General features: G+C 38.2%; 1 protein-coding gene and 2 pseudogenes across 1 annotated transcript; 1 reads left to right on the forward strand and 2 right to left on the reverse strand.

Annotated features, from left to right (window-relative positions):
• Positions 1–1054: 1054 nt before the first annotated feature.
• LOC138163056 (surfeit locus protein 6 pseudogene) lies at positions 1055–5219 on the reverse strand (annotated as a pseudogene).
• Positions 5220–12359: 7140 nt separating this feature from the next.
• Positions 12360–13183, forward strand: LOC138163117 (anaphase-promoting complex subunit 10 pseudogene; annotated as a pseudogene).
• Positions 13184–20672: 7489 nt separating this feature from the next.
• On the reverse strand, positions 20673–77320 carry LURAP1L (leucine rich adaptor protein 1 like). Its single transcript, XM_069090733.1, has 3 exons — positions 77007–77320; positions 76321–76615; positions 20673–21409 (listed from the first exon to the last, which is right to left on the reverse strand). The coding sequence occupies exons 2-3, from the start codon at positions 76597–76599 to the stop codon at positions 21035–21037; spliced, it is 654 nt and encodes a 217-aa protein (XP_068946834.1). The 5' UTR covers positions 76600–76615; positions 77007–77320; the 3' UTR covers positions 20673–21034.
• Positions 77321–107761: the final 30441 nt, after the last annotated feature.

The raw sequence follows: 107761 nt of genomic DNA on the forward strand, positions 1-107761 counted from the left end.
AGAGAGAGAGAGAGAGAGAGAGAGAGAGAGAGAGAGAGAGAGAGAGACTCAAGAGGATTTCATGGTTTATTCTAAAATCCCCCAATACAATTATTTCCATCCTACATAAGATCCAAGCAGATTGGTCCTGAAGCTCCTGTGATAATTAGAAGAGGGAAAGGTAGGTAAAAGACCTAATCAAATTCTCCATTTGGCTTTCCAATGGGACTGTTTAATTCAACTGATGGCCAATATATCTCCTGAAAGGAAATAATGGAGAAGTTTCCCTCATTCTTAAATCAGTCCTGGATCATGTAACCACCATTTGTCTTAAGATTTAACCACTACAACCCTAAGTGCAACAGAGATTCATTATAGTTACATATATGATCCTCTTTTCCTGTTCTTTTTTCTAATATGGAAAATGTTTGCATTTTCTGATGCTTGTCCAGTTCATAATTCAAAAAAGATTAAAATTTTTTTTTAAATCTGGGCAAAGAGACTATTCTATTAACTTCTCTGTAGTCTAAGAAGTTTAAGAAATCCAGGAGCTATCCTATACTTCTGGACCAGCTATGTGAACTTCCTACAGGACTGGAAAACCTATAAACCTATACACACACCACTCAAGATACTCAACCCTGCTGGGATAGATGTCAGGCTGTGTCACCCAGCTCAGAGGCCCTAGAGATGGGCTGAGGGTTATTAGGGATCGAGGAATGGGGAGTGGATGGAGAGGAGGGAAAGTAAGGTACCAAAAGCAACCCCCACAAATAGAAAGCTGGGAGGATAGCATTAAGGCAAAGGTTTTATGGAAGACTTGAACCGTGTCTTAAGAGGAGCCTTGAGGATGGACTATTTTTTTAGTTTTTTGTCACTAAATCTCCAGTTCCTGGCATGGTACCTCACACATAGCAGGCACTTAACAGATGTGACTCTCTCTCTGCTGCATGGGGCAGCTATACTGGGGAATTCCCAGCCGAGAGAAGATACATGGCTGGATATAGGATAGATAGCCCTGGAGTGGTGGGAAAGTCTCCCCCTCCCTCAGCTGGGCCCAGCCTTCTCTAGGTGCTCAGGCAGGATGCAGCTCTCCTTGGGAGGCACTATCTTGGCCACTTTGCTGCAGCTGCTGCATCTTCTCCACCACGTGGACCGTGTGCTTCTCCCACTGCCTTCCTCTGGGCCCGCTGCTTCTCCTCCTCGTTTCAAGGCTGCCTTCAGAAGCACTTCCTTGTTCCAGATTTTCACACCTTGTAATGAAGGTCTGTCCACTTCGTTTTGGTCTCCATCTCCCTTGCCTTCTTCTCATCCTGTTGTTTCAGCTTCTCGATTTGTTCTTGCGGGCCTGCTCCAACAACTGTTTATAGTTCTTTCCCGTCAGGGGGGCCTGGCTCCCTTTCACACGCCCCCTGTTTTCCTGCTTCTTATGGGCCTTACTGACTGGCCCCTCACTCACCTCCAACTTGTTGAATACCAGTTCGGTCAGGCCCTGTGAATCGCCGTCCTGGGGCTCTAGGTTAGCCTCCTTGCCTTTTGGCTTCAGCCTTGGCTGCCTTCTCCTTGGTCCTGAGCTCCTTGCGTTTCTGTTTCCTGGGCTCCCTCTTCTCCAGTGCTGCAGGAGACAGGCTCTTGGTGTGGCCCTGACCACTGGCCTCCTGCAGCCGCTGGCGCAGAATGTCCATGGCTAGGAAGGAGCCCAGCTTGCTTGCAGTATCCTCTGGGGCTGGAACCTGCCTTCCGCGCTGTGATTGCTGGTTTCTTGGAGCTAGGAGCTTCAGATTGTTGCTGTCAGAGGACTGATTCCGGACCCCCTTGGCCTTTTCATCCTGCCTCTGGGATTTCTTTTGGTGCTGCTTCTTTTTCTTCTTTGGGGATCCACTGGTTTCTAGATCCCCAGGTTTGGAGCCCACTTTCGTTTCTGTGGCTCCGCAGTCTGTTAGGAACAGATTTTCTTGGCTAGATTCTGCAGGTAGGAGTCTTTGGCCACCAGTGACGCCACTGGGAAAGGGGAGGAATCACTGAATCCTGTTGGAAAACCTCAAATGTCCCTTAGGAGGCACAGGGGGTCCCTGGAAGTTTTCCCACTGTTCCTGTACCGGCCTCTGGCAGGCGCGCGGTCACTTCTCTCCGGAGAAACTCACATGGGCAGGCAGAACTAGAAGACTGCCGAGTTATGGGAGAGTTGTGCTCGATTGCCAGTGTTCTAGGAGGCGAGGGGGAAATTTCTTAAGCATAAAAGTACGGGACGATATAAAACTTTGAGTAAGAGAGTCCCTTTCCTTAGGGAGTTTATATTCTAATAGGAAAATAAAACACAAACACAGATAATGATGTATACCTATAACATTAGAAGCATATTAGTGAGTTGCAAAATAAAGACGTGGTTACAATTGGTTACTTATTTCTTTGAATTAAATTCGTATAGGGGCGGCTAGGTGGCTCAGTGAATGGCATACCAGCCCTGGAGTCAGGAGGACCTGAGTTCAAATGCGACATCAGACACTAAATACACACACAAAAAACTAGCTGTGTGACCTTGGGCAGGTCACTTAACCCCAATTGCCCTACAAAAAAAGAAAGAGTTAAATCTGTATACTTTTATTTTGTATCTCTACTTCTTCCATCCTTATTTATTGCCTAACACGTCTTTTTTACACAGAAACAATGCCTTTTTGATATCAAATTATCTAAAACTGCATAGAAGATGGTACAACAAATATAATTATTTTTGGTGATTTTATCAGTTATGGAAATTCCCTCTACCAATACAGGTTGACTACCTGCTTGCAACCAACAGTCTTAGATAATTAGCTGGGGTGCTGAGAAGTTAAGTTATTTGCCTATTGCCATATAGTTTGTGTCAGAAGCAAGATTAAATTTAGGTCTTCCTGACTCCAAGCCTGACTTTTTATCCCCTATGTTAGGCTGACTCTCCCATTGCAATTAGAGTTTAGATGAGGGCCTCTTAACCTGGAGTTTGTGAACTTAAAAAGAATATTTTTATAACTATAATTAAATAAAATTTGTTTCCTTTGTGATCCTGTGTGTTTCATCTTAAATATTGAAAAACAACAAAAATGGTTCAGAGGAGGGGGCCAAGGCTTCACCAGACTGTAAAAGGTTCCACACTAGGTTAGGAAACCCTGGATTAGGTAATTTCCACGGAAAAATTGTGAAAGCAATGGAACAAAATGTCCATTAGAGACATAAATCAGTCAATAACTAATCTCTGATGGTCAAGAGAATAGAATCACATCAGCTATTTTTGTAAAGTTAAAAATTTCCAAGGATTACTAAAGGGAGTCACTAACGAATTCCCAGTGAATCTGATTTAAAAACAAACAAACTCTGAGGGAAAGAGTAAAGTGACAAGAAACTGGAGTATGTCAACAACAAAGGAATAAATAATCAGCCTTTTTCATACATGTCCTTTTACACAAAGGGAAAAGAAAAGCATTAGATGATAGATAGAGCTATAACTGATTTATATGAGTCTGGCTGATGTAAAAATAATTGTGTGAGATTGCTTTGAGAATAACCTGGAAGCATAAAAAATGATTTTGTTCCCTCATTGCAATGTGATTACTCATTAGCAAAACCTGAAATAATGCAGGCTTTGAAATGCCTCCTCCTTTCTCCAGTAACTAATGGTCCCAGCGCATGGGTACTGAATTACTACCAAATATATTTTTAGACAATATTTTTCACCAATGCCAGTGGATATTGGTAAGTGTAGTACTGTCTCAACTTCAAGCAGGTCTGGCCCAACAATTCATTTTGTTCAAGAACAGTGTATACAGATATTATTTGAAATAAAAATTGGGCTAATATTTAGTAGAAATGAGAACAATTAAACTAAAGTTTTTAGGAATTTTTTTTTTACTGAAAAAAACAAAGAATTGAAGCAACTATCCACATCATTGGAGGAAGAGAAAATAAAATATAATAAAATATTAACTGCATTCTGCTCTGAGAGAAATCAGTCTTTGAGCTAATTCAGTTCTAATGTTATCCTAAGGTCCCCTTTTCCTTACTTCCTCCTTCAGTCCTGAGAGAGCATTGGACTTAGAATCAGGACTGTCTGAGTTCCTACCTCATCTTAGACTAGCTGTGTGAGGCAATGCAGGCTGGCACCTTCTCTACAATATATAGTCTTACGTTCCTAGAGCTTTGGGCAAGTCATTAATCTGTTTCACTCCCAACTTCCTCACCTGGAAAGTGGGGATAATAATGCCTGTGGAACCTGACTCATAAAATTATTGTGAGAATTTAATGAAAATATATATGATATATATGACATATGTATATATATGTGCTATGAAAACTTTAAAACACTGTGTAAATGTCAAGTATTTTTCTGCCCTGTTATTCTTTCTCTTTTCCTTCTCTCCCTTCTTCTTTCTCTTCAATTTCCTCACCTCTGAAATGGAGTGATAATGCCTGCAGTGTCTTCTTCATTTGGTTGTTGTGGAAATCAAGAGGTAACATGTAAAAGTTTTGTAAGCCATAATGCTTATCAGTTTTTGGTTATCAACATCTTTTCTGTTAAATGTTTCACAAGTATCTTAATTCTTTTCTCTAGTTTCAGGAAAGGATATGTTTACAATAAAAGCAAGAACAAGAAAACCAAGTATTGGTAATATTTTTTTTTATTATCACTGATAAGTAAGTGGAGAATTTCTATTCACAACTAATAATAAGGCATTTTTTTCCCTCAGAAGAAACCAAACTAATAGAGCATTTAGGGTTCATTTTTGTGCCACCCATCACCCTCTTTCCAACCTATCATATGAATTATTGTTAATGCAATGGGAATTTGTAAAGAAAAAAAAACAAATCAAATATCTATACTCCTGATACTTAGCAATATCATTAAGAACATGAGCATATTTTTGGCTGAATGTCATTCGTATTTTAAAGCAACAATGCTTTCTACACAACATACAACTGAAGATGGAATTGCATTCATTCCAAAGAGAAAAACTGTTGATGGCAAAAGAGTTAAATTACCTAATAGAGCAACTGGGGATATTTAGTTATCAGGGCTCATGACCTTGACTCACTCTCAAAAGTCAATGCTTTATCTCACATGTTAAGAGATTAGCCTTGCCTGGGAACCAGAGCCTAGTTGTTGTCCTGCCAGAGGTACAAACCCAAACTACCTCCCTTCAGTGTTTACAAAGGTGCAGTCAGTCTGAGGATTACAGAAGCTGCTGCTCAGGAGACTCATAACCCATGGATCCCATGGATGAACAATTATGGAGATCAAAGTCCCAGGAAAATAATGTATATCCCTCATTCTTTTTTTCTGCTGAATAGTCATTTAAATCTCAATTCTGGAAAAGTTCTGAACATGCAACATAGAGAACTATAGACCAACGAAACTCCTGTGATTGTTCAATAGAAACATGTGTCCAGGCTCAAAGAAAAATATTCAACAGGATGGGATGCAGGACTAGGAAGCAAACTGAATAGGGGAGGAAAGACATACAACAGGGAGAGAAATGGAACTCAGAGATGAGTTCCATGACCATCACTGGAATATATACAAGAGTGGGTTATATACCAAATCTACCAATCTGAAACATTTATTGGACTCTGCTTCCTAGAAATGACCTTTCACATGTACTCAACATTTGGAGGGACCCTCTTGATCTGAAGATAACATTATTGATCATATCTCATGAATCTAGTGTGTCTAAAGTAGAGAAGTAATTATGAGGTTCAATGATCTAAGAAAGTTTTATATATAAAGATTACCCTTTTAAAAACATTAATTATACATATTATATTCAGGTTGAATATAAGAGATAGCATGGACTAGGGGACATATCCCTGGCCTAAAAGTCAGAAAGACATGGGTTCAGGTACTATATCTGAGATATATTGTGTGACTCTGGACAAGTCACATAACCTCTCAATATATTGTAGAAAAGGTGCCAACCTGCATTGATAGAAGGAGTTTCCTCACCTGAGTGTTCCCAATGAAATCACACGTCCAAATACTAGTAAACAGTTAATCAGAGATAAAAAAGGGGGGGGGGACATTTGTTTCCCTTGTCTAGAAATGCTGGAGGACTGCTTGCTTCCTTACACTCCACTGAATGGAAGAAGCTCCAGAGAAATTAAATAACCCTACCCATATGCTTTAAGGAGAATTGCAAGGAACTGGGACAACTTAAGAGAAAACTGAATATTTTTCCAAGTCTCTGTGGGAAGGATTGATACACTCATCAGAGAAACTTAATAGATTATGGGGGAAAGGAGAACATAAAACTTTAAAATTCATCCTGAATTAAAATATTGATGATGCAGACCTCCCAGAAGGTGTGAAGGGAAAGTTGGATGACACAGCAAGCTTCCAGGAAGCCCAAGGTCACCATAACACATATATTGCCAAAGAAGTGGCATAGAACGGTGCAAAGAGGGCTGACCATGAGTCCAGGTTTAAGACCCACTTTTGGTCTATATTGGCTGTGTGAGTCTAAGCAAATTACTCAATCTCTTGGCACTCTGGGCAACTCTCTAAGAGAGAAGGTGCCAATTGGCAGAGATAGTTTCCTCACCCATGATTTCCTCTTCCTGATGAAATCACAGACCAGTTCCTCTGTATATGCATGCATTTATTTTATGTGTAATATAAGATACATATATTTGCATTCAATGTGTATGCTTTTTGCCTTATTCTGCTTTGCTGTTGATCCTTGTATACTGTATTTGCTTAGATGCCATATGAGTGTCTATTTCCTTGTCATTCTGCCAACCAATTAAAAAAAATCTGCTTATATATTTTGACCATTTTCTAATGAAGGTTGTAGATTGTTCTTAGAAGCTTTTCATGCTAGACCTTTATCTAATGAATAAATTGCAAATATTTTCCTCACTTATTTTATTCTTGATAATGATTTTTTGTTCAACAAAATCCAATTCTACACATAATCAAACCCATTGATTGTGTTTCCACTAAGTTCTTCCATGTGTTTGGTTAATAGAAATTTTCCTCTTCTCCAAATTCAGTTGAATTATCAAGTGAGAGGGTTATAACAATCTGGACATAAGTTGTTTTTTTCCATTTTAATCCATTTATTATACTCTTTCTAATTATCTTTAAGTCTTTGGTTTTGCCACAGCTTAGTCAAGTCTCATGAAAAACTTTATTTTCCCCTTCCATTTATTCTCATAAGGCAACAATGCTTGCAGTCTGCCATCATCTTCCTCAGTAAGATTTTGCAAATTACTTTATAGAGAGAAGAATAGATAGAGCGTTGATTGAGTACTTACTATGTGCCAGGTACTGTGCTAAACACTGGGAGGGGAGAATCAAGATAATCAAACAAGACAGTCCTTGTCCTCAAGGCGTTTCCATTCCAATAAGAGGAGACTATACAGAAAGGGGAGCTAGAAAAGGGAGAGGATTCCCTCAGAGGGGTGGCATGGAAAGAACCAGCAAGTTCATCGGAGGCCTGAATCTGAGCAAGATAAGGCCAACATTGGCCTATCAAGTCCTCCAGTAGTTCCAGTCAAAGGCATTTACATTCTCAATCGTCATCTCTGGGTTGCAATAATGACAGCAGAATCACTCTATTTGAATTTCAATGTTATAATCCCTAATGTCTTGAGTAAGGAAGTAGAAATGGCATTAGGAAAAAAAAAGATGTAAAGAACAACTGAAATAGGCCTTGGTCCAAAGAAGTCCCTTTTCAGTGCCTCAAAATGGTATAGAGGTGATGGGGAGGAAAGAAAAAAAGGGAAAAAAAGAAATTTATATGATAACTTTATTATATATTAAAAGGAATAGTGAGTTGTACATAATTTATTTGAAGTTTCATGTGCAATCATCTTTTTTTCTAATACTACTGTTATGAAAATATTTGTTTTATTTTTTAAGTTTAGAATTAAAAAAAAATTTTAAAGACTAGGTCAGTGGGAAACAAATTCTGACAAGTTCTACTCTACTTAAAAATTCTCAATCTGGTCCTGTAATAGTCCATCTCCTTTCCAAGGACCAAGCTAGATCATTAGGAAAAAGCTCATTACCAGAAGGCTGAACAGAAAGTGATCAATTATATGGCTATGGCCATCTATTAAATAAAGAATAATACAAAATGACTTTCAGTGACCATCTATGAAATAAAGAAAAATACAAAATGATTTTCCTAATAGATAAGGGAGCAGAGGCTGTTGAGACTCACAGAGTTTTTAATGTTATTGGTAAAGTTTAATGTATATATTCTGGGTAGAAGATTGGATTACAATGACCAATAAGTTGTAATATAACTGGAAAAACTAAATAATATATCAGCACTGGCATTTTCTAGCTATAAAAGAAACCAAAAGATACCAGAATTCCAATTTTCTAAATGGCAGAATGACTTATAAGATCTCTTTGGAGAAGCAAATAAAGGATTAGTGGACTGACTTTTATCATTTATCCAAAGACAAGAAGAAATACCATGTCACAGGACACTTGCTCTCTTATGCTGAAATACTGACAACAAACATGAGTCAATAGAATATTATGCAGTTTATGTAGTGATACAAGTTGTAGAGAACAAAATGGTCAAAGAAATCTGAGGACATTGATAAGAACTTCCAAGTAAAATCAGTGTATATTCTAATAGTCAGTGACTTCAGTGTAAAAATGGATTATGAGGAGAATAGTGAGAAATATGGTTTGTATTCAGAAATGAAAGAGGCAAAAAAGCTTGTAGGTAGCAGAGATTCCTTATACTTTTATATATTTTGGATACTTTCTTCTAGAAGAGAGTTGGAAGGTACAGATCATGGAAAGAACAGAATGACGTACCAAGAAAATGAAAATGACTCTTAACAGATGGGAAATGACCATTGTGGGAACTAACTGTTTTCAAATCTGCAGTCTGTGTACACTCAAACCATGACTTGTTAGAGCAAAGCTCACAATCAACACCTAATTAGAAGAAATAAAAATAAGATGATATGTATAACATTGAGAAATACTTGGGGGAGAGGGACTTATAGAAAGCTTGGTGTTAGATCCAATTAAAATCACCGTGAGAGAATTTAAAGATGAAACTTAAAGAAATGCAGCAGATTCAAAAAGAACAGATCTGTCAAGATATCTACAACAAACTCTTTTCTCAACCAATGAGCCACATACCCTTATTGCGCCCAAAGTACAACGGAAGGAAAGAGAGGTAGTAAAGAAATCAAAGACCAGAAGAGCAGTTGGGCCAGTCTGAATACACAAACAGGAGACCTGTAAGGATAACAACATAATTTTGAGAATGTTGAGGAATTGATTCATAATATATCTGAAAAGAAGGGAAGATACTTAATGACTGGGGGAAAAAATCACAGATATTTTTTCTGCTGGTAAAAGGTGATCAAGATGACTTCAGTTAATAACTACTGAAGCTAATGACAATATGCTCATTTTCTCATCTTTATAAAATATTGATGAAAACATTTTATAGGTCTAATGAAGTCATTCCAAATGAAAGTGTGGGAAGGAAACAGAATGGCTTTCATGGCTTCATGGTCAAACAGCTGAATGAAAGGTGCAAAAAATAAACCTTTGATTATTTGTTGACCACAAAAAAAATAGATGTTTCAGGGAATAAAAAGGCAGCCTTAGAGAGTCTCTTCTAACATGGTGCTTGCTATGTGTATGTAAATGTCATAAAAAGTTCCTTGGAAAACACAATGACAAAAAGACCTTTTGTTCATTAATCTGATTATTAGTATTAAGGGAAGGAATATTTATGTATGCTCACCAAAAATGGGGATGTCTAGTTCAAAGTCTAAATTGAAGAGAGATTTCTGATAGGTGGTGATATACTCCACATGTTTCTTTTTGTAGATGACACTGTGTTACTTTCGTCATGCCCCAGAAAATAGGAGCATCTCTGAAGGGAGATTCATAATCGCTTAAAAGATTTAAGACCAACTAATCCCATAGGAAATGCCCAGAGAATGAAGAATGACTTCTGTCCAGACTGTGATTTGTAGTTTAACAAACATCAGAAACAGTTAACTCAACAGTGTGTATATTTTCAACAGACACTGCAGTTGGACAATGAAATTGTCCCAGAATTGAATAAGAGAAAGGGATTAGGCTAGATTGAATTTGGAAATTATAAAGTATATTCAATAAACCCAAGTTTTACCCTGATTAAAATCACGATTGATTTTCTTTTGGTCATGTGATATGATTATTCATTATCATCAATGAGCATTTATTAAATGTCCACTATGTACCAAGTTAGCTAAGCACTGAGGATAAAAGGAAGGCGAATCATAGTCCCTAGCCACTAGAAGTGCACATTTCAATGGGGGGTGGGGGATATGCAAATAATGATATATATTTAAGGTAAATAGATGAATAGAAGGTAATCTCAAAAAGAAGGTACTAGCACAGGGTTGGGGCAGGGGGGAGGACTGGGAAAGACCTTTTGTAGAAGGTGGGATTTGAGATGTGTTGAAGTATTATGGTGTATGAATGTGATGGAAGACTATTGTGCTATAAGAAATTATGAAGATGACAGTTTCAGAGAAACCTTGGAAGACTTGTACGAAGTGGGCAGAGTGAAGTGAACAGAACCAGAACAATTTATACAATTACAACAACATTCTAAAGACTAATAATTTGGAAAGGTTTAAGAATTCTGATAAATCCAATGATCGTAACATGATTTCAGAGGACTTATGATGAGACCTGATATTCTTTTCCTGACAGAGAATGATGGACTCAGGATGCAGCATGAGATATTTTTTGGACATATACAATGTAAGAATTTATTTTACATATATATTACCAGAGTTTTATTTTTGAGAATCAGATATTAATTGACTTGCCCATGGCTACATAGATACTGTCAGAGAAGTGATTTGCTCCCAAGTCTTCCTGACTACAAATTCAGCAATCATTCCCTATGAAATTCTACCTCCTTTTATAGACATACTTACAGTTGAACATGCATATATATAAGCTACAATTTTATTTGTTAATATTCCTGGAAGGAATGAGGCAGCCTTCTGTCTTTACCGTTAGACATAATTTACGTAGTATAGGAATTATTTGTTCTTTAAAAATTTGGTAGAATTCATTCATCTGACCCTAGTGCATTATTATTTTTAATCTAATGGATATCTATATGTATCTTTTTAATTCTTTCTGTTGACATATTGCTTTATTCTTTTTAAAAAGGTCTATATCTTTGTTTCTTATAGACATAATCATTCAGTGCTATAATTTATACCCAATGATTTTTTTGTAGCATTTGTAGACTTTGATGTGTTGGATTTTTATTGATATATAGTATCTGCATTCCTTTATGATCTACTTTTGTTCTTATATGCTACTTTTGTTTTAATCTTCCAGTCCAATTTTTAGGAAATAAAAAAAATTCATGTGGGCCTATAACTTTTACTCAGATTATCATGATTTATTTCTAACTTGATTTGCACTGTGATCCACATACACAGTGTGTACAATTTTCCCTTTTCTAAATTTATCTATATTTTCTATGATCTAGCATGTAATCAATTTTGTACACATTCCACAAATGGAATGTCCAGGCAAAAGTTTCTTCTTTTCTTTTTTTTCCATTGAATTCTTTCTTTCTTCCTTTTCCATCCTAAAATTTATAGGATGTCAATAATCCTGAGGTTTCTGCATCTTGACTTAGTTTTCTAAATGTCACTTTCCATCTGAACAATTTCCAATTCTTTCAATTGCTGCACAATTTTGTGGCCTTCCTCCTGTAACTTCCTCCTCTTTTTCATCCCTTTTTCATCTATTTTAGCAGTAATAAGTATAGTTGTATTTGTTTTCATTTTCTTTTTTAGTTTTTATACATATATTCTATATTTCATATTTTATACATATATTCAGTATTTGTCTTTTTCATTATTTTCTCTGAACTTTTTGCTTTTTTTTTTCAGTCCTGGGAATTATCAATGAATTGTGAATTGTGGTGACTGACAAAATCACAGATCCTTGAACTCTATGGAGTCATGACTTTTCCTTCTTTGATATTCATGATTTTTAAAAATTCATACATACATACACACGTGTATGTATGTGTGTGTATTTTCTGGCTTCCATATAAACTCTCATTCTGCTGTTTTGACTAGAAATACTACTTAAGAAAGAAAACAGTTAACTTATTTGACTTGTTTGCTTAGTTATTTAGATTAAGCTTAAAAGTCCATCATATCAATTCATGAGACTGGTCAAAGCAAGCCACCAATGGTAACCAGTAAGTTTTAATAATAACTCATTTTTAAATAGTTTTCTTGATATATTTTCTTCCACTTCAGTATACTACACTGTTCACAATTTGTAATATTTTGAAAATTACAGGTCATGGGGTGCTCCGTGAAGTGGCGTATGGAGGGTGGCTCCGGGGCTGTGTTGGGTGATCGCAAAGCTCTGAAAAGAGCAGACCAGTAACTGTGCAGGGCTGTCTGCTCGCCACACTCGGGCTTGGAGAACTATTAGTGAAAAATGACCACACCAAACAAGACACCACCTGGTGCTGACCCTAAACAGTTGGAAAGGACCGGGACGGTATGTGAAATAGGTTCACGGGCTGTTTGGTCACTCTCATCCTGTAAACCAGGATTTGGAGTGGATCAGTTACGAGATGATAATCTGGAAACTTATTGGCAGTCAGATGGTTCACAGCCTCATTTGGTGAATATCCAATTTAGAAAAACAACAGTGAAGACATTATGTATTTATGCAGACTACAAATCAGATGAAAGCTATACTCCAAGCAAGATATCCGTCAGAGTAGGAAATAATTTTCACAGCCTTGAAGAAATCAGACAATTTGAATTAGTGGAATCTAGTGGTTGGATTCATGTTCCTTTAACTGACTCCCATAAGAAGCCAATGCGCACATTCATGATACAGATTGCTGTTCTAGCCAATCACCAGAATGGAAGAGACACTCATATGCGACAAATTAAAGTATATACTCCTGTGGAAGAGAGCTCCATTGGTAAATTTCCTAGATGTACAACTATTGATTTCATGATGTACCATTCAATAAGGTGAATCTTTTAAAACTTAAATGGGAAGCTAATAATGTGAAGTCCTTATTTTTCCTTCTCATTGATACTGTTTAAGGTATCTTCCAGTGGGGGAAAGGGTAGAGAATAAAAATGGTTAATTATATTGTATAATCTTACATGTCTAAAAAATTTTTTTGGTTGTTGCTGATGTTTCACTTTAATAAAAAATTTAAATGCAAAAAAAAATTACACACACACACACAAAAACCCATAACCAAATATGTGTAGGCCACATATTGACTTAGTTTTAAAATGTAATGTTATCTCTGTTTTGTTATATTTTTATTTATTTTGTTAAATATTTCCCAATTGTATTTTAATATGGCTCAGCCAGCACTCAGGAATATTGTGGTCCATTTGTTTGACTCCTCTTATCTAGGCAATGTAACATATTTTAGTAAAATGCCTTGGAAAATTGGAAGATTACATAAGATTTCTTTCTTCATCCCTCATTTGCTAATTACATGCTTCTGATTTAGAAGTTTTTGAACATAGATAAAAAAATGGAAAAAGGATCACCACTTGTGAAAAGCTTCCTGTTTCAATGAATGATTGTTACCAATATCTACCTCATAATGATCATCTTGACTGTAGGGAGGATTTTATGACTTTCCAAGTCATAACAATCTAAAGACGATCACATTAAAATGAATCATCCATCTGACTGTGCCACCAGGGGCACAAAAGCAATAAAGGAAATGGTCAAAAGGGATTTTTTAGTAGAAATGAAAATAACCAAATTTTCTTTCAGGAGATTTTGAACACTATAATTTGCTCTCCTTCAAGCTCAAAATTCTAAGTGAGTGTTAAAAGAAAGCTGAGAAGTAGCCTTTCCCTATTTGTGTTTCTTAGGAGTGCCTCTGGACCAGTACAAGGTTTATAATACAATTATCAGATCAGTTCAGTTTCCAGACTTGAGAACTTCCAAGTTCATGACATGAAGGTATATAATCATAGGATCATAATGATCCCAGAAAGAGAGAGTCCCTACATTTAGTTGGAGTTAGAAGAGATCCTGGAAGTCGTGTGGTCCAACTCTCTCATTTTACAGATGAGAAAACTGAGTCCTCAAGAAGTTAGGTGATTTGACCAAGGACATAGAGGAAATAAGTAGCAGATCCAGGAATTGAATCTCCGCCATTTGACTCAAAATGGTTGCAGTGATTTCATTCCCAAGCTCCTTAGTTGATTGAATAAGGTTAAGGAAGACAAGATACACTATTTTTAAAAAAATCTTATTTATAATCTATAGGGCCCTTGGGGTATGGCTTATAAGGGATAGGAGGCAGAATGAAGAGTTTATCTTTATCTTCATCTATGCCAGGCATATAATAGATATAGACAATCATGCTGCAGTAGAAGAGACTCCTGGTTGCTTTGTGAGGCTCTGAGGACCTCTTTGGTCCTTTAAGGGTGCAAAGAATATTGAGTTCATACCTGATTCTATGGAAGTCTCTTGATCCTTACAGGTTAACAACGAGATTAAGCAATGCATAAAAAAAACAACAACAAAAAAAGGCCATCCCTTCAAAGAACTTAAATTCCCTGGAACATCACTGATAATCTAGAGGAGTTTTAGTTGAATGTTAACAGGGCATAGGAATTGTATGGCACTGAAAGATCCTTGGGAGAAGAGGAAATGGTGATGACAAGTGGCATGGCTTTTTCTAGGAATTTGGCTATGAAAAGGATGAAACTTGAGAATTATTCAGGGTGAAACCTGAGAAGAAACTAGAGTCAAGTGAAGATTCTTTTAAGACTAGGGGAACCGGGTATGTTTGGAAGCATCAGAGAAGAAGCCATTAGATATGGACAGATTAAAGATCGCAAAAACAGAAGAAATGATTGAAGGGGTCAGTTGCCAGAAGAGACAGAAGGAGATGAGATCAAGGGCACAAGTAAATGTGCTGATCTTGGTGAAAAGACAAGAGTAAAGGAGGAGAGAACAGAGAATGTTATCAAGGGGTTTTGAACAATAGAATTGGGGAGATCTTATGGATGGAAGGTCAACTTCTCTGCCTGGGTGAGGTTTGAAACTGCTTTTTGGAACAACATTCAATGTTCTTATGCCTTTGACAGTTGAAGAATGTGAGACCAGAGCCCAGATCCTCCCCCAACATTTTGCAGATGTCCTAAATGGTCACCTGGGCTCTCCTAAATAGCTAAAGACACCTCAGAGGGACCACATTTCACTTTTCCCCTTCATCCTCTCCTCCTGATTCCCTCTGTCTCTGTGGAAAACAGAACCACAAAAAAAAAACACACACACACACACATTCTTAGAACATAGCTAGGCTAAGAATAGTAAAGGAAAATTCCAGTTTCCCCAGGACAGCATAGTGCAGTTTGAGCAGATCAATTCGAAGGAAATTTTTCCTTTAACTTTCACCCATTTTCCTTGAAGTGATGACAGAGATCAAATATCAAGGGCCCCAAGTCAAGATTAGTTATGGGGATTCTTTAGGACTGAAAGCTAGGAGCTTATATACATTCATTCTCTTGTGTCCAATGAATAACACTGGATCAATTAATGTTGTTTAACTGCTTGTTCCTATCCCCTCAGTAAAATCAACCATTGAAACACTGGAAGTTTACATATGGGTTCATATATTTGACTCACATTGCTACTTACCAATGAGGAACTGGAAAGGGTTTGAAATTATAAAAAAGAGGAAACTGAGAAATATACAGCAAATAGAGACTCTCTTCAAGTTTTCTGTATCCTTAGTTGAATGTTTTAAGGAAAGATAGACATACACACGATGCTTGGAGTTAGGGGGAGTAATAGGGAACTCTTCTGAAGCACTCCACCAATCTCCTTCATCTTAGCTGCCCAGAGGTAGCTAGGTGGCACAATGAATAGAACATTAACCCTGGGGTCAAGAAGACTTGAGTTTTCAAGTCTAGCCTCAGACATGTAGTAGTTGTGTGACCCAGGACAAGTCTGCTTCAGTTTTTGCTACTGTTTAATAGAGATAATCATAGCACCTTTCTCAGAAGGTTCTATAGAGGATCAAATGAGATAATAAATTTTTATTTCCTTCTTACCTTCCTTCCTTAACGCCCTTCCACCCCAAAATGTGAACTGAAAATGGGTGGAAGTCAGCACCAGATTGGTGGAAGGGAAGGGAGAGAAAAGCTAAAAAGTAAAGAGGAGGGAGGAAAAATGTCAATTTATATCTCCCATACTCCAAACCCTTGTGAGCAGCTGCAAGGTAGGAAGCAAAGTAGAAACATCAAGAAATAACCAAGATAAAAATGAAAGAAAGGTACTGCATATATAACCCAGATCTCCACAGAATATGGGTAGTAAGCAAGGTGAACTAGAGAACCTACTTTGAGAGAATGCATTTTATCTAATAGGTGCCACTGAAATGCAACCAGAATGCAGAATATAGGATTCATAGAGTTCAAGCCAGAAGGGACCTCGGAGGACAACTTGTCAAATCCAGTCCTTTTACTGAGGCTTAGAGAGGTTAAGTGTCTTATCATGCACTTATTAGATACTGGATTCACTACTGGAATCTAGATCAGCTTGTTCTAAGGTTTCTGATGCTATTCTTATGTTCAACAGGGAGAGATGTTGGCTAAATAATGTATAAAAAGGTAGATGCAGAATTTAAGTGGTGTAGTTTAGTCTTTTGGTTCAATGTGAGCTTGGAAGATGGTCTCCTGGGAAGTGCTCCAGAAATCTGTGTATAGCCCTAAAACTATCTAACATTTTTATCGCTGACTTGGATAAAAGCATACATACCATGCCTTTCACATTTGCAGATGATACAAAGCTGCTAGATATATAGTTAACATGCTGGATGGCACAATGAGGGTACATAAAATTACTCTTAGGCTTGAACTTGTCATTACTGAATTAAATTGAAATGAGAAGACTTCGAAGTAGGGGTGTACTGATAAAGGTTTAACAACTGGTTCTCCAAAAAAAAAGAGCACATATTACACACTTTTCATTTTCATTATTAATACTTTTTTCAATCACCTCCTTAAGTCTAGAAATAAACACAATAAGCCCTCCCTAGTGGTACAAGCTGGCTCCAGTATTTTCTTGCACAGAGGGGCCATAGAGAAGTAGGGTTGCTTTGGTGGATAGAGAACTGACCTTAAAACCAGGAAAAAAATGGGTTCAGGTCTCACCTCTGACAAAAGTGGGGGTAGGATTCCAGGCAAGTCAAGAAACCTCTCAGCACTCTCTAAGACTGTATGCTGCAGAGAAGGTGGTGACCTGCATTGGGACTATGAATTTTCTCACCCAAGAATTCTCTATCCCTATGAAATCACAGAATCCTATCTAAAGGGGTCCTAACAGTAATCTTCAAGTATTTGAATTGCTCTTTCACAGACTAGGAGCTTGGCTCAAAGGAAAATGAGTGTAAACTGCAAAAATAAACTTAAGATTGATGTGAGGAAGAAGTAAACAACAAGAGCTTTCTAAAGCTATCTAAAAGTTTCATGGGTTGCCTTGGGTAGCGGTGGATCCTCTCCCATTGGACCTGTTCAAGTAATGGCTGAATGAGCATTTGGGTATATTACAGATGGCATTCTTGCTAAAGTCTTGGTTGGACTTGATGCTCTGTAAGACCTCTTCCCTCTCTGAGATTCTAGGTAATTCAGCAGATTGAGATCAAAATCTTAGGGAACTCAATTTAATTAAGTCTCAAGAGTTTCATAGTGGGAAGGGAGCTCAGAATCATCCAGTCTAATGCCTGCCTGAATAGGAGTTCCTTCTTCAAGATCTCTGACAATTGAGAATCAGCTTTAGTGTGAAGCCCTTCAGTAATAAGGAAGGCACTCCTGTTCAACTCTAGTTGTTGGATTTGTTTTTGAAATCTGAAACCTGCCCTCTCTCCAGTTTCTGCTCTTTGAATATTTGGAGATAGCTATCCTGTGTGGTTGTCGTTGTTTGGTTATTTTCAGTTGTGTCTGACTCTTGGTGACTCTATTTTGGGTTTTCTTGGCAAACATACTGAAGAGGTTACCCACTTAGAGGGTTAGGGTTGCTCTGGAGACCCCAAAATACCAACACACCGGGTCCTGACAAATGAATTTGACTTGTCTTCTCAGCCAAAGGAAAGTAAATTTATTAAAAGTTCACTTGCAATAGACAGAGTAAGTCTGTGCTAGGTCATTCTATGGTGCTCTCACTATTCTATGGCACTCTCACACACATGGCATGAGATGGAGTCTTATATACATAATGTTGTTGGAGGAATCTAGGGGTGGTCGAGAGGAGGAGTTTGGGGAGGGTCTTCAGGAGGAGTTAATGAAGTCAATAAGTGATTAAGGGTGGGAAGTCACCTGGAGACCACAAACACTAGTGGGCTAGGCCAGTTCAAGGGTGGGAAGTCTAGTAACAGACCTGCCTCATCAAATGGTATGATTCAATCTAGAGTCCAAGGGGGATCCCAGAGCCCATACCTCATCAATACTAGAGTGGTTTGCCATTTCTTTCTCCACCTCATTTTATAGATGAGGAATTGCCCAGTGTCACAGAGCTAGTCAGTGATTTGAACTCAGGAAGATAAGTGCTCCTGACTTCAGGCCTGGCGTTGTATCTGTTGCACCACCTAGGTGCCCAGCTATCATGGTCCTGCTAAGTATTTTTTTTTTCCCCAAGTGAAACATCTCCAATTCTTTCAACCTATCTTTCAATGTCATGATCTCTAGTTCTTTGATCATCCTAGTTACCCTCCTCTGGTGGTACTTCAGGTTGGCAAATTTAAATGTTAGTTATACTTTTTTTCTTCCATTTGAAATGCTTACAATGAAAGTATGTATCAAAATACTGATTGTGTGACACATTTTTTTAAATTCAGAGAAATTGTTATTAATAACCAATGATTTCAGGAGATCTAGAGTTCTCCCTTTTTTTTCTAAAGTCCTCATTTCAAGGCTCAGTCTCTGAAGGACACTTCTGATAAAGAGATTGTGAATTAACTTTCTCTTCAGTCTCATTGAGAGCCCACCCAGGTCAGGAAGCCCATTGTGCTTTAGACAGGTATGGGTGGGGATAAATTCTTTGATAAGATTGCCCAAGGCTGGGCAATTTAGAAGGAAATGACATAATCAAAGTTACATTGCCTTAGCCCCTCATTAGAATTGGTCACCTCTCTCAGTCATTTTCTCTCTCATTGTTAACCAATCAGAGTAGACTCCCATCCCCAGGAACATCCACTCTTTCAAGGGCATATAAACTGTGAGTCCACTGCCATGATTTGTCTTTAGCTTTCAAGAGTGTCTCTGACCAATTTTATTGGTAATATGTTGGCATTATTAATAAAATGATTAATTACCCTGAAATTATGTCTCTTGAACTTTTTAAAATATCACATTATAATGAATATAGGTTTAATTTCCTCTATTTTGTTCTAAAATTTACTTGGCTCCTTTTTTTCCCAAAGCAGCATTTCTGAGTCAATGTATTTGAAATCCTAAAACTTGTGCTTGGAATTGCTTCTCTAGACCTCTTTTCTACCTCTTTTCCCCACTGCAACTTAACTGTCTAACAATACTGGATCCTACACTCTCCCAGGTGATAATAGACACTAATAGGTTTAATCAGAAAAAATAATCTGTGGATATATTAGGATCTGAGCAACATGGTATCTTGACCCAGTTCCAGAAAGTACCCAAAGGGTCAATACACTAGCAATAATTTCCATTGGTATGGCAATTGATATGAGAGAAACTTCGAACACACAGTACCTCTCAGGTTTATAACTCCTTCTTCCCCACTCCCAACTCTCCTTTCATGAGCCCATTCTGGTCCCACAGTCATTCTAGTCAAGACCTTCTTACTATGCCTTTAATATGCCTCCCTCTGAGGCTTCATTCATGTTGATTTCCCCTCATGTAAAAGGTTCTCTTCTTGCCTCTATGCTGTGTTGTCATGTAGAAGAAGGTCTAGATATCAACTGATGCTGCCAATTGGTTCAACACTTGAAATCAATAGGATTTTATCCATAGAAATGACATGATAATTAACTTATCTATTGTTCTTTAAGGTTTGCAAAGCATTACAATACATGTTGTCTAACTCTAAAGTAGGTGCTATTATTGTCACTGTTTTTTTTTTTTTAAGATGAGGAACACATCCCAAAAGGTAAGTGATTTTCCTTGGTGGGGGGCTCCTTCTACTAAGTCTCTGAGGGAAGATTTGAACTCGGTTCTTTGTGATGCCCAGTCCAATGCTATGCTACTTAGCCTCACTTAAAGGTAAAATAGAAGATGGACTGCTACCTGCTTTACTCCATCATCCTAAGGACCTCAAAACCTTTCCATATTATTTACAACTGGAACTTTTTTTGTGTGCTGCTTTTAACTCAAAAAAAAAAGTGAATATACCACAAATCTGAGGCTGATTTCACATGATCTCATATGATGACAGAGAGAGAAGAGTTGCTGTATCCAAATGATGTCATCTATGCACACTCAAGATCAAAAAAGTCTTCAGTATATATAAGGGAAAAACAGTGAGAAAAGTGGGCTGAGAACAAATGATTCCCATAGGAAGTGTGTGGCCAATTTAGAACAAAGAAATAGAAATCATTCACACCAGACCTCACAGATACTTTGACAACAATACAATCATTTAAGAACGTGAGCTACAAAATTGCTGGTATCAGAACATGGTTTATTTTTAAATTTAGCAAAAAGTTTTACTGGTAATCCCTGAACATGTGTTTTAAAAACAGAAAAAAAAAGTTTATTGCTTGTTCTTTTTTCCCACTTTAATAGTGAGTGGCATTGTATTATGAGGGAAAAGTCTTTGCAATAAATTAAGAAGGAGATTAAGAAGGGCAGGAGGAAAATCAATCCCTATAAGAAATGTTAGGAGCAAGTGAAGAGTTGTAAAGCGGCTTCAAAATAAGCTTTCCTTGGAAAAGTTTGCATTTTTACCACAAAAATAAAATAGCAGCAGAGAAAGGAGATAAATATAAGTTAATTGCACACCAGTCCCATTAGAAAGCTCTCGTTATTAGCCAAAACGGTAGTACTCAGAATCGATTTTGGGACGCTTGTGAAAAGACTGTGAGTCTTCTATGAGGGAGGTGTCACTGAACTGGTCCAAATCGGAGGGGGTCTGGTGACCTGGGACATCATCTGCCAAAGTGTCCAGATAACTGCCCACTGAGATCCCATCCAACCCATCGCTGCCGTCCTGTAAGCTATTATAGCTTCCTTGTAAGGAGGTGTTTTGGCTTTCCAGTAAACTGCAAAGGCTCCCACTGAGGCTGCTGCCTCGGCTGGTGATTGTACCCTTCTCTTCCATCATCCATTTGATAGACTCAATGCTCTCATTGATGATAAGCAGCTGCCGCATGAGCCGGACATCAGTGGCTCTGAGGTTAACCTGGAGGGAGGAAGGAGGAAACAATTTACTTTTAGAATTTCTCAAATATACAGAACTTGAAACAAACTAGAATCATTTCATATAATATGGATCTCTACATACCATACTCTACCATATTTAGGTTACAAAAAATATAACAGTAATTTTTTTTTTTTGTCTTTTTGGATGGGGGAAAGGAAGTGCAATTGGGGTTAAGTGACTTGCCCAAAGTCACATAGATAGTGAGTGTTAAGTGTCTGAGGCCAGATTTGAATTCAGGTCCTCCTGACTCCAGGGCCGGTTCTCTATTCACTGTGCCACCTAAGTGCTCCCAGTAAATGTTCTTAAAAAAAAAAAAACACCAGTGTCTTAGAAGTGATACCAAAGAGGCAGAATGGAACAATGGGAAGGAACTGAATGAGAATGGGGTTCATCTTCTGACTCTATAGCTCAATCCTGTGACCTTGGGTAACACTCTTTTAAGTCTCAAATTTTCTTAACTGTAAAATGGTATTCATTATACTTTCACCATCTACTTCAAACTGTTGCTAGGGGAATTAAATGGAATAGTATATCCAAAGTGCTTTGAAGCCATAAAGTGCTGTACAAATCTAAATTATCACTAGTGTCTCTGATCACTCAATCACTATTCTGCTTTTTTTTGCTTGCATGGAGGGCTGTGTGAAGGTTGACTGCTGATTAAAGAATCTCATCCTTATGATTGACTAGATGCTTGGGTTGGTCCCACAAAACTTAAAACCTCTAAATATGAGCCAGTAATGAACTGGATGTTTCTATGCTGTCCAAAGACAAGCCATTTTGGTTTGTATGTATGTGTTAACATAAAATACATAATGTGGAACTTAGAAGGAAAGAGATAGAATGTTGTACAAACACATCAGAAACTTAAAAGGCATAACTCTAAAGGAATGAAAGTAATTTTTCTTTGCTGTCTTGCTAGGTTTTTTTGTGTGTAGGGTGGAGGGGTGAGCACAGGTGATCCATAGGGTGATAACATTTTTAGCTCTAGCAATCCTCTAAAAATTTCTATTAAACAGCATAGGGGCTACAATGTGTATGAGTGGAGAAAACTCACTGATAAAATTACAGATCTTTGAATTACTGAGTGCTATTATAATTCCTATACAAAAGTCTAAAATCTCCTAGTCTGAACGTCCTATGAGTCTAAAAGAGATATGATCAACAACCTTGTTATGCAATTTAAATACATTAGTCAAAGAAGGCTTGTACTGACCTATTGGACTGGAAGGAGCACACAGTGGTATCTTTTCAATTGCAAGTTATCATCAATTTATTAATATTATTTATTGTTTTTCAGTCACTTCATTTGTGTCCAACTCTTTGTGACTCCTTTTGGGGTTTTCTTGGCAACAACCCTGGAATAGTTTGCCATTTCTTTCTTCAGCTTATTTTACAGATGAGGAAACTGAGGGAAACAGGGTTAAGTGGCCTGCCCAGGGTCATACAACTAGCATCTGAGGCCAGATTTGAATTCAGGTAGATAAGTCTTTCTGACTCCAAGGCCCAATGCTCTATATACTGCATCATTCAGCTGCCCCTTATTTTTATTAAAGTTATTAATAACAGCATATTTAATATTGTTATTATTAAAGTAAATTATTGCAGAAAAACTTATGTCTATGTGTGCTATAATATCGCAGAGTAACTTATGTGACCATGTAAGCTGAAAGTTAGGGGAAGAATGGAAGAATACACAAGTGTTAAGGGAAGATGGAAATAAAGGAATATCAGAGGGTCATTGATTCAGAACTGAGAGGACCTTAGAATTATCATTTTACAGATGAGGAAACAGAGGCCTAGAAAGGTTAAGTGCCTCAACCAAAGTCATACAAGAGAGCCAAGACTTGAGCCAGGCCCTCTTACTACAAATCTAGTGTGCTTTCTATCACTTTCAGAAAAATAGTACTATTTATTTCTCTATATGGTTTTTGTTGTTGTTGGTTTTATTTTGTTTTGTTGCCAGGAGAGTGAAAATGCCTAAACTCTTACAAACTGCCTTTGGCTTTCTACTGCTCCGATTCCTACCTTGGTTTTGCAAATGTCTGAGGCTCCTAAAGGGCTAAGACTCCAGGTTGGCATAACTAATGTGCATGACTGGTATTTCCTAGTGATTTGGAGGAAGACAGAAGGAAGAGATGATGGAAGAATGAAAGGAAAGCTAACTTGAATCCCCACAGGTTGTGTGGTAAGTTTTGTTTGGGGCAGGTAGGTGGCACAATAGAGTGAGTGCCAGGCCTGGAATCAGGAAGGCTTGAATTAAAATCTGGCCTCAGACACTTACTGGCTGGATGGCTCTCTGTAAGGTACTTAACCGTCGTTTGCCTCAGTTTTCTCATTTGTAAAACAGGGATAATAGTAGGGCCTACTTCCCAGGGTTGTTGTGAAGATCAAGTGAGATAATAATTGTACAACGCTTAATGTAGTGCGTGGCACATTATAAGCACTATACAAAAATTAGCTGCTGTTGATCTTGCCTCCCCTGTGCTTAGGAGGGAGAGGGAGATTCATTGCAGAAGGGCTCTAAATCCCCATAGTTCTGGGCAAAGGATTCTTCAGCTGGTCCTACCCTCAGAATGATATAGACAACTGCCTTACCACTAGAGGGCCTACTCTCTCTCTTCTTCCTTCTCTCTATCTCTCTCTGCACCTCCCCCCCAAGTCTCTCTCTCCCTCTCTCTTTCTTCCAATCTCCCACCGCCCCCATGATGGTTTGAAAATGAAGAATTTATTCTCAATAGCAGTTAGAGATCAATGATTCTCCAGATTCAGGTATAATCCTAAGGTGTCAGAATTGTGAGGGTGAGGCACACCCTCATGCCTCATGGGGAGAATCAGGTCTCTTGGCCCCAGATGCATGCATGTACATCCTATAATTATAGTTCCTTTAAAAATGAGTTTCCTGGTTATAGGTTAATCCATAAATCTGACAGTACCTTGGAAACTGGGTAAAATTGGCAAACTAACATTCAGAGGGATGACATTTCCATAGATTACTTGAAGTACAATGCAGCTTAGGTTACAGGTTTCAAGTAAGTGTATAAATAACAAAAAGTTAAAAAAAACAAACAAACAATAAGTCTTTGGTTGGCTAGGAAATTAAAGTAACTTGGATGATGTCCTGATCTTCCAGAAAAACACACAAAATAAACATGACATAGTACATACTATAGGAAAACATTTATCTACATGAAATTGTACATATATAAAAGTACATTAACTTAAGTACAGGTGGCTTCATTTGTGAGGCTGTCCTGACCATGAACATAATTCACGAAGTTAAAAATTCAACATATACTAAGTGCCTATTATATTATGTGTATCAGCTACTGATAACACAAAAAGAAATGGGACACAGGTCCTGATCCAAAGGCACTTACATCCTAAAAGGGGACGGTTAAATACACAAATACCTGTGACTTGAGAAAATGAGAAAAGTGCAAAGGAAAAGTCTTGGCAAAGTTCTAGCAGAAGTGTGAGTGGGGAAGAAACCATTTTCACTTAAGGGAGTCAGGGAAGGCTTCTTCGAGATGGTGGTATCCGAGCTGAATCTCAAGGAAAGGGGTTAACAGCAAAAAAATGTTAATAGGGAAAAGTGTTATGAAAGGGGTGGGTAGAAGGCATGGAGGCTGGTGTGAGTCAAAATGTGGAAATGGTCTTGGTAGGGATGTGGGAGGGGCGAAAAGATGTGTAATGAGGCATCTACTGGCAGATATGTTCAATGTGTCTGTTTTGTTTTAATTGTATATCTTTGTTACAAGAGATGGTACTTGAGAGATGGTACTGGGAACAACATTGCTTTTAACAAAGAATTATGGCACAAAAATGGGAGATAATAAAATGAGAACCATGCATGAGGAGTAGTATAATCCAACCACAATATAGGATGTAAAGGTAGTCTAAAATTAACCTGGGTAGGTAGATTAAACTCAACTGTGGAAGGCCTTGATTGCTAAGATCAAGAGCTTAAACTACCCAGTAGATGACTGGGAGACACATAAAGGTTTGAGTGGAGGAATAACAGACCCATAACTATGTGTTGGAAAGAGCTTGAGGCAAGAGTGCATTTGTTAGAGTGGACATGGACTGGAGATAGGCAATGATTAATTTGCCAAGTATTTATTTCATACTCATTTAGTACCACGTTAGTGTTGAGAGGGTAATAAAAGAAGTGTAAGATTTGGTCTCTGAGCTCTTGTAGTTTACAATAAAGTTTGAGAGAAATGATTGACAGGACAAAACATTCTAAAGGTAATCATGATAATAGATGAAATTTGGAAGAGACCTCAGAGGTCATCTAGGCCAGGGTCCTGTCCTCACTTTACACATTGGAAGCTAAAACTCATTTCTGCCTACTCTGCCTTTATACAGTTGTTCTCTTCACTTAGAATGCCCTTCCCTCTCTCTGCAAACCTTATCAACCTTTTTCAAGTTTTGTTTCCTTCATGAAGTTTTTCTGACTATTTTATCCCCTGGATCTCCTCCTTCTCTGAATTCCTATAGGATTTAAAGTGCTGTGGTCTCCTCACTCTGTGTGTGTGGGGTCAACTAGGTGGTGTAGTAAATAGAGCACCAGCCCTAGAGTCAGGAGGACCTGAGTTCAAATCCAGCCTCAGATACTTGACACTTTACTAGTCATGTGACCTTGGGCAAGTCACTTAGCCCCAATTGCTCTGCCTTCCCCTCTCCAAAAAAACAAACAAACCCAAAACACCAAAAACCTATTTATGCCATATTATAGTGGAAATAATAAAGGAATTAAAGGGCAGGGACTATTTAATTTGTATATCTAGTACAAAGCATAATACTTTGAACATAGTCAACACTTAATATATATGAGCTGAACCAAACTGATTAAAAGCCTCGGACCCCTGGTTCCCCTGCAATCCTTTAACTTTATAGCATAGCCCTTTGTCCCTTTGTTCCTTGAGTCTCAAGCATTTCAGGGCCTTAAGGTGGAAAGGGAGTCGGGGTATGAGCATGGGCATCCTGGAGGCAGGGCTGCTTCCACAGCCATATAGGGGTGTCATTCACAATAAGAAGCATTTCACAGGCTGGATGGGAACAGCAGCATCAGAAGAAGAGGAAGGAACATCAATGGTGGACGAGGGCCTCAGTGGCAGGGGGCAGACATTAGCAGCCATGCATGTACAAGCATGAGTCACGTTTAAGTCAGGGACTAACTGCATTCAATATGTGATGTGGAAAGTAGTCTTTTCGATCTCCATGGATTTCTAAAGCAATTTTAATCACTCTAGCGATTAGTGGTTTCCATGAATAAAATTTAACCAAATATATTGGACAATAAAGGAGGGAGTTGAAGTAGGAAGCAAACAAAGCTTCCTTTGATCATGAAATAATTCACTTTAGAAAAATTACTCTCTGAAAGTAAAATATCTATAAGCCATTGAAACACAGTTGGGAAAAAATAAAAAGACAAATCAAGTGGAATTTGTTAATATGGCTGATCAATTACTGTGGCTTTAACATTGACTTTGTGTCCTCCCAATAACACAGTGAAGATGGGCACTCTCAAATAATGATGATGATGCTGATGATGATGATAACAGTGTGAGTAGTGATAATGATAATAGTATTTATATAGCACCTATTATGTGCTAAGTGCTTTACAAATATTAGCTTATTTGATCCTCACAACCACCCTGAGAGGTAAGTATTATTATTACCCCCATTTTACAGATGAGGAAATTGAGGCAATAAAGGGTAAGTGACTTGCCCAAGGTATCATAGCTAATAAGCGTTTGAGGCTACGTATGTGGAGAAGGACCCCATTTGTGCCTTGGTTCTAATCTTGTCTGCTCCCATTTCTGTCTTTGCATATACTTCTGACCATACAGGAATGAGAGGCCCTACTTGTCAGATTTATTATCCCCAGCACTAGCATGGGGGACTTGAACATAGTAGGTAAACTGAAGAAAAAACTAAGTTGGGCAGGGACATCTTAGTTTTCTGGGATACCATTACAGCAGTATCTCTTTAACTCTGGAGAGGTTGCAATTACTGTTCAACCTTGAACATGTGAGCAATCCACTAAATTACTAAATTACAATGTTGCCTCTGTCTTCAGCAACTGCTCCACCCTTTCTTGCCACATTCATGTATAAAGTCTGGCAATCACTTCTACAGAGTTCTGAAGCTTGTGGTTAGCTTGTGGAGGAGGGGGGGAGGCTGGTACCTCAATCCCTGAGAACATTATGCAGGTCAATTAAATTATCCCAGCTCTGATATTCACTAGCTATAATCTCTCAGAGTCAGTTTTCTCATCTATAAAATGGATGAAATGATACTCATTTAATTCCACAAACATTTATTAAGTGACTTCTACATGTAAAACACCGTCTTAGGAACAAGGTGTACAAAGACAAAAAAAAAAGCAAAAAATCCCTGATCTTAAGGAGTTTCTATTCTAGAATACTACCTATTACATATATGTACATCTAGATGGCATGGTGTATAAAGTGTTAGGAGCATGGGATCAGGAAGATTCATCATCCTGATTTCAAATCTGGTCTCTGAAACTTACAAGCTGTGTGACCCTGAACAAGTCACTTAACCCTGTTTGCCTCTGTTCATCATCTGTAAAATGAGCTGGAGAAAGAAATGGCAAGCCAGTCTAGTGTATCTTTGCCAAGAAAACCCCACAGACATGACTGAAAGCAACTGAACAACTATATGGTAAGTGTGAAGAAAGTATGCCATTAAATTTTTAATGTATGATAGAAATGTGAATTATAGATATTTGTATTCTCCTAATATCGAGGGATGAGAGGGGGAGCAGTGGAAGGCATTATTTCATATTATCAGTACCTTTCTCTCAGAATGGCAAACATAGGCAGGAAGGCCTTCCTAATTTCAACTCACATCGTATCAGTGCAGAGCAAAGTCTAACTGAGAAAAGGGTCGTAGCTTCTGGAAAGAGCATTTTAAGAATGAGGTATTATTATGGTAGCCAAAGTCATCTGGGCAGGTCTAGGAAATCAACTACTGAAGTCAATCAGACGATAACTGGCTCACGGCTATTTCTAGTTTTATCTCCCAGGTTATAAGACAATATCTTTAAAAGGAAGTGAACTCATGATATGAGTCACGACCTAAATATCCATCTCTGTTTGGACAGTGATAGCTCAGTGCCAGCATGTGACCAGTGTCATATAAGCACTTGTTTAATTGATTGTTTTCAGGGAAACAGATCGAAAGGACATTGAACAAAAGAAATGTGGTCTTTTCTGCAGGATTCGTTAGGGGGTTTAAAGGGTATAGTGATTCTGATTTTCTTTTCATTTTGCCATTTACTCAGTTTGGCATTTAGCAGCATTAAATGCCAGGTAGTTCCCAATTTCTGCAATGGTAGTATGATCAGTGTTACTAATTACATGGTAACTAAAAACAAACAAAACTGGGTCCTTTTTTCAAAGTCATGAAATTGTGTTAGTGACAGTAAAAGGCAGGGTATTTGTGTATGTATGGGGAGGGAGTCTCAGTTTTTGGTTCATTTTGATTATAACTAAGATTTCTAAATCCTAGGAACAAAGAATTCTTATGCCTGAGGAATGCCTGTACATCATGGATAAAAAATTAGTGTGGGGGGAAGCTAGGTTGGATAGAGCACTGACCCTGGAGTCAGGAGGACCTGAGTTCAAATCCCACCTCACTTACCAGCTGTGTGACCATGGGCAAGTCACTTAACCCTGATTGCCTAGCAACAACACAAAATTAACCTTGGTTTAGGTCCTGTCTGTGAAATTTATGTCTGTGTGAGACCCTGAGCAGCTAACTTAACTCCTCTGAGCTGCCTGCATTCCTCTAAGCCTATAAACTGGAAAGGAGGTATTTGTCAGAATTAGGACCAAGAAGTTTTTCCCTGCGAGTTCCTAAAAGATGAAATCACTCCCATTCTATCTCAAAGAAGGCTACAAGGGCAAAGAATACAATCAACTCTCAACTATTCAAGAGCTCATGTCTATTCTAGAATTTGTGGGTTTAATCCTGGGTGAGGAGGCGTATTATTGACAAAAGTACTGAAGGCTGAGAGGGAAAGAGCCCTGTCAATTTTAGATTAAGGGACCAGTGTAGGTGGGTTCCTTGTGGCACAGTGGTTAGAATACTCAATTGGGAATCCAGAGATACTGGGGCAAAGTCCAGCTCAGTTACTAGTATCCATGTATTTAAAGTTAAATCACTGACTTGCTCTGGGCCTCAGTTTCCCTATTTGTAGACTGAGAGGAAGGGATGAAATACTTTCTAAGGGCCTGTAACTTGCCCATGGTCACACATGGAGTAAGTGGTATTGGGCAAGATTTGAATCTTAGTTCTCCGACTCCAAATTCAATCTTCTTTATCCTTACTCTCTTCCCTTTCAGTCATTTTTCTGACTGATTGGAGCCACCTAGAGAAAGTAGGAAGGGACTGAGAGGGGGGTCAAATACTTCATCTAAGATTTAGTTAAAAACAACAACAACGCAGTTAAAGCAAGCACTGGGAATCCTATGTAGGTTTCAATTATCTTAGAAATAGTTAGGGACTTAAATTTTGGGTATAAGAATTCATTATTTGATAAAAATTGTTGGGAAAACTGGAACACAGTCTCACAGAAATTTGGCATAGACCAGTATTTTACATCAATTACCAAGATATGGTCAAAATGGATACGTGATCTAGATATGAAAAGAGGTATTACAAGAAAATTAGAACATGGAACATATTTCCTATAAGACTTATGGATGGCTGAACAATTTATGAATAAACAAGAGATAGAGAGCAGTATGAGGTGTAAAATGGATAATTTGGATTACATTACTTTTTTTTCAAGTTATACAAATAAAACAAATGTAGTTAAGATTAGAAGGAAAGCAGAAAACTGGAAGGGGAATTTATAGACAGTTTCTCAGATACAGGTTTCATATCTGAAATATATGAAGAATTTTGTCAAATCTATAATATGAGTCATTCCCCAGTTGATGAATGGACAAAGGATCCGAAAAGGTAGTTTTCCAATGAGAACATCAAAACAATTAATAATCATGTGAAAAAATGTTCTAAATCATTATTGATTAGAGAAATGAAAATTAAAATAACTTTGCAGTATCATTTTGCACCTATCATATTGGAAAAAATGATTGAAAGAGAAAGTAACAAATGTTAGAGGGGATGTGGAAAAATTGGGACACTAATTCACTGTTGGTGGAACTGAGAACTGACCCAACCATTTTGGAAAGCAATCTGGAATTATGCCCAAAGAGTTATTAAACTGCCTATATTGTTTGACCCAGTGATACACCTACTATGTCTGTTTCATAAGATGATTAGGGAAAGAGAAGAAGAACCTATGTGTTCTAAAATATTTATAGCAGCTCTTTTCTGGGGGTAAAGAATTAGAAGTTGAGGGGATGCCTCGATTGGGGAATGGCTGAACAAGTTGTGGTATATGATCATGATGGAATATTATTGTGCTATAAGAAATGATGAGCTTTATGATCTTAGAAAAACATGGATAGACTTGCATGAAATAATTAAGGGTAAAATGAGCAGAACCAAGAGAGCACTGTACATAGTAAAGAACAATGCTGTTTTAAGAACTTTGAGTGACTAAGTCATTTTGACTATTATAAATTCCCCAATTAACTAGAAATGTCTAATGAAGACACCATCTGCATCCAGAGAAAGAACTGATAAATAGAAGTCTGTATAGAATGGTTTTACATATTATATATACATATTTGTATCTAATGATAGCCATCTCTAGGGCAGGGGGAGGGCAGAAGGAAGAAAGGGAGGGGGAAAGAAAGTTACATGGCAATATTATTATACATTTAAAAGGAATAGCAAAAGATGTACATGATAGATTTGCATTTTCATGTGCAATCACCTTTTCTCCTATTCTACTATATAATGGAAATGCTTATTTTATTTCTTAAATTCTGAATAAAATAAAGTTTAAAAGAGCTAAAAAAAAGTAGTTAAAGATATCATAGGAGTTTCTGCTCCAAATGTTTTAGGGTTAAATTGGGAAAGGATATTTGTGTTACAGTACTGTTATGCGTATATTTATCTTCACTATATCAAGCCATCAAATAATATTTAAAACACAATGGACAGATGAATAGGTTTGTCAAATTTGGAAAACTTGGAAGAGTATAACCTAGAGCAGCTAGCTAATGCCTGAAAAATACCATCCTTCCCTTTATCATCTTCCTGCCATTGCAGTCTTGTGGGCTTCATTTCTTGGGCATTTTGGACAGATTAACAAGGGATATCTTTTTTGCTTGTGCATTTCCACATTAAAATCCAGGCCCCTGGAGGGAAATCACAAATGCCTAGGGCAGCTGAAGTCTGAATTCCAGGGATGGTATTGTACTTTGCATGCTCATTTAAAAAAAAAAAAGGCATTCTGTCCTGAGAAGAAAGGAAAACAAATTACAGCTGCCTTTCAGTGTGATAGATATTACATCCCTAATTTCTATACAAGAATATAGAATCAGCATTGTTCATTCAGATTTGCTTGGAAAGTAATCAGTAGTTAGAGGAAGTGAGTTCTTTATCTCGGGTTGGCAAGGCCCATTTCTTGGCCACGTTTCTTTCCATACATACTTTTTTACATTTCAAAAAGCATCCCAATGCTCCAAATTGCACAGCCTTGATTCCCATTGCTTGAAAAATTGCTTTTCCACCACTTCTCCCCAGTCTCTTCTCTTCTTTCCCCTCCCTCTGGGTTTACTGAAGGGATTATTTCAGAAGCCGCTTCTCTGTTACTCCGGTACTGTGAATTTCCATTTCAGACAGCTGTATTAACAGTCATATTTATAAAACCACCTTCCAAATTATCTTCTCAGCAGGACCTTCAAGATTTGATTCCATCCTTGGAATCTGCAAAGTAAAGCCATGATATTTTCTGCCCATGATGATGTCAGGAACACTGGGTGTCATAACATCTATGTCCTTGTTCCAAAGCATCTCTTTCTCCCATCCCCCACCCCTTTCCTGCTTCATGCTCCTTTCAATGTAGGGTGGAAAATTCAATAAATACATCTGTTACTGCTGTCTGGAGAACCCAGGCATGCACAGTGGCACCGGCCAGCTTTGTTCTTCTCCACTGGTACTCTTGTTTGGTGAATTGAAAGCAAAAAACAAAAACAAAACAAAAACAAAACCTTTGTGAAGAGTAATTTCCCAAAAGGCCGGTTAAATTATGCACATAGAAAACACTGTCATCAGCACAGTTGCCTGATTGATGTTGTTTTGGGAAATTGGAAAGGAAAGCTGCATCTGGCTGGCTTCAAAAGCAGTAAACAGGAGGACACCCTTGAATCTTGCCTGTAAATTTGGTGCACCAAATGTGCCCCAGGCCTGTCCTCTTTAGCCAAAATTCTCAGCCCTCTTCTGACTTGAGATCTGCCCCTTCCATCTGCCACGGAATGTTCCTGAACACGCCCTCCTATCAAATGATTAAAACCTGCACGTGAATCCCAAAGAAAGGTATGATGATGCCATTTTCAGTTGCTTTTTGTCAAATATCCCTCTGATATCTAGCCCATATATAATGAAATGCATGGTATTCTTCACACCTCTCCCCCTCTCAAAAATCTTCAGTAACTCTCAATTGCCTTCCAAATAAATTTCAAAACTCTCTCTTTATGATTACAGGTCCTCTTTGTTTTTTTTTTTTTCTAGCCTTCTCTTATATTTTCCCCCCCTCCACACATTGTGCGCTCCAGAAAATTAGATTTTTCTCAGCTCCCAAAGCAAATTCTTGGCTGTTTTGCTCTCCTGTCTTTATTCAAGCTAGTCCCTGTGGTTAAAATGTCCTTCCTTTTCTCTTTTCAAACCTGTTAAATTTCTACTCTAAATTCAAATCCCAACTGAAATGCTGTATTTTCTATAAATTCCAGGACCTTCCACAGCATGGGCACCATCCAGTGAGGAAGTACAGATGAACAACTCCTGTAAGATTCTGTTTCAGAAAGTTTCCTAGGTCACTGATAGATTAAGTGACATTTTCATGGTAAAACAGTTATTATTTTTAGAATGGGATGGAAACCAGGTTTTCCTCACCTGAAGGTTAACACTCTACCCAATACAATAGGTAGTAATAAAGGCTTCTTTTGAACACAATAGGTAGCAATAAAGGCTTATTGAATAGCATTTATAACGATCTTCCCCTGACCTCATAAAGTACTTTGGTTTGCCCTTCTCTAGAGCAATTGTCCTAAGAATTTATTCATTATCCCCATATAAGAAAAGGATCTTCCTGAGGGAAGGAACTGCATCTTAACCTAAACTTTCTATTTTGCCCAGTGTCTAGTCTGGTACTTTTGAACAGTCAGTACTTAATAAATGTTTGTCGAATGAATGAATGTTTATTAATACAAGAAAAGTTGCTTCCCGGCATGATTGCATTATGCATATCCAGTCTCTAATTTACAATTGATTACATTAGCCAAAATTATTTGAGCCTAGGCAGATTTAATTAGAATGATTTAACAAAACATATAATCCCATCATAAATGACAACTCTAGTCACTATTGTTCCTCTGAAACCATAGCTTCACTTAGAAAGAGATCCTGAATTATTTTCACTCCTTTGCAATGGATCCTTTAAATGAGATTTTGCATTTCAAACCACAGCAGAGTATCCCCAAGTTGGAGGCAGAGCATCTCCAAGTTGAAGGCAGAGCTCTGAGGATTGTGGGCATCTTCTCTGGGAGCAGTGGGGATGGTCTGAGGTGGAATCCATCCTTCACGCCACTGTGTCAAAGTGATATTTCAAAAGCACAGTTCCAATCGCATTAGTCCTCAGCTCAAAACAAAACAAACAAACAAACAAAAAAAACAACAAACACTTGTGGATTTCTCTAGGATTGCCTCTAGGACAAAATACTCGATAAATTCATCCTGCAGGATGATGCAAGTTTCAGTATATTCTAGAAAATTTTCATTCCTTCCCTCCTTTGATTTTAAAGTACCTTTCCATTGGGCAATTTCAAGTAGTGTAATGTTTCATTTATGGAGTAACACAGGGATATGAGAAATTCTGGTTGAAAGTAAAATATAATTACACTAATCTTTTATTTTTAAAGCATCAACTTTTTTAAAAAAATCTAACCATTTTGATGGAAAACTTCAAAAAATTATGTGACTGTCTTTGAGGAGCAGAGTATTGAACATTAATAACCTTTTAAAAGTAATATATCACATTTATATGGGGCTTTACAAAAGAACTTTCCTCACAACAGTGTTGTGAGATAGGTAGCAGGGATGGGACTGGATCTGGGATTTCATTGATAGAAGGAATTACTAGGTGAGGAAATTTCCTCTCTACCACTGAAGCTGGGAACCTTTCCTTCAACCTACTTATTTTCATAGAAAGCTGTCTGGGGGCATTGAAAAATTTCATGACTTTGGCTAGGACCACATAGTCACTTTGTATAAGGCGCAGAATTTGAACCCAGAACTGCCTGGCCAACTCTCTAGAGAATATCTATATCAATATCCCTATTTTATAGATGGGAAAACTGAGACTCAGAGAAATTAAGGGCTTTGATTAGGGCAGTTAGCACTATGCAATAGTGACCCCAAGTGACCCCTAGCACTATGCAATATAAAGATAGATAAATTTAGGTCAGCTGATCTGGGTTTGAATCATGGTTTTCCACTCACAACCTGCGTGTCCGTGGGCAAATAACTTCCTCTCAGTTTCTAAATTTGTAAAATAAGGGGAATGGACTAGCTTGACCTCTATGATACTTTCCAAATCTAGCTCTTATGACATAACAAAAGAAATATTATGTCTTCACTATACCAAATCTGGTCAGGGTCATGGTTATGAGAATGGTTTTTAACTATAATCTAACACAGTGATGCTTTCAGGGGTTATTATCAAGGTATATGGAGCTTAGAGTGCCTTCTCACTTATTTCTCCATAATGGCTCTAGAGGCTTCCCAAGTTACTGATTCTCCACTTAGTAATGCCCTCTGGGACTAATGAGAAACACAGAAGTATTTATCCCTTCATTAAATGGGCCCAGAGTGGTAGTGCTGTTCTAATTAGGGATTCTTCTCTCATCTCCCTTCCTCTTCTCACTGGACATCCGACTGCTGCTAATTCTCTGCTGCTGACTGACTTAATTATAAAGCATTGGTCTTGTTCTTATCTGAAAGTTGCTAGAGAAATATAGATAACCAAGCTTGTAAAGTCAGTAAATTATTCTATGGGTGAGGCTAATTCTGTTGGCTATTCCTCAGGGGCACTGGAAAGGATGTTAAAGAAATACTCCAACTGCCATGCTTTACAGAGGAGGCCCATAGGGAAGGTAACACACCTAATAAGTCACAGAGCTGGAATTCAAACCCAGGTCTTCTGATGTGAGATTCAATGCTCATTCTACTTCATCATGATGCCAGTTACATGATGCTAATTCAATTCATATGAGATTTTATAGTCTTACCCTGGATATGTGACTCTGGAATAAAGTAAATATTGCATTTGCATTGAACTATAACGCCTGATTTGTTTTGTTTTTATACATACACTGTTACCTAGCTACACCTTTCCCATACTTTACTACCCTTCTTCCATAAGCAACTGATCTTCTGAACCCAAATATGGAGCTTTACATTTATCCCTATTAAGTTTTTAACTTTAGACCCAAAGGATACTCCTGAGCTTCATGTCATTCATAAATGTAATAATCATTAAATTTATGCCTTTATCTAAATAACTGATTTAAAAAAATGTTTACTATAGCAGGGGCAAGGACCCTATTCACTCCACCAGAGACTTTACATCACTATGCATTCATCCATCACTGCCCTTTGGGTTCAGTTGTTCAGCTAGTTCTAAACTCACCTAACTTAACTTTAGGTCAGCCTACATCTTTCCATCTTATCCACAGGGTTATTTTAAGAGTTACTTACAAATGTCTTTCTGAGATCAAAGTATACTGTGCCTGTGGCATTACCCTGATCAACCAGTTCAGTAACCCCATCTAAAAGGAAATGAAGTTAGTCCAGCATGACCTGTTTTTAGCAAACTCAAATGGGTTCTTAGTAATGACCACTTCCCTTTCTAAATGTTCACAAACTGTCCCTTAAGTATAACATCCTAGAACTGCCAGAAATTGAGATAAAGCTCATAGGTCAATATTTTGAGGGATCTACATTCTTTCCCATTTAAAAAAAAATCACATTTTTTGCCCATACCATTTTTTTCTGAAGCACCTGTTCCATTTTCCACAATATTTAAAAGATAATGGACAAAGAAATAGCACTGTCCTTTGTATGTTCCTTCAGTTCTTTGGTTGGACCTGGTAATGATAAGAATTTCTAATACTCAGCCCCACAATGCCATTGAATAGGTGATCACCTGAATGTGCATACATTTTGTCCCAATGACACTGATCATGGCCCATTCATCCCACACATCCTGTATGATTCTTGACTAAGGCCTCCCCTAATTTCAGCACAAAGGTTTTACCCTATATCCTGGGAATCTTCCCTGTGTTTTCATGACACAGTGTAGATATCTACTAAGGGAAAATGTGGTCTATATCTGTGCATTATCAACTCACTCTTTCATGTAGGATTAATTTATACACCTCTTAGATGGCATCCTTTCCATTGCTTTTCCTAAATATTTCCTTGTTTGTAATGTGTGGCAGGTTGTTCATGCCACCAAGTCTCTGTTGATATTTGGGAGCTCCTCAACTTCAATTCATGTGGAAGAGGGATTAGATTCAGGGGACAGAATTGAGGAGTAGAGGGTGAAACTTGCAAAGAAACAAATTTAGACTTGAAATAAGAAAAAAAAAAACAATTTAACAATCAGAGCTACCCAAAAGGGGAATGGGTCAGCTTTGGAAGTAGAGTTCCCCTAAACTATAGGCTTACACTATAGGTCTTCACTATATGATCACTTGGTAGATACATGCTATACAGGATTCATTTCTAAGTATGGGTTTGACTAGATGGTCACTAAGGTACTCTCAACTCTGAAATGCTGTGATTTTGTGAATTCTTAGGACACTGGAATTTTCCATGGTACAGTCATATACTTTCACTCACCCACAAAATTCTCACCTTACTTAATTCAGAAATTTTCATCTAATTTTCTAAAAAAAAAAAATTCCATTTTCCCTTGAAGTTGATATTATTCATGGCAGTTTTCTTGTGTACTGTCTTCTTCACTTGTGCAATTTCTGTCCAGCAATTTACAGATGTATGATGACATTTCACAATGTCCCATTCTCTTAGCTGCATGATCTATGATCAGAAAAGAATTTCTGGTAGCAATATAACCCAATTATATTGGTGGAATGGAAAACACACAGGGCAAAGGCTCCTGGGTTCCATTTTTGTCTCTTCACTAGCCTGCTATATATGACCTTGAACAACTCAAGTCTCAATTAATTTTTCTACAAAATGCTCAGTTTGGAATAATCCTTTAACTTTAAAGTAGCTCTGTCTCCCTGAATTACTGTAAACTAAAAATAATGAAGGTAGGGTCTTGAATCTGAGGACAAAATACTTGACGTGTCCAATAGAAGACCAGTATTTTATTTTGAGAGAGAGAGCGAGAGCAAATTATGGTTTTCTTTTCTTGAGAGGTTATGGCTGAGCCAGACAGAGATTTACAAGAGGGGAAGTGATTCTCTTTTGTATAATCCATAGGTGCCTTTTGTCTAACCCCCAAGACTAACACTTTCCTTGGCAGCATTTAAAGCAGTCCATGACCACATGGGGATCGATTCTTCCTTTGTGCCAGTCAAATTTTAGGATAGAATCCTTTCATTTTTATGTGGCAACAGCTGAGTACAGAACACAGAGGGATCAGCAGAAGGTCAAATAAACTAGGTCAGGGCTATCTACCCTGGACTCCAACTGTATCTGGACTAAGCCAAACACTCCCCACTTCATCACTTCCTCCTCACCCTTTTCCACAGACACCATGCCCCCTTTTACTGAGGTATGAACTTGTAGCACACACACACTGAATTCCAACACAGCTTGATTCTGGGTGGGGGATGACTCCAAGGAAGCAGCCCACTGCATCTGGTGCAGAGACAACATTGAACAATTTTATGAGTCCACCCCCCCCTGCATTAGTCATAGCACAGGAGGAAAATTGAAGCTCCATCCAATTCTCTTTGGTTGAATCTATCCTGGACCACAGGGGCTGGGCCCCTGCTGTTCTCTGCTTGGCTCTGCTGTCAAAAGAGCTTAAGGGAGTTTTCCCAAGCATCTGTGAGCTGTTCATTAGTGTGTAAGAAATGCCTGAGTAACAACCACAAAGGGTGTTTAAACCGTCCCAGACTGTGCTGAGGAGGAGTCAGATGAGGAGTAAATTTGAGTTAGATCAAGGCCAGTGTGATTTCACTAGTCTAGACCTGACCTTAGCATGCAGATTACTTTCTGGAAGTAGATTATGCATTTTGGGAAGTAAACACTCTCTACCATGCTTCATTTTATTAAACAGCACCCTGGTGGCCTGTGTTAATGTCCCTCCTAAAGTGCCAAATGTACTCCCAGGGAAAATCCAGCTGATTAAGTCAAAGAATAAAAGAGGAAAAACGGGGCTATTTTCTGTAATTTTTTTTTTTAACCAGAGGTAATAACTAGGAAAATTTACTATTTAATTCATAAATATAACAGACTCCAAGAAATTTGTCCTTTCAAGGGACTCTGGGTTTTAGCTAATCCATTTCTTGCATCTTACAGTTAAGGAAACTAAGGCCTACATTGCTGTATCAGAACAGGTCATGACAAACTTTAATTCCTTTTTGGGGGAGAAGGAAGAGCAGGAAAAGTTATTCATTTTATTCCTGCATTCATTTATTGAACAAACATTGGTGTCAAAAGATCTGGGTTTAAATTTTGATTATTCCACTTACTGTATGTATGACCTTGGTTAAATCACTTAATCTTTCAAGGCCTGTTTCCTCATCTCTAAGATAAGGAGATCTGAGGACCCTTCTAGTTATATTTTTTGAGGGGGGAGTGCAATTGGGGTTAAGTGACTTGAGCAAGGTCACACGGCTAGTTTTTGTGTTACGTATCTGAGGTCAGATTTGAACTCTGGTTCTCCTGACTCCAGGGCCTGTGCTCTATTCACTGCGCCACCTAGCTTCCCCCCCTTCTAGCTCTAAATCTACACTACTGTGGCCCTATAAAACACAGACTTTGTTCAGAATAGTGTGCAAGGTTGCTGGGTGGGGGCATAGAAATATGTTGTAGTGGTTGATGTTCAGTCATTTCAGTCATATCTGACTTTTTGTGACCCCTTATGGGATTTTCTTGAAAAAAAGACTAGAGCAATTTGCCATTTCCTTCTCTGACTCATTTTATAGATGAGAAAACTGAAGCAAACAGGGTTAAATGACTCATCCAGGGTCACACAGCTAGTCAATGTTTGAGGCTGGTTTTGAATTCAGGAAGATGAGTGTCCCTGGCTCCAGGCCTGCCCAGCACTCTAACCACTATACCCCTTAGCTGCCCCTGGGGAGGAAGATAGTAATATTTAAGATATGGTGCCTGCCCTCATGGAGTTTACATTCTTAGTTTAGGGGGATATTACATCAATGCTGATAGAACATGTACATATACAGAACATTTCCAAATCTTAGTGCAGTTGTAAGTTTTGATAACTTTGACAACTTAAAACCACACCAAGCCTTTTGAGGCACCTCATATATGTGATACTATCCATTAATAATTAATATTGGTGATAGCACTTTAAATTTTGCCAAAGTTTTTACATATGGTATTTCTATGGAGTACTCAAACAAGGTACTCTGGAAAAAGCATTGACTTTGTATTCCCAGAACAGATGGTCAAACCTCACCTTAGTCATTTACTACCAATATGACCTCAGGAAAAAATCATTTCATCTCTCCGAGAATCAGTTTCCTCATCAGTAAAATAGAGACATAGAGATGGAATAGCCTCAGAGATCCCTTTCTGAGGTTCCCTGTGAGGAAGGTACTATGGGTATTGATAGTCCCATTTATAAAAGGGGAAACTGAGGATCAGAGAGGGTGTGACTGGCTATGGTAACAGAGGGAGAATATGTAGACTGCACCTTTTGAACCTAGGTCTTTCTGATTCCAAATCCCTCCTCCTAACTCTAATGTGGAATAGATTATGATAAGAGAATGAGGGAGGCACTGAGTGCTCTGCAACATCAAAGAAAGGAAAATTCATTCCTGACTGGAGGTTAGGGCTAGGGTGTGGGGATCAGATAATTAGGACTCCTGGGATTTGCTACCAGTAGGCATCTAATTCAACGGCTGACTAGGGGCAAGTCTCTTAACCCCATGTGATTATGCTTAACCACCTTTGAAATAATACCACTGTTGTAATTTTGGAGGAATGCTGTGGGGCTTAATTAATTACTGCTTATAAAGCAGTTAGAAATCCTGGGATGAAAGGTGCTATGAATGTTTACAGTATTACTATTATAATTAGCAGACCACATTCTTAGCTTATGTAACCCACTGGGAAAATCCATCTCTCACTCAGGATGAGAATTTGGATCATTATCATTATCCAAGAGTACCAAATATTTTTGGTTGCTTTCACACCCTACTGTGACAATTAATTTTATGGTTAGGCCATATTAAAGTAAGTAGTCATTTAAAGATACTTTTATTTTTTTTCCATTTGAACACTTGGCCTTGTGGGACTATGATCATTTCACCACAATATTTTCTTCCAGTCTGCTAAAATCCACACTAATGCATTTAAATGCCCATAAAAGATGTTTTCTCAGAATCCTGTTATGTATAATACTTAGAATCATAAAATGTAGATCATAAAACATATGTCCAATCATCAAGATGAAGAAATTTAGGTCTAGAAAAGATACTTAATAATATAAATGATTCTGAATTAATGTGTTCAAAAATCAAGAAAAAAAATTAGTCTCATCTCAAGGTTTGTTTAGATACTTCCTTTGTTGGGAGCCTTAAACTTTGACATTATAAGGGTGTGATCTGAAATGTTGTAGATATCTGGACACTTGATTTCAACAAAGAATCTGACTTCACTCAGGGTATGTAGATAAGATGAAGGGATAAGACAATAAAATAATTTGGTGTATTTGGACCTAGAGGAATCACCAGACCCAAAGAATAGCAATTCTAAAAAACTAAAGGGTTGGAATCAACTTGAGAAGATGTGGTACACCCCAGAAATCTCTCTTGGAACTTGTGTCATCTAACATTTTTATCAGTTACTTGGATGAAAGCATAGAAGGTAGGTTTGTTAAAATTTTAAAATTACACGGGGCTTGAAGGAATAGCAAACATGTTGTTCCATAGACTTTGTAGCCCACAAGATCCCAATAGGCTTAAACAGTGGGCAATCAAATACTGTGACATTTAGCAGATGATGATATAAAGTTCTATAAATCAGTTTCACAAATGTGAGATGGAAGTTCAACAACAGTTCCCTGAAATCAAGCTGGGAGTTTTGGGGCGCTGCAAGTTCAACATAAATCAAGAGTGTGATGTGGCAGCCAAAAAGGCTAATGCTACCTTGGCTTCCTTATGACATACACGATTTCCAGAATGCTAGAGAGGTGATCATTCTGCTAGAGACCCTGCCTTGCTTGGACCACAATGTAGTATGCCCCAGTGTTTAGGATAGAAATTTACATTCTAGAGCACTTTCAGAAAAAGTGATGGATGCTGGAGGAACTAGAGAACAGGGTACATAAGGGCTGGCTGAAGAATATGAGGATATTTAGCTTGAAGAAGAGATATCTTGGGCCATGGATTCTTAACCTTTTTCTGCTTTCATGGATCCCTTTGTCAGTATGGTGGAGAATACAATTGTAAAGATAACACTTTAAATGCACAAAATAAAATGCAAAGAATTACAAAGGAAACTGATTATATTGAAAATGTGTGATTACATTGAAAATTAAAATTATTGAAATTATAATTTCCAGTTATATTGAAATAAAAATTTTTCTGTTTTTAAGCAAAGACAAAAACTATCGAAATTTACTATTTAAGTCAAATAAAAGGATTCTAGAAATGTCTAGTTTCAAGGACTTTAGGGCTTATGTAGTTCATTTATTTTATCTTATAGAGGAGAAAACCAGGAGCTAGTATGCCTTCAAAAACAGGTCATGAGAATTTTTTTCTCATCCAAGTTTATGTACCCCTAAATCTATCCACAGTTAACTTTTGGGAGTCCATGACCCTCACCTTAGAAGGAAATGTGGCAGTTCCTCTTTAGTATTTCAGGGGCTACCATGTGGAAGAGGATGAAGAATTAGACATGTTTTACTTGGTCCAAGAAGGAATGGGTAATAATAGTTACAGAAAAGCAGATTTTAGCCTGACATGAGAAAAAATGTTTCCTAAAAATCAGAATGATCCCAAGAACAGATTTTCATGGACCCTTCTTGACGTCTGCAAACGGAAACTGCCTGACAACTTACTGAAGGTATTCTAGATGGGATTCTTGGTCAGACACTGGTCAAACTAGAAGGGCTTTGAGGTCCCTTCTTGTTAATAGATTTTTGTGATTTTATGAAATCTACCTATTGATATCTATCAGGCTGGGTGAAGGTCAAGGATGTAGGCTTCTAAACTGGGCAATGATAGTGTTTTCTTTTGTTCTTATAGAACTGTTCAATATAAAAGTTCTATACCTTCTCAATAGTAGCAACTATATTCTCTCTATATATACATATCTATATCTATATATACATATATATAATTTTGTTAATTACTCTTTCATTGAATTGAAAGGAATTTTTAAATTTTAACAATTCTACTGAGTCCTAACACAGCCACATGAATAAACAGGAAAACCTGATTGACAATGCATATGAAATCATTCACATCCAGGAAATGAAAATAAGCTTCAGAAGCTCACAAGCACACAAAGTACACCTTTATGGCTTTCATTATGGTTTGATCAATGCAGTTTTAGACTTTTAAATTATATTGCCACATTTTAGTTATGGCTTTATAGAAATCATTAAAGGATGTAAGTTCAAATCTGGCCTCAGGTACTTACTAGCTGTATGACCCTGGGCAAGTCACTTTAAGCCTAATTGCTCCCGCCAAAAGCAATTATCTAAGTTACAGAAATATAAAGCTATAAAAATTTTTATAGATAACATTATACCCCCCCCCCAATCTTGCAGAAGGAAACAAAGGTCTAGCAAGGCTAAAGAATCTTGTCTAAAGTCACAGTTGTTAAATGATAATGCTAGGATCCAAACCCAGGGTTTCTGACTTGATTCTTTTTATTAAATCATGCTGTTCTGCTTCCCTAGGAATTCCTGTTTCCATCAAGAGACTATTTCTGATCTTGGATTAAACAAACAGACCTTAACCTGTGTTAGTATTCATATGAACTACAAAAATGTGTCAACATTCATGGAAAATGCTAGCACACTAGCTGAAGAGGTCACTAAATATTTTACAAACTAGGCTCATTATAGCTACACTTTATGCAAAAGAAACTAGGGCACAATATTCAAGTAACTTATTGAAGGTCAGTCCCTGGTTTACAAAGGTGGCTTAGTATAAAATCAAGTGTATCTTATTTGCATCCCTATGTTTTCATGTCTCAGTGCTGAAAAATTAATTCAGCCAGATTAAGTGATGTATAAAAAAGCAATCCTCATACACATAAAAATTAACATAAATTCAATGTTAATTCATCACTTCCAGCTCTCAAAGACCATAAATGAATGTGATGAAAGCAGATGTCTGGCATATGGCAGCAGATGGGTCATTGCACTTAAAGAGAACTATTGGAAATAATTTCTCACTCTCTTCTGCATGTGCTTAGAACATACTAAAAGGGTGATAGAGATGGAGAAGAAATAATCATAGCTGATCAAAACTGCCAGAGCTCTGATTTTCCTCCATGTTTTCAAATTTCCTATTATTATTTTGTGAAAGGTCCTAGGCAATAAGATCCCATTTCTGCTAGCTTGTTTCATGTCCTATCATTGGGGAGAACCAGCTATGAAAACCTGCAATGGAAACCTCCATACAACTGTAGACATGCTAATACAAGCACAGCCATTTAGGTCAATACCCACTGGCAAGACATGACTGCTGGTGGCAGAAAGTGTTAGAACAGATGGTACACAGTGGATTCATTAAAACGTGTCCAGACATCTGGCTCCACTGAAAAACAAAGCTTTACTCCTCCTGATCAGATGGCATCCTATCCCTGAAGAACACCTAGGATTTCAGCTACAGGACATTTAAACCTCTATATTATGCATGTCTTTCATTGTAAATTAACATTAAGAATGATGCTTATTATAGAATGCTAACAGCGCCAAGAACACACTGCATAGGACACAGTTAGAAAAGGTGATACCCAGTCAGCTATCATCCAAAATGGCTGTTCAATTATCTTATTGTATGGGAAGCAATGTGGTTGAATTTTAAGTCTTATTTTTAAGGACAGTAGTCAGTCTAGTTTCAAACCTCCTTTAAAGAAATATTCAGAAAAATTTGAAAAAAGGAAAGGTCATAAGATCCTTAGACCTAGAACTGGAAGAAAATTCATAGATCATGTGTCCAGACTTCTCATTTTACAGATGAAGAAACTGAGATCCCCCCCCCCCGCAATATCATTTAGGTGATAAGCATCATCGATAGGATATGAACTATAGTCCACTGGCACCCTGTACTCCAAAAAAGAGCATATGGGTAAGATCAGAGGACATCTAAGATCAGTTGCAAATCAGAAATCCTATGTTTCCCCTGAAAAATATTTACAATTCAACTTCACAGATTCATGACTTCATTAGTGTGGTTCTCTTTCTGCTCATGATGACTGCAGTCCCTCCACACCTTGGAATGCAATTTTCATTGATTGCTGTGTAAAAATTCAGCACCTCATGGGCACCCATCTTATGGCAAGCCTGTATCAATTTAGCTAGGCCATTCCTCACATGACACATATACTTCCTGTGAAATGAACCATTGCAAAAGTCTGTCCAGCACTTACCAGAATCTATACTCTACTGGCACAGCCTTGGGAATCCTAGGGCCCCCTCCATTAGGCAAAGGAGGAAGACTTCAGTGGAGGAGCTTACTTCTATCTAGTTACAGAAGCTCACATTGCTTATAAGGCTTTAGAGTTTCCAAAGACTTGTAGCAAATGTGCTCTCATTCAGTGCTTACAGTCCTATGAAGTAGGTAAGTCAGGTGTTAATTGTATTCCACAGATGAGGATACTGAAGCCTGCAGAAGTTTCTAAGTGTCAATTTCATGATTATTATGTTTCTACAAATATAATAAATAACATAGTGATTATTCTGCATCTAGCAGTGAGGAAGATTATAAAAGATGTCTGATATGCCTAATACAGATGATATAAAATCAAATATGTTCCTTTGGGTATGAATGTTACCTTGGCTTGGTTTTTTCTAATTACTCATTTCTCAATTAAAATAAATACAATTTAATAATCCTAAATCATCCTAATCATTGGGGAAACTAAAAATGTCTTAAGGAACTTTATACAACAGTATAGTTAATTAAAAAAACTAGTCTCAAAGTAAGGATAAATAATTTCTTATTTTTGACAAAGACTGGCTGTGTGACCCTGGGCAGATCACTTAACCTCTCTCTGTGTGCATTGGGCATCTCCCTAGGACTCTGCTACTGATGAATGAAGTTCTCTAGAACTGATGAAATCATAGAGTTTTTCTCTAATCCAGTAGAAACATTTTAAAAATAAATAATTTTTATAAATCAACAATATAATAAGCTAACACAGTTTGGGCAATTAAAAACATCTGAATATGTTAGTCAAAAATTTCAACATACTCTTACTCATAACACAGCATGGGGGGAAAAACTCAGTGCATAACTCAGGCACTAGATAAAATTTGGGGGAAGATGTTGCCTTAATGAAAGATACTAAAATCTGTGTTTTAATAAAGTGCATTATTGGTACTGTAATAGGACATTTTTTTTTTGCTTTGCCTTAGACAGTTCTCCAAAAACATGTAATGAAAATGCAAAGTAGTCAACAGTATTTCTTGTTTATGTCTATTTCAAAACTCCAAATATACTTAGCATGTTCCACAAAAATCATTTAACTCCTAAGCAGTATTTTTAAGAATAAAGGTTTAAACAACTAAATGTGAAAATCAGAACTTTCATCATACTATTTCCTCACATGAGCACATATAATTATTGTTTCCTCCATTGACTTGCCTAAGCTTAACTCTGTCTGACCTTATCTTTGTTGTTCTTCAGGAGCATTTCACTTCATTCACATTATTTTCATCATAGTTTCCCACATGTACCATGGAGTTTCCATAGCTCTCTCTATTTCCCCTTCTACCACACTATTAGTGATTTCATTAACCTTCATTAACTCTTTGCTAGTTCTTTACAGTTGAAATTAAGTCAATAAACATATTTAATAAAAAAAAGAACCTATTACGTGCAAGGCAGTGATCAAGGCACTGGGGATAAAAAGATAAAAACAAATCTGTCCCTCCTCTCAAGGAACTTACCTTCTGCCAAGGTAAATAACTTGTATGCAAGTCAATACAGAGTATATACAAAGGAGGAAGAGAGTGCTAATCACTGACTATCTGGGAAAGACTTCTAGTAAAGGAGGTGCTTTTGGTGTGCCCCGAAGGAAGTTAGGGACACTATAAGGAAGAGACAGGAAAAGCATGCATCCTAGACCAAGACAAATAGGCAGGAGAGAAAATGTCCTGGATGTTGATGTCATCAGCTAGCAAATCTCTGGCTGCTATAGAATATGTGTGAAGGGAATAAAATGAAATTAGGCAGGAAAAGTGGGTAGGAACCAGATTATGAAGGGCTTTCAAGTTTGCCAGTCTGAAGATTTTGTATTTTATCTTAGACATAATGGAGAGCCATTAAATATTTTGAGTGTTGGGAATTGGTGGGGATATGGTAAGGTCAGTCTTTAAGGATATTATTAGGCAGTTATGTGAAGGATAGATTCAGGCAAGGAGAGACTGGGTTTAAGGGGACCAATTAGCCTAGGCAGCAGGCCAAGTGACAGGTGAGGCAGGTTTGAACTGAAGCAGAGCCTATGAGAGTAGAGAGAAGGGGGTGGAGGCAACAGATGTCGAAGAGACGGGATCAGTAAGATGTAATAGCTGAAACCTGATTAGATATGGGGGAAGTAGAGCCAAGAATGTCTCCAAAGTTGGGAAGCTGGGTATTGATGGTGCCATCAAGAGAATAAATAAATTTGGGTGGGTTGTGGAGAAAATACCACTGTGAGTTCTGGTGTGGATATACTGACTTCTAATATGCCTTTGCAATCCGGGATATCCTTATACTTTTGTAAGAATGTTAAATAACACGGTGGTTTTGCTGGATACAGTCATAAGAAGACTACAAAAGATTTGTGATGCTTCTACTGTATGTAAAATGTAAAATGAAGTATTTTCCTTTGGTTGACCTAGAATTCCCTTCTCCTTTGTGTACACTAAATAAAATCCTTTACTTTCTTGAAGGCCCAGCTTGAGACACATATCTATGAAACCTATTAACTTTCCCATGTTGATTTTTTCCCTGTCTAAATTGCTTACAATTTTGTACTACAAAATCCAGAATTTGATATGTGTATCCTCACGAACGCACATAATCAAGTTAACAAGCATTTACTCAGTTGGCCGACAAGTATTTATTAAGTGCCTGCTTTTTTCAGGTACGGGACAAGCAAAGCTAAGTGTGGGAGATGAAAAGAAAGGCAAAAGACAGTCCCAGACCATGATGAGTTGACAGTCTACTGGGAGTTGTTGCTCAGTCTTGTCTGACCTTTCATGACCCCATTTGGGGTCTTCTTTGGAAAGATACTGGAGTGGTTCGCCATTTCCTTCTCAGCTCATTTTAGAGATGAAGAACTGAGTCCAACAGCGTTAAGTGACTTGCCCACATAATCTACTGGGGGAGACAAAATTCAGACAACTATAAAGAATAAAACATATGGGAAGGGAGGAAGGAAACAAACATTTATTAAGCATTTACTATATGCTAAAGACTGAAGATGCAAGTGAAAAGAGTGACAATCCCTATCCTCAGGAATTTATGTCCAAATGAGGAAAGACCGCTCACACACACACACACACACACACACACACACACACACACACACACACACACAGCTTAAAGAGGGGAGAGGAGGATGGTCCCTGGAAACTCCAGCATATGGTTTTGAACTCCAGAGAAAATCAGGAGCAGAAGCTCCAGGAGAAATTCACCAGTGGGAGAAAAGGGGGCAGGCCTCACCATGGGAACATAAAGGATAAATTAGATATAATATCAGAGGGAAGGCAGAAGTAATGGGGGCTTTACCTGAGATGTGAAGGAAGCCAGAGAGGCCATGAGGCAGAGATGAGGAGGGAGAGAATTCCAGGCCTAGAGGAGACAGCCTGAGATGGAGATTCATGTGTGAGGGACAGCAAGGAGGTCAATGTCACTGGAAGGGAGTAAGGTGTAAAAAGACTGGAAAGGTAGGAGGGGTCAGATTATGGACTTTGAACACCAAACCAAAGGTTACTGAAGCGCTCACTATCTATGACAGGTGCTCTGTAAATGCTGGGGCTAGACAGAAGGGAGGAAAAAAACAAACAGTCTCTGTCCTTGAGGAGCTCACATTGTAATGGGGGGAACAACATGCAAAGTATTGTACCTTCAAGCCATATACAGTATAAGTGGAAGACCATGTCAGAGGGAAAGAATTAACATTGGGTGAGACTTGGAAGGGCCTGCTATAGGAAGTGGCATTTGAGTCATCTTGAGTCTTGAACGAAGTTAAGGAAGTCTGGGGCAAGGCATTTCAGGTATGGGGGCATCATGGAGGCCAGGAATCGGGAAATACTAGAGTATTGAGTTCAAGGAACATCATGAAACCCAGTGTCCTTGGATCATAACCTCTTAAGAGGCTAGATGTTTAACTAAAACTGTCATGGCTAGAGAAAATAAGAGAGACAGAGACAAGAGACAGAAAGACACAGGGAGAGAGAGACAGAGAGACAGAGAGGGGGGGGGAGGAAGGGAGAGGGAGGGAGAGAGAGAGAAACTTATTCCCTGATTGAACCAAATTTAAAACTTATATTGTAAATAACAAGATTCTTGAGAGATATTGGCTGCTATCCTAAAAGCTGAATGGTGGTAAACTATTCTAGAATTGAGAATTCTATAGTTAAATGGATGGTTAGAGGAGTGTCTGGCTGTGATTTTTCTCACCAATGAAATACTGTAAATAGCTATTTACATTTTTGTTTTATTATTTGTTACACTGTTAATAAGCTGTCCAGCCAGTACTTTTGATGTTTAAGCCTAAAAGATTAAGGGTTTTATATAAAGAGATAGGAACATTTGCTTAAAGGAAATAGCTTTTCTCCAGTTTACTAAATAATATTTATTATAAGCACCTAGGTGGCACAGTGGATAGAACACTGGGCTTGGAATCAGCAAGACTCATCTTTATGAGTTTAAATCTGGCCTCAGATAGGTACTAGCTGTGTGACCCTGGGCAAGTCACTTAACCCTGTTTGCCTTAGTTTCCTCATCTATAAAATGAACTGGAGAAGGAAATGGCAAACCACTTTAATATCTTTGCCAAGAAAACCCCAAATGGGGTCACAAACAGTCAGACATGACTGAAACTACTGAACAAGTATTTACTAAACTGAGATAGAGTATAGAATTGATTAACTAACTTGAAAGAGTTGGCAATTTTAGGAAAATAGAAAATGGAAAATATCCAAACAACATGTGGATTACCTTAGAATTCAAGATATGGAAAATGAATTTATTACGAACCAATTAGTAGGCAGAAGAGTGCCAACCCATGTCGTCTACATGTATGTTTTAACCCCCAAATCCATACACATGTGTGTATATGTATATATCCATACACAGATATATATGTATGTATATATGCATACACATTGTAGATATATATTTGTACACACATATGTATATAAATATATATGATATATAGTGTCTATATAACTATGACACATATACACAAATATTCTAGATTTAGACCTGATAAGTAATTAGAACCTGTAGTAATATGGTACAGCAGGGGAATTAGAGAAAGGGAAGGTGTGATAGGCCTTGTAGGGGTAAAATCTACTGCATATGACAAGTAAGAGAGGGAAAAGCCAAAGACAGCTTCAAGATTAAGACCATAGGAATCCCATAGGCATTATGCCAATGGCACTGTCAGTCAGGAATAGTAAGGGAGGAAACAAATAGTTATTAGATGCTTACTATAATTGTGCTAAGCACTTTATACATATTATTTATTTCATCTTCACAACAGCCCTGGAAAGTAGGTGCTATTTTTGTCTCCATTTTACAGTTGAAGTAACTGAGACAGACAAGGGTCAGCTGAATTGCTGAGGGTCACACAGTTAATCAATGTCTCAGGCTGGATTTGAACTTTGATCTTTTTGATTCCCCTTTACCTAGCTGCACATCTAAGGGTAAGGAAATTTGCCTTCTCTCCATCATTATCCTCTACCCAGATTTCCTTGAGAACTATGATTTTCAGTTCTTTTGGATCACACCTTACTCCTCATGCTTTACTTTCTACTCTCCCACATCCCAAACCAGTCCACTAGTGTGTGAACTCACAATGAGGATCTGATAGGTTCATGCTGACTTCACTTAAGGCATGAAATGGCTGCCATTGTGAAAGCCTGTAGCTCAGCATCACTCTATTTCTATGGTCAAGCAACTTGGGCCCAGAAATACCTAGTTCCTGCTCTGCAAATCTGCCTTGAATGAGCCATGGTGAATTAGAATGACCCTGGGTTTGGATTTTTTTGTTTTAGTCATGGCTCACTCAACTGCATGTGTGAAGTCACAGATTTGGACAGTCTTCAGACTCATTTCCAGATGTATTAATCAATCTGACATTCTCTTCTCAATGGAAGCTCACCAGTTAAGTTTGTTTGCTTTCAGGGGATTTAGCCCATCAGTTTAGCTCCTAATTATGTTTACATTAAAGCAGCTGAGAATCTTCATTTATAAGACTAGTTTTTCAAGTTACCTAACCTAACTGAAGAAATCTGATCTTGAGGATTTTTAAAAATGTATATATAGCAAACCAGTACATTTTTCCATCCTCAGAACTGAGAAAATTCAATTATCAATTATTTCTCCTCAGTACTGAATGTGAAGAGAAATTACCCCACATTCAATGATTTGTTTTCACTAGGTGATCCACAGTAATCATGCTTCAGCTTGAAAATGAAACTTAGCAAAAATATATTTTCTTTATTTTAGAAATGTGGCTCACTGAACGAACAAAGATGGGGAACCCAGTGTGAAAAGTTCAATTTTACCCTTGTAACATATTGTAACACAATACACTATAATATGATATAATCTATAGCTATTAGGCACGTACTATCAGTGAGTATTTATTAAGGGCCTAGTTGGTGCCAGGCATTGTGCAAAGGGATATAAAGACAAAAGACAATCCTTGTCTTCAAGAGGCTCGCCATCCATTGGAGGGGAGGAGAAAGCATACAAATAACTATGTACAGGCAATTTATATATGCAAGATAAATAGGAAATAGTCAACAGAGGGAAGGTGCAAGAATTAAGAGGGTTTGGGAAAGGTTTCCTCTAAAAGGTAGGATTTTAGCTGGAACTTCAAGGAAGTCAGGAGGCATAGGTGAGTAGATAGGGTATCCCAGGCATAGAAGACAGCTAGTAAAAATATTTAGAGTCTGGAGATGGAGCAAGGAGGCCACTGTCACTGAATTAGAATACATTAAGGGGTGTGGTGGGAAGTAAGATGTAAGAAGATTGTGAGCAAACCACTGTGCTAGGCAATATGAGATATTCAAAGCTTAAAAAAGAGATGATCCATATCTTCATGGAACTAATGGCCTAGTACGTGAAGATTGAACCAAACACAAAAATTCATAACAATATATGTAAAGATAGTGAGGTACAAAGTACTATGTCAAGTCTGAGAGGAGGTTGATTATCTGACCAGAGGATCAGCCAAGTCCTTATGGAGAAAATAGCATTTAATTGGGCTTTAAGAAATGGATAGTATTCAGTAAAAAGTAGTGTGCCACAGTGGAAAGAAAACCAATCTTGTAGCCAGGAGGAACTGAGTTCAAGTCCCACCTTTGACACATACTAACTAGGTGATCTTGGATAAGTCATTTAAGCTCTCAGAATTCTAATCAACCCTAAACTACTAATCAGCTTTCGAAGACTATAAGTTATAGGAGAGGGGCTGACCTGAAGTGGTAGAGTTCCTAGCCATATAAGAACTTAACTGAGAAAGAAAGAGAGGGAGAACAGTTCATGTCAATTATGTCTGGACTTCTGGAACTAAAAAACATAAAGGTAAATATATTTTCATTTTTGCTTAAAAAATTAGAAAGCCAGTTTGTGAAGTTCAGTTTAGCTCTATCGCTAATTATATAGAACAACTGGATAGGCTGATATGTCAAGGACCTAAGATACTGCCACTGGTCTATTTCTTTTAGTCTTCAAAAGCTGTTTGAAGCTTAGAGAGATTAAATAACTTCTCCAGGGACTCACAGATAGTAAATTCCAGAGGCAGAATCTGAACCTTATTCTTCCTGATTCCATATCTGTTATGCCAGGCAGCTAGGCGATGCAGTAGATAGAACACTGGTCTTGGAAGCCTCATCTTCCTGAGTTCAAATTTGGTCTCAGACACTTACTAGCTGTGTGACCCTAGACAAATCACTTAACCCTATTTGCCTCAGTTCCTCATCTGTAAAATGAGCTGGAGAAGGAATTGGCAAACCACTTGGGTATCTTTGCCAAGAAAACCCCTCAAAGTGGGGTCACGAAATGATTCAGCAACAAATCCTTCATGCCACATTGCTCGACACAATGTAATAGAATACAAAAAATATTTATGATGTGTAGTTAACAAATCTTGGCTATCACTGTATTAATCAGAATATTAATATTAATCAGGAACTTCAGATATCAGGAATAGCTCCTATGAGATTCAACCAACAGGATAATAGGTTCCTAGATCTGGAGTGAGAACAGACCCCCAGAAGCCACTTAGTCCATTCCCTTGATTAACAGACAAAGAAAGAGAGGCCCATGAACACCTAGTGATTTGCTGAAGGAAACACAGACAGTAAGTGTTAGATTTGAAATCTGAATTCCTGCCTTCCACTTTTAAAAGCAGTGCTCTTGCTACTGTAATTGTCAGCTAGTTAATAAACCAAAAGTGTTGTGCATTCTAAATGATGATCATTTCAACTTGGCCATTCGGAAACACCAGTAAAATAATTTGGTCATGCTATGTTTTTTTTTTGATTCAAAAATCAATAAGATCCAGCAAGAAGTGCTTATTAAGTACATATTATTTTTATTTATTAAGTGCATATATTGCATATATATTAAGAGCATATATTGTACAAGTGCTATTCTATTCACTGGGGCAACAAGTGCAAAAGTAGCAAAACAGTTTCTGCCCTCAAATTCCTTACAAGTTCATAGACAAATAAATAACAAGGCAAATACAAAAATATCCATGGTGACTGACAAAGATGGGGATGTTGGGGTGAGAAGGGGAGTGGGATCCTAAAAATGGAGAGAATCAGAAAAGCCCTATTTTTTTTTGGAGGGGGCCAATTGGGGCAAGTGACTTGCCCAAGATCACATGGCTAGTAAGTGTCTGAGGCCAGATTTGGACTCAGGTCCTCCTGACTCCAGGGCAGGTGCTCTATTCACTGCACCACCTAGCAGCCCCCATCACCACCTAGCTGCCCCCCAGAAAAGCCCTCTTAAAGGACACTTAAAAGGAACTAAGGTTCCAAGAGGTAACTTAATAAGGTAAGGGAGTAAATGGTGGTAGAGTTTTATAGGAATCACATCAGGTAGGTGATACAATGAATAAAACTGCTGACCTGGAATTAGGAACAACTGAGTTCAAACCTGGCCTCAGGCACTTACTAGCTCTGTGACTGTGGGCAAGTCATTTAACCTCTGTTTTACTTAGTTCCCTCAACTGTAAAATGAGGTTAATAATACCTATGTCACAGGGTGGCTGTGAAAATCAAATGAGTTATTTACATAGTGCTTGGTAAAGTGCCTGGGCATTAGTGACCTTGCAGAGAGTAGTTTCCCTCCAGGGGTATGGTCAGTGGGCAGATTACAAGGTGTTAAGAAGTGAATTGGAGGAGAAGAAATTAGGCACTAAGTAGAGACAATATAATATGTCTTCCCAGTTTGGCTAGACTGGACAGTAAAGTGAAGTGAAGGGTTGAGTTGTTTGTTTGTTTTTTGTTTTTCAGATGGGTCAGATCTGGAAATGTTTGAACACATCAGAAGAGTAATCAGTGGATAAGGAGGGATTGAAATCAGGAAATAAAATGGGATGATCTACGGGGCAAGTTGTCAAAGGAGTCAGAGTAGGATAGAATCAAGGGCAAGATGGGTTGGCATTGGCAAGGAAAAGAGTTCCCTCTTGCTTTGATGCTGGAACAAAGGAGGAGAGGATGATGGTAACATCGTTTAAAGCATGGAACTATGGAGAAGGAGCTGTCATCATGTGGCCTCAATTTTTTCAGTGTAGGATGGGGCTGGGTACTCTGTTGAGATATATGGGGTGGTATAAGTGACTTAAGACTAGAAGTTTGAAACAGCTATTATGTGGGGAAGCCACAGAGAGCTGATCAGAGAAGAGTAAAAAGACTGAGACAGAATAACATAAAACTGGATATCAGAAAGTAACACTGGCTTTCCTATAGGTATTTTAAATTAATTGAGTTCAGTAATCCAAAGTTAACACATTTCCATCCCAAGTTAGCAACGTCCTTTGAAGCAATTTGTTTTTTCCCAGCCCAGTGCCAAAGCAAAACATGTGATTCATCAAAGACACTGCTTCATTGTCACTGAATGGGGCAGTCAGACACCTCATGGTCATTAAGATCCTCTGAAACTTCCTGATCTTATCATTTCTAATTCCATGAAACATATCAGCTTCAGAGCAGTGGAAACAGGGGCCTGTTTCACTGAATAAAGCACTCCACCTGCTGTGAAATTAGTCTATTTTACTGAGCTCTCGGAAATGTGGTAGTCACTTATTACCTTTCCACCAATGTGCTTTGATGCACAGGAAAGGAATCTACCCCACTCTGTCATTTACAAAGTCAACAATGGCAGAAAACAAATGGCAGGATGTACAGTGTGCATCTAAATATCGCTTTGATTGGCCCACAGTGTGAGTTCATGGTTCTGTAGAAGAATTAATAGGATAAGATGTAACTTAACCTAATGAAAACAAAATGCTGACAATACAGTTATCTACATATTGAAGAAAAATACCTTGGCTCTGTGTTATTTTTCACTTTAAAAAGCCTTGATATGGAGCAGTGATGATGGCACCAATAATTCCTAAAGAGAATATGGAGCAGAAAAGGAAGGTTGACTATTTTGGGATCTGTTCGTTTCCTTACATGAAAGCTCAACAAACCAGTGGATGGGTGGTGGTAATAATGGAGGCGGTGGTAGAGTTTTGGGAAGGGCACTTGGACTTGGTAGTTCTGCATTCAAATCCTGGCTCTGACACTGATACCCATTAGCTATTTATATTGGATGAATCCCTCAATCTCCCAGTTTTAGGTTCTAGGCCACATCACCTCTCCATATATACCATGTTTTCTTGGCTCCCCAAAATATTTTCTAAACTAGAAAAAACATAGACAATCAGTAGCACATAAATGTCACAACTTTATTTTTTATCATTAAAAACCATCAACATTCTGGTATATATTTTTTTCCCAACAGCAACTCTTTAACATTAATATTCTACTGGCAATTTTAATTGGCTGTGAATCACAGAATAATCTCTTAAGTGATTTCTTAACAATTTGAATTACAAAGAATTCAAAGGGCAATAGAAAAACTTACAATGGGCAAAAATGGGTCATAATATGTTAACATGTTGGGAGGTAGTAAGGTTCAATGGAAAAAAACATTAGATTTTTAGTAATCAAACCTGTATTCAAATTCTGGCTCTGTCACTTACTACCCTCAAGTAAGTCATTTAACTTCTCTGATCTTCCATTTCCCTATGTGTAAAATAAAGGAGTTGGACCATGTATCTCCTTAATAAAAGGATTTGTTCTGTAAAACTTGGACTCAATCAATAGGCTGCACCCAAGGACCTAGAAGGCCTCAAGGCCCACAGGTTCCCCACCCCTGGTATGTGATCTCTAAGTTTCCTTCTATCTGTACAAAAAGTAGTATTAAGTGCATTATATGACATTGAGGCTAGAAAAGAGTGTTGACTGGTTATCCCTCTGACCCATTAACTTTCTAAAGAAGTATCATTTTCATTTTATCAAGGATCATTAGTGACATGGTTCTCTAGCCCATTAACACTCATTCAAATAGATAAAGGAAATGTATAGAGGGGAATCTAGTTGGGATATTTAAGAAGATGAAGCAATTAATATTTCATTGGTGAAAGTAAGACTGTTTACCAACCTGTTATCTTTGGGAGCAGAATTGGTCTAACAGTTGAAAAGCTTGGCCAAAGCAAGTATTTCTCTTCTGGAAAAAGGTGCAATTGTTAACCCACCCAAGTTTCCCTTTAATGAGTGTTTCATATGTGGTGACTATCAATGGTGATGGTATCAATTTACCATAAGAGTGAGTGTGAAAATAAGAGGTTGCCTAGGTTGTCTAACTTCGGCAGTAAAACCCTGATAATATCCTTCTAGAAATGTTTTTGAGAACCCTAGATGTTATATAACTTTGTGTATAAAATGGTCAAATCAAAGAATGGTGTGGGCTTGTGGTTTTTTTTTCTTTCTAAGTAGTTAAAAGGTATATTGTCTATTAATATCACTCCTCCCCTGCATCACATAACTTACTTCCTGAACCTGAAAGTTTTACCAGTATTTAACGACAATAAATTCTAAGAGAGGCAGCATGTCATAATGGATAGAAAATTGGCTATAGGTCCAGGAAGATTTGGATTCAAATTCTATCTATGAGACACAGATTCTATAATTCTAGACAAATCACTTAACTACTCAGATTGTAGTTTGTAAATTGTGAAGTCATTAATCTGTCCTGGTACAGGAAGTTTACCTACTGGGAATTTATGACACTAATGAAATCGTAGATCTGATCAAAATATATAATTCACACTGGAATAAAAGGCAATTGGAACATTTTGATTGACTCTTTCCAAACTCAAACATCTCTCTTATCTCTTTGAACAATGACACAAATATCATAGCAGGTAGAAGGCTTTTTATAGACCACAGAATGGTTTTAAAATTCATATATTTAAGGCTATAGTACAGGAAACTTGGAGATCATCTAGGTGGACTCCTCATTTTAGAGATTAGGAAATTGAGACCTAGAGAATTTAAGTCCAACCAATAATAAGTGGCAAAGCTGGAATCTGAACCATGGCCATTTGATTTCAGTGCCTCTTCCCACCATACCTTGAACATCAGAATTTTGACACAACTGTCCACTGTCATCATAACCAGGACTTTGCTGTTGATCAATCGGAAATCAATATAAGGAAGGAGAAGAAGGGTAATTTCTAGAACCTCAACATTTCTATTTTGAAACTATGCCTTCTGGGAATTGATCAAATATTATGGTACTTAATTTCCTTGAGGCCAAGGGCTGTTGCATTTTTGTTTTTGTATTCCTAGCATGTATCACAATGATTGGTTCATAGTAGACATTTTAAAATATGCTTGTTGATTGATTTATTATATTCCAGAATAGCCTCCAAAGGACTCATTAGGTCAGGGTAGTATTGGCAGCACAAAGACTTTGTAGAGTCATTCTGAAATAAGCTCAAAGATCTATTCTAGTCTTAGAGAAGTCCTTACATAGGGCTAATAATTAAACTAAACCTGAGGAATGTTAGGTTAAAAAGCTTTTTTTTTTTTTTTTTGCTATTTCTGGGTTGAGTCCTCAAGCCTGGAGCTCCAAAGGTGGTGGGTACTATAACATTTGGTTCTAGGGTTGGAAACCTGAAGCAAAGTCTTAGTCCTTCCAAGATACTTGTGGAACTCTACTACTAAATCATGTTTGACATAATCATTTGCATATACACATTATATACCTATATATAGGTGACTGAATTGCCTCAAGTTGATAAGGAATTTTTTATTTTTGTTTTTGTTATTATCAAATTATTCTTAAAGAGAAACAGAGTTTGCAATTACTTTAAGAATAGGCTATCTCAGAAGGTATTTTGTGTAGTTTTTATTTTGAGGTGTTTTTTTTCTCGGAGATTATATAAATGTTTTAAGCTCAGGTTAGAATTCCACAGAAAGGCAGCAGAGAGCTAACAAAAATAAAATGAAATAACACTGGTCTTATAAAATTACAGTTCTAACATCTCTGTATGTGATGGTTTCTTGGAGAGCAGGCACTCAAGACAAACTGCTGGATTGGGGAAACTAATCTCATAAAAAGGAGAAAAGTAACAATCCCATAAAGGACCTTTAGAGGCTATATATATTTGGTCAACAAAACCCTCTCTAAAACCTTTTCTTGAAGGACCCAAGAGTTCCCTCTAACCTCCTAACATAGTCCATTCCAACAGAGAATTGGAGAGTTATCTTAAACCAGTTCTCAACATTCAGAAGTTTTTCCTTATATCAAGTATTTCCTTATATTAGTTCCTTAAATCTGTCTCTCTGTAGTTTCCTCTTTCTGTCCTCTGGTGACAATTAGAGCAAGCCTAATTCTCCTTTCACATTCCACCCTTTGGATAGTTGAAGAAAGATATCCTATCACCTTTAGGTGCTTTGCTTCTTCAGATTAAACATACTGAGTTACTTCAGTTCGTTTTAATATGGGATGATTTCCAGGTTCTTCACTATACTGTCTACCTTCCTTCATCCTCCAGATGCTATCTAACTTATCACTGTTCTTCCTAAAACTTGATGCCTAGAATTAAACACAACACCCCCTTTGTTTTGTACGTTTGCTCATTATTTGTACATCTTGATTTGGCTTAAGGTTGCATTAGCTCTAACAACATTGTAGAAATTTCCAGGCCCTTTCCAGACAACCTCTTTGGCCATGACTATTCTTAACTCATATCTGTGAAGTTGATTTTTTAAATCTAAGAATAATACTTTACATTTATCTCTTTTAAATTTCACATTATTAGATTTGGCTCAATGTTCTATTATGCTGAAATTTTTTTGGGGGGGGGGGTTAACTTGGTTATACAACATATTAGCTACACTTTCCTGCCAGCCTTCATCTCTATGATTGATAGGTATTCTATCTGTATCTTTATGCAAGTTACTAATATGTTAAATATTACAGTGCCAAAGACAGAATTCTTGGGGAATTCCACTACAGGTAACTCTTCAGAATGACATTCCACAATTACCCATTGTGTTTGGTCATTTAATGAGTTCCAAACTCATATAACTGTACTATCATTTAGCTCAACAGCTCTCTTTTTTATTCACCATTGTCCACATGTCCAATGCTAAGTGGACATTCTTGTCATATGAAAGCATTGCTTCATGCTCTCAGAGGCAGCACAAGAGATTCGGTCAATACTTTGATAAAATCTAATAAAAAATTATCTGTAGCATTCCTCTGACCTGCCAGTCTAATAAACCAGATAAAAATATACATTAAAAAAAAGAAATAGCGTGGTATCTTCAGATGCACTCTTCCTGATGAAGCCATATTAGTTCTTTATTATCATTGCATCTATTTCTTTTTTTGTTTCATTGTTTTCAGTCATAGCTGACTCTTCATGACCTCATCTGGGGTTTTCTTGGCAAAGATACTGGAGAGTTTTGGCATTTCCTTCTCCAGCTCACTTTTCAGACAAGGAAACTGAAGCAAACAGGGTTACATGATTTGCCCAGGGTCACACAGTTAGTAAATGTCTGAAAATGGATTTGAACTAGGGTATTTCTGACTGCTGGCCCAGTGCTCTATCCACTGTGCTACCTAGTTGTCCTGCTTCTATTTCTAGATACTCACAAATCATCCTCTAAATATTGCATCCTAGAATTTTTCCAGGAACAAGATCCAAGCTCAGAATACTACACTATGTAGATTCTACTTTATCTTCTTTTTTTTTTTTTGAAAGTGGGTATCACATTTTCCCTTCTGCAGCCCCTCTCCCATGCTCCATGATCCTGTTTTCCATGCTTACTGAAGGTAGCACAACAATCAACCCAGAACATTCTCAGCTATGTGGAAAAAAGAATCCTTTCTACAAATACTTGATAAGTGATCACGCATCCTTTGCCCAAAAAATTCCAATGAAGGGGATTATGAGGCAGTCCCTGCCACCTTCAGATAGCTCTAATTGCCAGAAGGTTTTCCCCCTTAAGTCAACTTAAATTCACCTCTTTACAATTCAGTGCTGAACTCTCTGAGGCTTGGTGACTTAGTTATTAAAGGAAAGGAAGCAAAGTGCTCTCTTGCTTTTTCTGGTCTTACCTTGGTTTTAAATTGCTTATTTTGTACTGGCCTTTCCCATCTACTTATCACTCTCCAGGGCAGGAAGGCAACCTTCTCTAACAGCAAATAAAGGAGCAGGGCTTGCCCAAGGCAAAGTATAGTGAGGAAAAAATGTCTTCATTGTACCCCAGTCTCCTTATTTTGTGCCATTTTCTTCCTTTACATTATGCCACGAGATGTTCTCATTTCCACTATTTCAGTTCCCTAAAAAAAAAAAATCTTATTCTAAGGTCCTTCCTTTATATTAAATTGTAAAAATAATCACTAAGAGCTTAGTTTCCCCTCTCTTAGGGCGATATACATCTTAGCAGGATTCATAGCCTACTGAAAACTGCAACAAATGAGAAGGGTTGATTTGGGCAAAATCGAGCCTGTTTAGTACCTGATATCAGTTTGCAAGTGTGGTCACCTAATCTGCTTATCTAGCCTCTTGAGAATAGTTGAAGGTCAACAACAACTGATTATCTCTCCTTGGTCATATGGCAGCCAGAGCAAAAAACATATGAGATTGAGAATTGAATCGTTCTTGGTTTAGTGGCCATAGCAGAATACACAGTCATGGAGCTGGAGGAGGTGGGGCAGGATTTATAGGTTTTTACTTAAATACAAGAGGGACAGATTTTTGGCAAACTGCTCCCAATTTTAGAATTTTATAATAGGAATGTGGAATTCTGCATTCACTAGTACTTTACCACTTCTGTGATAAGTCCTCTGCCACCAATTCTTCTAGTCACCATGTTTAAAGCCAATTTAACTCAGGGCCAATTTCTGCAACCATTTTTGTTTAATAAAGGGGGAAAATCAGGACAAAGAACACCGGATTTGGGATCAGGAGACCTTAGTTTGGATCCCACCTTTGATGATGGCTATGTAATCATGAGTAAACTCTGTGAGCCTCAATTTTCTCTTTTCGTCAGTAAAAAGAGGCTAATAATGCCTGTAATACCTGCCTTATAGTAGGGTTGTTGTAAGATTCAGGTCAGATGAAGGTATGAAAAATGCTTTGTTACCTTTAAAATGCTCTAGAAATTTCATCACTGCCACTATTGTTGCTACTATCACTGATGCTACTGTTGGGAAGGCCTACTGAGACCCCTTCTGTGAACTTGTTTCCGCTTCACTTTATCTCTCAGGTCTCAATTTCTTTATATGTCAAATGAAGCAGGTGGACGGGATGATCTCTATAATCCATGCCACTTCTTAATCATAGCTTAGGCACCTCTGCATGAAATCACCCATGAGACTGTTCCTGCTTTGGTTTTGTGTCTTGGTTTGTACAACTAGATTCATGTTTTGACCATTTTGACGGAGTCTCAAGATGTTCAGCAACCTCTATCCCCTGCCTTGTTCCTTTCTGCCTGATGGCTAGCTTTGGCACCTTTCATCACACAGTTCCTCTGGACTGAACACCTCCTCCCACCTCTCCTCCCCCATCATGAACCACCGTCCTTGTGACCAGGGCTCCACTAACAAGCTGCCAGACTTCTCTTAGGCTGACTGCCAACCTGGACCGTTGCCTGATGTCTGCAACCAGATTACCTGGATGCCATGCTCTGCTCACCTGCAGAGAAACCCACCTGCTTCCTATTGCTGGACCTGCTCATTCAACTAATTAATACTTATTAGGTGCTTTTTAATTTCTCTCTGTTTCTCCAGAGCTTAGCATTTTACTTTGCATATGGTGGACCTTCAATAAGTAATTGTTGAATAAAGTCAAATTACATAATATTTACAGAACATTGTACTGGGTGGTGAGGGAGACACAAAGTTGAAACAACATGCAGCTCCTGCCTTCATGGAGCTTACAGTCTAGTAGGGGGATCTGATAAAATCTCAGATAACTGAAGTATATAATTTTGAATTAAAAGTGCATAAGAGATTTACAAAAGTAAATGCTATGAGGAGACCAAAGAAGAGAGCTGTGCTACCAATCAGAAGGATCAAAGAAGACTTCAAACAGGTACTGAGTTGCACTTTAATGGATGAGTAAGAATAATGATACAGAGCTTGAAAGATTGGGTAACACCAGAGTGTAAGTTTTGAATGCCAGGAGTTTGAACTTTGTTCACTGAAAATTTTTGAGTGAAGGAATCACCAACCTATCTAATTGGATTTCCAAATATTCCACTTCAATCCGATTTAAGAAGTGTTTATTAGATGTCTATTATGTTTGAGGGACTGCATAGGCACTGGAGATAAAATAACAAAACAATAACAACAGGGACAAAACAAGATTTCCTAATTTCATCTAATATCAGAACCTCCCCAAATCACTAGTTACAGTTTAGGGATCTGTCCAACCTCTGGGCCTCAGGTAATCACGTTCTAATATTCTTTATCACCCACCTAAGCTTAGTACTGATGGCTTTTATAATCAACAGCATAGTCTATTAACTATTTTTTTCTGGTCAAGTTTAGTATTCTCAAAGTTAAGCCACTGGGAAGTAACTTTTTAAGCTTATAAATCAAAGTAATTCAGAATAATTGCCAGTCTGCATTAGTAGAAGGGATTTCCTCAACAAAAACTCCCTACACTGATTAAGTCACAAGTCTGGTGAAAAAAGGGGGTAGGGAGAGTGGGCATGATGTGATATTAGTGAATTTTTGTTAATATTTCTAAAATCTTTGGCTAAAATATGACATGTACATTTTAAGTATGCTTAGAATTACTTGGATAAAATCCTTTATGTCTAGGAAGGAATGTGCTAAGCCAAAGGTATTGAGAGGATTGGTATCTTGACGATTTATACTGGTGAAATGTTTAATTTGTAGAATTAATTTTTTTTATCTGCAAGCAGTAACATGGTTGTCTACCCAGTTGGTGCTCTACTTTCTTCTTCCCCACCTGCTACCCCATCATGGAGTGTAAAAATGGATTGGCATAAACCCAAAGTAAACTAGAAGAGGTCACAGAAGTAAATTCACTTGACAGGATGAACACCTCTAACCTTACACTTAGGTAGCAATGGTGTCTCAGCTAAGCACTATTTATGAGGGAGCCATATGGGATATGGCTGAAGAGAGAGATAATAGAGTTGATCCAAATCTCCCTATACTTTCTAGGATGTACATTTCCTTTGCATTCAGCAGGAAATTCACCATGCCAATCTTTGAAGCAGGCAGAAAAGTTCTTTTGTAGGTAAGTGTCAAAGCTGAAGATGACGGGGGAAATGATTGATTTCCTCTCTTCTCCAGAAGCCAAAGAATAAGTCTGAGGAGGAATTGAGAGAGAAGGTGTTTTGTCCTACCTTTCAGGCACGGAATATTGCTCATTTCTAAATACAAAGGAGACAACTGAGTGTATTATTTATCTTCACTACCACATTAGCATGCATGAGCTAAAATGGCATGCCCAGAAAATGGAAAGTTGTCTTAAACCATGGTTTTAAAAGGCATCAAGTTTTCACCCTGAGGAGATCTTTGCAGCTCCAGAGATTTCTAAACATTTTAAAACAATATTTTAATATAGAAAGTGTCAGATTGGGCAGAACTTTGTGTTTAGTCTACTAATAAAGTCATGAAATTTTTATAGTGTGACCAAGGTCACAGATGGGATGATTAGAGAGAATGAAGTCATAGTTTATGAAGCTTTGTTTATTATGTTACAGTTACAAGATTCTATCTTTGAATTTTAAAAATGGTAAAGGGAATGTTTCTGGACCTCCTCATTATAAATTCATTGACTGGGTTGCCACTCTTGGCTTTTTCACTACAATAACAGTGGCTTAATCCAGAAGTCATGTTGCTAGGGGTTTAAGCAAGGAGGGGTAAGGAACCAGTTTTGTTGGTGCTTTCCTGTACTATGGGGTGGAGAGAGCTTGGGAGATGAGGCTGTACAGGTTGGTGAGAAAGAATGAGTGGGGATATGTAGCAGCAAGCACCCCAAGCGTCCTCAGGGTTTGCAGCTACCACAGGTTCTTGGATCTGCTTTGTTAAAGGAAAGCAACTCAAAATGGGTTAACAAGCTTACTTTAACAGTCAGACATATATCGTTTACCTTGTTCAGGAGAAAAGGTCAGCACCCTGAACCTCAAAGTATACAGGCATAATTATCAAGACAGAAACATCAAGTAGACAGATTTCCAAACTGTCCAACCATTACATCCATACCCAGTCAACATCTGGGTTTCCACATTCTGGGTTTTTCAAAGCCGGGGGACTCTCAACAATGGCTTCCCAGAATTCAGATCAAATCACAGAACACTTCTCAAAGTGAGTCCCAAAACAAAGCTACACATCAGGGCTTATATAGCCTTCTCCTGGCTCAGAGAATGTAACAACCTTATTGACCCACTGGCCAATCAAAAAGTATCTACTGAAAAACAAGCCTCCTACCCCAGGCTCCAGGTGCACGTTAGCCTAGGGGCAGGGAAGATCTTTAAAATTTACATTCGCATTACAGGATATGGAAAGTTTTGAATATTAGAGTAAGGAGATCAGAAGGAGCAATACAAGGACATTATCGAGGTCTCACTGATAAACTTTAGTAGCAATTGTGAGATGAAAAGACAATGGCACAAGACTGCCCAGAATGGCATGCCAACATCAAAGAAGATGCTGTGTTCTATGAGCAAAGCAGAATTGTTGTAGCAAAATGGAAACGTGAGATGCACAAAGCTAGGGATATCTCCATTCCAAATGTTCAAATGAACTATTTCTGCCTTTCCTGTGGTAGAACATTCCAAGCTCATACTGGACTGATCACTCTGTACCTTGACCCCAACAATGAGATGTCACTGGTCCTCTTTAAGTATGAAGGATAAACAACAACAACAAACTTCAATTTTAATCAGAGATTCAAGAACCTTAGAACGCATCTAGTCCCTCATTTCACATATAGAACAACTGAGGTGCAGAAAGATAAATTCACCTAAACAGGTTTCCAAATGTACTTAGTAGCATAGCTCACTGATAAAGACCCCTAAAGGCCTCTGAATAAATTGAACATTCTTTTGGTGGAAGGTCTATCCTTAATATAACAACATTTTGGCTTTCTTCTCTCTTAGGTGCTACTTGGTGGGATACTTTTCAGATTCTATTTTAACAAAGTGCATTAGAATGAATTACGACTGACAACTTCCATGTTAGGGATGATGAGGGGCAGGAAGGAAGGGACTCATTTATCAATGAGCTGGTTAGATTTATTTTATACATATTTCTAATTATCTTACTTTGATATTTTATTTCAGAAAGGGACATTCCTCTTTCACTTGTAAACAACAACTAGAAAATAAATCTTTGTGATGAGCAGTGTGTGGGTTCAGGTGACAGAAAGAAAGGAAAAAAGTGAATGCCGAGAATAGGGTACCCAGAAACAATAGCAGCAGCAAGAGGAAGAGCAAATAGTAACTGGGTTTTGGTGTTGGCAAGTCTCTGAATTCAAGGAGCTTAGCTCAGTGATCAGGAACATCAAGAATACAACTTGAGATTCAGTGATCAGGGAAGTTTAATTAAGATGTGAAAGCTGAGAGAGACTTTGGCTTAAGAGTGGGAGCCAGTCGAGCACCAACTTGGGAGAAGTTGGTGCCATGCAATGAAGACTGTGGGTCCCTAAAGTCCATAGTTCAAGGGTAGATTGTGCAGTCTTTATATCATTTGATAATATTTAATGAATGGATTGACTGCAAACCTTGTAAGTCTAATATAATGCTAACATTTTCTAATATTTCTTTGAGATTTAACTGGTCAGTCAAAATAACATGGTGGAATATGCCAACATGCAGAGAAGGGAACATCCAGCTCTAAATCCTTAGTCCAGACATGCTGAGTAAACAAACTCTGAATCCACTCAAGTTAAAGAAATAAAGTTCAGATGTTACGGGTCTATTTGTAGTTCAATTCCTCATTCTGTTTATTTTTACTTTCCGAGTCAAACTCTATTGCTTTGTAAAATTGTTTTAAAAAACCCAAAGAACATCACAAATAAAGACCTCAAATGGACACTTTTTTAAAAAACAAAACAATGTGTGTCACGTTGCTAAGGAAAATCATGAAAGCCAAATTAGATGGAGAGACACCAACTCATCATCTTGAGAACCTGATGACCAATGCATTGTTGGAGACCTTTAGGCGTCAGTGTCTTACTCACTTCCTTTCTCTCCATTCTTATGTTCTGGGCCTGGCCTGACTTGTCTTCCACACCCTTATTAGCCTCTGCTTTAATTCTATCACTTTTTACCCAACTTTCCTTACAAGAAAAGTAAGGCTCCCATGAGTCCAGGTCATGAAAATATGAAACAATCAACCTGTTGATGAACATATGAGCCAGTGCCACTGAATAACTGTGGATGTGCTCACAGTTTACACTAGTCAGCATGCTGGAAGCAGTGAGTGGTGGGCATCAGACATTTGCCTGAATTTCCAGAGTACATTTTTTTTAATTGCAATGTGCATTTTTTTTTTACTGATTCAACAAACATTTATGAAGTACCTATTATGTGCCAACTCTTATTCCTGGCATAGGGGATAAGAAGACAAAAGTTAAATAATTCCTGCCTTTCAGAAGCTTATATTCTGTTTTGGGAAGACATCAGTCAATGCACATTAATTAACTCCCTATTATGCCTGGCACAGGGCACACAGTGACAAAAGTCTTTGTGTTCAAGATGTTTACATTGTATTTGGGGAAAACACCAATCAATCAATCCATCCATCCATCAATAAGCATTTTTTTAGTAACTACTATGTGCCAGACATTATGCTAGGCCTTGGGAATACAAAAGATGAAAGCCCCCTCTCCCTCTAGAGAAATACGTTTAATCAGAGAGAGAATATGTGTATATACATATACATATATATATGTGTTTGTATTTTATTCTAGTAAAGTCAAAATAGAGCTGCTGAAGTTTCTTCAGCAGGAAAGTGAAAAGATCCAACATGTGCTTTAGGGATAGCAATTTGGCAACTAAGTGGAGGATAAATTGAAGAAAAGAGAAATGAGGCAGGGAACCCAATACCTTGGCCCATCATTTTGGGAGACAAGAAAAACATAAAAAAAGCAACATGATATATATATATATATATATATAGATAGATAGATAGATAGATAGATAGATAGATAGATAGATAGATAGATAGATATAGATATAGATATATATTCATATCCATTCTCTCAAGAACACAGAATAAAGGGGAAAAGAAAAAACTGAAAGGAGAGAAATGTGGTAGGTGATGAAGTCCTGCCAAAGCATGATTGGTTCCCCACTGGGAGAAAGGTAAAACTAGACAGAAACAACCAGAATGAATGATAGAGCCGTGACAGTGGTAGGCTTTTCCTGGGGCCATACCACAAATATGCTGAATTGCTTCTCAGGGAACAGAACAGACAGTTGACAAATGGAGGTGGTCAATGGAGCTGACTGGCATTTGAAGCCTTGCATCTTTTCAATGTGTGCCATTGATGGTCTTTATATTATCATAAATTCTGTGGTTAAATTTAAGTTATGTGTCGCTATAGTTCTTGAGATGTACAGAAGAATGTTCTAGTTGAATCCATTCCTATAAACTTCCTAGCTTAAAAGTCTCATTTTTAAAATATATTATTCACTCATAAATAAGTCGTGAACTTATGTTTACTTCACTGTGTTTTCCATTTGAGCCTCTGACTTATGGTACTTCTACCCTTAGTTATGAGTGACTGGCCAACACATAATTATGGCTAACAGTTTTGTTCTCATACTGAGTGCATATGGTGGTGTCTGTCTTTGGTTAACAGCTGTACCTTCCGTTTGCAGAGACTAGTGGAGCTCTGGCTCCGCCTCATTTTTTTGCTCAATGGGGCCATTTCATCTCTAACTGCTATACATCAGAGCCCTATAATTTTCAAGCAGTATTGCTAAACCACATTGTTGTAAGTTATGCTTTAAGGGAAACTGCATATACAAAATAAACAAAATGATCAGAACACTAGTTATGATTATGAAGGTGCATACAACCAGCTGAATGTAAAACACACTCACCTCATGTATGCCTGAATTGGCAAACTTTAAGACTTGAAAACAAAACTTGGATACTGCGTGAACATTATTAAATTAATAATTTACATTCATTCACATCAGACCCAAAGCAACTACATTCTAAGGTACTTGAAAGAATTGGTATGACTGGAGAAGGGCAAATGTCTAATTTCCAAAGAAAAGAGTACTGTCTGTAGAGGATCCAGGGTTGAGAACCTGAGGTCTTGAGGCCACATGTGGCCTTCTAGGTCTTTGGGTGCGGCCTTTTGACTGAGTTCAAGTTTTACAGAACAAATACTTTAATAAGGGGGTTTGTTTTGTGAGGTTTGGATTCAGTCAAAGGGCCACACTTGAGGGCCTAGAGGGCCACATATGACCTCAAGGCCATAGATTCCCTACCCCTGATAGTCCATTATGAACTGTTGCCCATTGGAGCTGTTCTTGATTTGGCTTCTGAGCCGTTTCCTCACCATGTATTCTATTGGCCAGCAATCATACTGGTCCCCTCCCACTAAAACACTGTACTCTACCTCTGGGTCTCTTGGCCCTGAAGTGGACTTTTGCAATATCTTCCCTGGGTCTGAGCCTCTATACCACTTAAAGATCATTTCCTCACTGCACCCTCACCTTCTTTCTAGCACCCCTCCTTAGAATTGTCTTCCCCCAATAGAATGTGATCTCCCTCAAGGCAAGAGTTATTTTGTTTACTTGTATATGTATCCCATTAGCACAGTAACTGGACACAGAGCACTCAATAAATGTTCTGTGTGGCAAAAATCTCAAATGTTTTTATTAAATAGAAAGTGAAGCAGGAATGACAAACAGCTAGTATCACTTCAGCAAGAATAGATCATCCTAGACCAACCTAATTTCCTCTCTTTCTCCCTTTCTTTCCCCCCCCCCTCTCTCTCTCTCTCTCTCTCTCTCTCTCTCTCTCTCTCTCTCTCTCTCTCTCTCTCTCTCGCAAGGTTATTAAATGGTACATTTGGGGAATGTTGTACTTTATATAGATTTTAGGCAAAGTAATAGCTGGCAAAATTAAAAATCCTATTCTTGTGGCCAACTGAAGAGATGTGTTCTGAATCTGGCATTCTTATTTTTTCTCAGTGATTACAAGTTTGGAGAGATTTTCCATCAGTTTTCTAAATCGTTTACTCCAATTATTTGTCTTTATTATTTCTTCTTTAAGAACTCTGATTTTTTATATGATTGTTACCCTAATATATTATCTTAAAAGTTTTATCATCTTTTTGGACCATTCTGCAGTTTCTTGCCATTGGTCTATGATTTCTGGGGCATCCAGAGAGCTTCCAGTAACTTTTAGTCTCAGATGTTTGTCTGGATCATTAAGAGGTTAAAAAAATTTCTCAGTCATATACCTACTATATATTAGTGACAAGACCTGAACAAGAGCTTCTTGACTCCAAGGCCAGCATTCAGTACAATATAATAAGCTGCCCCCTAACAGTGTGGTATGTCAACAAAAACAATAAATGTGATCTTATGCTATATTAAAGATGCATAAAGTCCAGAATGAAAGAGGTGAAATATCCTGGTCATATCATATCAGCAGTGTTGTGTTCAGTTACAAGTATCATATTTTATGGATATCGATAAGCTAGAAAATGTCCATTGAAGACAACTGGGATGGGTAAGGTTTTTGAGATCATGCTATATGAGAATTTGAAATAAAGATGTTTAGAGTAGAAAATTGAAGACTTAGGGGTTAGATTTAGAGCTAGATTTCTTTGAAGGAATGTCTGAGGAAGAGGAATTATATTTATTCTGGTTGTCTCCTGAGGACAACTATGATAAGAGCAGTGGGTGAAGGTTGCTTAGACTTCAGTTGGATGCAAGAAAAAGACCTTAATAATTAGAACTATCCCAAAGTGAAATGGGTGGTCTTAGGAGATAGATTCGTCCTTACTTGAGATCTCCAAGCCAAAGCTGGATGGCAACTTGTTGAGGGAGAAGAAAGAGAATGTTAACAGAACGGTTTTTTAGTCATACATGAGTTGAACCAGACTGCCTGTGATATTCCCTTCTAACTCAAAAGTTTGTCATGTCAAAACCTAGACACAATATAGGTTATTGGAGCGAATGATGGCAGATGGCTTTGGACTCAGCAAAACTTGAATTCCAATCCCATCTCTGATATATAACTGGCTGTGTGACCATAGACAAGTCATTCAGCATCAAGATTAAAATTTGTTGGGGTGGCTAGGTGGCACAGTGAATAGAGCACCGGCCCTGGAGTCAGGAGGAACTGGGTTTGGATCTGACCTCAGACACTTAAAACAAAAAACAAACAAAAACTAGCCATGTGGCCTTGGGCAAGTCACTTAACCCCAATTGCCCTCCAAAAAGCAAAAAAAAAAACAACCCCAAAACAATCAATAATAAATCAGGGGTGGCTAGGTGGTGCAGTAAATAGAGCAATAAATAGAGTCAGGAGGACCTGAGTTCAAATCCTGCTTCAGACACTTAACACAAAAACTATCCATGTGACCTTGGGCAAGTCATTTAACCCCAATTGCCCTCCAAAAAGCAAAAATAAATAAATAAATGAAAAAGATCAAAAGTTGTTATATAAGACATCTCTCTATCAGTAACAAAATCACAGCTGTAGAGCAAAACACATATATGTATATCATAACATATAATATATATATGTGTACATGTATGTGTGTATACACACACATACACAGTTATATTCAGTTCTTTCATATAGCTGCCAATCAACCTAATTAGGTTCCTTTTTAAAGAAGGTAATCAGGAATTAATAATATGTGACAACCTCATATTTTGTATCCAGAGTGGTACTGTACCTAAGAAATACTATCTGGTCAAACATTTATCTTCTCCCTCTCCTTTTCCTATCTATACCTGTATTAGAGTACTAGCAATGACAAAGAGAATAAATTAAATTAAATGGATTAGGTTTTACTTGTTTAAGTAATTACACAGGCAATTAATAATTCATTTTTGAAATCCAGAAGTTATTCATGAAAGATACATGTCAAAACGTTTGGAACCTTAATTGAAGAAATAAGAATAAAAAAATATTCAAACTGACAAATACCTAACTGAAATTGATGAGGCTGACTTCTGCCCAGCATCAATGGGAGCTTTGCCTAAATCTAAATCTGCCCAGTAATAGGGGCAGATAAGAAAGACTTGTTATTTTTGATATGGTGACTGACCCCTATGGTTTGTGCCCATATCCTTGAATGCTACAAGTTAAGTTCCCTATCCCTGAACTGTTTTGTAAACTACCCAACACACCTGCTTCCCTGTGGTTAACTGTCCACTTAGGAGCATACCCCCTGATTTTATACCCAAGACGTGAGTATAAAAGCAACCCACTGTCTTTTCTCAAACTGCTAGTGCTCCTAATGACTAGCTCACTGCTTTTGTGTCAATAAAGTCCTCTTGACTAGCAGAACTTCTGCCCCCTGAATTCTTTCCAGACAACCCAACTCCGACCATCATCTACCTTGTCAATATCACTTGCCAAATTTCAACATACATGTACAACCTACTTAAAGTTGTTATACTTTATTAACAATTAAATTGACATTACTAATTATTCACTGCAATTGTATGCCAGGTATTTTTTGTGTGTGATACTTTTTGCATTGCAATTTTTGTGGTACTTCTTTGGTACTTTCCTCTAAGTTTCTAATTGTGTACATTACAACCTTATTTTCATTGTGACTAAAGAAGTGATTGCCCTTATATAAATACTCAATACTTGAGTACTTTATGTAAGTGTAATTAAATACTTCATTGGCTATGTGATCTCACCTATGTGAGTAATGCCATCAACAATGTAGACACTCATCTATGTTTGCCTAACCTATATGAGTCTTGTCTATATCCTCCCATGTTTTCCATAGGGTGTCAACCAAACATGCTGGGGACTTTCCTTGATTTCTTTTGACATAATGAAGATCCCAATGGAACACACAGGCTGTCCAACAGTTATTCCTAGCTCTCATCATATATGGAATTAAGTTCAAGTCAATCAACAAATCAATGTCAATCCATAAACATATACCGTGTGCCTGTTATGTGCTGCCAAAATAATCTTCCTAAAACACAAGTCGGACCACATCACTCCTCTGCTTAAGATTCTAATTAGCTCCCTACTGCCATTCCCAAGTCCTCAGCTTCGTACCTCAAACACTTCATAGTCTAGCTACTACTCTCTGCTCCAATACAACTGGTGCACTTGGTTTTTCTTGCACTCTGCATTCCAGATTTCACCTTCCTGCTTTTACCCAGGACATCACATACCTGGAATGTACTCTCCCATCACTCTACTTCTTAGATTCTTTAACTTTCAAGGGCTCCACCTCCAACAAAAAGTCCTTTTTTACTTAGATCTTCTGCTCATTTGTCAGTGTACCTGCTGTATCTGTATCCCACCCCACCCTAAGAAGAATGTGATCTCCTTGAGGGCAGGGACTGCTTTTCATTTTGTGTTTACCCTTTGAGTTTAACATATAGTAAATGTTTAACAAATTCTTGGTAGATTTAATTGAAACTTAATCCGAAGGAAATCCCCTTCATAGATTAACACTGAACCATCAGTTCCAATATAAATATTATGTTTCTTCTAAGTTCATTTATTCATATACCCCACACAGAAAATGTAGTAAGTGGTTAATGTAACAACTTTTAAAGTGGTCGTACTATGTGACAAAAATTAATTAAGAGGACATATCTTTTGCAACAGCACATAAAAGAAAAATAGCAGAATATATCAGGGACCTTCAGATTTTTCACTGAAATTACCTAGATTTTCTGGTTTTGCCTTATTTTTGTCCTAACACTTAGGTAGTAGAAATAAAATCCACTCTATGTCATCACCCGAATAATGAACTTCCAATTCCTGGAAGGCATTGATTGACTGCCTGTAATACCTTGCCTATGTTAGGTGGTTATTAAGTGTTTCTTAAATTGAACTAAATACAAGAATCTATGATATATGGATATATACAGAAACATCATACACAGGATGTATCTCATTACTGTGAGGGGAGGCAGAGAGCAGCCCAGCTATGTGGGAAGGGTAATGGACTCCCAGCCAAATAGATGTGTGCCCCTTGTAACCTAGCTGAACTGATGTATCCTCAGTTTGAAAAGAAAAAATGGGGACATCAATAATTATACTACTTTGCAGGGCTGTTTTAAGTATTGCTTATATATTGTATTGCAGTAAATCTATAGGATTATATAAGCCAATATTCTGCACAAAAATTTGTTATAGATCTTGCAAGGTTTATTTTTTTTATTGTCATATTCAATTGGGGAATAAAACCTAGGTTAAAGCTTCATCTTGCTTTTCTCTTAGAATATTCTCAGGGGCTCTGGGTTTTTTGTTTTGCAGAGACTTGAGTGGGACCACACGAAGCACTAGTACAGACAGTAAACGAAAAGCTAAAGTCAGCATGTGACCCTAAAAGACTGGCTCTTCTCTCTATTTGCTATGGTAACTTCAAGATGTTTAGCTGTCTACCAAGGTTCTTGAAAGTGTATTAAGACAGGAACTAAGTAAACACAATTGGCTGGTTCGTTTTACTGTCCAGTCCCCAGAGTCTCCAAAATCAGTCAAGTGAATCCCTCCTGCTGCCCAGCTCCCTCCACTACCCCCTCCCTCCCCGCCCTATGACGCCACTCTCTTGCTTCTCTGAGCCCCAACCCCCGCTGGAAGCAAGATCTGGCAAAGAAGGACGGCTTGCTCATAGACCAGTTGCTTTTCATTTATTTTCTTTTTCCATGCACCCGTGCTAAGCTTTCCCGGGTATTGAGTTCACGGGTTAACATTTGCCAAATCGGTGACCAGAAATGTATACCGCAGATGACAGGGAGGGAGGAGCTAAGGACTCCATAAAGTCTCACTAAGTCTGGAGATCACCTGCTCCCCAGGATCAAAGATGCCAAAGTCACGTGACTCCTCTTGTACTCAGCTGGAGAGGAGGAGGTTAGAGAAGCTATTCAAAGTGTCCATTGTGACCCCTTGGAACCATTGTTTTAAGATCCAGCTGTGGAGGATGGAAGGAAACGAGGGCCTCTGGAGAGACTGCAGCTGCTGCTGTACTAAGCCACAGCACCTGGTCCCCACCTCCCCACCACTCAGGAAGGCTGTGGACCCTCCGATCTGATTTGCGGGAGGAATGACACTCTTGGCAATGTCACGGGACACTACCTCCAAAATCACACAATGTCAAACTGAGGCGAACCCTGGCAGATCATCAGATCCAACTTAACTCCCTTCTCTTATTTAGGAAAGGGAGCTGAGGCCAAGAGAGGAGAAGCGACTCGCTACGGTCACCAAGTTTCAAACTACAAGAGCTAGAAGGACCCCATGGATTTTCTGCCCCAGCCCCCTCATAGGAACTGAGATTTAGCGCTAAACGGCACCTCGGAGGTCACTGAGCCTATCTCTATTTTATAAACTAGGAAACGTGAAACCCACAGAGAACAAGTAACACGCCCACGACTAGCAAATGATAAACCCGAACAGCCAGGTGTAGAATCTAGATCGCTGGATTCGTGGTCTAGAAGACATGGAAGTCCAAATACTGGCTTAGTTACTTGCCTGTGGGAACTTGGGAAAGTTCTGGGAGCCTCAGTATCCTCATCTATAGGCTGAAGGAGTTGGACTAGGTGACCTCTAAGGTCGCTTCCGGCTCAAAACCTAGGATCCTTTGACTTCTCTGAGCCTCAGTTTCCTCTTCAGTAAAATGAAGGGAGCCAGGCGAGGGGAGGATGTAAACCCCAAATAGAAAGGCCATGCCAATTTAAAATTCTGCAATCCTATTAAATCCCAAGGCCTCAGTTTTCTCCTCTGTAAAATGGGCGCTTCGAGTTCAATCGCGAAGGTCCTTTTCTGATCTCTTTCCAGGTTCTGGGGTGGCTGCTCTTTTCACAATGCCACGCAGCTTCTTAGCTTTTCTAATTTTCTTTCTTTCCTGTTTTCCCTTAATTATTATGTAAATAAACAATCAGCTTTGGGGGTAGGGGGTGGGGGAGAGTCCACAGGAGCAAAAGTGGGGAGTGGAGAGGGGAGCAGAAAAAGCTAGGCGCGCACCTAGACAGCTAAGTACACAGGAAAGAACGATCTGGCTGCTACTGGAGCGAACTCTGCCTGAGCAAAGTTCAGGGTAAACAAGGGCTTTAGGCAGTAGCTTCCCTCCCTTCTAGCTTCCCTCCTCTCCCTCCCATCACGCACAGGCTCCCTGCACTCCTTCCTTCCCCACCACCCTCTCTTGTCCTGAGCTGGGTTTGCTTCAGCAAAGCACTAGTTCCCCAGCTTAGATCTCGACACTTGTCACACATCTCCCCCCTTCCCTCCCCTCCCCGCACCCCTACTTCTCTGGCCCAGCCTGCGGCGCGAGCTCAGCACGCTACTCACCATCTCCTGCTTGAGAAGATGAAGCTTGGTTTCCAGTCTCTCCAGGGCACTGGAGTTGCTAGGTCTAGGAGAGCCAGAGGACGAGGAAGAAGAGAAAGAAGAGGGGGACAAGCTGCAGCTGCTACCGCTGCTGCACCCCCTGCCCTGGTCCTTGTCCTTGTCTCGGTCGCTGTCCCTACCCGGCTCCTCCCCACGGAGTGACCGTACGAGGCTCTCGGGCACTTTGCGCCCCAGCTTCAGTTCGATGTCTCTTAGGTCTGGCAGTGGGCCGTCTTCCATGGCTTCTTCGTATTTTCTAAAAAAAAAAAAAAAAAAAAAGAAAGAAAGAAAGAAAATTTGAATAAAACACACTCCAGGCTCTTCGGAATAAAAGTAGCTGCTGCCTTTGCAAGCTGCGGAAGCAGGAGCAGCAGATTTCCTCCTATATTCTCTGAATCTAACCGCGGCGTGCAGAGTTCATCGTCCTTTCCATGGTCTAGTATTAGCCTCTTGAGATTCCCCGACAGCAAGCTGCAATAGGGACCACAGCTAACTAGGGGTAGTGGCTCATCTGAAAGTAGTTCATTATTATTGGGTTACATATGGGGGGGGCACCCACCGCAAAGTAGTTAATTGCGAGTTCGGGGGAAAAAATAAAACATAAAAGTTGGTTTATCTTTGGGAGGGGGGTGTCCCCAGTAACTAACCATTCACACCATTGCAGTGTTCACTGACTGCCCATCTGCATCAACACGGCAACAAAATAAAGATGTAGTAACACTCCTGGATTGTTTCATTTTCCAACCACGTCTCCAAGTTTTCTGATTTATCCTGTATTGTCAGAAATCTCTGGTCACTGCAAAAGCCGGTCGTGTGTACATATGCACTGAAGAGAGAGATTCAGCATAGCTGGAGTTCAACTGCTTCCTGGACGTTAACACGACTGGACTCCTTCTCCTTTGGACAGTTTGATCCAAGTCATTGTGTTTCTCCGATCCTGTGAAACTTTAAACCACACTGGCAGGTGGACCAAAGCAGGGCCAACCCTTGTACCGTAGATCACAGACAAAAAGAGCAAGTCTCAATTATTCTCACCCTGCTGGTCGTAAGGCAGCACAGGCGTCACATTAAAAGGGAGTCTCTAATAGGATCATTAGGTTTCACGCTCTCTGACACGGTAGATTTTTACCTTACACTTTAAAAAATTATCCCAAATTAAAGGAAAAAAAGACAACTGACGTTAAGTTTTGTCACTGTCCAGAAACGAAAAAAAGAAAGCCCAGCATCTGAGGTACTTCCAAATCACTTTATGTTAAAAAAGAAAAAAAAAAAGAGAATTTTATTATACAATGTTGCAAACTTCAGACTTCGATAAATGCTTGTAGGTTATTCCTTCAGTCAGAAAACGTTATACTGTGGAGTAGCTCATATAAACCTTCAGATGTATTTTTTTTTTAAATAAGGAAAAATTCACATTTTTTTTTTAAAAAGAAAACCATTGAAAAGTTGTTAGATTTTTTTTTTTTTGCTAGTTTGACTAATGACTATTTTTAGCTCTGACTCTGCATAGGTAATGTCACATCTATTAACCTTCCAAAGTTTCACAAAGTAGGCCACCTCAGAGCTACATGGACCATTGAATTGACTCAGTATTTGGAAATAATATGGTATTTAAAGAATTAGAATGTTTTCACCCAGAACACTGTCAAATGATTTTATTTTCATTGGGATTTGTCAATGAATAGGTTACTCAGCTTAATGGAGACCAATGAATTTTTGAATTACTGATCTGGCCTGGAATCCATTCCCACTTTTTGATTTGTATCCATTCAACCTAAAATTTGTGTTCACTACCACTTGTGTACCTCATTTGGGAAACCTTCTAAGGCTAGGAAGCACAGATCTTACTTGCCTTTATTTTGTTGATGTGGTTGTTAAATGAAGTCAACATACCAGAAATCCTTGTGTTAGTTCTCATTCTAAATAACAACAGCAACAACAATAACAGCTTGAGTTTATTTAGCCAATAGCTGTGAATAAAATGTTTCATTTAAAGTTAGAGCCATCCTTTATGGAATCACAGAAAAACAAAATTAAATCTTAGCTTACTAAAGCAACTGAATGTCTTGTCCCATATTTGGATAACCCTGTCTTCTTTGATAAAGAATCATACTAGGGTTTTGTGCCAGTTCCAGAAACTTCTCTGATTTGTAGGGTTTAGATTTCTTGCAACAAATTGATTGCCTCCTTTGTAGACTGTACCTTCTCCCTAATATCCCCTCACCCCCACCTTGTCTGACCCAACCTTTCTCTTCTCTGCAATCTTCTATTGTAGAATATTCCTTGTATGCTTCTAGAGTGGGGACTGTTGGCCAATCCATGATATTTCCCTATTTCATCAAAGATGGGAAACCAATAATACACAAGTAGCTGGGAAAGACCTCCCTCCCAATAAAATCCATGGTACTCACTTGTGTCATTGAACTCTCCTGGTACGGAGGTGATAAAGTACCCAGGGTCCCCACTTGGCATAAAGAATGAAAAAAAGTTTGATATAACCTGGGCATGGCAGGTCTAGAAGATGACCTTTTGCAAGACCACCATTGACCCCCTTCCTTCTGCTGTTTCATAAAGACTTTTGTACTTGAGGTCCAGGATCTTGCAATTTAATGACTAAGATGAGTCATTATAAGATTGTCCTTATCCCCTCTACCCTGCAATCTGAAATCATATCTGATTCCTTGGATGTCTTAAGTTAGGCCTTATGCCTTTTTCTTGGGTGAGTTAAAATGTACCTGCAAAAAAAGTTCTATTACTTTTAGCATTCCCGACCCATCTGACTTTTTTTTATCCCAAAGAGGAATAAGATGGAAGACTAATCTAATTCTATAATAAAGCAGCTTTTCTATAAATGCCCATGCAAAATAATGGCAACAATACCTCATTTCTATAGTGCTTTAGTGCTTGCCAAACAGTTTCCTCAAACTCATATTGATATGTCAGTGGAGAGTAGTTTAATAGTTTACTCAGACTTTTCCCCTAACACCCTGGGTTCTCACTGGCATGCTTTCACCTTATCCTGACTGGAACCAAGTCACCACAGTATTTCCTGGCCATTTCCAAATCATCTCCCATCTGCAGTGTGGCCATCCTCATAATTTTTCTTGACCCCACTCTACCTGAGGATCATGGGTTCTGACAGGTGCATTGTCTTCTTTTCTTGTTCAGAATCAGTCTGTTCCTCACTCTACTACTTCTTTGTCATTTCCCAACCAACCCCGGCTTCCTCATTTCCTCCTCTCTTTCTGCCTCTTTATATACTGTCTTCTAGCCTTAAAATGTAAATTCCTTGAGGGTAGGTACTGTCACTGTGTAATAGAAGGAATAAAGAGAAACATAGAAGACATATAAGCTTATGCAAGTTGAAGTCAACCTAAGCAGGAAAACAACCTATGCAGTGACTACAACAATACAAATATGATTAAATAAATGCTTGTTGAATTGAATTGAACTGAATTATATTACAAACAAAGTTTAACTGGTTTGAAAATCAAATTTTTAACACACAGCACAACTTAATGTATGATGGTGTTATGCATTTCAACAGGGCCATTCTAAATGCTATTCTATATTTTAGTTGTTTTAAAAAATAAATCATTGGGGCCACAGAAATTTCATGGGGATAATGTATATTCATTATCCTTACTATGTATGACCATATAGTAGATGAAGAAGCTTTCAGTTACATAAGATTTGAGAGACTTGAGGAAGAGACTCTTCCCTACCAGATTTCCATATTGGAGATTAGGCATTTTTTTTGGTGGGGTAGTGTTGATGACTTTTTTTATATTGAATAATTTCCTATGAGACAGTTAACAATTACTTTTGCTAGTTATGTTACCTGTGGCTAATATCATGTAACATGTACATGATATAGTAATATAAAACATAATCATCAATTATAGTTTACAGGATTACTGGACTAGGTGAGAATATATCCTTTAAATAATGGGATCTACTCCAGGATTTTGGTATTTAGGAACACTTTTTTCATAGGAAAAAAAAAAATTGGAGGACCTCCTACATGATTCTATTTGTTCCGGCAACACCTGGTGATTGAGGAAATACCTAATGACGTAATAATGTCAATGTTTAGTGTACATAAAGATTCATTGACTTTTTATAATAACACTATGGTCCCCACCCTCTCTCCTCTCTCCACCCCCATCCCAGAGGTTGAGAGACCCAACAAAAAGAAATGATAAGTGCTTGTAGTGAGGATAGTATAGTAGGTATCAAGATCAATTTTTAACACTTACAAGTGTTGTGATGCTAAATGAATCACAACTCTTCACCTGCATCTGATTTTTGCCAACTGAGTATGAGGCTGGTGACCTTTCACAACCATCCTTCACTTAAATCAAGTCAACTGCTAGTCATGTCATCATCTCCCTGATGTCATGGTCCTCTTTGAGAATGAAGGACAAACACAACCTGGGAATAGTCTGAGCTACCTGAATGGGGTCTGTAATGGTAATGGAAATTTGAATATCTTCCCTGCCCCTTAAAAAGCCTGGGGGAATTTGAAGACTTTCCCTGCTTTGAAAATAAACTCTGCCCCCTAATAGGCTGAATGTAGTCACATTGAGCCTGTGGTGGGAGGATTTGCTGAAGGGTGGAGCAGAGGCCACAGGAAGCTGGAAGTCAGAGCCAGAAACACTGTGGGAGAGAGAGGATGCTCAGGCAAGGAAATAGATAGGCTCATGAGTAAACATTGGTTTTTGGCCACCTGCTGGGTCAGCTAGGCTTGTATTGGTTTGTGGGAAGGCTAAAGGATGGCATGGCTCTGCTACATTGTGGGGCATTAACTTGTATGTTGCTATGATGGATTGTGTTTCCTGGTGTTGGGATTGAGTTTCCTGGTGTCTGAATAAGTGTTTCACTTCTTTCTTCTATATGGAGAGTGCTATATTTGTGATCAAGCACCATGCGGGAATATTTATAGTCATGGTTGGTGCTGTAAATATTGAATTGGCAAAAACAGGGACCCAGCCAGTTGGGCAACTCAGATCATCGTCTTCCTTTCCCTCCCTCTCTTCTTTTCCTCTCCAAGGAAGGTAAATTTTGATGAAGGAAAGCTGCCTAGTTAACTTGGGGTTTGATGGCTAGTTTTCTTTCTTCTCTCTCTCTCTTCCTCCCTCCCTCCCCTTGTTTTTTCCTTCCTTCCTTCCTTCCTTCCTTCCTTCCTTCCTTCCTTCCTTCCTTCCTAACTTCCTTCCTTCCTTCCTTCCTTCCTTCCTTCCTTCCTTCCTTCCTTCCTTCTTTCCTTCCTTCCTCCCTCCCTCCCTTCCTTCCTCTTTTCCTTTTTTTCTTTTATCAAACCTTAAACCCATTTCACTCTGGAGCTTTTAGATTAGACAACAATAGGTCCCTGCCCAAGTACCACTTAATGGCCCTTACCTGAATGGGCATTATCTCACTCAAAGTGAGAACCTGAAAAGACCTTAGCTTAGAAGGTCCATGGTCTCCCATTGCATCCTGGGCCATCTCCAGTTGTTCTGGTGAATATCTGGCCACTGGAAACATATACCTCTGGAGGAGAAAGTGAGGCTAAAGACCTTGCACAGTCCTCCCTCACTCAAATAAATTTTTCTGATGTCATGGTCCTCTTCAAGAACGAAGGACAAACACAATGATATTGCGCAAGTCTCTTAACCCATTTGGTCCTCAGTTTCCTAATCTGTAAAATGAGGGTTTGGAGTAGATTGGGCTCTGATGTGCCTTGGAGTTCTAGATCTATGATCCCATGGCCTCAACTTCTTTATTCCTATGACCTTCCATTTTTCATCCCATAAGATGGGAATAATAATATTTGTGTTTCTTGCCTTACAAATTTATAATCAAAATCAAATACATTTTATGTAAATTGATATGAATTCCCAAAGAGTAATATGAATGTAACTGCTTATTGTTATAAACAAGAGCAAATACAATATTAATAATAAAGAAAAGGAATGGTTTTTGGTTTTGTTTTGTTTTTGTTGTTCAATAGAAACCCCTGTTAGTAATTAAGGAGGGATATTGCTAAACTCAGAGGGAAATATTTTTTAGGGTTGTTTCAGGCAGCAAACAGGCTGATGTAATGAATGCTTCAAACATTCCACACTTAGAATATTCCATGTCACAAGGCCTAGTTCTTAGGGTAAAAGTGGTCTTAGCAAGACTCTATGTGGTGTGGATACAGCCACTCCTTAATCCTCTGTGGGGTCTGTGGTTAAAAGAAGAAAGATACTCCCCCTTCTCTTTGGCACTGATTGAAACTTTGAAATGTCCCCAACTATTGTGGGCACAGAGCTCAAGGGCGTTGAAGAGAGAACCTACCTCAGGCATCCACTCCCTGAACTCCTTACAGGGAAAAATAAGATCAATAAAAGTCTAAATAGAAAGAAAGGTAAGAGACCCAATGTTAGCAAAGTCCTTAAAGGGTCATTGTTGGGTTCATGTTGAGTTCATAAAATCATAGATCTAGAACTTTCAGGAAACTCAGAGGCCCTTTAATCCAATCTGTTCTTTTTATACAGGAGGAACTGAGGTCTAGAGATATTAGTGACTTGACCACGTCCCACAGGTAGTAAGGTGGGACCTTGCTTCAGGTTCTCTGACTAAATCTAGTATGTTTTACACTCAATCATTCTGCTTGTCAACTAAATTATTATTATTATGATTTTAAAAGCAATTGGGGTTAAGTAACTTGCTCAAGTTTATAAGGCCAGTTATTTCTGGGTGTGGTGCTGAGTATCCGAGCCCAGATTCGATCTCAGGTTATCCCAGCTCTGGGGCCGGTGCTCTTACTCACTGTGCTACCTGGCCGCCCCAACTAAATTATTTTTTAATATCAACTTTAAAAGGATAACAAAATTATCTCTCTTCCATTGTCTTTGCCCACTTGCTTGATGAAATGAATAAAATAATATAATAATATCAAAGAATTGTAGAAAGATTTTGAGTAGATCTGTGATTTTATCTATAGGGAAATACCAAGGTAGAAATTTCCACAATGATTCATAGCTCCAACTCCTATGTAAATTAAGTCTTAGAAGAGTTGTCTGCATTGAAGTATACTATTTTCGTGTGTGTGTGTGTGTGCTTGTGTGTGTGTTTTCCTTTTGGTCTGTTTATTCTTTCACAACATGACTAATATGGAAATATGTTTTACATGATTGTTCATATATAGCCTATATCAAATTGCTTACTATTTTAGAGAAGGGGGAGGAAAGAGAGAAAGGGAGAAAATTTGGAACTCAAAATTAAAAAAAAATGAATGTTAAAAATTGACTTTACATGTAATTGGAAAAAGTAAAATACTATAAAAAGAAGGGTTGTCTGGTGGACTGTGAGACTAAGTGATTTGCCCAGGGTCACACAGCTAGTCGAAGGCCTTTCACCTTGGAATTTCTCTGTGCCCTTCGACACATTGTCTCTCAGTAGAAAGCCTACTATGCCTGTTGAAATAACCAAGTCCTCTTTGATTCCATCATAGAGTAATATGACTATTTAGGCTGTCTATTCATTATTTATCTGCTCTCTTTAGACAACTAGCTAAAATACCAATGAAATAGAATTTTGAGCATAGATACATGTATTTAAATGTAGTGCCTCCCTGTCCTGAGCATAGGACACTTTATTATTAAGATTGAAATCTCATTAATATTTGTAATCAGCATTTGCATCTTTCCTAGGAGACTTAGCTGCTAGTACTAAAAATAGGTCACAGACTTCTAAGTCTTCTTTATCTGCCTCCCCGCCCCCCCTGGCCAATCCCTAGCAAATCTCCCTCTGATTTCATTCTCCCTTCATAGTCTCTCATTACTTGCTCTCCTTGACTGCTCAACCTCAGAATCCCTCCCAATAGTCCCAGTAACAGACCTGGGGAATAGCAGTTTAGGAGTTAAGCCTGGCAAACATGAAAAGAAGACTGAGTTCCCTCATTAACTGATATGAGCTCTCCAGGGAAAGTAGCAAGAATGATTCCAGGTCTGATAGAGAAATGTGGCTGATGGGCTGTACAAGAGATCTAAATGCAGCAAAGAACTTGTTTTCATTCTCTCAAGTGCACTACCCACTTAAAAATATGTTCAATAACAAAAAATGTGCCTGCTCAATCTCTTTTTGAAGTGTTATTAAAAAGTCCTTAAAGGTCAGACGTTATGAAAGGTAAGGAAGCCCTAACCATAAACAGGCCAGGTCAATTATAACGTTTTCTTTCTTGTAACTTTCCTTTGTTTGTACTAATGGGCCTATGATGCATTTTAAAATGTCATCATCTGTATCTGTATTCAATACAACTACTAAACTGTAATTCTCTGTTAGCAAGGACCATAACTTACAAATCATTGTTACATACCAACAATCTGGCACAAAGAAGGAGTTTACTAGATGTTCATTAAACCTGATTGAATAATTTGGATGTCGTTCATTTTGCCATTCACTGGTATAGACAGAAATGAGTCAAATTTTCCTTTTACTTTATATCCTAGTCACACATGTTGGTCTTCAGGTCACACAGATCTCCTGATTTCAAGCCCAGCACTTTTCCAATCAATACCCTTCTCCATTTTATAAGCTGAGAAAAATGAAGTTCAGCTCAGTTAGTTCTTTGCTCATGGTCACAAAGCTAGTAAGTGTCTACACTGGGATTCAGACCCAGAACTTTTGACAAGTCCAATCTATTCACTGTAACAACCCTGAATTTCCAATGTTTAATGTCTATTGTTAGGGAGTCCAAATTTAGGAAGCTCCTTTCCTAAGATTGCAAGTTCATGATTTGACCTTTACAGTGGCAGAACAAAAATGCTGGGATGAGGGGCTATCTGTCTAATGAGGCACTACATTTCATCCATATGTGACTGGATTAGGATAAGGTTTATCTTTTGAATTACTTTAGGCCCCATTAAGTTTTTGCATCTTACATAAAGGTTAATGTCACAATTATGTCATCAATCACAGGTACCTATTGGTTTCTAATTATGTTCATTTGGCAAGTCAGCAATAGCTATGCAGTTTGAAACAAAAGTGTTTCAATCAGGTCAGAGCTTCTTATGATGAGACTTGAAAGGTAAAAAGTCAGAATTTGTTAACCGTCATTACAAAGTTTATGGGCATGATGTTAATATTTTAGAACCCCAGTAAAACAGGGTTTGTTATTGCCTGGACATATTTGTATATATAGTTTTCCTATCAATTATTCAACATTCAACAAGCATTTATTATATACCTATAGAATGCCAGGTACTATGGCAGGCAATGAAGATAGAAAGATACATGCAAAGCACCCTCTTGCCCCTAAGGAATTGAAATTCCCCTGGGCAGTGGGGAACAATCAATATATAGAAAATGAATACAAAATCGGTCATTCTGGAGAGAGGGCACTACCCTTGGATAGCAGGATAGACTTCCTAGAGGAGGTGGCACTTGTGATGACCTTTGAAGGAAGGCAGGAATCCCTCTGGGTAGGGGTCAGGAGATAGTGGAGTATACTTAGGCCATGGGGGAGAGGCATTCTTAAAGGCATGGAGGCACATGTTCATTGTGCTAGGTGGGTCAGACACAGGCTAGACCCCTTTTAATCCAGAATCCAAGGTGGATCAAAATGAAACACTCATAGGTCGTCCGATATTTAACAAAGGGAGATTTATTTATTCCTAGTATAGAAAGGCTATTCAACAAGGATGCTGTGGCAATTTACCTGAATCAATGTGCTACCTCTCTTCTCTATATGGACACTGTCAGTAGTGGAGAGTGTACAGACTTCCCCAGTCTGGGGGTTTTAAGTAAAAAGCAGCCTGACTTCAAGTGGGTGGGTCTTTTATGCCCTTTGGTGAACAAGAAGCCACATCGATATGGCTAGAGGCTACCAAGAAGCTATACCAAGGGAGGTGCAGCTATAGCCTTAGCTCTCTGGGTCAATTAAGACCAGGGAACATCTTTGTGGTCTTTCAAGGGAAAAAACAAAAGAAAAGAAAAAACAAACCCAAAAAGCAAAGAAATAGTCTAACCTATGAAGGTAAGGAAGGGGAATCCTGGGAAATAGTTGTCCTGTCACATATGGGATATAGGAAATAGTTCAGCTTGGACAAGGAAAGTAACATACAATAAAGCTGAGAGGTGGGGGAAGGTGAGGGGGTTGGGGGTGGGAAGGGAAGACAGAGCCATATTGTGAAGGCTTTGAAAGGCAAACAAAGGGGATTATATTTAATCCTATAGTTAAAGAGGAAGCCAATAGAACTTCTTGAGTAGGGGAATGACATGGTCCAACCATATTATAGACGTTTGGTTAGACCACATGTAGCAAGACAGAGAAAATGCTTGATAATTAACTCAACTTGTAAGGGAGATATGTTAGCCTTCAAAACTGGGGTTACTATTTTTTTGTAGGGATATATTTGACTATTTTTTTAATGTGTTGTTATCTTTTTTTTTCACCTTTATTTCCATATAATCCTTTTGAACAAAGAATTACAAAGTGGGAGGAAAGTAGTTTAGTACAGACTCCTAACACATTATCTGATTCAGACAATGTGCACAACTTTGCACATTTGAGTTCTTCCTTCAAAGACGAGGAGATCCATTTCCTCCAAAATTCTTTGGGATCTAGTTGGATTACTACATTAAGGCAGGATTCAATTTCCTTTTTTTTTTTTTTTGCTGTTGTTTCTATGTACATTGTTATGTTTGGTGTGTCTGTTGCTTTTCTGGTTTTGCTTACTTTATATCAGTTCATATAACTGTTCCCCTGGTTCTCCAAATTCCCGCATGATTCACTTTTTTTTTGTGAGAATAATTGTAACTGTTGGCATAGCAAATGTTTTACTTCAGTATTTTTTGGGGGATGGAGGTGGGAAGAGAGGTGCATAGCCTTGTGATCTGACTGGTGTATGGAACCTCTGGTAAGGAAACTCCCTCTATCAATAGAAATCTCCACTTCTGTGATTTATTAACTTAGAGAGTTACCTGGGCTACTGAGAAGATGAGTGATTTTCCCAGGTTGAATATCCTGACTATGTAACGCTGGCAAGAAAGCCAACTTCAGAGAGTAATTCCTTTATAACCCTAAAGGGAGGTGATAATTGTAAATGACATTTATATAACACTTTTTGTTGTTGTTGAGTCACTTCAGTCATGTCTGATTGTCTGTAACCGTGTTTGTGGTTTTCCTGGCAGATACTAGAGTGGGTTTGCCATTTCCTTCTCTAGCTCATTTTATAGATGAGGAAACTAAGGCAGACAGGTGAAGTGACTTGCCCAGGGTAAGATGGCTAGTTCTTACAGATTTGAACTCAGAAAGATGAGCCTTCCTGACCCTAGGCTTGGCACTCTACCCATTGAGCCACTTATCTGCCATATAGCACTTTGAGTTTGCAAAAAAAAAAACTGTATCTCATTAGATAAAACAACCCCGAGATATAACTAGTACTAGTCTTCACATTTAATAATTGAGAAAACTGAAGCTCCAATGCGTCATCTGCTTTACCCAGGATCACGTGACTAGGAAGCGTGTGAGGTGGGATCGGAACCCGGGTCTTCTTGATTCCAAGTTCAATACTCTTTCCACTCTACTACATTTGAAGAGGCTGAAAAAAAAAGCATAAAAACGTGTTGGAGTTTGAAAGTATATATGATTGTTTCAAAAGAGATTTAGGTAAATTCATGGATGTCCGATCCATATGTGGTTTTTAAAATGTCCTGATGTGTATCATTATCTTTTGAGGTTACTTTCAGGACAATGATATTTTCCCATAAGATGTGCCTTGTTGGCAATACTATATGAGAAACACTACAGGGCTGGTTGTGTCTTGTGTTTGACCAACTATGGCAAGTCTTAGGATCTAGGGTCATTCTAAGCCTTAAAAGGAATGGAAACAGAACGAAAACACGAATGAAATAGAGTTGTATACAAATGTGAGCAATAAAGAGGATTGGAAATAACTGTCTTCCATCCTGTGAGCAGAATGCTGCTGGATTTCACCCTTCTATGGTTAATGTCTTGGGCAGCATAAATCTTCTGGGAGAGGAGCAGGGTGGGGAATAGGCTGAGTCATCCTATCACTACAGGAAGCAAATGGTTGCATTAAAGTCCCCATCTCCCTTTTGCAATAATACATCCAGTTCTCTCATTTGGAAATCTTGTCCTGGCAACCTTACTTGTCTTTCCCTAGGCTTCTGACTTTATGTTGCTGACCCTTATATGGGCAATGACCTTATAGCAAGTTATCACCTTGGATCTCTATTCCAAAGCTGCTGCATATTACTCCACAGGCAGGTAGGTAACACTATGGATAGGAGCTGTATCGATATGGAGTGAAGAAGACCTGCATTTTCATACCACTTGGAACTCTTATTGGCCTTTTGAAGCCAGGCAAATCACCTAAACTCTCTCGGCCTCAGTTTCCTTATCTATAAAATAAAAGTAATGATAGGACCTATTTTAAAAGGTTGAGGTTCAAATCAAATGAAATTACATATATTTATGTATGTATACATACACACACATATATAATTTTGCAAACCTTAAAGTATTATATACAGTTATATGTATGTTTATATATAGTTTAATATATGCTTAATGTTATATGCTAGGAATCACATATATTATGTGTATTACACATAAATTATATATTATCATATATACTTAATATCATGTGCTGTGGAAAGGATAAGGTCCCTTTAACACAAAGAAGTTTGTATGTCAAATAAGCATGTGAGTAAGAATTTCTTAATAAGGAAATTATGGTATATGGTTCCCCGAAGGGAGGGTACAAGAGTTCAAAGTCCTTAAATAAGGAAACAAATAATCAAAAGGACATGTCTTCAGGTGACAAGAATACCTTTGGATTAGGGAAAAAAATAATCACAGGCTTTTCAGAGACCAGATCCATCTCATTGTTCCTGTAATGAATCCCTTTGGGGGGCAGTTTTGTGCTTAAGAAGGCAGGGAATTCAAGGTACCAGAGAACAGAGAGAAGAGATTGCTTGTCTCCCTTTGCAGTTTCTTCCTTGTGCTCTAGAGATGCAAGGGGGGGGGGGCAGGAAAGAATTCATCATAGGCAAACTAACATTTGTTCTTTGATTAGCAGCAAGTAGTATTTAGATATCTCTCAGTAGGGAAAAGTTCAAAGGATTTTTGACATTAATCTAACCTGGATCTTCAGACCCACGAATATGCCCCTGAAAGGACTTTGGAATGGAAGACAAAGATTCAAGATAAATAGAAAGAAGGATTCTTTCTCTTCAAATCTGGGAGAAAACAAGGTTAGAGTAATATTTAATTTATCAATTATTTTTGAGCAAGTTACCAGATTATATCCATGCATTTGCTTTTCTTTGAAAAAGTTAGTCATTTGGAATATCTACTTCACTCTTTAATGCAAGCTTCTTGAGAATAAGGATTGTTCATTTTTTGTATCCCAATCCCCCAGTACAGAGCTCATCAAGTAGTAGGTAATTAAATGCTTTTGATTGATTGATTTAAGATTACCTGTTCAGTGGAATTTCTTTTTTATTTACAAAGTAAAAACAAGTGAACAGGATACTAGATAAGTTTGTCTTTCAGTTAATTATCCCTGTTGGAATCCTGGATTTTGGGCCATGAGACCTTATGCAAAAAGACTGGGGGGTGGGTGGGGCGTGCAACAGCCCTGGAGTCAGGAGGACCTAAGTTCAAATCTGGCCTCAGACACAACACAAAAAAAACTTGCCAAACTAGCTGTGTGACCTTGGGCAAGTCATTTAACCCCAATTGCCCTCTTAAAAAAAACTCTGCCCTGATGTCAATATAACCTTATTGCAGACCCCTTTCTATGAGAACATGAATAGCTCCCTTTGTGTTAAATTTGTACACCTAGTGTGAAAATAAGTGAAAGTAAAATGATTTGTCACAATCCCTTAGCTAGATCATGCCTTGTTACCATTTAGACTCTTCCCTGGAGTCATTGATGCATCCACTCCTGGATCTCATCTTTGAGATGAGAGCAGCCCAAAGCTCTAGACTTTTCCAAACCCTTGTCCATCATTCTTGGCAATGTAGTATTGAGTGCTGGTCAAAGCTATAGTGAACATGATCTCTCTTGGATAAATGTTGCTGCTAAAATGTCATAGGCAGAGAAGAGCCATTGAATAGAACCATAGAATTAAAGAAGGAAAAAAGAAGTCTTATTCTTCAGATTAAAAAAAAAAAAGGAGAGATGAAGGAACCCTTGGAGATCATCTAGCTTTCCCCCAAGAGGTAAATTATTTTAGTTACTATTGTGTCTGTATAGTACACTGTTGTTATTGTAATGTAGAGCATATATGGTAGTCATTATACTGTTGACAATATATTGTAGTCATTGTGTTGTAAAGTACAATGGTTTCCCAGTCAGGAAGATTCAGTTCTTCCTCCTATAAATATCTGCTGTGTAGCTCTGGCCAAGTCATTTAACATCTCAGTGCAGCAGGGTTTCAAAGCTGTATTCTAATATTATGAGTCATATATAAAGTACTTGTCTACATTCTTCCAGACCAAAAAAAGTAACTTTTAGACATCATTTAGTTTAATGCCCTCACTTGTAGGTTAGGAAAGAGAGACCTTAATAGGTCAAATGACTTAGTGTGGTTAAGTGTCATAACAGGTCTGTCATATAAGGGGGTGTTATTAGCATTTCTGAGGTACCCTCCTGCTCTAAATCTATGACCTTCTGAGTTCAAAGCCACTGCTCTTTCTGTTATGGTGCCTCCTTAGGCTCTTAATAAGCTAGGATGAAGACACTGAAATTCCCACAAAAGCCATTTTCTCCAACATCTTGCCTTGCATGAATTGACTCTCATTGAAATCATTTGTTTGGACTCTGTATTCATATAATAACCTTATTAAAATGCACATTAAACTAATACATTTCAGCAACACTCTAGCATAGATTAGTTTATCAGGTTTGTTACCTGGCACTTGTCAAAGATAAAGGTCCTTAAAGAATAAAATATAAGGGTAATGGGTTCAGTCTGGGCCAAAGATGAGAATACGCCCAGAAGATGATGAAGTATCCAGGGAGACCAAGCTCTGATATGGCATCCCAGTAGGGAATGTTGGTCTACTACTAGATGGTAAATTAGATGAAGTGAGGGATCTTGCCTTAGCCAAAACTGTAAAATTTCCTTAGCAATTAACGTGTTCTCTACACCCTTAAATAAACATTAGTTTATTGATGAATGTTGTAGACTCTTGGTACATGACGCAGAAGGAAGGCTGCCAGTAAAACAACTTTACCTGGGATTAACATGAAGTGTTGTGTGTGTGTGTATAATATATACATATATGTGTATATACATATGTGTGTTTGTGTGTATCTATATCTATATCTTTTCTATTCATCCTTTAAAGCCCAGTATATATGTCACCCAAGCCATGAGGATCTTCTCTAAATATCCTACTGAACCCCTTCCATCCTTCTAGTAACAGTCTTTTTCCTGGGACCTCACATAAAAATTTGTTTAGGGGCAGGAAGGTGGTATGGTGGATCGTGCACTAGCCCTGAAGTCAAGAGGACCTGCGTACAAATCTGATCTCAGACATTAGCTATGAGACCCTGGGCAAGTCACTTAACTCCTATTGCCTCCAAAAACTAATTTGTTCAGCAAATTTGTAAAGGATTTTTCATATCATATTTTTATATTATAGATGGGTTTGTACTTTACCCTCCTATCAGGTTGTAAGTTCCAAGATGGTGGAGGCCATGTCTTTTCCACACTTTGAATATTACCAAGTACACAGTGTGGTGCTTTTTGATATATAACATTTATTGAATTAATAAATGGATGAATGAATTAGCCAACTAACAAACATTTATTAAATGACTATAATGTGTCATGCACTATGCAAGGCACTGGGGATATAAAGACAAAAGTGAAACCGTTCCCGCCCTCAGGGCTGTTATATTCTCTCAGCAGAGACATGCGCATATTAGGGATAGCAACTGGATATGTTATTTCACTGACATATGAAATGTCTGGATGAGGAAAGTCCTTCTATCATTGGCCTCCTCTGAAATTTGCAGTCTTAAGAGGGTTACCTTGTGTATTAGTAGTTAAAGTACCAGCTCAAGGTCACATATCCAGTAGGTGTCAGAGGGGATCTTCCTAGTTCTTAGACCAGCTCTCTATCCACTATGCCACATTGCCTCTCTCTGTATGGATCTAGATATATACAAAATAGGTGCTAAGGTGATTAGGTTGGGCAGGAAGGCACCAACAACTTCGGGTGGTGTAAGGGTTATGGGATTTAAAGATCTTCCATGCCCCATGGACGTGCTGACATAGCAGAGCAAGAGAAAGCGGAAAGCGAGAAAAAGTGAAAGCCGAGCTAACAGTCCTGCGGTTGGCGGTTGGCAGCGGTTGCGGTTGCCCTTTTTTTTTTTTTTGAGTAAAGACTCCTGCTGAGCACTGCCAGGGGCCGGAGCTGCTGGGAGCAGGACTTTTCTGCTAAGGACCCCTGCTGAGCACTGCCAGGGGCCAGAGCTGCTGGGAGCGCGCTGGGTGGTTGCTGTGAGTGGGGAGAGGAGGACCTTTGCCTGAGGTAGCCTGTTCTGTTTTAAAGGCTTGAGAATGTGGGTGCTTTCTACTTTATCTACCTGTGCCAATGTCATAACTACTCTGATGGCTTTCACTTTCTGGTTTTGGGACTCAGTCTTTTGGTATCTTAATAAATTTTCTAGTTTATTTCCCCAAATGGCAAACCTGATGTATTTTGTGATGGATAATTATATCAGCATATTTGTAATCTCTATAGGCATTGTGAATATGGCATTGCTGATACATTTGGCAACGAGGATGGGATCACAAAATGTCAGGCCTCTATTTGGAAGCAGTGGGGCTTTAGAGGGAGAAATGGCTATTCCAGGATGGGAGGATTTGCCTTATTCCTCTCTAGCCAGAGAATGGGCTAAAAGCACAGGGCCCTGTGAAAACTGGGAACCAAGGCTAAAAGAGGGAGAACCTAGAGATTTGGAAAGATGTTTGAAAGCAATACCCATAGAACCAGGCAAAGAACTGGCAGGAGTGTGCAGGAGAGGCTGGGTGCTGCTAACAAGTTATCGCCTTATGTGTAAAAGTAGGGATAAGCTGCTGAAGGAAAGAGCTAGGATGGCTAGGGAGTCAGCTGGTTTGCCTGAGGATTCTTCTGTGTCACAGTGCTCAGAAGAGCAAACTGGAGGGACTCATGTGGTCCAGGAGCAAGCTACTGTTCATGTAGCTAAAAGGAAGCAAAAAACTAGCAGAAGGAATGTGCATGCAGCTTTTGTACAGGCTGGGCAGAATTGCCCTGACAGCTTCCAGGAGAATGTGTGTGAGGAGAATGGAACAAAGTTAGAGGAGTCTCCTAATGTAGAAGCTCTCCCCATACGAAGAAGAAGGCAGGAGAACCACCGAGGCAAAACAGAGTCCAGGGAGATAATTGAGGATTTCACTCAACAGGAGATCACTGATATATTGAGTAGATTTACCCAAAGAATGGGGGAGTCTTTAGTGTCTTGGATAGTAAGAATCACTGATGAAGGCGCAGGAGGAATAACACTGGACAATGAGGACTGTTTAAAATTCATAAGTATCAGTCAGAATCCTTTTGTACACCAGGCTTTTAGGGATCACCATATGCAAGGAGGAAATAACAAAACTAATCTTCTAGCTTTAGCTGCAGAAGGATGCAAAAAGCAATATCCGACTGAATCTATGTGGCCTAGGGGAGACAGACCCTGGTACTCACTTAGAGACTGTATGAGAAAAATAAAGGAGGAGGTAATGAAAACTGCTATCCTGATTGGAGATGCAAATGCATATTATGATACCCCCCTAGGAGTTCCTCATAGAAATATCATAGTGAAGACGGCTCCTCCTGCATATAAGCACCTAATTCTGACTCTTTTAATTGGAGAAATAGGGCACCCTCTTTCAGAGGTGCTGGATAAGATTTCACAATTAAGCGATTTAGGGGGATGGGAAAAAGACAAATTGCCTCAAGAGAGAAGAGTAAACAGCCAGAGGATTCAGAGACAAAATAGACCCACAAGAAGGGAACTGTTTACTGCTCTATTAAGAGCTGGGGTGGACTTTAGAAGAATAGATGGTATTCCAACTGAAGAGCTGCATAAGCTGTACCAAGAAAAGGTACTTAGCATGAGAATGAACAGGGAAGCAGGAACCACCCCCGCAGGTATTTCTGAATCTGAATCTTTGTATCCAAGTTTGCCCCACCTTCAGGGGGAATAGGAGATAGGCCAAGCCCCAGCCCAGATAAAAGAAATATGCAGAAGAGATTGCAGACCCCATATTGGTTTAACAATATATTGGAAGAATGGATCAACTACTGTGACTAGGGCACTGATTGATACTGGGGCTGAGGCCACACTTATCTATGGAAACCCTGATAAGTTTAAACATGGAACTCCTATTACCATCACAGGTCTAGGAGGCACTGAAATATCAGCCAGACAGGTTAAAATAACAATGAAAGTTGGGCAGTTACCTAAGAAGGAATATGCTGTGGTTGTTGTACCCATTCCTGAATACATCATTGGAATAGATGTATTGAGAGGCATGACTCTGAATTTACCTGAAGGAAGATACCAATTTGCTGTGAGGAAGATAGGAATTAATACAGTTTTAGTAGGAAAACTAAAAATGGACCCAATCACTTTACCTGAACCTTCTGAAGTAATTACTTTAAAACAGTATCGTGTGCCAGGTGGGCAAGATGAAATTGCCACTACTATAAAGGAATATGTTGAAGCAGGAGTGTTAGTCCCTACAACCACAAGATGGAATAATCCTGTCTGGCCAGTAAGAAAATCAGATGGGACGTGGAGAATGACTATGGATTATAGACAGTTGAATAAGGTGACTCCTTCTTTGTATGCTGCTGTTCCATATACCATCACCTTAATAGAAAGGATCCAGAAATATGATGGGACTTGGTATGCAGTTATTGACTTGGCAAATGCCTTCTTCACCATCCCAATAGACTCTAAACATTGGGACCACTTCGCTTTCACTTGGCAGGGTAGACAATATACTTTTACTCGCTTGCCACAAGGGTACATACATAGCCCCACTATTTGTCACAGGATTGTGGCTGAACAGTTGGATGAAGTAAAGCTACCTGGTGTACAGCTTACCCACTACATTGATGATATCATGATACAGGGAAAAGATGCGAAAGTAGTGGAAAGGAGTTTGACCCTTCTAATTGAGCATATGAAAAGTAAAGGGTGGGAAATTAACCCTGCAAAGGTTCAAGGACCAGCTCAGAATGTGAAGTTTTTGGGTATACAATGGAACAAGGGGCTAAGGGAGATTCTTCCTCGAGCCCGACAAAAGATTCAGGATTTTCCTACCCCTACCAATAAGAAGGAGGCCCAAAAGTTCATAGGATTGTTTGGATACTGGAGGCACCACAATCCATATTTGGGACAGATTTTAAAACCTTTATATAGAGTCACACGGAAGAAATATGAATTCGATTGGGGACTTGACCAGAGTAAAGCTTTTGAAGAAGCCAAGGCTGCCATACAATTGGCCCTAGGTTTGTGGCCCATGCAAAATGGTCCAGTGGAATTGCAAGTGACTGTACAAGATGATTATGCAAACTGGAGCTTATGGCAAAAACAACAAAGCCGAAATGTACCTTTGGGATTTTGGTGTAGGAAACTCCCTTCATCTGGAGTCCAGTATACACCTTTTGAAAAGCAGTTGTTAGCTGCATATTGGGCTTTGGTAGAGACTGAACAACTGACTGTGGGCCATGAAGTGATATTAAGACCTGGAATCCCAATTATGACCTGGGTAATGAGTACCCCAGCTTCTCACAGAATTGGACATGCCCAAGAGGCTAGTATAATCAAATGGAAGTGGTATATTCAAAATAGAGCGAAAACAGGCAAAAGCGGAGTCTCTGCTCTGCATGAATCTATAGCAAACATAGAAATTGAGAGGAGTGACACACCCCCTGAGCCAAAGCAACAGTTGGTACAGTCCACTGTAAAATGGAATGAGGGATATGATGTATTAACTGAGGAACAAAAGAGACATGCATGGTTAGCTGATGGGACAGCAAAATATTTGGGGCAAAAAAGACATTGGAAAGCAGTGGCCTATAACCCATGTACTAGAAGGACTTTGGAAAGTACTGGGATAGGTGCAAGTAGCCAATATGCTGAACTTATGGCAGTATATCAAGCCATCAAAATAGAACAAGGAGGACAGTGTCATATATTCACTGATTCATGGGCGGTAGCTAATGGGTTAGCTACATGGATGCCCATGTGGAAAAATGAAAATTGGGAAATTCATGGTAAACAAGTCTGGGGCAAAGAATTATGGGAAGATGTCTGGAACATGTCTTTGGTCACTGACTTGTCAGTTTTTCATGTAGATGCTCACGTGGCCCCCACCACACCAGAACGTGAGTACAATGCTCATGCTGATCGACTGGCAAAGATTGCTACTGAACGTATTGTTCCTACTTTGACAACAACTGATGATCTGGTATTAGCAAAATGGGTCCACCAAACAGCAGGCCATTTGGGGGTCCAGGCCACACACCAGTGGGCACAAGATCGAGGTATTAGTATCTCTCATTCACTGTTAAAACAGATAGCAGAAGAATGTCATATATGTCAATTGGAAAAGGAGTGAACTGTTCCTTGGGTAGTAACTGGAGAGATAGCAAGAGGAAAAGTCCCAGCCCAAATCTGGCAAATGGATTATATTGGTCCACTACCACTGGATAAAGGATGCAGATTTATATGTACTTGTGTTGATACCTATTCAGGTGTACTAGTAGCTTGTCCTTATAAGAATGCAACCCAGAAAAACACTTGTAAAACCCTAGATCTCATAAGTCTATATTATGGAACCCCAATGCAGATTCAAAGTGAAAATGGGTCACATTTCAAAGGCAATGAAATGAAGAAGTATTGTATACTAAACAATATAGAATGGATATATCATATTCCATATTATCCAGAAGCATCTGGGTTAATTGAAAGAATGAATGGATTACTGAAAGAACAGTTGAGGAAGTTAAGTTCCAATAATTCATATCAACATTGGAAGGATAATTTGTTCATGGCTTTGCGTAATTTGAATAATAGACCATTGGGAGGAAGTACACCTCTAGCCAGAATGATGACCCCCAATCTGCAAATTAGAAAACAACAAACACACAAGATCCCAAATATTGAGTATTGGACCTTGAGGCCAGATGTCCCAGCACCGTACCCAGGACCACCTGGTTCGCTGGGGTATGATTTACATTGTTTAGAGGACTTTTGGTTGGACAGGAAAGAAGTAAGAAAAATTTCCACTGGGATATGCATAAGAATCCCTAAAAATCACTTTGGACAGATTTTACCCAAATCAGGATTAGCAGCTCAAGGAATACATGTATTGGCTGGAGTAATAGATTCTAATTATCAAGGAGAAATTGTTGTAACATTCCAGAATTTAGGTGAAGGGCCCATACAGATTCACAAGAATGATAGGATAGTTCAAGTGATTATCGTTCCTTGTAAAACAATGCCACTTGTAAAAACTGACCCTCCTTCCAAAATAACTGTCACAGGAACTGAAGGATTTGGTTCTACTGATAGAATAAAATCAGGAGCTAAAGTATGGGTAAAACGGAAGCCAGATGATGTTCCAAAGGCTGCAGAGATTATAGCCTATGGGAAGGATAACACTGTAACTATTGTTTATTCTGGAGAAGATGATTACAAAATCATACCCTTAAGTCATTTATTCTACCGTGAGTGAGGCTACAATAGACTGGTTATTGTCTCTTTGCTTCTTCTTGATTTTTTTGTTTGTTCACCTTGTTTGTTAGATTTGTTTCCACAGGCTTGGTTCCCTCCATCTGTAGATGCCTGATACCTTAAGCTGGATGTCACCCCCTGTCTGCAACTGTGATGTGTCACCCTTGGACCTGGCATCAACCATATTAAGAACTGACCTCTCAAATGGGACCCCTTAGGATAGGGACAGCTCTACATCCAATTTCAGCAGCAAGTAGCCATAGAAGAAGAGATATTCACCCCTTACCACAAGATTTTGGGGCCCCATTTGTTCGGGGTGGGGGGAATGATGGGGAGCTTGTGCTCAAGCCCCACCCTAAAATATGTTTTTTTGTGTTTATTGTGTGCTATTCTTGTTATATTGTTGTGAAATTTTGTTGACACCAGTTATTCCTACTGTATTTTTGCCAACTAAGGGACATGAAAGATCTTGGGGCTGAATGTAAGGGTTATGGGATTTAAAAATCTTCCATGCCCCATGGACATGCTGACATAGCAGAGCAAGAGAAAGCGGAAAGCGAGAAAAAGTGAAAGCCAAGCTAACAGTCCTGCGGTTGGCGGTTGGCAGCGGTTGCGGTTGCCCTTTTTTTTTTTTTTGAGTAAAGACTCCTGCTGAGCACTGCCAGGGGCCGGAGCTGCTGGGAGCAGGACTTTTCTGCTAAGGACCCCTGCTGAGCACTGCCAGGGGCCAGAGCTGCTGGGAGCGCACTGGGTGGTTGCTGTGAGTGGGGAGAGGAGGACCTTTGCCTGAGGTAGCCTGTTCTGTTTTAAAGGCTTGAAAATGTGGGTGCTTTCTACTTTATCTACCTGTGCCAATGTCATAACTACTCTGATGGCTTTCACTTTCTGGTTTTGGGACTCAGTCTTTTGGTATCTTAATAAATTTTCTAGTTTATTTCCCCAAATGGCAAACCTGATGTATTTTGTGATGGATAATTATATCAGCATATTTATAATCTCTATAGGCATTGTGAATATGGCATTGCTGATACAGGTGGCATGGGGAGTGAGGGAAGTGAATCAAGAAAGAAGAAAGTACCCAAGGATAATATGAATTCAGTAATATCCTAAATAAGAAGATATTTTAAAATTCATAGAAAAAGTTCTCAGATACTACATTATAATCCTATTTAATGATATAATTACATATTGATATACATTTTCAATTAATGGAGGCTCATATTAAATAAGTGAATTATTTTAGACTTTTATACACATTGGTAGACTCTCATATTACTACATTAGATAGATGTGGCACAAAGGGTTTTCTTTGCTTTTAAATATTGTCTACTCCAGATAGTTTCCTGTCACATTTAGGTCAAAGATTCATTGAACTACGAGGGAGTAGAGGGAGTTGGAGTCAAAATGGTAGAGAAAAGCCAGGAAGTTGCCTGTGCTATCCCCAGTTTCCCTCAGAAACAACATTAAATAAAGCCTCTAAACAGATTCTGGAGTGACAGAATCCACAAAAAGATGGAGTGAAACAGTTTTCAAGCCCATGATAACTTAGAAGAACTTTAAGAATGATCTATCTCACTTGGATAAAAGGGGAGCACAGCCCAGCACAGGCAGTGTCTAGGCAAGCCAGTGGGAGGCTCATAGCCACAGCATAGATTAGCAACCAATGCCACATGGTCCAGGCTCAGCAGGTCAGTTGTGAGGCCCCTGCTAGGCCCAGGCAAACTGCTAGCCTTGGAACCCAGAACACAACAGACATGACTAGGCCAGGCTACCCTGGGACAGTGGGCAAGCAGCCACCCCTAGAGGCCCCACTATAGAAAGCAAGTGGCCAGACTCCTCTTCCCCAGTACAAGAAGCTTGGGACAGTACCCCCTATGCTCAGGAACAGAGTTTAACTTTTAAAAATGAGCAAAAACCAAAAAAGAATCCTAACCATAGAAAACTAATATGGCAACAGGGAAGATCAAAACACAATTTCAGAAGAAGAGAACAGCATCAAAATGCCTATATGTGAAATCTCTAAGGGGAATATGAATTGGACTCAAGACCAAAAAGTCCTCTTGAAAGATCTCAAAAAGGATTTCAAAAATCCTTTTAAAAAAGTAAGAGAGGTAGAAGAAAAATTAGGAAAGAAAATGAGTTATGCAAGAGATTTATGAAAAAAAGAATCAGCAGCTTGGAAAAGGAAGCACAAATATCAAAGAAAACAACTCCTTAGAAAATAGAATTTACCAAATGGGGGGAAAAATCACTGAAGAAACCACTCCTTTAAAAGTAGAATTGACCAAATGGAAAAGGAGATACAAACACTAACTGAAGAAAAGAATTCCTTAAAAATTAGGACTGGGCAAGTAGAAGCTAAGGATTCTATGGGACATCAAGAATCAGTCAAACAAAATCAAAAGAATGAAAAAAAACCCCATAAAATGCCTCATTGGAAAAACACCTGAACTGGAAAATAGAACCAGGAGAGATAATTTAAAAATTATTGGACTACCTGAAAGCCATTATTAAAAAAAGAACCTGTACTATATCTTTCAAGAAATTATCAAGGAAAACTGCCCTGATATCTCAGAATAAGAGGGTAAAATAGTCATTGAAAGAATTCACTCATTACCTCCTAAAAGAGCTCCTTAAATGAAAACTCCAAGAAATATTTTAGCCACATTTCATAATGATTGGGTCAGAAAGAAATTACTGCAAACAGTCAGAAAGAAGCAATTCAAATATCAAGGAGTCAAAGTTAGGATTACACAGGATTTAGCAACTTCTACATAAAAGGATCAGAGGGCTTGGAATATGATGTTCTGGAAGACAAAGGAGCTTAGATTACAACTAAGAATCAACTACCTATTATAATCAGGCATAATCTTTCAGGGGAAAAGATAAGGCATTGGATGAAATAAGGAACTTTCAAACTTTCCTGATAAAAAGACTAGAGCAGAACAGAAAATTTTATCTTCAAATACAAGGCTCAAGAGAAGCATAAAAACATTAAGCAGGAAAGAAAAAAATAAAACAACACAATAGTATTCAATAAAAGTTAAACTGTTTACATCTCTACATGAGAAGATGATACTTGTAATTCTTAAGAAATGTATCTCTATTAGGTCAGTTAGATGGAGTACACTTAGACAGAAATTATGGGCATAAGTTGATTTTGATGTAATAATTAAAAAAACAATTAAAGGGTAAAAAGAAAAGGATTGTACTGGTAGAAGAGGAAAGGGGGAAGCAGAATGGGGTAAATTATATCATATGAAGAGGCATGAAAGACCTATTAGAGTAGAGGGAAAGAAGGGAGGGAGCGAGCATTGTTTAAACCTTACTCTCCTTGGATTTGGCTCAAAGAGCAAATAACATACAAACTTGGTTGGGTGAGGAAATCTGTCTTATCCTATAGGGAAGTTGGAGGGGAAGTTGAAAAAACTGGGTGGTGATAGAAGGGAGAGCAGATTGAGGGAGGTGGTGGTTAAAAGCAACACACTGGTGAGGAGGGGAAAAAGTAGAAATGGGAAAAATGGGATGGAGGGAAATACAGTTAATAATCCTAACTTTGAATGTGAATGGGATGAACTCTCTCATAAAACAGAAGCAGATAGCAGATTGGATTAACAACCAGAATCCTAAAATATGCTGTTTATAAGAAACACATTTGAAGCAAACAGACACACCCAGAGTAAAAAAGATTGGAGCAGAACACATTATGTTTTAGCTAAAGTAAAAAAAAAAAGAGCAGGGGTAGCAATCCTTATCTCAGATAAAGCAAAAGCAAAAATGGATCTAATTAAAAGAGACAAGGAAGAAAACTTGCTAAAAAGATACTGTAGACAATGTAAGTGTAGCACCAATGCAATATTTACAGTGCCCACTATCATGATAATATCTGTGACTAAATATCACATGATGTTCCATTACAAAATGTAACAGATTCTCCAGGTAGCAGACAGAATTGAACCATTTATTTAGACACCAGAAAACCCAGTCCCAAAACCAGTAAGCTGATTCCATCATAATACCAAAGATATTCAGAAGCCACAATAACACTGAGAGCCACAGCATCCTTTAGCCTTTCCACAAAGCAATACAAGATCAATATTTACTCACAGACCTCTCTATCTTCTTGTCTCAACCTCCTCTCTTTCCCACTGTCTCTCTGGCTCTGACTCCCACCTTCCTGTGGGCTCTGCTTCCCTTTAGCAAATTTCCTCCATCACAGGCTCCATCTTATTACATTCAGCCTATTAGGAAGCAGAGTTTACTTTCAAAGCAAGGAAGGTCTTCAAATTTTCCCCTAGGTCTATTAAGGGGCAGAGAATATCTTCAAATTCCCATTCCCATTATGGGAAGCAATATCAATACTAAACATATAGGCACCACATGGTATAGCACCCAAATTCTTAGAGAAGAAGTTAAATGATGAAGAAATAGACAGAAAAACTATCCTAGTAAAAAAAAAAAACTATCCTAGTGTGGGGACCTCAACTTCCCCCTCTCAGAACTAGCTAAAACTAACCACAAAATAACAGGAAAGAAGTTAAGGTGGTGAATAGAATTTTAGAAACATTATATATGATATACCTCTGGAGAAAATTGAATGGGGATAGAAGGGATTATACCTTTTTCTCAGGGGTATATGGCACCTACACAAGAACTGATCATGCATTAGTGCATAAAAACCTTATCATCAAATGCAGAAAGGCAGAAATATTAAATGCATCCCTTTAAGATAATGATGCAATAAAAATTACATGAAATGAAGGGATATGCAAAGATAGATTAAAATTTAATTTAGGATAACATTTTTTAGTTTCCAATTAATTTTTAATCTATCTTTCCATGGCCTCTTATTTTATTTATTAAAGAACGAGTGGGTCATGGGGTGGCCAGGTAGCACAGCCAGTAAGAGCACTGGCCCCAGAGTCGGGATGACCTGGGATCAAATCCGAGCTCAGACACTTAGCACCCACCCAGAAACACCTGGCCATGTAACCTTAACCCCAATTACTTAGGGGCAGCCAGGTGTCTCAGTGAGTAAGAGCACTGGCCCCAGAGTCGGGATGACCTGGGATCGAATCCGGGCTCTGATACTTAGCACCACACCCAGAAATAACTGGCCGTGTAACCTTGAGCAAGTTACTTAACCCCAATTGCTTAAAAAAAAATAATAAGTGGGTGAAACAACAAAATCATAGAAACAATAATTTCATCAAAGAGAGGGATAATAATGAGACAGTATTCCAAAATTTATGGGGTGCAACCAAAGCAGTACTTAGGGAAAAATTTATATCTCTAAATTCTTAAATGAATAAAATAGAGAAAATGAAGATCAATGAATTGGCCATGCAATGAAAAAAGTTAGAAAAACAACAAATTAAGAATCTCTAATTAAACACTGAATTAGAAATTTTGAAACTCAAAGGAGAGATTAGTAAAAATGGAAAATAAGAAAAATATTGAACTAATAAATAAAACTATGAGTTGGTTTAATGGGGGAAAACACCCAATAAAATAGATGAACTTTTGGTTAATTTAATTAACAGAAAGAAAAAAAAACAAATTATGAGTATCAAAAATGAAATGGGTGAATTTACTACCAAAGAAGAGGAAATTAAAGCAATAATTAGAAGCTATTCTTCCTAACTGTATGCCAATAAATCTGACAATTCAAGTCAAATGGTTGAAAATTTACAAAAATAGAAATTGCACAGAAAAGGAAATAAAATACTTAGCCCCATTTTAGAAACAGAAATTGAACTCTCTAAGAAAAAATCTTCAAGGATTAATGGATTTACATGTGAATTCAATCAAACATTTAAAGAACAATTAATTCCAGATCTATATAAACTATTTGGAAGAACAGGCAAAGAAGGAGTCCAAGAGCCAAAACAGAGAAAGAAAATTATAGACCAATTTCCCTAATGCAGATTGAGGCAAAAAAAAAATTAAAGAAAATATTAGCAAAGAGATTACAATACTTTATCATGAGGATAAGGCACTATGACCAGGTGGGATTTATGCCAGGAATGCAAGGCTGGTTCAATATCAGAAAAACTATTAGCATAATTAGCTATGTCAATAACAAAACCAACAGAAATAATTTGATCATCTCAATAGATGCAGAAAAAGCATTTGACATAATACAACACCCATTCCTATTAAAAACACTAGTGAATAGAGCACTGGCCCTGGAGCCAGGAGGACCTGAGTTCAAATCTGACCTCAGACACTTGACACAAAGCTAGCTATGTGACCGTGGGCAAGTCAGTTAACCCCAATTGCCCTACCTTCCTTCCTCCAAAAAGCCAAACAACAACAACACAAGGGAGCATAAGGATAAATGGAACTTACCTTAAAATGATGAGTGTATCTGTCTAAAACCATCAGGAAGCATTATCTGTGATGGGGATAAGGTAGAAGCCTTGTCATTAAGATCAGGGATGAAACAAGGATGCCTGTTATCACCACTATAATTCATTATTGTTCTAGAAATTTTAGCTTTAGCAATAAAAGAAGAAAAAAACTGAAGGAATTAGGATGGACAATGAGGAAACAAAACTGTGAGACGATATGATACTATACTTTGAGGATCCTAGAAAATCAACTAAAAAACTTATTTAAATAATTAACAACTTTAGCAAAGTTGCCAGATATAAAAAAAAACTCATATAAGTCATCATCATTTCTATATATTACCAACAAAGCTCAGCAGCAAAAGAAAAAAAAATTCTATTTAAAATAACTGTAGACAATATAAAATATTTGGGAGTCTACCTGCCAAGAAAAACTCAGGAACTATATTAACACAATTATAAAATGCGTTTCATACAAATAAGGTGAGAACTAAACAACTGGAAAAATATCAGTTGCTTTTGGATAGACTGAGTTAATATAATAAAAAAAGACCAAAAAGTTCTGCCTAAATTAATCTACTTATTCAGTGCCATGCAAGTCAAAATACCAACAAATTATTTTATAGAGCTAGAAAAAAATAATAACAAAATTCATCTGGAAGAATAAAAGCTCAAGAATATCAGGGGAATTAATGGAAAAAATTGCAAAGGAAGGTGGCCTAGTCATACGAGATCTAGAACTATATTATAAAGCAGCAATCATCAAAATTATTTGATAGTAGCTAAGAAATAGAGTGGTGGATCAGTGGGATAGAATAGATACACAAGGCATAGTAGTAAATGACTATAGTAATCTACTGTTTGATAAACCCAAAGACTCCAGTTTTTGGGATAAGAACTCACTATTTGACAAAAGCTGCTAGTAATACTGAATAATATTATGACAGAAAATAAGCATAGACCAACATCTCACACTGTACACCAAGATAAGGTCAAAATGGGTACATGATTTAGGTGAAAACAGTGACACATAAGCAAATTAGGAAAGCAAGGAGTAGTTTATCTGTCAGATACATGGAGAAGTGAAGAATTTATGACCAAACAAGAGATAGAGAATGTTATGGAATTCAAAATAGATAATTTTGATTACATTAAATCTAAAAGATTATACACAAACAAAACCAATGCAACCAAATAGGAAAAGGAAAGAAAGAAAGCAGAAAGATGGGAAACAATTTTAATAGCAAGTGTTTCTGATAAAGGCATCATTTCTCAAATATGTAGATAACTGAGTCAAATTTGTAAGAATCCAAGTCATCCCCTAGTTGATAAAAAGCCAAAGGATATGAATAGGAAGTTTTCAGATGAAGAAATTAAAGCTTTAAATAGTATTATGAAAAAATGCTCAAAATCACTATTGATTAGAGAAATGCAAATTAATAAAATTCTAAGGTACAACCACTTCACACCTATCATACTGGCTATTAGGACAGAAGAGGAAGATGATAAATGTTGGAGAAGATGTGGGAAAATTGGGACACTAATGCATTGTTAGTGGAGTTGTGAACTGATCCAACCATTCTGGAGAACAATTTGTAATTATGCCCAAAGGGCAATTTAATTATGGAGACCCTTTGATCCAAGAATACTACTACTAGATCTGTATCCCAAAGAGATCATAAAAAGTGAAAAGAATCTACATCTACGAAAATAGATATCAGTCCTTTTTGTGGTGGCAACGAATTGGAAAATAAGAGAATACCCATCAGTTGGGGAATGGCTAAACACGTGGTATATGAATGTAATGGAATACTACTGTGCTATAAGAAATGATGAATAGGTGAATTTCAGAAAAACCTGGAAAGACTTACATAAAGTGAAGTGAGCAGAACCAAGAGAATATTGTGCCCTGCAACAGTGACATTGTGCAATGATCAACTATGATTGACTTAGCTCTTAGTGATATAATGATCTGAGACAATTCCAAAAGACTTATAATGGAAAATGCTATCCACATCCAGAAAAGGAACATGGAGTCTGAATGCAGATCAAAGGATATTATTTTCCCTTTTTTTTCTTTTTTGTGACTTTTCCCTTTTGTTCTGTTTCTTTTTTTATAACGTGACTAAATGTGGAAATACATTTCCATGATTACACATGTATAACCTATATCAGATTGCTTGCTGTCTTGGGGAAGGAGGAGGGAATAACAATTAGCAATTTAAAATCTTATAAAAATTAATGTTTAAATCTATCTTTACATGTAGTTAGAAAAAAATAAAACACTATTTACAAAAAAAATATTCATTAAAATACAACTTTCATTGATATTTAACCTGGCTTTACATCATGCTGAATTGTGTATGAATAGGGATTACAAAAAAAGATTTTGTTGGAATCTAGCCTATTTTATAGAACTTAAGTTTCCCAGTGTAACAGAATATCTTTGCTTTGTATTGTAACACCATTTATAATCACATAGGGACACTTAAAAAATAGCGATATGCAAGACCAAACCACGTTTGACGAAGAAGAAATGTATTGCACCCTTTTTAAACAAATATGATGTGTGTGTGTGAGGAAACAGGTAAAGTCATACTTTACTCTATGCCCTCTGATTCTCATCTGCTCAGTGCCAATCTTTCCCCCCTTTCTTTTTCTAAAGCTTCGACACAAAGTTTCCAGGCAATTTCCCAATTAATTTTTTTTTTGTCTAACCCAATTCAAAATGATATTGACTTCATTTCCATTTGGATGACAAAGTGATGGTGTGTGTGAGTGACTCCTTGCAAGTCAACCTCCCTGAACCTTGTTTCCTCACTTGTAAAATAAAAGGGTTAGACTAGATAATCTCCAAAATCCTTGACAGCTTTAGCTCCTGAATATGTTTAAACTTTGAATTGAATTCACTCATCTGAAGTCACTTCGTTTCATTGTTATTATTGTGGTTCAATTGTTTCAGTCCTGTCTGACTCTTCATGACCCCATTTGGGTTTTCTTGGCAAAGGTACTGGAGTGGTTTGCCATTTCCTTCTCCAGCTCTTTTTACAGATGAGAAAACTGAGGCAAACAGGTTAAATGACTGCCCAGGGTCACATGCTAGGAATTGTCTGAGGCTGAATTTGAATTCAGGTCTTCTTGACTGTAGGCCCAGCGCTATCCACTGCACCACCTATTATTCCACTTATTCTCTATGTTCTTCCCCCCTACCCCCATCTGCTTTACTTTAGTGTGTGTGTGTGTGTGTGTGTGTGTGTGTGTGTGTGTGTGTGTGTG

The sequence above is a fragment of the Petaurus breviceps genome, unplaced genomic scaffold, assembly GCF_028583685.1.
Source record: "Petaurus breviceps papuanus isolate PSGF00001 unplaced genomic scaffold, PetGlider_PUasm1.0 187, whole genome shotgun sequence".
In the NCBI taxonomy this organism is placed as follows: domain Eukaryota; kingdom Metazoa; phylum Chordata; class Mammalia; order Diprotodontia; family Petauridae; genus Petaurus; species Petaurus breviceps.

What these genes read in the sequence shown, in the direction of transcription:
- LURAP1L (XM_069090733.1), bottom strand. Translation starts at nt 76,599, where the DNA reads ATGGAAGACGGCCCACTGCCAGACCTAAGAGACATCGAACTGAAGCTG. An exon ending in ATCTTCTCAAGCAGGAGATG is followed by an intron (nt 21,410 to 76,320) that starts GTGAGTAGCGTG and finishes TCCTCCCTCCAG; the next exon opens with GTTAACCTCAGAGCCACTGA.